The sequence below is a fragment of the Mytilus trossulus genome, chromosome 1 (genome assembly GCF_036588685.1).
Source record: "Mytilus trossulus isolate FHL-02 chromosome 1, PNRI_Mtr1.1.1.hap1, whole genome shotgun sequence".
Classification (NCBI taxonomy): Eukaryota; Metazoa; Mollusca; class Bivalvia; order Mytilida; family Mytilidae; genus Mytilus; species Mytilus trossulus.
The window spans coordinates 37,605,945-37,750,123 of record NC_086373.1 but is presented as its reverse complement, the minus strand read 5'-3'; the positions used below and the strand labels follow the sequence as shown (position 1 = coordinate 37,750,123).

Sequence of the window (144,179 nt, the reverse complement as noted above, 5' to 3'; positions counted from 1 at the left end):
GATAAAGGAATTTGGATGAAATTAAATATATACAACTAAATTGATGAAATAACTGTATTTTGTAACAATCTTGTGTACTTTCATTTGCTTTATAACTATTTAGATATGAGGGTCACTGATGAGTCTTATGAGGACGAAACGTGCGTCTGACACAAAATGAATGTGGTCAAAGATCTTATAATCTATTGTGCAATACTGTGCAATTGAAGATTTTTTCTGAAATATTCAAAAAATTGAAAAAAATTATGAACCCCTTAAAAAAATTGTAAACACCCCCACAGCTTATTGAAACCCCCCTTGGAGCAATAACCCCAAAACTCGATCCCAACCTTTCCTTTGAAGTATGGAACTTTGTAGTACAATTTCAGAGAGATCCATACACTTAAACACAAGTTATTGTCTGGAAACTAGAACAATGCTAGTTTTGGGCCCCTTTTGGGCCCCTTATTTCAAAACGATTGGGACCATCATCCTAAATATCAATTCCAACTTTCCTTTGTGGTATTGGATCTTCTGTAAAAATTTCATAAAGATCTTTTTACCTAAACTTAACATAGGCGTGCCACCCCCCCCCCCCTTTTCGTGCGAAAAATTTGGTTGATTATATATAATTAATCACTGAGGCATGACTGGAGCGGCCCCCCCTTAGGTCAGTCAGCGCCCCCCCCCCCCTTTATGAAAAGTTCTGGATCGGCCACTGGTTACTGTCCGGAAACCAATTAGTCCAAATAATCATGACGTCTTGAAAGGCCTTTTTATAAAAAAAAAAATTATAAAAAAGCCTTGCAAAACGTCATAATTATTTGGACTAGAAACCAATGTGACTTTGTACGATGACGACGCCGCAGACGACATCATACCATTATACCGTATCCCCAAAAAAATTTTGCAGTCGTATAAAGACCTCGTAAACTCTCATTCAAAGACAAAAGACGAAATGAAAAAAAATCCGTTCCTCAAAATACAGATTGTGTTCCGTTTCGTTGTGTTTCGTTTCTCAGTTTACTTGTTTCGTTTCGTTTCACTCTGTTTCGTTTCGTTTCGCCGTGTTTCGTTTCGTTTCGTCATGTTTCGTTTCGTTTCGCTCTGTTTCGTTTCTGTTCCGTTTCTCACTTTACCGGGACCCATCATTTATGTTGTACATTACAACAACAAATATGTGGATTGTACATTTACAACAAAAAGTGCATTGTACATTTACAACAAAAAAGTGCATTAATTGCACATTAAAAATAAAAATGTACATTGTACATTAACAACAAAAAGTAAATTATACACTTACAATAAACAAATGAGAAATTAAGATAGTTGATTGGAAGATTTGCTGTGATAATTAGATATGAATGTTGCTAAGGCCAAATAAACTAGTATGTTTGGTTCCAGTCACATCTAAAAAAAGTTAGGGTAGGTAAGTAGGGATTTTTTTTAGTTTGAGTCTATAGGAGCAACAATCTGACTTTGAACATAATTGCTTAATATAATATGACAAAACAATTTTTAGGGTAGGCTATTATTAAGACTAAATAGTAGGGGATGTAAGGTAACTGGAACACACACATATTTTTAATTGGCCTAATGAGTCAATGTAAAACTTCAAACAAATACCAAAAAAACCTGAAAAAGATAACAGATGAATGAACTCTTTTTCACAATGTTTTATTGTTTTTTTTAACAAATTTTACATTGCAATAAAATTATGCAATAAATACTTTATTTTTGCTTAGATGAAATTAATACTGATTAAATTTTATGCACTTTCAGAGTGGAGAAAGATATCTGATACTGGAAATCATATATGATACTTAAGAAGGAAAATGAAATATGCATGTCCAAATGGTTGCAACAACAAAAAATGAAGCGTGTCTGTAAAATAGCTACCAAGCTCTAATAGCTATAGTTAGAAGGAATAACTCAAATGGATAGTTAATCATTGGTAAGCACAGAGTGAACAAAATATAAATTTAATATATACATGTATATGGTAAAATATACATGTATGACTGTTATTTGACAACCATATAACCTACAACAATGAGCCAAACCAAGCACATTAGCATCTATATAAAGACATCAAAAGTGCAGAACAATTCAAAAGAAAACTGATGTCCTGATTGTTTTGTACAAGATAAAAAATACAACCACTGAAGTCATAATATATGAACATTTTGTATGTTATTGCGGTTTCATTACCATTAATTATAAAACAAAACAAAACATTCTGACAACTTGTTTTTGAGAGCTTCACCTTGACTGAATTTCAGTGTTAAACAAAACTCAATTATTGATAACAGTTGTTGAATCTTAAATTATTACTGAGTGAAGATTTCAAATATTGACTCATGTTATAAGGGACATAACTCTCATACAATATGAAAAATATCTGTCATGAAAACATTTTCCATTCAATACAAATTAACATTTTTTTTTTATTTTCAGAATTCAACATTAGAAAATTGTTACTCAAGTTTGATTTGTTTCCTTGTTGGCATACCAACAACCTCACCAGCTGATAATCAAGTTGTTCAAGTGATTTAAACAACAGAACTGTTTGCTTTTCAAGCTACATTTTATGACTCTAAAATTGAATAATTATATACTAATACAGTACTGAAATCTTTGAAAAGGGGACTAAGAAAGACTAATTTAACATAGATTTGGTTATTGTTGAATGTATAAACTTGTAATAAATTCAGATTATAAATCACGTTTTGTCATAACTATTTTCACTATAAAAGAAACATCACTGCAGTGTTCTTTCAGGAGCCTTTCAACATGATTGATCATGGTATTGATAAATATGCTGCTTTAAAGTGTATTATTATTTTCACAGGATTTATCATGAAAATTTTTTTATTTTTATAACCACTGGATGCTGCATGATATTTGTTGGGAGAGAGAGCATGCCCTTGTATAATTCTTTATTTGTTATAAGTTCAAACATATGCTGCTATTATGTTATCAATCTTATGTCAGAGGTCTCAAGGGTTAAGCTTATACTTGCATGTCCATAGTTGTGGTATACTTGCATGTAAGACAACTATCCAGCAGAGATTAAACGGTATAGATGTAAACACCTTTATTAGCACAATGTGACAGTACAGCTACCAACAATGAGCAAAATCCATTCAGTGTCATGAAATGCATGACATCAGGAAAACATCATGTAACAATGTAAACATGAAAACAAATACATGTATTTTAAAATTTGTACACATGTACTCAGCACATAAAACAGATATGGTAAACCAGCCATAACAGATATATGAATTAAAGGTTCCTGATTTGGATAGGCAGATACAGAATGTGTTCAAAAAGGAGACATATTTGTAATGGATCAGCCCTACTTTTTACTAATACGTGTGTTAATCCACAGTATAAGAATGAACTAAATTATCAAAATTCATTTGGTAAGGGTTTATTTACCATACATGTCAATACTTGGCATAACTATCAAAAAGACAAGACAAAAAGTTTAGATTTTAATAAAGCTTATTTGTCAATTTAAATGGAAATCTGAGCTTCTGCTATCACATGGTGTCTGTTGTCTGTCAATCCATCCGTCTGTACAGTGTAGACTATTTCAAAGATCTTCTCCTCTGAAACTAATTAACAAATTCATCCATACTTCAGCTATATGATATTGCTAAAAAATAGAACATAGAGGCAAAATGCATTTAATATGCAGTGTTTCTTAGGTCAAGGACATATATAGCAGTGGCAGATTCAGGGGTGGGGCGTAGAGGGCGTACGCCCCCCCCCCCTTTACTTGCACTTTTTTTTTATTTTACATGATTTTAGCCCACAAAAGGTCCAAAAAAATATCGCCTCGCTTCGCTACGCGAGATAATTCATATAATTTTCTCTACGCCCCCCCCCTTTCGAAATTCCTGGATCCGCCCCTGTATAGTGTTACTATAGTATAGGTGGAAAAAGGGTGGGGAGGGGGGCTGGTCTTTTTTAGAAAAAAATCCCGGCCCTGATTTTGGTAAAAAAAATATCTGGCCATGCTTGGATTGAAAAAAATAATCTTGCCCGAATTTCCCCCCCCAAAAAAAGAAATATTCCCAAATAAATGTCCTACATTCAACATATAAGGAAAAAATATTCTAGCCAACATATAAAGCAGGCAAGAAAAATCTATGTCCACATGAAAAGCCCAACTGAACTACTCCGTACTCTTTCACAGGTAACACCTGCCTCATATTATCACTCATTAGGAGTAGAGGTGGTGTATTAAAATTATGTGTATGTAAAATGTTAAGTTTAAAACACTAAAATAACACTTTTTTCTTCAGCGGTCAGAAAAGTGAAAAGTGGGTCCGCCATGTTCGTCATCCGGTATATCAACAGCAAATATTTTTTTCAAAATAACAGATAACAAAGATTTAAATTGGCCCAGAACACCCCTTGCCCCCGCCCCCCCCCCCCTCTTAAAACTGAACTTTTCCAAAATTTATTGTTAAATAGCGAGCTCCCAAATTGCAAATACTTCGTCCTCTTTCACAGGTAACACCTGCCTCATATTACTCTAGCACAACACTCAGAGGTCGTGCATCACGTAACAAAGAAGCACCACGGACTTTATCAGTAAAATTAATAAATTTAGACAACTTTGAGTTATTTTATGTACAGTAACAGATTAAGATACATCAAAATATTCATTTAAATGAAAAGTTGAAATAAAAAATAATAATAAAAAAAAAACTTTTATATGGACTTCAGTAATTAAGCACCACCAAAAACGGACTAAGCACCACGAGAGGTAGCTTCCCTCCCTTTGGTCCAACAGACGGGTATAGGGGTCTAAAACACTCTTTGGGGTTCTAAGTCGGTTTCTTAGGCTCATTGGTCCACACCCAGCAGGCACTCAACGTTGATTCAACGTTGAAACAAGGTTGTTTCTCAACGTTGAAACAATGTCAAATTTATGTTTGATTTTGAAAATTGGAATTAACGTTGTCATTTCAACGTTGAAGTTTCAACATCCTTTCAACGTTGATTCAAGGTTGAATAGTAGTTGAAAGTATAATAATGAAATTTATCATAAAGCTACAAACACCACATTTTTTACCTGCTTTCCAAATTTTTGCTGTTGTTAGATGGTAAACAGGCAGTGTGGGTGTACATGGTTTTTTTAATGTTTTTCCCTCTCACCAATACACATATGAACAAAATAGATAAGTTAAATGGAAGACATCTAAATAAATACATCATCTGTTACTTTAAACAACATTTGGTGCTTGTACAAAGACAAAAATCTGGACCATAAATGTTATATCTTAAAATCCTGTTGGCAGAAGGAATAGCTGAAATGATTGTGTGTGTCCACTTGTATTTAACGAAAACTATAGACATAGTTATCTATTTAATTTATAAGTGGATACCTATCATTTTTGATATATTCTTACTTGTAGTTTTTCTTGTTGTGAATAGCTATAAAAAGACAAATCATTCAATGAATTTGCACAGTTTGAATAAAAACTAAGACATGCACTTTATTCCCTGACACCACAGAAAGGAAAGCATAGGTTGAATAGTTCTAAACAATTCTCACAAGTTCAAAGTAGTTTTTATTAAACGATCAACCAATGTTAAACCCTTCTTGAAAGTAGTATATATATCTAGGAAGAGTGAAGACATTATTAGATCCAATGTGTGTTCAGGATGATCTCAATATTTACGAAAATAAGAAGATGCTGCATGACTGCTAACCAGACAACTATCCACAAAAAAACAAAGGTCCTTGATTATATATACATATATATGTTATATAAATGTATATATTACCCTCATAAACCATTAAATTAATACTTATTTACTCAGGAACAATAATATCAAAAATAGTAATACAATGATATTTCTTTTGATACAAGATTTATTTTATAAATTCATTTGTTATATTTGTCTCTTTTTGTCCTTATTGCATGTCATCATTCTTCCACCACCTCGGGATCTTTCAGCGGTAAATTTTAAGCAGGAGAGGTCTTTATCAGATATGTATTTCCAAGTGACATCTTTTTACTCTTGCAGTAAATTTAAACTCTGGAAAAAATCAGATTATATATATATATAATAAATATAAATTGTACGTTCTGAAAAGATATTTTAAATTTGAGCCACTTTCAATTTGTTTCTAGAAGCATTGAAAATAAATAAAACCATAATGACGAAGCACATATTGTAATAAGATAATCATTAATAAAAAAAATATATATATATACATTTATGTTTACTATTAGTAGTTTTTGTTAATGAAGAAGCTTCAACCTTAGTTTTGTAAGACTGCGGGTTTCAATATGTTATTGATAAGTTATAACAATGAAAACACTTTACCTAAGTAAGACGTTTTTTTTAATTGATGACTGCACAATTCCATTAACATAAAATAAAGAGATTTACTAGAATAGCTTAGATATAAAGACAAACATAATATGGTATGTAAGGTAAACAAAATTAGAATAAACAAAAGATTAATCTTTGAACACAAATGGTATATAGCTATACAGACAACAAACCTACCTTTGATGATTTTAAAGACTGGAATTCCCAAAACTGAATTTTAATTTTGCTCCACTTGTGCCTTTTAGCCATTGATCTGTTTTACAAGCTTCTGTAAAATAAATAATACATGTTCATGATATCATATAACATTCAAAACCAGGTTAGTACACATTAATGTAAACATGGATTTCTCATATTACACAGAGTAAGAGATCACCTGAAGATCAGTAAAGGCTCAGAGCCTCAGACTGACTGTTTTTGTAAAAATAAAACAATAAAAGTATCAATTTTCCATGATCTTTCAAATTCAATACTTTGTTGTCCAGTTGAAATTCATTGTTTAATATGATCGTCAAAAAGTATGTGGTTTACCAAGCCTTAACGTTAAACTAAAAGAATCGCATATATATAGTATATAAAGTAAACATGTTAGTATACCTGAGCAAAATAATTTAAACACTTGCTTATCCCCCCTTTTTCTTATATGAATCTTTAAGCATAATAATTGTAACAATCTTTACCTAAACTTTAAAATGAAACTAAATATGCTATCCACATTTTAAAAATGCTCTTAGAAAAAGTATATTTGGAGGAAATTATATATGATGGCCCTTCCATGTGTTCTGATCTGTTTTCTGGAATACAATGTTGACGTTATAATTTTCTCTAATTGTGCAATATGATACCAATTCAGAGTTTCTAAACACAATTCATAAATATAACAAACCGTGATGCCCACATGCAAACATCTACATACCATAAATATACGTGATAAACGGGAAGTTTCTCTTTCGACTTCGTCCTTTGTTGTTCTTTTTCAAATACAGGAAAGGTGCGTGTTTGAACAATGCGCATGGGCAATCTAACTTCCTGTTCAAATCCCGCGAAAATATGAATGAAAGAAATCGCGATCATTGTTGATAATCAACGTTTTTAAATTTCTTTACATGTTATCTTTATGTTCAAATTAAAGTTATGTGAAATGAAATTAATAAATTATATTTCTTATTCCCTAGAAATTTAGTATCAAACGATTTACCTCCCCCCTTTTCTCATACCGTCACGGTGACGGAAAACTCAAGTTGAAATAGTGACTAATAGTTGGTACTATACTGTTTTGTGAAACCCAAAACTCTTTTTCATTCTTTTCTTTATAAATATATACTTCTACAGTTATACATATATTGCCTTCTGATAATGATTTTTTTTATATAGGCCTACTATGAGTAAACAAGTTAACGTTGATTCAATGTTGAATCAACGTTTCAATTACAACGTTGAAATGATCAACGTTAATTCAACGTTGAATGTTAGTTTATTCCTCAACGTTGAAAATGTTACGTTGTTTCAACGTTGAATATACGTTGATCACATTTCAACCTCATTTCAACGTTTATTAAACGTTGAGTGCCTGCTGGGCAGGTACCAATGGTCCAATTTTCAAATATAGGGGACTCTTATGGTATATTTCATTAAAGAAAAATATAAGCACCACCAAAAACGGACTTAGCACCACGGGAGGTGGCTTCCCTCCCCTTGGTCCAACAGACGGGTATAGGGGTCTAAAACACTCTTTGGGGTCCTAAGTCGGTTTCTTAGGCTCATTGGTCCACAGACACCAATGGTCCAATTTTCAAATCCAGGGGTCTCTTATAGTATATTTCATTAAAGAAAAATATAAGCACCACCAAAAACGGACTTAGCACCACGGGAGGTAGCTTCCCTCCCCTTGGTCCAACAGACGGGTATAGGGGTCTAAAACACTCTTTGGGGTCCTAAGTCGGTTTCTTAGGCTCATTGGTCCACAGACACCAATGGTCCAATTTTCAAATCCAGGGGTCTCTTATAGTATATTTCATTAAAGAAAAATATAAGCACCACCAAAAACGGACTTAGCACCACGGGAGGTAGCTTCCCTCCCTTTGGTCCAACAGACGGGTATAGAGGTGTAAAACACTCCTTGGGGTTCTAAGTCGGTTTCTAAGGCTCAATGGTCCAATTTTCAAATATAGGGGACTCTTATGGTATATTTCATTAAAGAAAAATATAAGCACCACCAAAAACGGACTTAGCACCACGAGCTGTAGCTTCCCTCCCCTTGGTCCAACAGACGGGTATAGGGGTCTAAAACACTCTTTGGGGTTCTAAGTCGGTTTCTAAGGCTCATTGGTCCACAGGTACCAATGGTCCAATTTTCAAATATAGGGGTCTCTTATGGTATATTTCATTAAAGAAAAATATAAGCACCACCAAAAACGGACTTAGCACCACGGGAGGTAGCTTCCCTCCCTTAAGTCCAACAGACGGGTATAGGGGTCTTAAACACTCTTTGGGGTTCTAAGTCGGTTTCTAAGGCTCATTGGTCCACAGGTACCAATGGTCCAATTTTCAAATATAGGGGTCTCTTATAGTATATTTCATTAAAGAAAAATATAAGCACCACCAAAAATGGACTTAGCACCACGGGAGGTAGCTTCCCTCCCCTTGGTCCAACAGACGGGTATAGGGGTCTAAAACACTCTTTGGGGTTCTAAGTCGGTTTCTTAGGCTCATTGGTCCACAGACATCAATGGTCCAATTTTCAAATCCAGGGGTCTCTTATAGTATATTTCATTAAAGAAAAATATAAGCACCACCAAAAACGGACTTAGCATCATGGGAGGTAGCTTCCCTCCCTTTGGTCCAACAGACGGGTTTAGGGGTCTAAAACACTCTTTGGGGTTCTAAGTCGGTTTCTTAGGCTCATTGGTCCACAGACACCAATGGTCCAATTTTCAAATCCAGGGGTCTCTTATAGTATAATTCATTAAAGAAAAATATAAGCACCACCAAAAACGGACTTAGCACCACGGGAGGTAGCTTCCCTCCCCTTGGTCCAACAGACAAGTATAGGGGTCTAAAACACTCTTTGGGGTCCTAAGTCGGTTTCTTAGGCTCATTGGTCCACAGACACCAATGGTCCAATTTTCAAATCCAGGGGTCTCTTATAGTATATTTCATTAAAGAAAAATATAAGCACCACCAAAAACGGACTTAGCACCACGGGAGGTAGCTTCCCTCCCTTTGGTCCAACAGACGGGTATAGGGGTGTAAAACACTCTATGGGGTTCTAAGTCGGTTTCTAAGGCTCATTGGTCCACAGGTACCAATGGTCCAATTTTCAAATATAGGGGTCTCTTATGGTATATTTCATTAAAGAAAAATATAAGCACCACCAAAAACGGACTTAGCACCACGGGAGGTAGCTTCCCTCCCTTAAGTCCAACAGACGGGTATAGGGGTCTTAAACACTCTTTGGGGTTCTAAGTCGGTTTCTAAGGCTCATTGGTCCACAGGTACCAATGGTCCAATTTTCAAATATAGGGGTCTCTTATGGTATATTTCATTAAAGAAAAATATAAGCACCACCAAAAACGGACTTAGCACCACGGGAGGTAGCTTCCCTCCCTTTGGTCCAACAGACGGGTATAGGGGTGTAAAACACTCCTTGGGGTTCTAAGTCGGTTTCTAAGGCTCATTGGTCCACAGGTACCAATGGTCCAATTTTCAAATATAGGGGTCTCTTATAGTATATTTCATTAAAGAAAAATATAAGCACCACCAAAAATGGACTTAGCACCACGGGAGGTAGCTTCCCCCCCTTGGTCCAACAGACGGGTATAGGGGTCTAAAACACTCTTTGGGGTTCTAAGTCGGTTTCTTAGGCTCATTGGTCCACAGACACCAATGGTCCAATTTTCAAATCCAGGGGTCTCTTATAGTATATTTCATTAAAGAAAAATATAAGCACCACCAAAAACGGACTTAACATCATGGGAGGTAGCTTCCCTCCCTTAAGTCCAACAGACGGGTTTAGGGGTCTAAAACACTCTTTGGGGATCTAAGTCGGTTTCTTAGGCTCATTGGTCCACAGACACCAATGGTCCAATTTTCAAATCCAGGGGTCTCTTATAGTATATTTCATTAAAGAAAAATATAAGCACCACCAAAAACGGACTTAGCACCACGGGAGGTAGCTTCCCTCCCCTTGGTCCAACAGACGGGTATAGGGGTCTAAAACACTCTTTGGGGTTCTTAGTCGGTTTCTTATGCTCATTGGTCCACAGGTACCAATGGTCCAATTTTAAACAATAGGGGACTCTTATGGTATATTTCATTAAAGAAAAATATAAGCACCACCAAAAACGGACTTAGCACCACGGGAGGTAGCTTCCCTCCCTTTGGTCCAACAGACGGGTTTAGGAGTGTAAAACACTCCTTGGGGTTCTAAGTCGGTTTCTAAGGCTCATTGGTCCACAGACACCAATGGTCCAATTTTCAAATCCAGGGGTCTCTTATAGAATATTTCATTAAAGAAAAATATAAGCACCACCAAAAACGGACTTAGCACCACGGGAGGTAGCTTCCCTCCCTTTGGTCCAACAGACGGGTATAGGAGCCTTGAACACTCTTTGGGGTTTTAAGTCGGTTTCTAAGGCTCATTGGTTCACAGGTACCAATGGTCCAATTTTCAAATATAGGGGTCTCTTATAGTATATTTCATTAAAGAAAAATATAAGCACCACCAAAAACCGACTAAGCACCACGGGAGGTAGCTTCCCTCCCTTAAGTCCAACAGACGGGTATAGGGGTCTAAAACACTCTTTGGGGTTCTAAGTCGGTCTCTAAGGCTCATTGGTCCACAGGCACCAATGGTCCAATTTTCAAATATAGGGGTCTCTTATAGTATATTTCATTAAAGAAAAATATAAGCACCACCAAAAACGGACTTAGTACCACGGGAGGTAGCTTCCCTCCCCTTGGTCCAACAGACGGGTATAGGAGTCTAAAACAATCTTTGGGGTTCTAAGTCGGTTTCTTATGCTCATTGGTCCACAGGTACCAATGGTCCACTTTTTAAACAATAGGGGACTTTTATGGTATATTTCATTAAAGAAAAATATAAGCACCACCAAAAACGGACTTAGCACCACGGGAGGTAGCTTCCCTCCCTTTGGTCCAACAGACGGGTTTAGGGGTGTAAAACACTCCTTGGGGTTCTAAGTCGGTTTCTAAGGCTCATTGGTCCACAGACACCAATGGTCCAATTTTCAAATCCAGGGGTCTCTTATAGTATATTTCATTAAAGAAAAATATAAGCACCACCAAAAACGGACTTAGCACCACGGGAGGTAGCTTCCCTCCCTTTGGTCCAACAGACGGGTATAGGGGTCTTAAACACTCTTTGGGGTTTTAAGTCGGTTTCTAAGGCTCATTGGTTCACAGGTACCAATGGTCCAATTTTCAAATATAGGGGTCTCTTATAGTATATTTCATTAAAGAAAAATATAAGCACCACCAAAAACGGACTAAGCACCACGGGAGGTAGCTTCCCTCCCTTAAGTCCAACAGACGGGTATAGGGGTCTAAAACACTCTTTGGGGTTCTAAGTCGGTCTCTAAGGCTCATTGGTCCACAGGCACCAATGGTCCAATTTTCAAATATAGGGGTCTCTTATAGTATATTTCATTAAAGAAAAATATAAGCACCACCAAAAACGGACTTAGCACCACGGGAGGTAGCTTCCCTCCCCTTGGTCCAACAGACGGGTATAGGGGTCTAAAACACTCATTGGGGTTCTAAGTCGGTTTCTTATGCTCATTGGTCCACAGGTACCAATGGTCCAATTTTAAACAATAGGGGACTCTTATGGTATATTTCATTAAAGAAAAATATAAGCACCACCAAAAACGGACTTAGCACCACGGGAGGTAGCTTCCCTCCCTTTGGTCCAACAGACGGGTTTAGGGGTGTAAAACACTCCTTGGGGTTCTAAGTCGGTTTCTAAGGCTCATTGGTCCACAGGTACCAATGGTCCAATTTTCAAATAAAGGGAACTCTCATGGTATATTTCATTAAAGAAAAATATAAGCACCACCAAAAACGGACTTAGCACCACGGGAGGTAGCTTCCCTCCCTTAAGTCCAACAACGGGTTTAGGGGTCTAAAACACTCTTAGGGGTTCTAAGTCGGTTTCTAAGGCTCATTGGTCTACAGGCACCATTGGTCCAATTTTCAAATCCAGGGGTCTCTTATAGTATATTTCATTAAAGAAAAATATAAGCACCACCAAAAACGGACTTAGCACCACGGGAGGTAGCTTCCCTCCCTTAGGTCCAACAGACGGGTATATGGGTCTAAAACACTCTTTGGGGTTCTAAGTCGGTTTCTAAGGCTCATTGGTCCACAGGTACCAATGGTCCAATTTTCAAATATAGGGGTCTCTTATAGTATATTTCATTAAAGAAAAATATAAGCACCACCAAAAACGGACTTAGCACCACGGGAGGTAGCTTCCCTCCCTTAAGTCCAACAGACGGGTATAGAGGTCTAAAACACTCTTTGGGGTTCTTAGTCGGTCTCTAAGGCTCATTGGTCCACAGGCACCAATGGTCCAATTTTCAAACATAGGGGTCTCTTATAGTATATTTCATTAAAGAAAAATATAAGCATCACCAAAAATGAACTTAGCACCACGAGAGGTAGCTTCTGTCTCCTTGGTCCAACAGATGGATAAAGGGGTCTGAAACACTCTTTTTGGGTAAAAGGTTATTTCTAAGGTCTACTGGTCCACAAGCACCTGTGTTCCAAACTTCCAGTACAGATGCCTCTAGTGGCATAAGTATTGTATCAAAAAAGGACAATAATATGTTCTTCATTTGTCACTTGTTATTTAAGGTAACTTTGTGTCTTTATTTTTCGAACACCACTTTCATATGACCTTTTTTCTTAAAAGGGTAAGGCGTAAGGCAAATTTCTTGATTCATTGTTCCGCTTTCAAGATGGTGAGTTTTCCTTTATTAGCAAACTCTGCATGTCTTTCATTACTGATTGAATATGCCTTGTTATTCAAATAAACATTTTTGTGTAAATAACTAAAGAACAATCTATGCTTCAATATGAAAATATATTCTAGTGCGTAAAAGCAATTAATTATCTATATACTACACTATTATATTAGTAAAATCCTTATCATTAATGGCAGCATTATGCTTTATATGAAAGAAGGTTAAAATTCATGCAACTAAAATTGATAAACATAAGTTGGTCTTTGCCTTAAGGTTGATAATTTTTTGATAAATAAAAGGGACCTTTGGGTGAATAAAATAAGTAAATATGGGACCTTTGGGCGAATTCAAAAATAAAAAATCGTTTCTTCATCGGAACTATTTCTTTCCAATATTCTATTTAATTATTAGTATTGTATCAAAAAAGGACAATAATATGTTCTTCATTTGTCACTTGTTATTTAAGGTAACTTTGTGTCTTTATTTTTCGAACACCACTTTCATATGACCTTTTTTTCTTAAAAGGGTAAGGCGTAAGGCAAATTTCTTGATTCATTGTTCCGCTTTCAAGATGGTGAGTTTTCCTTTATTAGCAAACTCTGCATGTCTTTTATTACTGATTGGATATGCCTTGTTATTCAAATAAACATTTTTTTGTAAATAACTAAAGAACAATCTATGCTTCAATATGAAAATATATTCTTGTGCGTATAAGCAATTATTTATCTATATACATGTACTACACTATTATATTAGTAAAATCCTTATCATTAATGGCAGCATTATGCTTTATATGAAAGAAGGTTAAAATTCATGCAACTAAAATTGATAAACATAAGTTGGTCTTTGCCTTAAGGTTGATATTTTTTTGATAAATAAAAGGGACCTTTGGGTGAATAAAATAAGTAAATATGGGACCTTTGGGCGAATTCAAAAATAAAAAATCGTTTCTTCATCGGAACTATTTCTTTCCAATATTCTATTTAATTCTTAGTATTGTTTCAAAAATGGACAATAATATGTTCTTCATTTGTCACTTGTTATTTAAGGTAACGTTGTGTCTTTATTTTTCGAACACCACCTTCATATTTTCTTTCTTTTTTAAAACGGTAAGGCGTAATGCAAATTTCTTGATTCATTGTTCCGCTTTCAAGATGGTGAGTTTTCCTTTATTAGCAAATTCTCCAGGTCTTCCATTTCTGATCGGATATGCCTTTGTATTTAAATAAAAACATTTTGGTGTAAACAACTTAAGAACAATCTGGGCTTCAATATGAAAATATATTCTAGTGCGTATAAGCAATTAATTATCTATATACTACACTAGTATATTAGTAAAATGCTTATCATTAATGGCAGCATTATGCTTTATATGAAAGAAGGTTAAAATTCATGCAACTAAAATTGATAAACATAAGTTGGTCTTTGCCTTAAGGTTGATAATTTTTTGATAAATAAAAGGGACCTTTGGGTGAATAAAATAAGTAAATATGGGACCTTTGGGCGAATTCAAAAATAAAAAATCGTTTCTTCATCGGAGTTATTTCTTTCCAATATTCTATTTAATTATTAGTATTGTATCAAAAAAGGACAATAATATGTTCTTCATTTGTCACTTGTTATTTAAGGTAACTTTGTGTCTTTATTTTTCGAACACCCCTTTCATATGACCTTTCTTCTTAAAAGGGTAAGGCGTAAGGCAAATTTCTTGATTCATTGTTCCGCTTTCAAGATGGTGAGTTTCGTTTCCTTTATTAGCAAACTCTGCATGTCTTTCATTACTGAGTGGATATGCCTTGTTATTCAAATAAACATTTTTGTGTAAATAACTATAGAACAATCTATGCTTCAATATGAAAATATATTCTAGTGCGTATAATCAATTAATTATCTATATACTACACTATTATATTAGTAAAATCCTTATCACTAATGGCAGCATTATGCTTTATATGAAAGAAGGTTAAAATTCATGCAACTAAAATTGATAAACATAAGTTGGTCTTTGCCTTAAGGTTGATAATTTTTTGATAAATAAAAGGGACCTTTGGGTGAATAAAATAAGTAAATATGGGACCTTTGGGCGAATTCAAAAATAAAAAATAGTTTCTTCATCTGAACTATTTCTTTCCAATATTCTATTTAATTATTAGTATTGCATCAAAAATGGACAATAATATGTTCTTCATTTGTCACTTGTTATTTAAGGTAACGTTGTGTCTTTATTTTTCGAACACCACCTTCATATTTTCTTTCTTTTTTAAAAGGGTAAGGCGAAATGCAAATTTCTTGATTCATTGTTTCGCTTTCAAGATGGTGAGTTTTCCTTTATTAGCAAATTCTCCAGGTCTTCCATTTCTGATCGGATATGCCTTTGTATTTAAATAAAAACATTTTGGTGTAAACAACTTAAGAACAATCTGTGCTTCAATATGAAAATATATTCTAGTGCGTATAAACAATTAATTATCTATATACTACACTATAATATTAGTTAAATGCTTATCATTAATGGCAGCATTATGCTTTATATGAAAGAAGGTTAAAATTCATGCAACTAAAATTGATAAACATAAGTTGGTCTTTGCCTTAAGGTTGATAATTTTTTGATAAATAAAAGGGACCTTTGGGTGAATAAAATAAGTAAATATGGGACCTTTGGGCGAATTCAAAAATAAAAAATCGTTTCTTCATCGGAACTATTTCTTTCCAATATTCTATTAAATTATTAGTATTGTATCAAAAAAGGACAATAATATGTTCTTCATTTGTCACTTGTTATTTAAGGTAACGCTGTGTCTTTATTTTTCGAACACCACCTTCATATTTTCTTTCTTTTTTAAAAGGGTAAGGCGAAATGCAAATTTCTTGATTCATTGTTTCGCTTTCAAGATGGTGAGTTTTCCTTTATTAGCAAATTCTCCAGGTCTTCCATTTCTGATCGGATATGCCTTTGTATTTAAATAAAAACATTTTGGTGTAAACAACTTAAGAACAATCTGGGCTTCAATATGAAAATATATTCTAGTGCGTATAAGCAATTAATTATCTATATACTACACTAGTATATTAGTAAAATGCTTATCATTAATGGCAGCATTATGCTTTATATGAAAGAAGGTTAAAATTCATGCAACTAAAATTGATAAACATAAGTTGGTCTTTGCCTTAAGGTTGATAATTTTTTGATAAATAAAAGGGACCTTTGGGTGAATAAAATAAGTAAATATGGGACCTTTGGGCGAATTCAAAAATAAAAAATCGTTTCTTCATCGGAGTTATTTCTTTCCAATATTCTATTTAATTATTAGTATTGTATCAAAAAAGGACAATAATATGTTCTTCATTTGTCACTTGTTATTTAAGGTAACTTTGTGTCTTTATTTTTCGAACACCCCTTTCATATGACCTTTCTTCTTAAAAGGGTAAGGCGTAAGGCAAATTTCTTGATTCATTGTTCCGCTTTCAAGATGGTGAGTTTTCCTTTATTAGCAAACTCTGCATGTCTTTCATTACTGAGTGGATATGCCTTGTTATTCAAATAAACATTTTTGTGTAAATAACTATAGAACAATCTATGCTTCAATATGAAAATATATTCTAGTGCGTATAATCAATTAATTATCTATATACTACACTATTATATTAGTAAAATCCTTATCACTAATGGCAGCATTATGCTTTATATGAAAGAAGGTTAAAATTCATGCAACTAAAATTGATAAACATAAGTTGGTCTTTGCCTTAAGGTTGATAATTTTTTGATAAATAAAAGGGACCTTTGGGTGAATAAAATAAGTAAATATGGGACCTTTGGGCGAATTCAAAAATAAAAAATAGTTTCTTCATCTGAACTATTTCTTTCCAATATTCTATTTAATTATTAGTATTGCATCAAAAATGGACAATAATATGTTCTTCATTTGTCACTTGTTATTTAAGGTAACGTTGTGTCTTTATTTTTCGAACACCACCTTCATATTTTCTTTCTTTTTTAAAAGGGTAAGGCGAAATGCAAATTTCTTGATTCATTGTTTCGCTTTCAAGATGGTGAGTTTTCCTTTATTAGCAAATTCTCCAGGTCTTCCATTTCTGATCGGATATGCCTTTGTATTTAAATAAAAACATTTTGGTGTAAACAACTTAAGAACAATCTGTGCTTCAATATGAAAATATATTCTAGTGCGTATAAACAATTAATTATCTATATACTACACTATAATATTAGTTAAATGCTTATCATTAATGGCAGCATTATGCTTTATATGAAAGAAGGTTAAAATTCATGCAACTAAAATTGATAAACATAAGTTGGTCTTTGCCTTAAGGTTGATAATTTTTTGATAAATAAAAGGGACCTTTGGGTGAATAAAATAAGTAAATATGGGACCTTTGGGCGAATTCAAAAATAAAAAATCGTTTCTTCATCGGAACTATTTCTTTCCAATATTCTATTAAATTATTAGTATTGTATCAAAAAAGGACAATAATATGTTCTTCATTTGTCACTTGTTATTTAAGGTAACTTTGTGTCTTTATTTTTCGAACACCACCTTCATATTTTCTTTCTTTTTTAAAAGGGTAAGGCGAAATGCAAATTTCTTGATTCATTGTTCCGCTTTCAAGATGGTGAGTTTTCCTTTATTAGCAAATTCTCCAGGTCTTCCATTTCTGATCGGATATGCCTTTGTATTTAAATAAAAACATTTCGGTGTAAACAACTTAAGAACAATCTGTGCTTCAATATGAAAATATATTCTAGTGCGTATAAGCAATTAATTATCTATATACTACACTATAATATTAGTTAAATGCTTATCATTAATGGCAGCATTATGCTTTATATGAAAGAAGGTTAAAATTCATGCAACTAAAATTGATAAACATAAGTTGGTCTTTGCCTTAAGGTTGATAATTTTTTGATAAATAAAAGGGACCTTTGGGTGAATAAAATAAGTAAATATGGGACCTTTGGGCGAATTCAAAAATAAAAAATCGTTTCTTCATCGGAGTTATTTCTTTCCAATATTCTATTTAATTATTAGTATTGTATCAAAAAAGGACAATAATATGTTCTTCATTTGTCACTTGTTATTTAAGGTAACTTTGTGTCTTTATTTTTCGAACACCCCTTTCATATGACCTTTCTTCTTAAAAGGGTAAGGCGTAAGGCAAATTTCTTGATTCATTGTTCCGCTTTCAACATGGTGAGTTTCGTTTCCTTTATTAGCAAACTCTGCATGTCTTTCATTACTGAGTGGATATGCCTTGTTATTCAAATAAACATTTTTGTGTAAATAACTATAGAACAATCTATGCTTCAATATGAAAATATATTCTAGTGCGTATAATCAATTAATTATCTATATACTACACTATTATATTAGTAAAATCCTTATCACTAATGGCAGCATTATGCTTTATATGAAAGAAGGTTAAAATTCATGCAACTAAAATTGATAAACATAAGTTGGTCTTTGCCTTAAGGTTGATAATTTTTTGATAAATAAAAGGGACCTTTGGGTGAATAAAATAAGTAAATATGGGACCTTTGGGCGAATTCAAAAATAAAAAATAGTTTCTTCATCTGAACTATTTCTTTCCAATATTCTATTTAATTATTAGTATTGCATCAAAAATGGACAATAATATGTTCTTCATTTGTCACTTGTTATTTAAGGTAACGCTGTGTCTTTATTTTTCGAACACCACCTTCATATTTTCTTTCTTTTTTAAAAGGGTAAGGCGAAATGCAAATTTCTTGATTCATTGTTTCGCTTTCAAGATGGTGAGTTTTCCTTTATTAGCAAATTCTCCAGGTCTTCCATTTCTGATCGGATATGCCTTTGTATTTAAATAAAAACATTTTGGTGTAAACAACTTAAGAACAATCTGTGCTTCAATATGAAAATATATTCTAGTGCGTATAAACAATTAATTATCTATATACTACACTATAATATTAGTTAAATGCTTATCATTAATGGCAGCATTATGCTTTATATGAAAGAAGGTTAAAATTCATGCAACTAAAATTGATAAACATAAGTTGGTCTTTGCCTTAAGGTTGATAATTTTTTGATAAATAAAAGGGACCTTTGGGTGAATAAAATAAGTAAATATGGGACCTTTGGGCGAATTCAAAAATAAAAAATCGTTTCTTCATCGGAACTATTTCTTTCCAATATTCTATTAAATTATTAGTATTGTATCAAAAAAGGACAATAATATGTTCTTCATTTGTCACTTGTTATTTAAGGTAACTTTGTGTCTTTATTTTTCGAACACCACCTTCATATTTTCTTTCTTTTTTAAAAGGGTAAGGCGAAATGCAAATTTCTTGATTCATTGTTCCGCTTTCAAGATGGTGAGTTTTCCTTTATTAGCAAATTCTCCAGGTCTTCCATTTCTGATCGGATATGCCTTTGTATTTAAATAAAAACATTTCGGTGTAAACAACTTAAGAACAATCTGTGCTTCAATATGAAAATATATTCTAGTGCGTATAAGCAATTAATTATCTATATACTACACTATAATATTAGTTAAATGCTTATCATTAATGGCAGCATTATGCTTTATATGAAAGAAGGTTAAAATTCATGCAACTAAAATTGATAAACATAAGTTGGTCTTTGCCTTAAGGTTGATAATTTTTTTGATAAATAAAAGGGACCTTTAGGTGAAAAAAATAAGTAAATATGGGACCTTTGGGCGAATTCAAAAATAAAAAATCGTTTCTTCATCGGAGTTATTTCTTTCCAATATTCTATTTAATTATTAGTATTGTATCAAAAAAGGACAATAATATGTTCTTCATTTGTCACTTGTTATTTAAGGTAACTTTGTGTCTTTATTTTTCGAACACCACTTTCATATGACCTTTTTTCTTAAAAGGGTAAGGCGTAAGGCAAATTTCTTGATTCATTGTTCCGCTTTCAAGATGGTGAGTTTTCCTTTATTAGCAAACTCTGCATGTCTTTCATTACTGATTGGATATGCCTTGTTATTCAAATAAACATTTTTGTGTAAATAACTAAAGAACAATCTATGCTTCAATATGAAAATATATTCTAGTGCGTAAAAGCAATTAATTATCTATATACTACACTATTATATTAGTAAAATGCTTATCATTAATGGCAGCATTATGCTTTATATGAAAGAAGGTTAAAATTCATGCAACTAAAATTGATAAACATAAGTTGGTCTTTGCCTTAAGGTTGATAATTTTTTGATAAATAAAAGGGACCTTTGGGTGAATAAAATAAGTAAATATGGGACCTTTGGGCGAATTCAAAAATAAAAAATCGTTTCTTCATCGGAACTATTTCTTTCCAATATTCTATTTAATTATTAGTATTGTATCAAAAAAGGATAATAATATGTTCTTCATTTGTCACTTGTTATTTAAGGTAACTTTGTGTCTTTATTTTTCGAACACCACTTTCATATGACCTTTTTTTCTTAAAAGGGTAAGGCGTAAGGCAAATTTCTTGATTCATTGTTCCGCTTTCAAGATGGTGAGTTTTCCTTTATTAGCAAACTCTGCATGTCTTTCATTACTGATTGGATATGCCTTGTTATTCAAATAAACATTTTTTTGTAAATAACTAAAGAACAATCTATGCTTCAATATGAAAATATATTCTAGTGCGTATAAGCAATTATTTATCTATATACATGTACTACACTATTATATTAGTAAAATCCTTATCATTAATGGCAGCATTATGCTTTATATGAAAGAAGGTTAAAATTCATGCAACTAAAATTGATAAACATAAGTTGGTCTTTGCCTTAAGGTTGATATTTTTTTGATAAATAAAAGGGACCTTTGGGTGAATAAAATAAGTAAATATGGGACCTTTGGGCGAATTCAAAAATAAAAAATCGTTTCTTCATCGGAACTATTTCTTTCCAATATTCTATTTAATTATTAGTATTGTTTCAAAAATGGACAATAATATGTTCTTCATTTGTCACTTGTTATTTAAGGTAACGTTGTGTCTTTATTTTTCGAACACCACCTTCATATTTTCTTTCTTTTTTAAAACGGTAAGGCGTAAGGCAAATTTCTTGATTCATTGTTCCGCTTTCAAGATGGTGAGTTTTCCTTTATTAGCAAATTCTCCAGGTCTTCCATTTCTGATCGGATATGCCTTTGTATTTAAATAAAAACATTTTGGTGTAAACAACTTAAGAACAATCTGGGCTTCAATATGAAAATATATTCTAGTGCGTATAAGCAATTAATTATCTATATACTACACTAGTATATTAGTAAAATGCTTATCATTAATGGCAGCATTATGCTTTATATGAAAGAAGGTTAAAATTCATGCAACTAAAATTGATAAACATAAGTTGGTCTTTGCCTTAAGGTTTATAATTTTTTGATAAATAAAAGGGACCTTTGGGTGAATAAAATAAGTAAATATGGGACCTTTGGGCGAATTCAAAAATAAAAAATCTTTTCTTCATCGGAGTTATTTCTTTCCAATATTCTATTCAATTATTAGTATTGTATCAAAAAATTCTTAAGGGTTCCGCGGAACCCAGTGTCTCGCCTACTTATGCTGTTAATCGCAGGCTGAACAAAAGAGGAATAAAATCAATAAAAATATTCCTCTTGATACTATCTTATGATTCTAAGAATCTTCTCTCCAAGTTTGGTAAAAATACAGTATGTTTTAAAAACTTTAACTGCAGACTGTCTGTAATGTAAACTGGAAGAAAAACTAAGTCCATTTATAGGTAAAATACAGATACACAGGTACAAAATTTTAACAAAATGTTCTTATAGATACTAGCTTTTGATCATAAACAAGCTTCTGTCCAAGTTTGGTACAGGTCCAAAATAGTATAAGAAAGTTATTAAAATTTTAAAAACTTTAACCACAGAGTGAATGCGTTGTTTCCTGGCAGAAAATCTAAGTCCATTTAAAAGTAAAATGCACAAAAAAATGGATTTATTTGTTAACAAAATTTACTTCTGGATACTATGTTATGATTATAAACAAGCTTCTGTCTAAGTTTGGTACAAACTCAGGATAGTTTAAGAAAGTTATTAAAATTTCAAAAACTTTAACCACAGAGTGAATGTAATGTTTCCTGGCAGAAAAACTAAGTCCATTTTTGAGTAAAATATGGGAAAAATGGAATTTTATTTTTCCAAAATTTCCTTCTGGATACTATCTTATGATCATAAATAAGCTTCTGTCCTAGTTTGGTACAAATACAGTATAGTTTAAGAAAGTTATTAAAATTTCAAAAACTTTAACCACAGAGTGAATGTAATGTTTCCTGGCAGAAAAACTAAGTCCATTTATAAGTAAAATACGGAAAAGATGGAATTTTATTTTTACAAAATTAACTTCTGCATACTATGTTACTGTAATTTGAATTTCAAAATGACTGAGCGACGTTTTTCGAAAGCACTGGTCAACTCCACCATAGCGAATCACAAGACTTTGACAATCAGTAAATTATGGCAAAAAATATCTTCTTAAGTAAAGAATTTTCGCATAAAAATTAAATAATAAAGTTCACAGGAAATGGAGAAGTTCACATAGTCTAGTATGATTAATCATTTAAAAAAAAAATAAGCAAAAAGGGGGGGGGGGGGGGGGTAGGGCGTTCGCCTTCTACGTCCCCCTCTGGATCCGCCACTGCCTTCTGTTGTCCATTTTGTCAAGTAGTAATCCTCAAAAGTATGTTTACGTTATATGCTATTTTTATCAAGTTGATTATACACACAGAATACATTTTATTATAATATCATTCCCCATTTCCATTCTCAATTTTATTAAGTCTCCTTCCATTATAACACGGGTCCACCAATAATACAACAAAAACAACATATTAGTAGAAAAAAGCGCTATGTTTTCATATTGCTTGAAGTGCAATATTCCAATAAAAATAAACTACTCACAAACCACTGATCTCAATATAATCAGCTAAAATACGGCAAGCTTTTTAGAAAAGCTATTACTTGTCATTTAAAGTGTTTGTAATTTCCGGTCTCACTAATTAGCGACAACAAAAATGTTAGCGACAAGAAGCGTCGACAAGCGACAAGAAGCGACAAGAAGAATTATTTTAGCGACAAGAAGCGACAAGAAACTATTTAGCGACAAGAAAACATATTTTTTTAATTAAAATTAATTGTTGCAATAAATATTAAAAGAATATGCAAAAGAAAATAACTTTCAAATTTATGCTAGATTGACTGTACTAAACATGGATACTTTAAGTTAAGCTCCTCAGTAAGCCATTTTCAATGCACAAAAGCTCTATGGTAGATTAAATCGGAGAAAGAAAAGGCTTTTGCATTGCAAAAATTCTTGACTCATGGGAGAAAGTTAAACGCAATCCCAGAGTCCACCACTTCAACAGATGGTGGGCTGACAATCTCCAAAACAAGTGCATGTGCACGTAAACCTTGCCAACGGAAACGTATTAAAAATTCTAAAACTACAACTTCAAAAAGGGCAAAAATACAATGAACCTTAGTGGTAAAAATCTACGGCTTATCAAAATGTGAAACTCAGCTAATATCATTTATTCAAGATCTTGCAAATTCAAATAATGAAAACATCATAATAATGGATTTTGCAAAAGCATTTGATAAAGTTTCACACCACCACCTCATGTATAAAATTGGTTTCTATGGTATTAATTGTAATGCATATTATTGGATTCAAGATTTCTTAATAAACAGAACACAGACAGTAGTACTTGAAGGTGAAACATCAAATAAAATTCCTGTAACATCTGGGGTACCTCAAGGCACAGTGCTTGGTCCAATTTTATTTTTAATCTCCATTAATGATTTGGAAGAATATATTGAACACAGTACATTAAGATTGTTTGCAGATGACAGCATTATTTATAGGGAAATTAAAAAACCAGATGACACACTTAAATTACAGTCTGACTTAGAAGCGGCTGGCAGGATGGAGCAGGCCTGGCTCATGCATTTTCACCCTGATAAGTGCAACATCCTCAGTGTAACTCAAAAACGCAAACCTTTAGACTTTACCTATAAATTACACAATCACTCTTTAGAAAAAGTTGACTCTACAAAATATTTAGGCATAACTCTTCAATCAAATTTAAAATGGGACAAACATATAGATAACATGACATCAAAAGCAAACCAGTCCCTTGGATTTATTCGTAGAAACCTAAAAATAGCATCACCGAAAGTTAAAGCTCATGCATATAAAGCTCTTGTCCGACCAAAATTAGAGTACTGCTCAACAATTTGGGACCTACATCAAAAACAACAAACTCTACAAATTGAAAAAGTTCAGAGAAGAGCAGCACGCTTCTCATGCAACCGCTTCCATAACACCAGCTCAGTTACTGAAATGATGACAGACCTAAATTGGTACCCACTCGAAATTAGGCGTTTACGATACAGACTTGTTATCTTTTACAAAATTATTCATGAAATTGTTGCAGTTCCTACACATAATCTTTTGATCCCACTTGACAATAGAACCAGACATAGCAATCCACACTCATTTAGGCAAATACAAACATCTAAAGACAGTTATAAATATTCCTTTTATCCACGAACAGTTATAAGTTGGAATCATTTGCCACAACAAATAGTATCATGCAGTACAGTAGAGGGATTCAAGAGTATTGTATGAGAAAAGGACAATAATATGTTCTCCATTTGTCGTTTGTTATTTAAGGTAACTTTGTGCCTTCATTTTTCGAACACTACCTTCATATAAACTTTCTTCTTAAAAGGGTAAGGCGTGAGGCAAATGTCTTGATTCATTGTTCCGCTTTCAAGATGGTGAGTTTTCTTTTATTGGCAAACACTGCAAGTCTTTCATTACTGGTCGGATATGCCTTGTTATTTCAATAAATAATTTTTGTGTGAAATACTTAAGAACAATATATGCATCAATATGAAAATATATTCTAGTGCGTAAAAGCAATTAATTATCTACATACTACACTATTATATAAGTAAAATACTTATCATTAATGACAGCATTATGTTTTATTTGAAATGAGGTTAAAGTTCATGCAACTTAAATTCATAAACATAAGTTGGTATCTGCCTTAAGGTTGATAGTTTTTTGATAAATAAAATGGATCTTTGGGCGAATAAAATAAGTAAATATGGGACCTTTGGGCGAATTCAAAAAGAAAAAAATAGTTTCTTCATCGGAGTCCTTTTTTTCCAATATTCTCTCCAATTATTGTTATTGTATTAGAAAAGGACAATAATATGTTCTCCATTTGTCGTTTGTTATTTAAGGTAACTTTGTGCCTTCATTTTTCGAACACTACCTTCATATAAACTTTCTTCTTAAAAGGGTAAGGCGTGAGGCAAATGTCTTGATTCATTGTTCCGCTTTCAAGATGGTGAGTTTTCTTTTATTGGCAAACACTGCACGTCTTTCATTACTGGTCGGATATGCCTTGTTATTTCAATAAATATTTTTTGTGTGAAATACTTAAGAACAATATATGCATCAATATGAAAATATATTCTAGTGCTTAAAAGCAATTAATTATCTACATACTACACTATTATATAAGTAAAATACTTATCATTAATGACAGCATTATGTTTTATTTGAAATGAGGTTAAAGTTCATGCAACTTAAATTCATAAACATAAGTTGGTATCTGCCTTAAGGTTGATAGTTTTTTGATAAATAAAATGGATCTTTGGGCGAATAAAATAAGTAAATATGGGACCTTTGGGCGAATTCAAAAAGAAAAAAAAATAGTTTCTTCATCGGAGTTCTTTTTTTCCAATATTCTCTCCAATTATTGTTATTGTATCAAAAAAGGACAATAATATGTACTCCATTTGTCGTTTGTTATTTAAGGTAACTTTGTGTCTTTATTTTTCGAACACTACCTTCATATAAACTTTCGTCTTAAAAAGGTAAGACATGAGGCAAATGCCTTGATTCATTGTTCCGCTTTCAAGATGGTGAGTCTTCTTTTATTGGCAAACACTGCACGTCTTTCATTACTGGTCGGATATGCCTTGTTATTTCAATTAATCATTTTTGTGTGAAATATTTAAGAACAATATATGCATCAATATGAAAATATATTCTGGTGCGTAAAAGCAATTAATTATCTATATACTTCACTATTATATTAGTAAAATACTTATCATTAATGACAGCATTATGTTTTATTTGAAATGAGGTTAAAGTTCATGTAACTTAAATTCATAAACATAAGTTGGTATCTGCCTTAAGGTTGATAGTTTCTTGATAAATAAAATGGATCTTTGGGCGAATAAAATAAGTAAATTTGGGACCTTTGGGCGAATTCAAAAAGAAAAAAATAGTTTCTTCATCGGAGTTCTTTTTTTCCAATATTCTCTCCAATTATTGTTATTGCATCAAAAAAGGACAATGATATGTATTCCATTTGTCGTTTGTTATTTAAGGTAACTTTGTGTCTTTATTTTTCGAACACTACCTTCATATAAACTTTCGTCTTAAAAGGGTAAGGCGTGAGGCAAATGTCTTGATTTATTGTTCCGCTTTCAAGATGGTGAGTTTTCTTTTATAAGCAATCTCTTCATGTTTTCCATAAGGTTTGTACTTTTTAGATAAATAAAACGGACCTTTGGGTGAATAAAGTAAGTAAATATGGGACCTTTGAGCGAATTAAAAAATAAAAAAAAGTTTCTTCAGGTGTGATACCACCAAATCATGGTAAGTCACATCCGGTTGCATACGAAAGTAGGTCTAAAAAAATATTCCCTTGAATTTGACCGTTGTAGGTAATTAATCCTACATTTTATTGCAGTAAAACTATTTCTGTGTCATAAACATATGTCTTGGGTATTTCAAAACACCATTATTTTTTATTTGTGATTTCTATAGAAAATTTTGTAATCTTGAGGTTACATGGTGACTAAACCTTGTACACAGATAGAATAAGGGGAGAAATTTGATTGGTTAACTTCCAATGATGGTTATTTTCTTATATGCAATGAAATGTTATGTGAAACTTTTTCTATAGAAGTGGACAGGATAAAACTTTACTCATGCCAAGTATTTCTTTATTTGAAACAAAGATAAATTCTGCACAATTTTTTGAAAAGTGCAAATTTAACAAAGACTAATAGGGGAAAATCAATGGTGGTATTACACCTTCATCGGCGTTATTTCATTTTAATATTCTCTCCAATTATTAGTATTGTATCGAAAAAGGTCAATAATATGTTCTTCATTTGTCACTTGTTATTTAAGGTAACTTTGTGTCTTTATTTTTTAAACACCACCTTCATATGAACTTTCTTCTTTAAAGGGTAAGGAATGAGGCACATTTCTTGATTCATTGTATTAGTAAACTCTCCATGTCTTCCATTTCTGATCGGATATGTCTTTGTATTTAGATAAACATTTTTGTGTTAATAACTTAAGAACAGTCTATGCTTCAATATGAAAATATATTCTAGTGCGTATAAGTAATTAATTATCTATACAATACACTATTGTATAAGTAAAATGCTTATCATTAATGGCAGCGTTATGTTTTATTTGAACGAAGTTTAAATTCATACAACTTAAATTCATCAACATAAGTTGATATCTACCTTACGGTTGATATTTTTTTATATAAATATAAGGGACCTTTGGGTATATAAAAAAAGTTAATATGGGACCCTTGGGCAAATTCAAAAATAAAAAAAAAACAGTTTCTTCATCGGAGTTATAACTTTCCATTATTCTATTAAATTTTCAGTAATGTATCAAGATAGGACAATAATATGTTCTTCATTTGTCACTAGTTATTTAAGGGAACTGTGTGTCTTTTTTTTCTTTCGAAAACTGCCTTCATATGACCTTTCTTCTTAAACGGTTAAGGCGTGAGGCAAATATCTTGATTCATTGTTCCGCTTTCAAGATGGTGAATTTTCCTTTACTGTCAAACACTGCACGTCTTTCATAAAACCCCATAATACCAAGCATGTGTCAATAGGTAGAAAATATAACATCATAGTACTATCTTACTTTACCATAAAAGTCAAATATACCAAACATGTTTCAATAGATCGACCCTCTTACATCATAGTACTATCTTACTATACCATAAAAACAAGTTATACCAAGTATGTTTTAAAAGAGAGACCATTTCACATCATAGTGCTATCTTACTACACCATAAAACCATTGTACCAAGCAACTAACTTAACCAAGCATGTTTCAATTCAAAGACCATCTAACATCATAGTACTTTTATACTACACAATAAAATACAATTATATCAATATTACACCTTAAAAACCTTTGTAACAAGTATCTTTCAATCGATAGACCATCTAACATTAAAGTACTATATTACTAAACCATAAAAACTATTTATATCAAGCATGCTTCTATTTATAGATCATCTAACATCATAGTACTATCTTACTACACCATGAAAACCAATTATACCAAGCATGTTTCAATAGATAGACCATTTAACATCATAATACTATCTTACTACACAATAAAAACCAATTATACCAAGCATGTTTCAATAGATAGACCATTTAACATCATAGTACTATTATACTATGCAATAAAAACCAATTATACCAAGCATTGTTCAACGGATAGACCATCTAACATTACAGTACAATCTTACTACACAAAAAAAATCAATTATACCAAGCATGTTTCAATAGATAGAACATCTAACATTATAGTACTATCTTACTACACAATAAAAACCAATTATACCAAGCATGTTTAAAAGATAGAACATCTAACATCATAGTACTATCTTACTACACAATAAAAACCAATTATACCAAGCATGTTTCAAAAGATAGAACATCTAACATCATAGTACTATCTTACTACACAATAAAAACCAATTATACCAAGCATCTTTCTATTGGAAATTAGTATGGCGTTCATTATCACTGAACTAGTATATATTTGTTTAGGGGCCAGCTGAAGGACGCCTCCGGGTGCTGGAATTTCTCGCTACATTGAAGACCTGTTGGTGACCTTCTGCTGTTGTTTTTTATTTGGTCGGGTTGTTGTCTCTTTGACACATTGACCCATTTCCATTCTCAATTTTATTCTATAGATAGACCATCTAACATCATAGTACTATCTTACTACACAATAAAAACCAATTATACCAAGCATGTTTCTATAGATAGACCATCTAACATCATAGTACTATCTTACTACACAATAAAAATCAATTATACCAAACATGTTTCAATAGATAGACCATCTAACATTATAGTACTATCTTACTACATAATAAAAACCAATTATACCAAGCATGTTTCAATAGATAGACCATATAACATTATAGTACAATCTTACTACTAAAATTATAGTACTATCTTACTACACAATAAAAACAAATTATACCAAGCAGGTTTCAATAGATAGAACACCTAACATTATAGTACTATCTTACTACACCATAAAAACCAATTATACCAAGCATGTTTCAATAGATAGACCATATAACATTATAGTACTATCTTACTACACAATAAAAACCAATTACACCAAACATGTTCCAATAGATAGACCATCTAACATTATAGTACTTTCTTACTACACAATAAAAACCAATTATACCAAGCTTGTTTCAACAGATAAAACATCTAACATTATAGTACTATCTTACTACACAATAAAAACCAATTATACCAATCATGTTTCTATAGATAGACCATCTAACATTATAGTACTATCTTACTACACAATAAAAACCAATTATACCAAGCATGTTTAAAAGATAGAACATCTAACATCATAGTACTATCTTACTACACAATAAAAACCAATTATACCAAGCATGTTTCAAAAGATAGAACATCTAAAATCATAGTACTATCTTACTACACAATAAAAACCAATTATACCAAGCATGTTTCTATAGATAGACCATCTAACATCATAGTACTATCTTACTACACAATAAAAACCAATTATACCAAGCATGTTTCTATAGATAGACCATCTAACATCATAGTACTATCTTACTACACAATAAAAATCAATTATACCAAACATGTTTCAATAGATAGACCATCTAACATTATAGTACTATCTTACTACACAATAAAAACCAATTATACCAAGCATGTTTCAATAGATAGACCATATAACATTATAGTACAATCTTACTACTAACATCATAGTACTATCTTACTACACAATAAAAACCAATTATACCAATCATGTTTCAATTGATAGACCATATAACATTATAGTACTATCTTACTACACAATAAAAACCAATTATACCAAGCATGTTTAAAAGATAGAACATCTAACATCATAGTACTATCTTACTACACAATAAAAACCAATTATACCAAGCATGTTTCAAAGGATAGAACATCTAACATCATAGTACTATCTTACTACACAATAAAAACCAATTATACCAAGCATGTTTCTATAGATAGACCATCTAACATCATAGTACTATCTTACTACACAATAAAAATCAATTATACCTAACATGTTTCAATAGATAGACCATCTAACATTATAGTACTATCTTACTACACAATAAAAACCAATTATACCAAGCATGTTTCAATAGATAGACCATATAACATTATAGTACAATCTTACTACTAACATTATAGTACTATCTTACTACACCATTAAAACCAATTATACCAAGCATGTTTCAATAGATAGACCATATAACATTATAGTACTATCTTACTACACAATAAAAACCAATTATACCAAACATGTTCCAATAGATAGACCATCTTACATTATAGTACTATCTTACTACACAAGAAAAACCAATTATACCAAGCATGTTTCAACAGATAAAACATCTAACATTATAGAACTATCTTACTACACAATAAAAACCAATTATACCAAGCATGTTTCTATAGATAGATCATCTAACATCATAGTACTATCTTATTACACAATAAAAACCAATTATACCAAGCATGTTTCAATAGATAGACCATCTAACTTTATAGTACTATCTTACTACACAATAAAAATCAATTATACCAAACATGTTTCAATAGATAGACCATCTAACTTTATAGTACTATCTTACTACACAATAAAAACCAATTATACCAAGCATGTTTCAATAGATAGACCATATAACATTATAGTACAATCTTACTACTAACATCATAGTACTATCTTACTACACAATAAAAACCAATTATACCAATCATGTTTCAATTGATAGACCATATAACATTATAGTACTATCTTACTACACAATAAAAACCAATTATACCAAGCATGTTTAAAAGATAGAACATCTAACATCATAGTACTATCTTACTACACAATAAAAACCAATTATACCAAGCATGTTTCAAAGGATAGAACATCTAACATCATAGTACTATCTTACTACACAATAAAAACCAATTATACCAAGCATGTTTCTATAGATAGACCATCTAACATCATAGTACTATCTTACTACACAATAAAAACTAATTATACCAAACATGTTTCAATAGATAGACCATCTAACATTATAGTACTATCTTACTACACAATAAAAACCAATTATACCAAGCATGTTTCAATAAATAGAACATATAACATTATAGAACTTTTTTATTACATCATAAAAACCAATTATACCAAGCGTGTTTCAATAGATAGACCATATAACATTATAGTACTATCTTACTACACAATAAAAACCAATTATACCAAACATGTTCCAATAGATAGACCATCTAAAATTATAGTACTATCTTACTACACAAGAAAAACCAATTATACCAAGCATGTTTCAACAGATAAAACATCTAACATCATAGTACTATCTTTCTACACAATAAAAACCAATTATACCAAACATGTTTCAATAGATATATCATCTAACATTATAGTACTATCTTACTACACAATAAAAACCAATTATACCAAGCATGTTTCAAAAAATAGAACATATAACATTATAGAACTTTTTTACTACACAATAAAAACCAATTATACCAAGCATGTTTCAATAAATAGAACATATAACATTATAGAACTTTTTTACTACATCATAAAAACCAATTATACCAAACATGTTCCAATAGATAGACCATCTAAAATTATAGTACTATCTTACTACACAAGAAAAACCAATTATACCAAGCATGTTTCAACAGATAAAACATCTAACATCATAGTACTATCTTACTACACAATAAAAACCAATTATACCAATCATGTTTCTATAGATAGACCATCTAACATTATAGTACTATCTTACTACACAATAAAAACCAATTATACCAAGCATTTCAATAGATAGACCATCTAACATTATAGTACTATCTTACTACACAATAAAAACCAAGTATACCAAGCATGTTTCAATAGATAGACCATCTAACATTTTAGTACTATCTTACTATGCAATACAAACCATTTATACCAATCATGTTTCTATAGATAGACCATCTAACATCACAGTACTATCTGACTATGCAATAAAAACCAATTATACCAAGCATGTTCCTATAGATAGACCATCTAACATTATAGTTCTATCTTACTACACCATAAAAACCAATTATACCACGCATGTTTCTATAGATAGACCATCTAACATCATAGTACTATCTTACTACACAATAAAAACCAATTACACCAAGCATGTTTCTATAGATAGACCATCTAACATCATAGTACTATCTTACTACACAATAAAAACCAATTATACCAAACATGTTTCAATAGATAGACCATCTAACATTATAGTACTATCTTACTACACAATAAAAACCAATTATACCAAGCATGTTTCAATAAATAGAACATCTAACATTATAGTACTATCTTACTACACAATAAAAACCAATTATACCAAGCATGTTTCAATAGATAGACCATCTAACACTATAGTACTATCTTACTACACAATAAAAACCAATTATACAAAGCATGTTTCAATAGATAGAACATCTAACATTATAGTGTTATCTTACTACACAATAAAACCCAATTATACCAAGCGTGTTTTAATAGATAGTACATCTTACATTATAGTACTATCTTACTACACAATAAAAACCAATTATACCAAACATGTTTCAATAGATAGACCATCTAACATTATAGTACTATCTTACTACACAATAAAAACCAATTATACCAAGCATGTTTCAATAGATAGAACATCTAATATCATAGTACTATCTTACTACACCATAAAAACCATTGTACCAAGCAGCTTTCAATCGATAGACCATCTAACATCATAATAATATCTTACTACACAATAAAAACCAATTATATCAAACATGTTTCAATAGATAGAACATCTAACATTATAGTACTATCTAACTACACAATAAAAACCAATTATACCAAGCATGTTTCAATAGATAGACCATCTAACATTATAGTACTATCTTACTATGCAATAAAAACCAATTATACCAAGCATGTTTCAATAGATAGAACATCTAATATCATAGTACTATCTTACTACACCATAAAAACCATTGTACCAAGCAGCTTTCAATCGATAGACCATCTAACATCATAATAATATCTTACTACACAATAAAAACCAATTATATCAAACATGTTTCAATAGATAGAACATCTAACATCCCAGTACTATCTGACTATGCAATAAAAACCAATTATACCAAGCATGTTTCAATAGATAGAACATCTAACATTATAGTACTATCTAACTACACAATAAAAACCAATTATACCAAGCATGTTTCAATAGATAGACCATCTAACATTATAGTACTATCTTACTATGCAATAAAAACCAATTATACCAAGCAAGTTTCAATAGATAGAACATCTAATATCATAGTACTATCTTACTACACCATAAAAACCATTGTACCAAGCAGCTTTCAATCGATAGACCATCTAACATCATAATAATATCTTACTACACAATGAAAACCAATTATATCAAACATGTTTCAATAGATAGACCATCTAACATCACAGTACTATCTGACTATGCAATAAAAACCAATTATACCAAACATGTTTCAATAGATATATCATCTAACATTATAGTACTATCTTACTACACAATAAAAACCAATTATACCAAGCATGTTTCAAAAAATAGAACATATAACATTATAGAACTTTTTTACTACACAATAAAAACCAATTATACCAAGCATGTTTCAATAAATAGAACATATAACATTATAGAACTTTTTTACTACATCATAAAAACCAATTATACCAAACATGTTCCAATAGATAGACCATCTAAAATTATAGTACTATCTTACTACACAATAAAAATCAATTATACCTAACATGTTTCAATAGATAGACCATCTAACATTATAGTACTATCTTACTACACAATAAAAACCAATTATACCAAGCATGTTTCAATAGATAGACCATATAACATTATAGTACAATCTTACTACTAACATTATAGTACTATCTTACTACACCATTAAAACCAATTATACCAAGCATGTTTCAATAGATAGACCATATAACATTATAGTACTATCTTACTACACAATAAAAACCAATTATACCAAACATGTTCCAATAGATAGACCATCTTACATTATAGTACTATCTTACTACACAAGAAAAACCAATTATACCAAGCATGTTTCAACAGATAAAACATCTAACATTATAGAACTATCTTACTACACAATAAAAACCAATTATACCAAGCATGTTTCTATAGATAGATCATCTAACATCATAGTACTATCTTATTACACAATAAAAACCAATTATACCAAGCATGTTTCAATAGATAGACCATCTAACTTTATAGTACTATCTTACTACACAATAAAAATCAATTATACCAAACATGTTTCAATAGATAGACCATCTAACTTTATAGTACTATCTTACTACACAATAAAAACCAATTATACCAAGCATGTTTCAATAGATAGACCATATAACATTATAGTACAATCTTACTACTAACATCATAGTACTATCTTACTACACAATAAAAACCAATTATACCAATCATGTTTCAATTGATAGACCATATAACATTATAGTACTATCTTACTACACAATAAAAACCAATTATACCAAGCATGTTTAAAAGATAGAACATCTAACATCATAGTACTATCTTACTACACAATAAAAACCAATTATACCAAGCATGTTTCAAAGGATAGAACATCTAACATCATAGTACTATCTTACTACACAATAAAAACCAATTATACCAAGCATGTTTCTATAGATAGACCATCTAACATCATAGTACTATCTTACTACACAATAAAAACTAATTATACCAAACATGTTTCAATAGATAGACCATCTAACATTATAGTACTATCTTACTACACAATAAAAACCAATTATACCAAGCATGTTTCAATAAATAGAACATATAACATTATAGAACTTTTTTATTACATCATAAAAACCAATTATACCAAGCGTGTTTCAATAGATAGACCATATAACATTATAGTACTATCTTACTACACAATAAAAACCAATTATACCAAACATGTTCCAATAGATAGACCATCTAAAATTATAGTACTATCTTACTACACAAGAAAAACCAATTATACCAAGCATGTTTCAACAGATAAAACATCTAACATCATAGTACTATCTTTCTACACAATAAAAACCAATTATACCAAACATGTTTCAATAGATATATCATCTAACATTATAGTACTATCTTACTACACAATAAAAACCAATTATACCAAGCATGTTTCAAAAAATAGAACATATAACATTATAGAACTTTTTTACTACACAATAAAAACCAATTATACCAAGCATGTTTCAATAAATAGAACATATAACATTATAGAACTTTTTTACTACATCATAAAAACCAATTATACCAAACATGTTCCAATAGATAGACCATCTAAAATTATAGTACTATCTTACTACACAAGAAAAACCAATTATACCAAGCATGTTTCAACAGATAAAACATCTAACATCATAGTACTATCTTACTACACAATAAAAACCAATTATACCAATCATGTTTCTATAGATAGACCATCTAACATTATAGTACTATCTTACTACACAATAAAAACCAATTATACCAAGCATTTCAATAGATAGACCATCTAACATTATAGTACTATCTTACTACACAATAAAAACCAAGTATACCAAGCATGTTTCAATAGATAGACCATCTAACATTTTAGTACTATCTTACTATGCAATACAAACCATTTATACCAATCATGTTTCTATAGATAGACCATCTAACATCACAGTACTATCTGACTATGCAATAAAAACCAATTATACCAAGCATGTTCCTATAGATAGACCATCTAACATTATAGTTCTATCTTACTACACCATAAAAACCAATTATACCACGCATGTTTCTATAGATAGACCATCTAACATCATAGTACTATCTTACTACACAATAAAAACCAATTACACCAAGCATGTTTCTATAGATAGACCATCTAACATCATAGTACTATCTTACTACACAATAAAAACCAATTATACCAAACATGTTTCAATAGATAGACCATCTAACATTATAGTACTATCTTACTACACAATAAAAACCAATTATACCAAGCATGTTTCAATAAATAGAACATCTAACATTATAGTACTATCTTACTACACAATAAAAACCAATTATACCAAGCATGTTTCAATAGATAGACCATCTAACACTATAGTACTATCTTACTACACAATAAAAACCAATTATACAAAGCATGTTTCAATAGATAGAACATCTAACATTATAGTGTTATCTTACTACACAATAAAACCCAATTATACCAAGCGTGTTTTAATAGATAGTACATCTTACATTATAGTACTATCTTACTACACAATAAAAACCAATTATACCAAACATGTTTCAATAGATAGACCATCTAACATTATAGTACTATCTTACTACACAATAAAAACCAATTATACCAAGCATGTTTCAATAGATAGAACATCTAATATCATAGTACTATCTTACTACACCATAAAAACCATTGTACCAAGCAGCTTTCAATCGATAGACCATCTAACATCATAATAATATCTTACTACACAATAAAAACCAATTATATCAAACATGTTTCAATAGATAGAACATCTAACATTATAGTACTATCTAACTACACAATAAAAACCAATTATACCAAGCATGTTTCAATAGATAGACCATCTAACATTATAGTACTATCTTACTATGCAATAAAAACCAATTATACCAAGCATGTTTCAATAGATAGAACATCTAATATCATAGTACTATCTTACTACACCATAAAAACCATTGTACCAAGCAGCTTTCAATCGATAGACCATCTAACATCATAATAATATCTTACTACACAATAAAAACCAATTATATCAAACATGTTTCAATAGATAGAACATCTAACATCCCAGTACTATCTGACTATGCAATAAAAACCAATTATACCAAGCATGTTTCAATAGATAGAACATCTAACATTATAGTACTATCTAACTACACAATAAAAACCAATTATACCAAGCATGTTTCAATAGATAGACCATCTAACATTATAGTACTATCTTACTATGCAATAAAAACCAATTATACCAAGCAAGTTTCAATAGATAGAACATCTAATATCATAGTACTATCTTACTACACCATAAAAACCATTGTACCAAGCAGCTTTCAATCGATAGACCATCTAACATCATAATAATATCTTACTACACAATGAAAACCAATTATATCAAACATGTTTCAATAGATAGACCATCTAACATCACAGTACTATCTGACTATGCAATAAAAACCAATTATACCAAGCATGTTTCTATAGATAGACCATCTAACATTATAGTACTATCTTACTACACAATAAAAACCAATAATACCAAGCAAGTTTCAATAGATAGAACACCTAACATTATAGTACTATCTTACTACACCATAAAAACCTATTATACCAAGCATGTTTCAATAGATAGAACATCTAACATCATAGTACTATCTTACTACACATTAAAAACCAATTATACCAATCATGTTTCTATAGATAGACCATCTAACATTATAGTACTATCTTACTACACAATAAAAACCAATTATATCAAACATGTTTCAAGAGATAGACCATCTAACATCACAGTACTATCTGACTATGCAATAAAAACCAATTATACCAAGCATGTTTCTATAGATAGACCATCTAACATTATAGTACTATCTTACTACACAATAAAAACCAATTATACCAAGCAAGTTTCAATAGATAGAACACCTAACATTATAGTACTATCTTACTACACCATAAAAACCAATTATACCAAGCAGGTTTCAATAGATAGAACACCTAACATTATAGTACTATCTTACTACACCATAAAAAACAATTATACCAAGCATGTTTCGATAGATAGACCATATAACATTATAGTACTATCTTACTACACAATAAAAACCAATTATACCAAACATGTTTCAATAGATAGACCATCTAACATTATAGTACTATCTTACTACACAATAAAAACCAATTATACCAAGCATGTTTCAATAGATAAAACATCTAACATTATAGTACTATCTTACTACACAATAAAAACCAATTATACCAAGCATGTTTCTATAGATAGACCATCTAACATCATAGTACTATCTTACTACACAATAAAACCAATCATGTTTCTATAGATAGACCATCTAACATTAACACCACAGTACTATCTGACTATGCAATAAAAACCAATTATACCAAGCAAGTTTCAATAGATAGAACACCTAACATTATAGTACTATCTTACTACACCATAAAAACCAATTATACCAAGCATGTTTCAATAGATAGACCATATAACATTATAGTACTATCTTACTACACAATAAAAACCAATTATACCAAACATGTTTCAATAGATAGACCATCTAACATTATAGTACTATCTTACTACACAATAAAAACCAATTATACCAAGCATGTTTCAATAGATAAAACATCTAACATTATAGTACTATCTTACTACACAATAAAAACCAATTATACCAAGCATGTTTCTATAGATAGACCATCTAACATCATAGTACTATCTTACTACACAATAAAACCAATCATGTTTCTATAGATAGACCATCTAACATTATAGTACTATCTTACTACACAATAAAAACCAATTATATCAAACATGTTTCAAGAGATAGACCATCTAACATCACAGTACTATCTGACTATGCAATAAAAACCAATTATACCAAGCATGTTTCTATAGATAGACCATCTAACATTATAGTACTATCTTACTACACAATAAAAACCAATTATACCAAGCAAGTTTCAATAGATAGAACACCTAACATTATAGTACTATCTTACTACACCATAAAAACCAATTATACCAAGCATGTTTCAATAGATAGACCATATAACATTATAGTACTATCTTACTACACAATAAAAACCAAGTATACCAAGCATGTTTCAATAGATAGACCATCTAACATTATAGTACTATCTTACTATGCAATACAAACCAATTATACCAAACATGTTTCAATAGATAGAACATCTAACATTATAGTACTATCTTACTACACAATAAAAACCAATTATACCAAGCATGTTTCAATAGATAAAACATCTAACATTATAGTACTATCTTACTACACAATAAAAACCAATTATACCAAGCATGTGTCTATGGATAGACCATCTAACATCATAGTACTATCTTACTACACAATCAAACCAATCATGTTTCTATAGATAGACCATCTAACATTATAGTACTGTCTTACTACACAATAAAAACCAATTATATCAAACATGTTTCAAGAGATAGACCATCTAACATCACAGTACTATCTGACTATGCAATAAAAACCAATTATACCAAGCATGTTTCTATAGATAGACCATCTAACATTATAGTACTATCTTACTACACAATAAAAACCAATTATACCAAGCAAGTTTCAATAGATAGAACACCTAACATTATAGTACTATCTTACTACACCATAAAAACCAATTATACCAAGCATGTTTCAATAGATAGACCATATAACATTATAGTACTATCTTACTACACAATAAAAACCAAGTATACCAAGCATGTTTCAATAGATAGACCATCTAACATTATAGTACTATCTTACTATGCAATACAAACCATTTATACCAAGCATGTTTCAATAGATAGAACATCTAACATCATAGTACTATCTTACTACACAATAAAAACCAATTATACCAAGCATGTTTCTATAGATAGACCATCTAACATTATAGTTCTATCTTACTACACAATAAAAACCAATTATACCACGCATTTTTCAATAGATAGAACATCTTATATCATAGTACTATCTTACTATGCAATAAAAAACAATTATACCAAGCATGTTTCAATAGATAGAACATCTAACATTATAGTACTATCTTACTACGTATACACCCGTGGTATAGTTAGAGCTGAAAACCGTGCTTTACTTGTTGAAAACGGAGGACATTTAGATGTAAGCCGCGAATATGCAAGATCACTTATGAGTAGAACAAAATTAGTCAAAAGGAAAGGGACAAAAACGGCAAGAAAGTTACTGGTTGATTTTGAAAACTTAAAGGCGGAATATTTGAAGAAAATTACAAAATGTGTTGACGAGTATAACATTCCACATGAACTGTTTATAAACTTTGACCAGACAGGTCTTAAAATGGTTCTTACAAGTGAATGAACATTAGAAGAAAAGGGATCAAAAGAATGTAGTATCGTTGCATTAGATAATAAAAGAGAAATAACGGGTGTGGTAGGAATTTCCCTGACAGGTGCATTACTTTCGTTTCAAATAATTTACAAGGGTCCAACTGATAGATGTCATCCTTCATACACATTTCCTAAAGACTGGAACATAACGCATTCTGAGAATCACTGGTCTACAAGTGATACGATGATAGAATACGCAAAATCCGTATTGATACATTACTTTGACAAAGTTTGTAAAGAAATTAAACGTTCCGGGAGAAGCAAGGCACATGCATTAGCCATATTCGATGTCTTTAAGGCACATCAAGACAAGGACTTTCTTGCACTGCTTCACAAAAACCGTATTCGTACAGTGTTTGTTCCCCCAAGTACAACAGAAGAGCTTCAACCCTGTGACCGTACCGTTAACGGGAAATTAAACTACATTATCAAGCAGACATTCAAATGTCAAATAAGAAATAGTCTTACCTCTGACCTCATTGAGAAGTGTTTCAAAAAACAAACAAAAATGGTCACTGATTGTAAATTGTATATCAAAATCATCAATTTTACTGTTTAAAGCATCTCTGCAATAACCTAGCACTGCACTGTGCTATTAATTGTTTTTTTAATAAATTTTACATATTCAGTATCTTGAAGGAGACTTATAAACTCATTCATTTTCAAAGTCGAAATTACTGGTGAATGGTCTGATCTGTAGCTATTGTCAATGTTTATATCACATATGTCATCTACAAGGCTTTCAGAGATCAAAGAAATCTAACTGTGATTGTTTAAATGGATTTTTTTCTCCATGTCAATCTTTTAAGATCAGAGTATCTCTCTCTAAAATTGTATCCCTTGAATTTGGATTATTTATATGTTTACAGTTATGGGTATCTATGTCAAAATTCTTAACAAGATTAAAGTCCCCACAGATCAGACACGGTTGATTATAAAAAAGTCTATGATTTGTGTTACTTTGTCATAGAAGCAAGGATTATCAGTATTGGGCCCATACACATTTATCAGAGTAAATCTCTTGTCTTCAATATTTATATCGAACCCTAACCAATTGCCATCCTCATCTTTTCAAAATGATTTTTAAACAGGATTGCAACTCCTCGTGAACACAAATTTTAAAAGCTCATAAATCCCATTTGAATAAATGGACGGACGGACGGACAGTTGAACGGACTCACAGACCAGAAAAACTAATGTCCCTCTACTATCGTAGGTGGGGCATAAAAATAGCAGGGCAAGTTGATATGTGCTTTTATATAACTATCTGAAAAAAAACATAAATTTGATTGCATATTTGGTCTCATCAGTCAGGGAATGCATCAAATTTACAATTTGTGAGGAACATAAAATACTAATCTGACTTTTCCCTGAGACCTTCCTGGTTCTATATGCTTGTAAATGTGATTATATACAGCACTTCTAAAATATCATCATAGATTTTTCTAAAAGAAAATAACAAGCCAATGATCGTGTTTTTATCTAAACAGCATATTAAAAATTTAGAGTGATATTACAAAGTAGAAAACAACCCACCACATTATTTTATTTTTTCTCTTTCTTAATCAGGGTCCAACAAAACGTAATTTTGACCTGAACCAGAAAAGTTTCGACCTACCAGATAGTTTTAATTGCATTCCATGCAAAATACCACACAAACTGCTGTAATGATCAGTCAATGAGTACTCAAACTAAATTGTACAAACAATAATTACATTAAAAATCTTTTGATTTTAAGCACTGATAAAATATATTATGATAGCATATGTTAAAAATGCTTAACTTTTAGTATAACTGATTCAACACAAACTTATAAGCCTAGTATGTTTGATGAATTATTTTGATCTCAATTATCTTTTGTTATCTTGATTGTAAAAAAGCAGAACACTATCTAAATCTTAACGTTAATAAATATATAACTTTAAGACGGGAATGCAATTCAAATATAATCTATAATTCATCATTTATCAGATGACTATGATTAATTCTTCAAAATTATTTTTAAACAGGATAGCAACTCCTCTTAAAAAACAAGTTTTTAAAGCTCATGAATCCCATTTGAGAAAATGGACGGACGGACGTATAAATGGACGCACAGACCAGAAAACATCATCTCCCTCTCCTATCGTAGGTTGGGCATAAAAATAGCTGGGCAAGTTGATATGTGCTTTTATATAACTATCTGAAAAAAAACATAAATTTGATTGCATATTTGGTCTCATCAGTCAGGGAATGCATCAAATTAACAATTTGTGAGGAACATAAAATACTAATCTGACTTTTCCCTGAGACCTTCCTGGTTCTATATGCTTGTAAATGTGATTATTTACAGCACTTCTAAAAAATCATCATAGATTTTTCTAAAAGAAAATAACAAGCCAACGATCGTGTTTTTATCTAAACAGCATATTCAAAATTTAGAGTGATATTACAAAGTAGAAAACAACCCACCACATTATTTTATTTTTTCTCTTTCTTAATCAGGGTCCAACAAAACGTAATGTTGAACTGAACCAGAAAAGTTTCGACCTACCAGATAGTTTTAATTGCATTCCATGCAAAATACCACACAAACTGCTGTAATGATCAGTCAATGAGTACTCAAACTAAATTGTACAAACAATAATTACATTAAAAATCTTTTGATTTTAAGCACTGATAAAATATATTATGATAGCATATGTTAAAAATGCTTTACTTTTAGTATAACTGATTCAACACAAACTTATAAGCCTAGTATGTTTGATGAATTATTTTGATCTCAATTATCTTTTGTTATCTTGATTGTAAAAAAGCAGAACACTATCTAAATCTTAACGTAAATAAATATATAACTTTAAGACGGGAATGCAATTCAAATATAATCTATAATTCATCATTTATCAGATGATTATGATTAATTCTTCAAAATTATTTTTAAACAGGATAGCAACTCCTCTTAAAAAACAAGTTTTTAAAGCTCATGAATCTCATTTGAGAAAATGGACACACAGACCAGAAAACATCATCTCCCTCTCCTATCGTAGGTTGAGCATAAAAATAGCAGGCCAATTTGATATGTGCTTTTATATAACTATCTGAAAAAACCATAAATTTGATTGCATATTTGGTCTCATCAGTCAGGGAATGCATCAAGTTTACAATTTGTGAGGAACATAACATACTAATCTGACTTTTCCCTGAGACCTTCCTGGTTCTATATGCTTGTAAATGTGATTATATACAGCACTTCCAAAAAATCATCATAGATTTTTTTTAAAGAAAATTACAAGCCAATGATCGTGTTTTTATCTAAACAGCATATTCAAAATTTAGAGTGATATTACAAAGTAGAAAACAACCCACCACATTATTTTATTTTTTCTCTTTCTTAATCAGGGTCCAACAAAACGTAATTTTGACCTGAACCAGAAAAGTTTCGACCTACCAGATAGTTTTAATTGCATTCCATGCAAAATACCACACAAACTGCTGTAATGATCAGTCAATGAGTACTCAAACTAAATTGTACAAACAATAATTACATTAAAAATCTTTTGATTTTAAGCACTGATAAAATATATTATGATAGCATATGTTAAAAATGCTTAACTTTTAGTATAACTGATTCAACACAAACTTATAAGCCTAGTATGTTTGATGAATTATTTTGATCTCAATTATCTTTTAAATTGTTATCTTGATTGTAAAAAAGCAGAACACTATCTAAATCTTAACGTAAATAAATATATAACTTTAAGACGGGAATGCAATTCAAATATAATCTATAATTCATCATTTACCAGATGACTATGATTAATTCTTCAAAATTATTTTTAAACAGGATAGCAACTCCTCTTAAAAAACAAGTTTTTAAAGCTCATGAATCCCATTTGAGAAAATGGACAGACGGACGTATAAATGGACGCACAGACCAGAAAACATCATCTCCCTCTCCTATCGTAGGTTGGGCATAAAAATAGCCGGGCAAGTTGATATGTGCTTTTATATAACTATCTGAAAAAAAACATAAATTTGATTGCATATTTGGTCTCATCAGTCAGGGAATGCATCAAATTAACAATTTGTGAGGAACATAAAATACTAATCTGACTTTTCCCTGAGACCTTCCTGGTTCTATATGCTTGTAAATGTGATTATTTACAGCACTTCTAAAAAATCATCATAGATTTTTCTAAAAGAAAATAAAAAGCCAACGATCGTGTTTTTATCTAAACAGCATATTCAAAATTTAGAGTGATATTACAAAGTAGAAAACAACACACCACATTATTTTATTTTTTCTCTTTCTTAATCAGGGTCCAACAAAACGTAATGTTGAACTGAACCAGAAAAGTTTCGACCTACCAGATAGTTTTAAATGCATTCCATGCAAAATACCACACAAACTGCTGTAATGATCAGTCAATGAGTACTCAAACTAAATTGTACAAACAATAATTACATTAAAAATCTTTTGATTTTAAGCACTGATAAAATATATTATGATAGCATATGTTAAAAATGCTTAACTTTTAGTATAACTGATTCAACACAAACTTATAAGCCTAGTATGTTTGATGAATTATTTTGATCTCAATTATCTTTTGTTATCCTGATTGTAAAAAAGCAGAACACTATCTAAATCTTAACGTAAATAAATATATAACTTTAAGACGGGAATGCAATTCAAATATAATCTATAATTCATCATTTATCAGATGACTATGATTAATTCTTCAAAATTATTTTTAAACAGGATAGCAACTCCTCTTAAAAAACAAGTTTTTAAAGCTCATGAATCTCATTTGAGAAAATGGACACACAGACCAGAAAACATCATCTCCCTCTCCTATCGTAGGTTGAGCATAAAAATAGCAGGCCAATTTGATATGTGCTTTTATATAACTATCTGAAAAAACCATAAATTTGATTGCATATTTGGTCTCATCAGTCAGGGAATGCATCAAGTTTACAATTTGTGAGGAACATAACATACTAATCTGACTTTTCCCTGAGACCTTCCTGGTTCTATATGCTTGTAAATGTGATTATATACAGCACTTCCAAAAAATCATCATAGATTTTTTTAAAAGAAAATAACAAGCCAATGATCGTGTTTTTATCTAAACAGCATATTCAAAATTTAGAGTGATATTACAAAGTAGAAAACAACCCACCACATTATTTTATTTTTTCTCTTTCTTAATCAGGGTCCAACAAAACGTAATTTTGACCTGAACCAGAAAAGTTTCGACCTACCAGATAGTTTTAATTGCATTCCATGCAAAATACCACACAAACTGCTGTAATGATCAGTCAATGAGTACTCAAACTAAATTGTACAAACAATAATTACATTAAAAATCTTTTGATTTTAAGCACTGATAAAATATATTATGATAGCATATGTTAAAAATGCTTAACTTTTAGTATAACTGATTCAACACAAACTTATAAGCCTAGTATGTTTGATGAATTATTTTGATCTCAATTATCTTTTAAATTGTTATCTTGATTGTAAAAAAGCAGAACACTATCTAAATCTTAACGTAAATAAATATATAACTTTAAGACGGGAATGCAATTCAAATATAATCTATAATTCATCATTTACCAGATGACTATGATTAATTCTTCAAAATTATTTTTAAACAGGATAGCAACTCCTCTTAAAAAACAAGTTTTTAAAGCTCATGAATCCCATTTGAGAAAATGGACGGACGGACGTATAAATGGACGCACAGACCAGAAAACATCATCTCCCTCTCCTATCGTAGGTTGGGCATAAAAATAGCCGGGCAAGTTGATATGTGCTTTTATATAACTATCTGAAAAAAAACATAAATTTGATTGCATATTTGGTCTCATCAGTCAGGGAATGCATCAAATTAACAATTTGTGAGGAACATAAAATACTTATCTGACTTTTCCCTGAGACCTTCCTGGTTCTATATGCTTGTTAATGTGATTATTTACAGCACTTCTAAAAAATCATCATAGATTTTTCTAAAAGAAAATAACAAGCCAATGATCGTGTTTTTATCTAAACAGCATATTCAAAATTTAGAGTGATATTACAAAGTAGAAAACAACCCACCACATTATTTTATTTTTTCTCTTTCTTAATCAGGGTCCAACAAAACGTAATGTTGAACTGAACCAGAAAAGTTTCGACCTACCAGATAGTTTTAATTGCATTCCATGCAAAATACCACACAAACTGCTGTAATGATCAGTCAATGAGTACTCAAACTAAATTGTACAAACAATAATTACATTAAAAATCTTTTGATTTTAAGCACTGATAAAATATATTATGATAGCATATGTTAAAAATGCTTAACTTTTAGTATAACTGATTCAACACAAACTTATAAGCCTAGTATGTTTGATGAATTATTTTGATCTCAATTATCTTTTGTTATCTTGATTGTAAAAAATCAGAACACTATCTAAATCTTAACGTAAATAAATATATAACTTTAAGACGGGAATGCAATTCAAATATAATCTATAATTCATCATTTATCAGATGACTATGATTAATTCTTCAAAATTATTTTTAAACAGGATATCAACTCCTCTTAAAAAACAAGTTTTTAAAGCTCATGAATCTCATTTGAGAAAATGGACACACAGACCAGAAAACATCATCTCCCTCTCCTATCGTAGGTTGAGCATAAAAATAGCAGGCCAATTTGATATGTGCTTTTATATAACTATCTGAAAAAAACATAAATTTGATTGCATATTTGGTCTCATCAGTCAGGGAATGCATCAAGTTTACAATTTGTGAGGAACATAACATACTAATCTGACTTTTCCCTGAGACCTTCCTGGTTCTATATGCTTGTAAATGTGATTATATACAGCACTTCCAAAAAATCATCATAGATTTTTTTAAAAGAAAATAACAAGCCAATGATCGTGTTTTTATCTAAACAGCATATTCAAAATTTAGAGTGATATTACAAAGTAGAAAACAACCCACCACATTATTTTATTTTTTCTCTTTCTTAATCAGGGTCCAACAAAACGTAATTTTGACCTGAACCAGAAAAGTTTCGACCTACCAGATAGTTTTAATTGCATTCCATGCAAAATACCACACAAACTACTGTAATGATCAGTCAATGAGTACTCAAACTAAATTGTACAAACAATAATTACATTAAAAATCTTTTGATTTTAAGCACTGATAAAATATATTATGATAGCATATGTTAAAAATGCTTAACTTTTAGTATAACTGATTCAACACAAACTTATAAGCCTAGTATGTTTGATGAATTATTTTGATCTCAATTATCTTTTAAATTGTTATCTTGATTGTAAAAAAGCAGAACACTATCTAAATCTTAACGTAAATAAATATATAACTTTTATAAGACGGGAATGCAATTCAAATATAATCTATAATTCATCATTTACCAGATGACTATGATTAATTCTTCAAAATTATTTTTAAACAGGATAGCAACTCCTCTTAAAAAACAAGTTTTAGAGCTCATAAATCCCATTTGAGAAAACGGACGGACGGACGTATAAATGGAGGCACAGACCAGAAAACATCATCTCCCTCTCATATCGTAGGTTGGGCATAAAAATAGCAGGCCAATTTGATATGTGCTTTTATATAACTATCTGAAAAAACCATAAATTTGATTGCATATTTGGTCTCATCAGTCAGGGAATGCATCAAGTTTACAATTTGTGAGGAACATAACATACTAATCTGAATTTTCCCTGAGACCTTCCTGGTTCTATATGCTTGTAAATGTGATTATATACAGCACTTCCAAAAAATCATCATAAATTTTTTTAAAAGAAAATAACAAGCCAATGATCGTGTTTTTATCTAAACAGCATATTCAAAATTTAGAGTGATATTACAAAGTAGAAAACAACCCACCACATTATTTTATTTTTTCTCTTTCTTAATCAGGGTCCAACAAAATGTAATTTTGAACTGAACCAGAAAAGTCTCGACCTACCAGATAGTTTTAATTGCATTCCATGCAAAATACCACACAAACTGCTGTAATGATCAGTCAATGAGTACTAGAACTAAATAGTACAAACAATAATTACATTAAAAGTCTTTTGATTTTAAGCACTGATAAAATATATTATGATAGCATATGTTAAAAATGCTTAACTTTTAGTATAACTGATTCAACACAAACTTATAAGCCTAGTATGTTTGATGAATTATTTTGATCTCAATTATCTTTTGTCATCTTGATTGTAAAATAGCAGAACACTATCTAAATCTTAAAGTAAATAAATATATAACTTTAAGACGGGAATGCAATTCAAATATAATCTATAATTCATCATTTATCAATTACTATGATTAATTCTTCAAAATTATTTTTAAACAGGATAGCAACTCCTCTTAAAAAACAAGTTTTTAAAGCTCATGAATCCCATTTGAGAAAACGGACGGATGGACGGATAAATGGACACACAGACTAGAAAACATCATCTCCCTCTCCTATCATAGGTGGGGCATAAAAATAGCCGGGCAATTTGATATGTGCTTTTATATAACTATCTGAAAAAAACATAAATTTGATTGCATATTTGGTCTCATCAGTCAGGGAATGCATCAAATTTACAATTTGTGAGGAACATAACATACTAATCTGACTTTTCCCTGAGACCTTCCTGGTTCTATATGCTTGTAAATGTTTTTATATACAGCACTTCTGAAAAATCATCATAGATTTTTTTTTAAAGAAAATAACAAGCCAAAGATCGTGTTTTAATCTAAACAGCATATTCAAAATTTATAGTGGTATTACATTGTAGAAAATAATCCACAACATAATTACATGTTTTATCTTCTTAATCAGGGTCCAAAAACGTAATTTTGATCTGAACCAGAAAAGTTTCGACCTGCCAGATAGTTTTAATTGCATGCCATGCAAAATACCACACAAACTGCTGTAATGATCAGTCAATGAGTACTAGAACTAAATTATAAAAACAATAATTACATTAAAAAACTTGATTTTAAGCACTAATGAAATATATTATGATAGTATTTGTTAAAAATGCTTAACTTTCAGTATAACTGATTCAACACAAACTTATAAGTCTAGTATGTTTGATGAATTATTTTGATCTCAACGCTATCTAAATCTTTTAGTAAATAAATATGCAAACTTTAAGACTGGAATGCAATTCAAATATAATCTATAATTCATCATTTATCAGCTTTCTATGACTTATTCTATTAATAGTAAAAACTTAATTTAGATGATTTACATTGTTGGATTGAATTAAATAACTCTAAGTTTCAAAAGTGGTGTAGTACTCTTTGAAAACAGAGACAGACATTCCCCTCTGATGCAAGCTTTCAGTGATTAATAAAAGATTTAAGACAACTATGAAAAAAAACAGAAAAACAGACTTTAAATTCATGCTACAGAAAGGAGGAACTCATGCCTTGGCAAAAGAGAAGTGAATTTTGCAAAATAATCTGAAATCCAATCATCAATACACAGAGCAAATGCAGAGAAAGAGAAACATGTACAGTATATTATTTTTTTGTTTTTTTGTTTGCTGCATGGTGGATTGTACCACAGGATTGTGTACGATCTTGCATCCTAGGCATATTATGTTAGAGGATCGCAGAGCAACTATGACCCTAGGAATGCAGTCTGTAGTGCCATCGTCGCATGGACATCTCTTTGCATTCATCAACCTTGTCCCTGCTTTAATAAATAGTACCACTGCCTTGATGTAAGATCTTGGAATATCTAAGGCTATGGAAGCAGACCCAAAAAGAAAAGACAGTAAGACAGAGATTGTCAGCCATCGTAGGAATAGTTTATGGGAAGTAAAACACAGACAGTAAAAACTAATTTAACAGATAGGTTTCATGCATGGCTTATTGGCAGGCAAATCTAACAGAAGCTGAATACGGACACAACACAAAATACAACACTAAATTGTGTGAATGAGGACATACTTAGTACGTCATACAGATGACCTTTCTTTTTGTTTTTACTTAAAAAGGTACTGAATTTGAAAGAGCTTTTCAAGGCAAAACCCTCAGTTCAAGGGAAGGATCATGTAATGCGAATTTTGAAATCATCTCCAAATCATGGCAATTTGTAAGCAGCTTTTCTTTGCCATCAGTGTAGAAAAGATATACATAAACTGCGAATTGACAAGCTTAGGATCTAGTGTTACAATAGACACTATGCTAACTGAGGAATACTAGAATGAAGAAGAAAGCTTAAATTGTAAGATGTAGTTTGCTTTGTAGGTGAACAAGAAGACGAGCGTGTAAGTCTTTCTGCCAGTACATAGCCTCTTACACTATTCAAGACCTCTATAATGCTCCCTGCAACAGCATATTGTAACTACACTCTTGCATCCTAGGCATTATTGTAGAGGACCAGAGAGCAACTAGGACCATAGAGAGGCAGTGTGTAGGGCCATCGTCGCATGGACACCTCATACAGATGACCTTTCTTTTTGTTTTTGATTGAAAAGGTACTGAATTTAAAAGAGCTTTTCAAGGTAAAACCCTGAGTTCAATGTAAGAATCAGCAATACGAATGTTTGAATCATCTCCTCCAAATCATGGGAATGATTTGTGCTTAATTTGTAAGCAGCTTTTCTTTGCCAACAGTGTAGAAAAGATATACATAAACTGCGAATTGACAAGCTTAAGATCTAGTGTTACAATAGACACTATGCAAAGGATGAATACTAGAATGAAGAAGAAAGCTTCAATTGTAAGATGAAGAAACATCATATGTAATTTGTGTGGAAATATGTTTTAAACGACTTCATTCCTGAAAAGCCACTAGAGGACACACACTGAAGAAAACCTATATAATCGTGATATTTGTAACACAGCTTTCTCACAGTCACTATTTCTGAACACCCACAAGCAAGTAAAGCAATCCAACCAAAAGAAATATGATTGTAACATATGTGGGAAAAGATTTGCAATAAATATATATGTTAGTGACAATAAGTGAAATTAGCCATTTAAAGCTTGAATCCTAGACAATAAGCTAAGCCTAGGCATTAAGTTATTGCCTGATTTTTTAGTCATTGAGCTTATTTCCTGAGATCTGATGATGATTATTCATCGTGTTGCTAAACATAGTTTTATAAACTACAAACAATATTATTTCACAGATATCAGAAAGTCACAAATTGATAGGAATAAAATCACAAATAATAAGTTTACAATTGTTAGAAGATGTAACTTTGAATAGAAATTTCGAAGATCCCAAAAAGTCCCAGATCTGTCAGATAAAAGTATCAGTATCAGATTTGTAAAAATCAATAGAAGGCATGTGCAACAATCTGACAAAGGCTTGAATTTGTATTGCTCAACTTAATTTTAGTGATCTGTGTAGAATGCAATTAAATGGTACGAAAAGACTAGATACAAGACTGATAAAACCTGAAGTTATAAGAATATCTCTTGAGATTATAGCACAAAGACTTCAATATCTTGCCAAAGCAAAATATATCAATACAGAAAATAACCTTTTTCAAATATATTTTAATACCACAATTCATTAACCATATGTTAATAGTTACAACACAAATTTATAAGACTTAATTCATTAAACCTAAATGTTAAAAAAAATATATAAGACAGTCATTGTAGTTATTGGACTTAGAATTGTTAATATTTTGTACCTTCATTTTGATATATATTATAAACTTATACATAGCATCTGGTAGGTTGATATTACCAACAATTTCATCTAAAGAAATTTCAAACTATTTTTAAGACTATATAAAAAAATTAGTCATGCATGCCTCCTGGAAATATATTGTTTTCAAAAGCATGGTATTTTTGTTTATTTTTTCTTAGCATGCAACAATACATAATTTGTCAATATTTTTTTGATAATCAAGGCAGATCAAAATAATTAAGAGGCACAAGAAACCAAATGAAAATTAAATCCATCTGACTGCTTAGAAGGAGTTGTGCTTACAAGAAAATGGACAAACAGACAGATGGACAGGGTGATTCCTATATTCCCCTCTAATACTTTGTTTGTGATGGGTATAATAAGATTAATGTTAAAGTCATATCAAATATATATATAGCAGATATTTCATTAAAACCTTGAGTCATTTTGAAAGCCAAAGGATCCAAAACTAAACTTTTATATGATTTCAACAACATCTGAATTCTCAGGGCATTTTGTGTGAAACTGAAAGACTTACAACATAAATTCAATGATTAGTTTACCTACTTACAAAATTTTGATATTTTAAATAAGATGAAAAATGTCATTGACAGTAAAATCTGATCTGACTTATTTAACAATCTGTATTAATACATTGAGTTTTGATTTATACATTAACCATTATTATTCTACAATTCATAAAAAAGTTGGATATAAGGATTGACTACTAGTAAATCAGAGGCGTCCTTCATACCTACTTACAAAATTTTGATATTTAAATAAGATGGCAATCGCCATTGACTTTAAAATATAATATGACCCATTTACATTTTTACAATTAATATTGAAACATTGAGTTTTGATTTTATACATTTACAATTATTTTTTTCTACAATCCATAAGAAAGATAGATATAAGGATTAACTAAATTTTTTTACATTATTTGTTCATTAAGATGTTGAGGAACCAAAGTCCAAGAAAAGGAGGAGAGCACCAGATAACAGCTGTATTAGAAAAGCTGATTAAATAGAACTGAAGATGACGAAGAAGAACTTACTAAGGTAATAAAATTAAAACAATGATCACAAAAAAATGTCTACTTTAAAAAATTGACCAAACACCATGTACATAAAATTACTGTATATGTTATAACATAAATTTGTCATTTGTTTGTTTATTTTGATCAAAACCGGTTTGAAACAAATCAAAAGTAAATTTTGAGATCTGACTAAATACCCATATAAGGAATTGTCTAAAATAAAAGTATGAAAATTACAAAGTCATTTAAAGACAAGCATTTCTCTATCATACACCAAAATGACAGAAACCAGCAGTGTTTGGCGTAAGTCCTGAACCAGAAAAATTGAAAATAAAACAGACAATCATATGAATTGCTGCAAAATACTGTACACAAGTGTGGAAGCCTAGATCATCTTGAGATAATAAAACCAAAATCAAACAGAAATATATTTTACATTCCGTGATTAATTCAGTTTCATTGATATATAATCTATATTTTTATTTAACATATGTTTGTAACTTCCCTTGTAAATACAAGTTATTGAAGTCACAAAATATAAGTTTAACAAGGTTAATTTTTTAGTCATTAGCATATAGCACTTAGCTATTATCCAGTGTTGTCAGTGAGAGAAACTCACGATACACACATTCATTTACGTTAAGTTTAAATTATTAACAATTGAGCAAATACTTCAGTTTTAGTCAGGAAACTATATTTGTGGCCGATAATGTTAAACAGCAGCAAGACCGCCAAAATTTATGGTCATATAAAAATAGGGTTTCAAATTTTTTGTATGTACTATTTTAACAATAATCCTTAAAGCTAATTAAAACAAAACTTGCATTTTACGCCAACATTTAAGCGTCAATTATAGTACCTTTAAACAAAATTTTATATAAGCTGTGGTAAACCTTTAATCATATATATTATAAGCTATGGTAAAGCAGTAAAATACTTAGCATTTTCGGAGACTCTTCAGCTGCAGGGCTTTACAATGGTGAAATATTGACTAAAATATCTGCTGCAGGTCACAACTAAACTGCAATGAAAAAAAGTTGATGAATTATGAATCATTAAAAATATGATTTTGACTTAAACAAAATTATTACTCTAGTACAGGAGCCTGTAATTCAGTGGCTGTCTTTTGTTTATGTATTACATATCTGTTTTCTTGTCACTTTCTGTACATTAATTAGGCAGTTAGTTTTATTGTTTGAATTGTTTTACATTGTCATGTCTTGGCCTTTTATAGCTGGCTAGGCAGTGTGGGATTTGCTCATTGGTAAAGGCTGTACAGTGTTAATTTATGTGCCAATTGGTCTGCTGTGGAGCCTTGTCTCATTGGCAATCATACCACATCTTTGGTGTATAAGATCTTCAGAAAAAATGAAACATTTATTTTTCATTACAAGTTTTATTTATTACCTTAAGTAGTTGTTACTTATCATATGGCACAAACATCATTTCTAAAAGTCAATTCTTGTTGGCTTCAGCTGAAATTTAAAATGTAGATATCATTAAAAAAGCTCCAATTATCTCCCTTTGGTGCAAAAATGCCAAAATTGAATTATCTTTTTTAACTCATAGCTGACCTTTATTTTTTATTGTTTGTTTTCGAATATGCTGAACATAAACTTTTGATTTTAAAATTTAAGAGATTTCTGTAATTTACTTCTTTTTTTTATTTCGATATTACCACTATTTCTCCTATTAGTTCAACAGAAAAAAAGGACATTTACAAAAATGTATGCTTCTTTCGAAGGGAGATTGTGAGTGTAAATGAATGGTGACCCCATTTTTTTTATTTCATTTGTCTAATATGAGGCAGGCATAACCTGTAAATGGGGACGAAGTCTGTATGCATTATTTTTTGTAACTTTAATATTTGTTAAAATAATAAAACGGAAATACCGTAACGTTTCCGATTTTGGTTCTGTTGTTAGGGATTTTAGTTGTGACGTTATTTAAATTATGACGTCATATGCAATGTAAACAAAGAAACGTTTTTCATCAGGTAACGTTTTTTCATATCAAAGAATTATTTAAAAAAATGAAAATTGGTATTGCATTCCCTCCTTTTTATACTAGACTGATAAATATATATTTTACTCAAAGATTCATAACGAGACAGGAAAAAGGAAGTATATTGTAGATTTCTGCGCCGGTCCGGGATTTCAAAACATGACATAAAAAAAAGTTAACGATTTTGAGTTCATTAGTACAATGAAAAATTCTACCTTAAGCGGGGACTTCGTCCCCATATTAAGTATAAGACAAAGTTCATTTTAAAGAAAAATATATCCAAATCCTATATTAGATAAACAAAAATAGATTTAGACCCATGAGCCCCCTTAATAGCTCAGAAACCACAAAACCTAGGAAAAATCTGATTAATTAAGAACGTTAAATAAACAGCTGCCCCGTAAGCATATGATACATCTGTCTCATTTTCAAAGAATAACGTTTGATTACTTCTCAATGTCAATTGATGAAAATCAAAAAGGAGCGTTAATCAATAGAATAATCAATTCAACCAAGTTTAATGAGAACTGCTTAAGGCATTTTTGAGAAATTGTTCTAAACTGGAAAATAACCCTTTTTTAATTGAATAAAACCCCACAACTCGGATACTTTAAATTAAAACTGTCTGTTGGTTGAGAAATCAGTAGTCTGATTAAATACACACCTGTTTTTCTGTTGGTGGAGGGATGATGATGCTGATTAATAACACACCAGGTTGTTTGTTGGTTGATAGATGAAAAGCTGTTTCAGTACAAACCATGATATCTGTTGATCACGAGATATGGAGGTCTGTATCAGTACACACCAGGCTATCTGTAAATGGAGCGATGAGGATGCTGATTCCGTACAGACCAGGCTGGCTGTTAGTTTTTAGATTAAAAGACTGTTCCAGTTTAGACCAGGCTGTCTGTTGGTGGAGAGATGTGTAGGCTTATTAAGTCGATACTAGATTGTCTGTTGGCTGAGAGATGATGATGCTGATGAAATTTAAACATGGTTATCTGTCATGGAGAGATGAGGAGGCTGATTCAGTTCACACAAGTATGTCTAATAATGAGATGTGCTAATGTTGATTCAAATCACACCATGCTGTCAGTAGTTGGAGATATGATGATGCTAGTTCAGTACACATAAGGCTGTTTTTAGCTTAAGAGATCATGATGTTGATTCAGTACCCACCAGGCTGGTAATTCAGTATGTGCCAGACTGTTTGTTCGTAAAGAGATGATGATATTAATTCAGTATGTACCAGATTGTTTGTTGGTTGAGAGATGAAGATGCTGAATTTATATATACCAGACTGTTTGTTGGTTGAGACATGAGGATTGTCATTTAGTACATCCCAGACTGTTTGTTGGTATAGAAGATAATGCTAATGGAATATATGCCAGACTGTTTGTTGGTTAAGAGATAATGTTCCTTGTTTAGTTTATGCCAGACTGTTTGTTGGTTGAAAGATGATGATGCTAATTAGGTATATGCCAGACTGTTTGTTGGTTGAAAGATGATGATGCTAATTAGGTATATGCCTGACTGTTTGTTGGTTAAAAGATGATGATGCTTATTCAGTATATGTCAGACTGTTTGTTGGTTGAAAGATGATACTAATTCAGTATATGCCAGACTGTTTGTTGGTTGAGAGATGATTTTGCTATTTCAGTATATGCCAGACTGTTTGTTGGAAGAGAGATGATGAGGCTTTTTCAATATATGCCAGACTGCTAGTTGGTTTAGAGATGAAGATGCTAATTCAGTACACACTATGCTGTTTGTTAGTTGAGAGATGATGATGCTAATTCAGTATATGCCAGACTATTGTATGTTAAGAGAAATGGTGCTAATTCAGTATAAGCCAGGCTGTTTGTTGGTAGAGAGATGATTATGCTAATTCAGTATATGCCAGAGTGTTTGTTGGTTGACAGATGATGATGCTAAATTCGGTATAAGCCAGACTTCTCGTTGGTTGAAAGAGTATGATGCTTATTCAGTATATATGCAAGACTGTTGTTGGTTGAAAGATGATGATGCTAATTAGGTATATGCCAGACTGTTTGTTGGTTGAAAGATGATGCTTATTCAATATATGCCAGACGGTCTGTTGGTTGAGAGATGATGATGCTTATTCAGTATATACCAGACTGTTTGTTGGTTGAAAGATGATGCTGTTTCTTCAGGTTATGCCAGACTGTTAGTTGAAGGATGATAATGCTAATTCAATATATGCCAAACGTTTTATTTGTTGAAACATGATGATGGTTATTCAGTATATGACTGACTGTTGGTGGAGAGATGATGATGCTTATTCAGTATATGCTAGACTGGTGACTTGTTGAGACATCAGGATGGTAATTCGGTATATGCCAGACTGTTTGTTGGTAAAGAGATGATGATACTAATTCAGTAAGTACCAGAATGTTTGTTGGTTAAGAGATGAAGATGCTGAATTTATATATACCTGACTGTTTGTTGGTTGAGACATGAGGATTGTCATTTAGTACATCCCAGACTGTTTGTTGGTATAGAAGATAATGATAATGGAATATATGCCAGACTGTTTGTTGGTTAAGAGATAATGTTCCTTGTTTAGTTTATGCCAAACTGTTTGTTGGTTGAAAGATGATGATGCTAATTAGGTATATGCCAGACTGTTTGTTGGTTGAAAGATGATGATGCTTATTCAGTATATGCCAGAGTGTTTGTTGGTTGAAAGATGATACTAATTCAGTATATGCCATACTGTTTGTTGGTTGAGAGATGATTTTACTATTTCAGTATATGCCATACTGTTTGTTGGTTGAGAGATGATTTAGCTTATTCAGTATATGCCAGACTGTTTGTTGGTAGAGAGATGATGAGGCTTGTTCAATATATGCCAGACTGCTAGTTGGTTTAGAGACGAAGATGCTAATTCTGTACACACTATGCTGTTTGTTAGTTGAGAGATGATGATGCTAATTCAGTATATGCCAGACTATTGTATGTTGAGAGAAAATGATGCTAATTCAGTATAAGCCAGGCTGTTTGTTGGTAGAGAGATGATTATGCTAATTCAGTATATGCCAGAGTGTTTGTTGGTTGACAGATGATAATGCTAATTCGGTATAAGCCAGACTTCTCGTTGGTTGAAAGAGTATGATGCTTATTCAGTATATATGGAAGACTGTCTGTTGGTTGAGAGATGAAATTGTTATTCAGTATAAGCCAGACTGTTGTTGGTAGAAAGATGATGATGCTGAATAAAAATATGCCAGACGGTCTGTTGGTTGAGAGATGATGATGCTTATTCAGTATATACCAGACTGTTTGTTGGTTGAAAGATGATGCTGTTTCTTCAGTTTATGCCAGACTGTTGGTTGAAGGATGATGATGCTAATTCAGTATATGCCAAATGTTTTATTTGTTGAAACATGATGATGGTTATTCAGTATATGACTGTTTGTTGGTTGAGACATGAGGATTGTCATTTAGTACATCTCAGACTGTTTGTTGGTATAGAAGATAATGTTAATGGAATATATGCCAGACTGTTACTTGGTTAAGAGATAATGTTCCTTATTCAATTTATGCCAGACTGTTTGTTGGTTGAAAGATAATGATGCTTATTCAGTATATGCCATACTGGTTGTTGGTTGAAAGATAATGGTGCTAATTCAGTATATGCTAGACTGTTTGGTGCCTGAGAGTTGAGAATGGTATTTCAGTAGAAGCCAGATTGTCTGTTTGTAGAGAGATGATTATGCTAATTCAGTATATGCCAGACTGTTTGTTTGTAGGATTATGACGATGCTAGTTCAATATATGCCAGACTGCTAGTTGGTTTAAAGATGAGGATGCTAATTCAGTACATACTATGCTGTTTGTTGGTTGAGAGATGATGATGCTAATTCAGTATATGCCAGACTGTTGTTTGTTGAGAGATGATCATGCTAATTCAGTATATGCAGACTGTTGTTTGTTGAGAGATGATGATGCTAATTTAGTATATGCCAGACTGTTGTTTGTTGAGAGATGATGATGGTAATTCAGAATATGCCAGAGTTTTTGTTGGTTGAGAGATGCTGATGCTTATTCAGTATATTCCAGACTGTTGTTTGTTGAGAGATAATGATGATAATTCAGTATATGCTAGTCTGTTGGTTGGTAGAGAGATGATGATTATAATTCAGGATATGCCATACTGTTTGTTCCTTGATATATGATGATGCTTATTCAGGATATGCTAGACTGTTGGTTGGTTGAGAGATGACGATGGTAATTCAGGATATGCCATACTGTTTGTTCCTTAATATATGATGATGCTTATTCAGTATATTCTGAACTGTTTGTTGGTAGAGAGATGGTGATGCTGATTCAGTTAATGCCAGACTGTTGGTTTAGAGATGAGGATTGTAGTGCAGTACAACTAGGATGTTCGTTGGTTGAGAGATGATATTCCTTATTCAGTATATGCCAGACTGTTTGTTGGTAGAGAGATTACGATGCTCATTCAGTATATATGCCAGACTGTTTGCTGGTAGAAAGATGATTATGCTAGTTCAATATATGCCAGACGTTTGTTGGCTGAGATATGATGATGCTTATTCAGAATATGCCAGACAGTTTGTTGGTTGAGAGATGATGATGCTAATTCAATATACGCCAGACTGTTTGTTGGTAGAGAGATGGTTATTCAGTACACACTAGGCTCATGATTGGGTGAAAGAAGATGATGCTTATTCAGTGTATGCCAGACTGTTTGTTGGTAAAGAGGTGATGATACTTATTCAATATATGCCAGACTGTTTGTTGGTTATGAGATGAGGATAATAATTCAGTATAAGGTTGGTTGAGAGATGTTGTGCCAATTCAGTTTACAGAAGACTGTCTGTTGAAGGGGATATGATGATGCTGATTCAATTTACATAAGACTGGCTGTTGGTGGAGAGATGATGATGCCGATTCAGTTTACATAAGACTGACTGTTGGTGGAGAGATGTTGATGCTGATTCAGTTTACATAAGACTGGCTGTTGGTGGAGAGATGATGATGCCGATTCAGTTTACATAAGACTGACTGTTGGTGGAGAGATGATGATGCCGATTCAGTTTACATAAGACTGGCTGTTGGTGGAGAGATGTTGATGCTGATTCAGTTTACATAAGACTGGATGTTAGTAGAAATATGTTGATGCCGATTCAGTTAACATAAGACTGGCTGTTGGTGGATAGATGATGATGCCGATTCAGTTTACATAAGACTGGCTGTTGGTGGATAGATGAGAATGCCGATTCAGTTTACATAAGACTGGCTGTTGGTGGAGAGATGATGATGCCGATTCAGTTTACATAAGACTGGCTGTTGGTGGAGAAATGATGATGCTGATTCAGTTTACATAAGACTGGCTGTTGGTTGAGAGATGTTGATGATGATTCAGTTTACATAAGACTGGCTGTTGGTGGATAGATGAGAATGCCGATTCAGTTTACATAAGACTGGCTGTTGGTGGAGAGATGATGATGCCGATTCAGTTTACATAAGACTGGCTGTTGGTGGAGAGATGATGATGCTGATTCAGTTTACATAAGACTGGCTGTTGGTGGAGAGATGTTGATGATGATTCAGTTTACATAAGACTGGCTGTTGGTGGATAGATGAGAATGCCGATTCAGTTAACATTAGACTGGCTGTTGGTGGAGAGATGTTGATGATGATTCAGTTTACATAAGACTGGCTGTTGGTGGATAGATGTTGATGTCGATTCAGTTTACATAAGACTGGCTGTTGGTAGAGAGATGATGATGCTGATTCAGTTTACATATGGCTGGCTGTTGGTGGAGAGATGATGATGCCGATTCAGTTAACATGAGACTGGCTGTTGGTGGAGAGATGATGATGCCGATTCAGTTAACATAAGACTTGCTGTTGGTTGACAGATGATGATGCCGATTCAGTTTACATAAGACTGGTTGTTGGTGGAAATATGATGATGCAGATTCAGTTTACATAAGAGTGGCTGTTGGTGAATAGATGAGGATGCCCATTCAGTTTACATAAGACTGGCTGTTGGTGAATAGATGATGATGCCGATTCAGTTTACATAAGACTGGCTGTTGGTGGATAGATGATGATGCTGATTCAGTTTACATAAGACTGGCTGTTGGTGGAGAGATGTTGATGCTGATTCAGTTAACATAAGACTGACTGTTGGTGGAGAGACGTGATGCTGATTCAGTTTACATAAGACTGACTGTTGGTGGAGAGATGTTGATGATGATTCAGTTTACATAAGACTGGCTGTTGGTGAGGAGATGAGAAAGCTGATTCAGTTAACATGAGACTGACTGTTGGTGGAGAGATGTTGATGTCGATTCAGTTTACATGAGACTGGCTGTTGGTGGAGAGATGTTGATGTCGATTCAGTTTACATGAGACTGGCTGTTGGTAGAGAGATGATGATGCTGATTCAGTTTACATAAGACTGACTGTTGGTGGAGAGATGATGATGCTGATTCAGTTTACATGAGACTGACTGTTGGTAGAGAGATGATGATGCTGATTCAGTTTACATTAGACTGGCTGTTGGTGGAGAGATGTTGATGCCAATTCAGTTTACATAAGACCGACTGTTGGTAGAGAGATGTTGATGTCGATTCAGTTTACATAAGACTGACTGTTGGTAGAGAGATGATGATGCTGATTCAGTTTACATGAGACTGGCTGTTGGTAGAGAGATGTTGATGCCGATTCAGTTTACATAAGACTGGCTGTTGGTGGAGAGATGTTGATGTCCATTCAGTTTACATAAGACTGACTGTTGGTGGAGAGATGATGATGCTGATTCAGTTTACATGAAACTGGCTGTTGTTCGAGAGATGTTGATGATGATTCAGTTTACATAAGACTGGCTATTGGTGGATAGATGTTGATGTCGATTCAGTTTACATGAGACTGACTGTTGGTAGAGAGATGAGGATGCTGTTTCAGTTTACATAAGACTGACTGTTGGTAGAGAGATGTTGATGCCGATTCAGTTGACATAAGACTGGCTGTTGGTGGATAGATGATGATGCTGATTCAGTTTACATAAGACTGGCTGTTGGTGGAGAGATGATGATGCCGATTCAGTTTACATAAGACTGGCTGTTGGTGGAGAGATGTTGATGCTGATTCAGTTTACATAAGACTGGCTGTTGGTGGAGAGATGTTGATGCTGATTCAGTTTACATAAGACTGACTGTTGGTGGAGAGATGTTGATGATGATTCAGTTTACATAAGACTGGCTGTTGGTGGATAGATGATGATGATGATTCAGTTTACATAAGACTGGCTGTTGGTGAGGAGATGATAATGCTGATTCAGTTTACATAAGACTGGCTGTTGGTGGAGAGATGATGATGCTGATTTAGTTTACATAAGACTGGCTGTTGGTGAGGAGATGAGAATGCCGATTCAGTTAACATAAGACTGGCTGTTGGTGGATAGATGATGATGCTGATTCAGTTTACATAAGACTGGCTGTTGGTTGATAGATGATGATGCCGATTCAGTTTCCATAAGACTGACTGTTGGTGGAGAGATGTTGATGATGATTCAGTTTACATAAGACTGGCTGTTGGTGGAGAGATGTTGATGCCGATTCAGTTTCCATAAGACTGACTGTTGGTGGAGAGATGTTGATGATGATTCAGTTTACATAAGACTGGCTGTTGGTGAGGAGAGGAGAATGCTGATTCAGTTTACATAAGACTGGCTGTTGGAGGAGAGATGTTAATGCCGATTCAGTTTACATAAGACTGGCTGTTGGTGGAGAGATGTTGATGATGATTCAGTTTACATAAGACTGGCTGTTGTTGGAGAGATGTTGATGTCGATTCAGTTTACATAAGACTGGCTGTTGGTGGAGAGATGATGATTCAGTTTACATAAGACTGGCTGTTGGTGGAGAGATGTTGATGCCGATTCAGTTTACAAAAGACTGGCTGTTGGTTGAGAGATGAGGATGCTGTTTCAGTTTACATAAGACTGGCTGTTGGAGGAGAGATGTTGATGCCGATTCAGTTTACATAAGACTGGCTTTTGGTGGAGAGATGTTGATGCCGATTCAGTTTACATAAGACTGGCTGTTGGTGGAGAGATGAGGATGCTGTTTCAGTTTACATAAGACTGGCTGTTGGTGGAGAGATGTTGATGCTGTTTCAGTTAACATAAGACTAGCTGTTGGTGGAGAGATGTTGATGTCGATTCAGTTTACATAAGACTGGCTGTTGGTGGAGAGATGATGATTCAGTTTACATAAGACTGGCTGTTGGTGGAGAGATGTTGATGCCGATTCAGTTTACATAAGACTGGCTGTTGGTGGAGAGATGAGGATGCTGTTTCAGTTTACATAAGACTGGCTGTTGGTGGAGAGATGTTGATGCCGATTCAGTTTACATAAGACTGGCTTTTGGTGGAGAGATGATGATGCCGATTCAGTTTACATAAGACTGGCTGTTGGTGGAGAGATGTTGATGCCGATTCAGTTTACATAAGACTGGCTGTTGGTGGAGAGATGAGGATGCTGTTTCAGTTTACATAAGACTGGCTGTTGGTGGAGAGATGTTGATGCTGTTTCAGTTAACATAAGACTAGCTGTTGGTGGAGAGATGTTGATGCCGATTCAGTTAACATAAGACTGGCTGTTGGTGGAGAGATGAGAATGCCGATTCAGTTAACATAAGACTGACTGTTGGTAGATAGATGATGATGCCGATTCAGTTTACATAAGACTAGCTGTTGGTGGAGAGATGTTGATGCCGATTCAGTTTACATAAGACTGGCTGTTGGTGGAGAGATGATGAAGCAGATTAAGTTTACATGATACTGGCTGTTGGTGGAGAGATGAGGATGATTACAGATTAAGAGGCCTATTACAAGTCAATTTATTATACGGAATGCATGATATTCAGAATGCTCACATACTTTGGAGGGTTTTCTTAAGTTTCTTTGAAATTTTTTCTCTGTAAACTTTTCTATCATTGAAGATTTTTGTCTTGATGGCTGTTATTCTTTTTTTAATTTCAATATCTTGAAGGATTGGATGCTTCTGAAGAAACTCTCTTACATCTTTTGATCCTGAAAAAAACAACAATCTTGTTCATTGGCATAGTTATTCATTAAGCATACAGAAAAAAAAAATTGTTGGAATTTATTTTACAGAGTTACCCATAATGTGCATTTGATAAGGCAGTGTCTATTGAAATGTGGCTGACTTTTATATTTGATGTTATATTTGTTTACTTTTTTCTCCTTTTTGCTTTATTTTTATTTTTTCATTCTTTGGGCTACTTTTACAATCTCTTAGTGTTGTAATTTAGTTCTAAGGTATCCATGCCTTTCCCCTGTAGAAAAAAAAGTTGAGGGCCAGTTGATGGCCATGTGGTGGACAGTTGAGGGTTAGCTGTTATAGGTTGCATCTCTGTAAATATTGACACTGCAATTTCCCATAGGAACTCCTTTTACGGCTAAAACTGTACTACTTTTACTATGAAGTTTTGTTTATCCTAGAATTGAAAGTTAATATTCACCAAAATTTTTTTCAAAGGTGAAGATATAGAGCTGTGCGGCATATTTTCATCTTTTCTTTGCCCTGAACTTTTCAGAGTTTTAACTAACACTGATTTTCTTAACTACCCCCACCTCAAATGAAAGGTTACAACAGATTTTAATGTAAACAATATGCACATGTTTATTTACTGCTAACATTCCCAAGTTATGTCTCTGTGAGGTGGATCACAGAGAACACAACTGGGAACCAGTATGTAAGCAAAATTAATTTTCTACAAGTATTCAAGATCTCCCCAAAAGAGGCATGTTTTGAATCCAGGTAGCCCTCAACTGGCCCTCAACTATTTGCTCAACTGATAGCCAGCTAGCCCTCAACTCTTAGTTCAACTGGGGTCAGCAGGCCTCTACGATACCCTTTTTTCAACTTGTCCTGTAGGACAAGTACATACCAAAATTTACTTGTCCCAATGATATTGTTACTTGTCCAAAAAATTTCTATTAAAAAATAACCTTTTTACATTTTTAGTTGATAAAAGGAACAAAACGAATTTAAACAATAGACAGGATTTGATGTATTTCTTTTGATTTGAAATACTTTTCAAAAATACGAGTCAAGTACAACTAAATCTAGTCATGTCACGGGACTAAGGTTCTAGTTTTTCATCAATGTCAGTCTCATCAGACTCTAAAAGAGAGGCACCATCTGATAGGCCTGTACACTCATTGGATTTGTATCCTGCTTTTTTTTTTAAGTTGAAAAAAGTTTATTGAAATGCAATCAATAAAAAGAAGATAAGGTCTGATTGCCAATGAGACAACTCTCTGCAAGAGACCAAATGACACAGAAAACTATAGGTCACCAAATTGTCAGTATTGGTTTTTTTTCTACTTATGATCAAATATGAGTTTGTGAATTTAATGGTAAATTAAAAAAAATATTTTTGTGAAAAAATTACTGGTATGGTATTTCTTATAAGGAACAGAATAATGTAGCAAAATGAGGTACTGATTTGTCTTGATCCCAAAATATCTCCTGCCTTGCCAAACTGTCTATCAATCATGTCTACTAAATATGTTTTCTCAGTGCCAAACTGTCTATTAAAACTTGAGGTGACGAACTGTCCTGTTAAGTTACCTGATCTACAAAACGCATCATTGATTCGGATCAGTAAATACCTTTCACCTGTTAAAAAGTATCTGACAAAGAACCAGTTGAAAATAATCAATTGCAAGTAAACATGTTGAAGAAAAACGTTTTGCATTTAAATAAACAGAATGCAGAAACATGTCAAATTAATATTTGTTTTCATGTTTTTTGTTTATAATAACTTTGTTCTTCAAAGTTGGATTACATTTATTTTCTGCTGAATAATTGTGCTTGTCCCGAAGGACAAGCTTGATACAGCTTTTACTTGTCCGACTTTTTTCACCTCTGGTACCGGGCAATCGGACAAGCGTTATTGTCGAGGCCTGGTCCAGTTGAGCAATGCAGTTGGCTTAGTGATCATTTTTCTGTATAGGTTTTGTATTTGATAATCGATAATGCAAAAGTTTACCTGGCAATGACCCTTTGTTGTCCAAGCTAGATGTATCTGTAATGTATCTCTTAAAATAAACATCCACTACTTTGGTATTCTCTTCAGTCCATAACTTATATTTTCTTTTTGTTCCTATTAAATATTCAATTACAAAGCTACTTGTTTAATAATTGTAATCACTCATAAATCAAGTTACCTAAAATCTCCATAGATTTTGGGTTTGAAATAAATAACAATTTGGACATCAACCTTTTAATTTCCATGAATATAAATTCTGAAAACCTGCAAAATATTTATTCTAATTTATAATTAAATGTTGATGTTCAAATTCTAATGTATATCCATATCGTTCATCAGCTGCATAGACAAATTCCAATACAATATTAATTATCACTACAGTAGTCCCTCTATGAAACAGCCCCACCCTTGAACGGCCACCTCCCTTATTGGTCCACGTTAGGCTTACAATTCTGCAATTATATGCAGAAGTACCTCCCATGTATATCCAATTCCTTTATCTGGCCAGTGGCTAGGTGTTTTCATGCTAGATTTGAAAAAATTAGGCCAGCTAATGTTCTCATGTAAAACAGGCTTTGGTATTTTGTACAGGCACATAACATTGACAAGAAAGATACTTCCTATAGTTTGATAAAAAATTTGTGTATGATTGTAAATTCAACAGTTCAGGAAAACTTGCAACATCATTTGGTGTGGGGGAAATATAGATCAATGATATTGTAATATATAGAAAATCAGATGGGTCAGCTATTCAAAAATTGCATCAACAGAAAAATTGTAAAATTGCTATGAATAATGATGAAACCAATAGGAAAACTAACATGTTCATGGATATTTAATTTCATGGTTTTGCCAAAGTCTGCATTCACACTTATGGATTTTTTTTTATTTGTTGAACATTTGATTTTGTGGATTACCTGTACCCACCAAATTCACAATGATTTGTATCCAACAAATAATAATGCATCCACAGAAGTTCTAATTGAATAAATTTGACAGGAAAAATTTTAAAGTTTAAAACAGAGGGAAACTAGTCAAATTGTTAACATAATACTGTGGATTCATTATTATTCGTTAGATACCAATTTTCGTGGGTACAGGTGAACCACAAATTTCAATGTTCATATTATCATTAGGCTCTGTATACAAAGATTGGCAAAACCAAGAAATTAAATATCCACGAAATTGCAAGTTTTCAGCAATCCACAAAAATTGATACCAACGAAAATAAATGAATCCACAGTACGCGTTTTTGCCACAAAACAAATGTCAAGATCTTGCAAATCTACTGCACAATATTGTGCAATTGAAGATTTCTTCTTCTGAATCATTTGACAGGAATTTGGAATACACAGGGTCCATTTTACAAAGGGTATAATTTTAAGAAAGACTTTGAAGTGAAAAAAATAGGACTTTAGTTTTAGCTGAATGAAGAGGAAACCAGTTTATTCAGTGTCAGTTTACTAAGGTTTGACTGTTTGAGATAAAATTATTATTGCAGCTTTAGTGTCAATGTTATAGAAAGTTACCTTTTTCTGCCTCAGGTTCAGTTGGAACTTTCTGAAGTTTTGCAGCCTTGTTATCATCATATGTTGAACTTTTCCCTAAAAATAACAATAACTCAACTATATAGTATGATGCAATCTATAATACTCTTTCTCAGTCATAAGAACTTTCCATCATTACCGAACTGAACAAAGAAATAACACGATGGGTGTCGTATACGGTGCAGGAAATGCTTACCCTTCTAGAGCACCTGATTTCACTCCCAGTTTATAGTGGAGTTCATGCTGTTTCTTAATTATTATTTATAATTGTTGATGTAAATGTCCTTTGGTTTTGTGAGTCTTTGTTTACTCCTTGGTTTTGATTGTTATTGTCTTCCTTTCTTATCTATGTTTAAGAAATAAGCTCCGTCTTGAGGTTTTTCATATTACTGCTGAGGTCAAACTCTAAACAGTTGGAGCAAGATTGGACAAAATTTTCAAGCTTGAAATGGTGTGAATTTGGAATATGATCAATTTGTCAAATAGACCTCTGTAACATCAGTCTCTGATTTGACACTTTCCCTTTGTGTTCATTGTTTCTTTTTGCATTAGAATCCTTGTGTTATCTGAGTTGTGACACAAGAGATTAGTTTTGACAAGTAATAATTGATGTAAATAAGAGTATTGAGACTAAATCATTAGACAGGAATTTGGAATACACAGGGTCCAATTTACAAAGGGTATTTTAAGAAAGACTTTGAAGTAAAAAAAATAGGACTTTAGTTTTAGCTGAATGAACAGGAAACCAGTTTATTCAGGGTCAGTTTACTAAGGTTTGACTGTATGAGATAAAATTATTATTGCAGCTTTAGTGTCAAAGTTATAGAAAGTTACCTTTTTCTGCCTCAGGTTCAGTTGGAACTTTCTGAAGTTTTGCAGCCTTGTTATCATCATATGTTGAACTTTTCCCTAAAAATAACAATAACTCAACTATATAGTATGATGCAATCTATAATACTCTTTCTCAGTCATAAGAACTTTCCATCATTACCGAACTGAACAAAGAAATAACATGATGGGTGTCGTATACGGTGCAGGAAATGCTTACCCTTCTAGAGCACCTGATTTCACTCCCAGTTTATAGTGGAGTTCATGCTGTTTCTTAATTATTATTTATAATTGTTGATGTAAATGTCCTTTGGTTTTGTGAGTCTTTGTTTACTCCTTGGTTTTGATTGTTATTGTCTTCCTTTCTTAGGAAAGAGAACTTTATTTGAGTTACCATATAGCAATGATCTATTTTGTCCCTAGCAACTTATTCCAAATTCATTAGTGTTAATTAGTTTAACTTCCATTTAGAACATACATGTGTAAGTAAAACTTCAAAACACTTAACAAAACAACTGTTGAGCTGCATGGAAAGTTTGTATTTCTGATGTTCAACCTGACAGGATTTAAAAACATTGGCACCTGATGTTCAAGGGACTTGTTCTTTAAATAGGCCAATTAGATGTGCAACATTGAAAAGTAGCAAAATTGATTACAAGAACACAGCTTGACTCACTATCACATTATTTACCCATTCATTTAAAAAAAAATAATAACAAGTTATAAAAGACAGCCATTGTTCTAAGTTTAAACTTACTTTTGTTTGTTCTTCTCTCTACTTGCTCCTCTGTATCACCAGATATCATAGAATCATTTGAAGAACATGGTTCATCTTCACAATCTCTTATATCACTTACATCTGTTGTATTTAAAATCTAAACAGAAAACAAACTTAAGACTTGTTGACTATTTTATTAATTGTGACTGTTTATTTAACGCATCATGTAAATGTAGCGGAATTTGATGAGACTGTTATTAAAGTGAGAGGGTTAGCGCTATAGAACCAGGTTTAATCCACCATTTTCTAAATTTGAAAATGCCTGTACCAAGTCAGGAATATGACAGTTCTTGTCCATTCGTTTTTGATGCGTTTTCTTTTTTGATTTTGCCATGTGATTATGGACTTTCCAAATTGATTTTCCTCTGAGTTCAGTATTTTTGTGATTTTACTTTTTAAAGGATGTACATTGGCCTATAACGGTTTACTTTTATAAATTGTTATTTGGATGGGGATTTGTCTTATTGGCACTCACATCACATCTCCCAATATCTAAATACTCTCAAAACTTTCCTGTTTAAGATGTCTAAAATATTTTATGGAAGAACCTGCAAAATCTGTTATGAAAGTGTGTATGTATTCTGAAACATAGCAATTGCAGTAAAGCCTCCACCTTCAAGATTCATAGCATACAAGACATCCAAATATACTTAATACTTTTGAACTTGACATAAAATGTAAGAAAGAATGTTTAAACAACAGCTGTCAGAATGACAAGAAACCAGACTTTTTTTACATCTATTTGGGTCCCAGCATTTTTCAATATCACAAGGACCAAAATCCTGCACAGGAATAGTGACAATCATCAATACAAAACAGTTGTTTTACATTGTCTTATCAGGCCCTTTTATAGCTGACTATCAAGTATGGGGCTTTGCTCATTTTTGATAGCCGTATGGTGACCTATATTTGTTGATGTCTGTGTCATTTGGTCTCTTGTGGACAGTTGCCCCATTGGCACTCATACCACATCTTCATTTTTATATTGACCTCCATTTTATCATTACTAACAACATATTAAAATTTGAAAAGCTTTGCTTTGAAGGATTTATGAATAAATGCACAAATACAACTGGATATGCCATTTTTCAATCTTTCAAGAACCATAACTCATGAACAGTGAAAGTGAAAATCCTTCATATCAAGCATGACCTCCATTTTGTCATCTAATGAGTAAAAATATTTTAAAATTCTACAGGCTTTTTTAAAAGGTTCCTCAGTTTATGTATGATCAATCTTTTTTTCAAAATCACTATAAAACATTTATGTACCTTGTAAATATCAAGTACTGACAAAAATACAACATGTTTTATTAACTAGCTATAGGGTGATATTTACCATGTGGGATCTCTCAGATTCATCATCACTACAGTCTGAAAAAAACCACCAACAGTTTGATATCTAAATGTTCAGAATAACATATTGGAGATAAACACAAATAAATGGAGATTGTCATGTTGTGTCCATAAATGATGCCCCTGTTTAAAAATTATAAAGGGACATAGCTCAAGAACTTGAAAAGTGACACTACCCAAACATGTACTTGTTCTGTTTTTTTTGGCAAACAAGTATTGTAAATTGTGTATAGGTCTCATAATGTTTGGTAGGGACAAACTTAAGTAATAGAACAGAAACTAAAAATTATGCAATTTTTCCATTTTTAACCAGATTATGATTCAAATGATGCAACCAAATTTCATCTGTGTTTGTGGTAAAAAGTATTGTGTATAAGTTTTCTAATGTTTGGTTTAAGCAAACTCAAGTCAGAAAACAGAAACTAAAATTTTTGCTATTTTTCTATTTATAAAGGGCCATAACTGTGAACGGTAAAAGTGACACCACAAAAAGTCATACTTGATCTGTGTTTTGTGTAATAAACATTGTACATAACATTTGGTAGAGGCAAAGTTATGTTTAAAATTTTGTAATTTTTCCATTTATAAAGGGACAGAACTCTATAATGGTTAGAGTGACACTACCATCATTCAAACTTGATCTGTATTTTGTGATAATACACCTTGTGTACAAGTTACATAACATTTCATTGAGGCAAACTTAAGTTAGAGAACAGAAACAAATTTTGAGACATACGTAGGTACATTCAGACAAGGGTAAAATCGAATGTCCCCCTGCTATAGTTTGGGCATACAAATTACCAAGCAAAGTTAACATTTTTATGTCAACTTACAGGTATGGATTTTTAAAGAAAGTATTGACTCTTACACCTTCTGAAATGTTTAACCTTCCAAATCCCACTCACAAAATTCACATGCACGATTAACCACTCCATTGACTTATACACTACCCAAATGGAATTAACTGGAAAAAATTTATGCATGCATGATCATCCCAAAAAATGTGCACTACTAGGGTGACTACATAAATACAGATGTCATATCACGGAGATAATGCATATTCCAATTAAAAACAGGCCCATTTAAAAAAAATCACCAAAAGCACCAAAATTAAACGTCCTGAAGCTCCTGACATTGAAGTATACAAATTTTCAGTAGGTCCCACTATCCAGTTTGAGAGGACAAAAAAAAATTATGGATGTTTATATAGAAGATGACGCCAAATTAAAAGAAACTTGACCTATTGGATAGAAGGCGCTTAAAATAGATTTTTGCATGAAACATATTATTTTCATTCTTCATACCTGGAAGTAAGTCAAAAACTGATTCAGCTGCCAGCCAAGCATCATCTGTGAAGTATTCTTTTGCTGCATCTTGTAGCATCAGATCTTTCATGCAGCTTGCAGCTCTTATTTTTTCTGGTCTTTGTTCTACTTCATCTTCCTCTATCAATCCTTTTCCTGATATTGCCCTTACTGCAACATTATCATCCACCAGTTCATTCAAAAAGTCTGAAATCAAAAGTAATCAACATTTAAATATTTCTGTTATTCATTAACAACATAATATTTTTGATCTTATTGTCTATGGACAATGAATGAACCTGATATTGCAATCTGGCAATTACTACAAGCATTAATCATGTTAAGGACAGTCACAAAAACTATTATTTTATCATTCCTCAACCTAATCAGTTTGTAAAAACGGGTACATATTCAGTGGTTAAGATAAAAAATTCTGTTTAAACCACATTATTTATTAACGTATAAAGATTTACAACAATTGACTGTTTACATTTAAAGGTTCCTGATCTTTTTTTTTTGTGACTTCTGTTGATCATCTCATTAAGTATTATAATCACTTACAATGCATAATATAAATAACATAAACTACCAAATTTATTGCAACAGATGTGCATTTCAACAAATAATGTCTCTTCAGTGATGTTCAAGGCTGAAATATTTAAACCAAAACACTAATACAACTGATTTTGAATAATTTGAAGATCAACTCAACAGTTAATTATTTAGGTGGCATCTAGGCTTATGTACACAAATAAAACCGCTGTAAGCACTGTAGGCAGATAACCAAAAACCAAGGCAAACATTATTATGAAAACTGTGGTAATATTGCTTCAATTTATTTTCAAAGATTTAAAAGAACAAACATTAAACATTCATATATAATTGAACACTTATGCAAATAATTCATAGTTTATCAAGGTTTTCAAAAGCAACACATATATCAAGTATATTTTTTTCGCTGTCATGAGTCTGCAGTGGTACAAATTCGCAATGATTGCAGTTCTTCTAGTTTATAGTTAATGTTCATATAAGTTGACTGTTAGTATTTCAATTTGACTTTAGTACGAGCTTGTAAAAGTATGAATGGACTTGCTTTCCTGAAAAGAAAACTGAGTTTGTGTTCTACAGTACAAAAGGTATGAGACACAAATCAGACAAATGTTTACTACTACAGGGATCAAAGGTGAGGTCTGACTGACCAGTTCATAGTAAATGTAAATGACCCCCACCTTCACCCCAAGTCTATGATGTCTAAGTTTGGAATAAAATGACAGGTAATTATAACGAGATTATGTCCAAAGTACACGAATGCCCCACTTGCACTATCATTTGTATGTCATTCAGTCTTTTTTGAAATGAAAAACAGGAATGAATATGGTTTAGAAGTTGGTATTTCAATCTTTTACAAGTTCTCAAAACACACACAAGAGGGGGTGGGGTGATCCTAGGGACTATGCCTATATTTCAATTATTTTTTTATCTTGTCATATGAATTAATATGGTTTGGGGTGGGGATCTCAACTGTTATCAAGTTTTCAAACAGGAATGAGTGGGTGATCCTAGTGACTTTCCCTATATTTCAATTGATTTGTTATATTGTCCAATGCATGAATATATATGGTTATGGGATGGGGATCTCATCTGTTTCTAAGTTATCAAACAGGAGAGGGTAAGATGACCCTAAGAACTCTCCCTATATTTCATTTGATAAGTTCTCATACATGAATATATATGGTTTAATTTAAAGTTGGGGATCTTGACTGTTTCCAATAACTCCATCAGGAGGGGTGGGGTGACTGCATTGACTCCCCCTATATTTAATTTAATTTAGAGGTTGGGATCCCCACTGTTTCAAAGTTCTCAAACAGGAAGGATGGGGTGACCACAGGGACTTCCCCTATATTTAATATGATTTGTTATATTGTTTCATACATGAATATATATGGTGTAGGGGTGGGGATCTTGATGGTTATGAAGTTCTCAAACAGGAGGAGTGGGTGACCCCCAGGGACCCCCCTATATTTCATTTGATTAGTTACTAGTATATTGTCCAATACATGAATAATTATGGTTTAGGGTTGAGGATCTCAAATGTTTCCAAGTTCTCAAACAGGATGGTGTACAGTTACCCTAGAGACCCCCTTATAATTCATTTGATTCCTTCAACTTTTGCCATTAGGGAAATCTAAACTATTTGTCTTTAGAGATTTTCAGCGATTAAATATTTCATACATTTGTTTTTGACATCTTAGCCAAAAGCTCAGGGGATAATAAACTACATATGTGCTCTACTTCCTATGTGCAACTTCAAAACTTTTGGAAAAATCGACGATCATTTAAGGTTTTTCTTGTCATATTTTTTGTAAATCAGAATTAAAAGTATGAAAAACTGTCCAATAAGTTATAAATAACATAAAATCCAGCTAGATAATAACAATGGCAAGTATTTCAGCAATTATTGGGTAGAACACAAATCCAGGGTGCTTGTATAAGGCAGTTTAACTGCCTTAAAATAAAGCTACATATTTTGAGCAAATGTACGGTAAAGTGTTAATTTTAGACTTTTTATAATTTGGATAAATGTTTTACATAGTTATAAATCCCAAATGAGAATTTGATTCAAATCAGAGAACATGAATTCAATTTGACAGCTAATGTCCCTTTAAGATAAATTCCAAATCATATATCAGACTAACAGCAAATTAATTAAAACAATATCTGTATTTTTATGCCAGTACCAAGGTTAAGTTTCATCAAAACATTGTTAATGTGAGAAAGAGTTGCACTAAAAAAATGTATTGACCAACAGATAGACATCCATCTACAGGCAGACTGAATGAAATTCATATATAATAAGTAGTAAAAGACATAATAGGATATATTAGAGAGCAACTAAATGGAAAAGACCAGTCAGCACAACAATACAAATACTATATAAAAATATGAATAACAAAAGAAAACTACATAAAATATAAACACTCCTCTGATAATGTACCATAATAAAAAAAACATAATTTACGCAAGGAAACCACTTTACACTATAACTAAATCACTTTTGGTCATATATAATTAGTAAACTGTGAAAGTACAGAATATTATAAAAAAAAAAGTCACAGGGCAAACACACTATGAACTACAACTGCATGCAGAATGATACCCATTTAATATTTAATAATCTAAACTGCAACTTTTAATCTTTTAATTATTATAAAAACAAAATTTTGATAAATGAAAGTCAGATTTCTGGTAGTGAGATGCTAGTACGATAAAGTGTTAATTTTATATCCTCATAGTTCTCGTACATATGGGAAATAGTAATTTTATCCTGGGCTTGATTTTGATAAGAATTATTTTAAAATTCAAGATACATTTATATCAAAAGTTCATGTTACTATTTTCTTTAGGTGACCTAATTAACACCTTTGATGGTCTTTAATCTGTTGATCACATGATCTCAGGGTTTAAGTGAGTTTGTTATAACTTACATGGGTCAATGTTTACTTTGCAGTTTCTGTCAATTCAAACAATTTGTAATCTTCATATGTAATGGCTTAAATTTTTCAATTTTTTTTTTTGAAAACTAAAATCAATGAATCTAAAAACCAATGAAGATGTAAATGTTGCTCAAACCACAAGAATTAAAGTACTTTCACAGTACTGTATGTACCATTTAACTAATTAAATTTGACTAACCTTTAAGAGAGAAGGTAATTTCTGGATTTTTTGGACCAGTCTCTGCAACTTTTGATGAGGAAGCTTTCATGTTTCCTGCAAAAAAAATTGAACTTTCAGCATTAACATTTAACGCAAAGGCAAACCTCAATCAGAGTTGAGAACCACATCTGCTTGCAAAAATCTTAAGACACTTATTTTTCATCTATAGGTTAAATTTTGTTCAGGATATATATTTGTCTTCATCATTTGACAAGTGTAACTAGTAGGTTTTCATTAAAATTGATTGTTTTGGCTCCAGCATCTTCAGTTATATTGTATCTCTTAAATCTGATTTTTAGACCTTTATAGTTTATGTATATATATATCAGGGATGGGGTAATTGAAAATGTAATGGTAATTAAGTGTAATGCATTACAATTTTTCATGTAATTGAATGTAATGTGTAATTGAGCATTTTTTTAATTACATGTAATGGTCATATAATTAATTACAATGAAAAAAACATGTAATGCTCAATTACTTTTGAATTACATTTCAATTACATACACTTTTATGGTATTAATGATGAGTATTTGTGTTTAATAATATAAATTGTAAAACTATATTTATTTTTTAAATATTGATATCACATACTTTCTGAAATTTATTCTGAAGTTTTTATATACTTATTTGAACAACAGATTTTTTTCTAAATAGTCTTATAACTTGAAAAATAGATATATGTGTATTTAAAAAAGATCTTTAACTAAATACATGAAATAAATTGAAAAGTATTTAATCACCAAAAACACAAAAAAAAGTGTGAAAAATCTTTATGATAGTTCATTAAGAATTTAAATTTACTGCACACAATAATTTTGTCAAATTAGTATACACAAAAGGATTATAGAGATAAAAATTAACAGTTGTAAAAACAAACAGCAATTAATCAGATTAAAATGTCCAGGGGCAATGCCACTATTACATGTATTTTATCTAATAAGCAAAGTATTGCTAAGATTTAGACATTATATACATTGCTTGTACTAAACATTATTTTCAATGTTGTGAAAAGTATACCTTTTAAAAATTATTAAGTGATTTTTTATTTATTTTTTAAATTTCTTTCTTTATGTTATGTTTTATTTAAATAACTTCATTTTTGAGATGTCAAAATACCCCTTAATGTATTGGCAAGTTAATAGGAATGAATTTCCTCTTCTATCAACAAATCCCATGAAAATGGAAGTATAATACCTCCATGTTCTGATCAAGCAATATATGCCACATTAGCTCCTATAGAAATATTTTTGAGAATTGCTGTCAAAGTGATCAGACCTGAGAGATGTAGATTAAATGACAAAACATTAAAATTACTCATGATTATCAAATGCAACGCTTGACCTATGTTTACATGACTATTTTACACATGCATTATACATACATGTATAACATTGGTAAAAAAATATTATGATGAAATGTAATGTGTAATTTAATTAATTACTTTAGTAAAGTAATTGTAATTTAATTAATTACATTTCAAAAACTGTGTAATGTGTAATTAGTGTAATTGACCATTTTTGCAATGTAATGTGTAATTTAATTAATTACATTCCAATGTAATTGACCCCAAGTCTGATATATATATCTTATGTTTAATTGTGTCATATAATATTTCATTATGGCGTTTTAAATAAATCTGACTGTGTGTTTGTATTGCCTGAATTGTTTTATAAAAGTTATTTTAGGGCCATTTGTAGCAAAGTGAGTCAAGGACTCATGCTGAAGGTTGTACTGTGACTTTTAATTGTTTATATTTACTACTTCAGTTGTTGGATGGAGAGTTGTATCACTGACAATATATCACATTTTATTTTTATGAACATGTAAAACTCTAATGTTGGGACTTACCCCCATTATTGTCTTGCTTCTTATATCTATACATACGACGCCTAATCTTGTATGCAAAGTTTCATGGAGTGCATGGATAGAATGAATGACAAGACTGATTTTATGAAGGAGGGGAGTTATTATAAAAACTATTGTAATTATATGACATCAAAAACTCAACTACATCTTTGCTAGCAAAGGGTTATGATCCTTAACAATGTACTTACCCCTGTCTAAACATTGAAGAGCTTTCCCAACAGATGTTGTTATCCTCACGGATTCAGGGCACTGGTATACATCTCTATTCATGTCTGCACTGTGCCCCATGTGTAAATAAAATAATCGGCGCTCTTTTTCTGGGATGTCCATTGCAGCATATAAAGTTGCAGCCCTGTGTCGCATATCAGTAGCAGTGATGTCCTTGCTAAGTCTGGCTTTTTTGCAACATTTTTTTACACAACTCCATCCAATTACATGTTCATCTTTACCAGCAGTTGTGGGAAATAAAAATTTATTTCCTTTCCCAATGCCGGCATCATCTCGAACTTTTTCATCTGCAAGGATTCTAATGGCATCCCAACAATCCTGGGGTATTAACAGTGACACAAGCTTTCTTTTTCCTGCTTGGTATGCAATCTTTAATTCACATAATAATTTTTGCTCAATGGGGTCCTCCACCTTTTCCACTGAATCTTGCGAAAACCAGACCCCATTTTCTGCATCATCCCATTCTGATAGTAAAAGCCTAGCAGGTTCGCCTCCTCTTCGAGCATTAAATAGTGTTAATCTGCATACAAGTAAATCTCTAATCTCAGCATATTCATTAGAAGTTATAAATTGGAATTTGGTTTTAATGTCTTTGATTTTATTTTCCAGCCATTCTTTCAACATCTTAACATCATCCTCATCTGGAAGGCGAGATGGCATCCTCAATTCTTTCTGTCTTAGTACAGTTATTTTATATTCTGCATCCCCAAATATACCTGGCCAGCAAAATTCCAATAGATCTCCGAAGCGCTTAATCTCATCAACTTCAGCATCTTTTTTTTGGATGAGAAATTCTCCAGTGAGATATTTGATAACTCTCTTTATGAGATAGCCATATCCGATTTTTAGCCCTGCTTTTGTGTGCCCAGTTTCTTCATTTATTGTTAGGGCTAAAATGGATGACTCCAACGAATGAAAATTGCCTCTGTCAAACATGTTTACAGCTGATTTAGCCTCAGCATCACCATTTATCTCGCATTGTTTTCTAAATTCTAACAATAAATGGGCCAGTCTCCTCATATCTGACATAACTGATTTTCTTTTTTCTTCTTTTTTACTTTTCTTAGCCTCCACATTTCTATACATCTGCAGCCCAAATGATGTTATAAGATTGTCTGTTCTACATAAATTTCCTACCTCAGAATTATGGAATTTTGCTAGAACATCAAAGTTAAATGAAGAAGTAAACTTTGGAGATGCAATATGCACTGGATCTAAGGCTTTCGCTGTAGTTGTTGTAGATTCAACTGCAGTGCATGTGGATCTGTGTCTCTTATAGTAAGACTTTGTTAAAAAACCTTTACATAAAGAACAGTAAATAAGTTGACCTGCTCCATGCTCCCTCTCTTTAAAATATTTTACTTCTGCTTGAGATCCTTCATCCTCCATTTTTTTCACCTGGTCTAAATTAGCTTTCCAAATACCTTCTTTCCTCAGGTTAGCCATTTGCTTTACTTGATCTTGATGGGGCAGCCTTTTTAAAACTTTGACCTCAGGAATATCTTTGTGTTTGCGAAGGATGTGATTGGACAATCTAGCCATAAGGAGACCACAGAAAGGGCAGGGTCTGTAAGGTTTTGACCTTGTTGATTTGCTTTTTTCTCCTGAAAGAAACATTTAAAAGAATCAAGTTAATAAAAACTCATTCAATAAAAGAGAGCCACTCATGACTTTAATTTAATTTGTCTGTTTAGGGAATAATGAAAGCAGGAGATGTGCTGAGGACTGTATTCTGCCTACAAAAATAAAACTGTTTCTAAGCTTAAAAATAATTGTTGAGCATGTGCTTTTTTACCAAAAACAAAGACATTGCACTTAACAGTAAGATAGGTTTAACTTAGGATTTTCTACCTTCAGGAAAAGATTACCTTAGATTATTTTGGGCCAGGTGAGCTAAAAAAACTACAAAATTACTGTGTTGTAGAACTGGTCAGTGTTTACTCTAAATGCTTTGGAGATAAACTAAAATCTACATTTTCCCCCTATGTTCTGATCTTAGCTATGGCCACCATTATTGTTGGCAGGTGGGGTCATTCGACACATTTTTAAAACCAAATAACCTAATGAGAATTGTGGATAAATTTGACACAGATGTTTCAGAGAAGAAGATTTTTTATAAAAGATTACATACATACTTCAAATTATCATACTATGACCCAACATATAAATTTGGAATGATGGTTCATGACATCCCCCTCTTTTTTCTGTAAGTGAATTACTCAATTGTGTACAGTATTCATTTATAACTTCAAAAATGGCAGGACAACCCTTGTGGTCCAAAAAATGATAAGTAAAATAATCATTACGAAAGCTAATTTCACAAGGCAGATAGTCTACAGATTAAGGAAAAATATTAAAGTCATTTTGTTTATTTTCTTTTGTTTCATATTCTGACATCAAATTCAGACCTCTCTTACTAGTTTTACTGTGCATATTGTGCGTATTGTTGTGCGGTTTTTTATACCTGTCCCAAGTCAGTATGATCTATATTGCTTATATTCACTACTTTTGGATCTTGGATGGAGGGTTGTTTCATCATTACAACATATTTTTTGTGTTCATATTATAGGCTATAAAAGTATATGTAATCAATTTCAAATTCATTTCTGTAGTATATCAAATATCTCAAATTTATTGCTTCGCAAACAGACCATCCAATCTAATGAAATAAATATACCAGTAGATGATTTCACTGGTCTGCCTCTAGCTTTCTTTGGTCCTTCACTGCAACTGGCTGTCTCCTGAAAATTCATCTTATTTTGTGCAGGTATGCGTATTGAAGTATCATTGAATGCAGGTGATATTCTTTCAATATTATCTGTATGAAAATAAAAATATATCAAACAGATATTTTGGACATTGACTGTCATTTAAAACAATTTGACATTTTTAAGAATAAGTGACTTGGGGAAGGGGTACTTTAATTGTCCTAGATAAAAAAAAAATAATCTGGTCACCCTCATAAGGCACATTCCTGCTATGTTTGGTTTAATTCCATTCAGTGATTCTCTAAAAGAAGACATTTGTATGTTGGACCTCAAAGATGACAATTTGAAAACAGGCCCAAAATTAAATAGCCTCTCACAATATTAATTTTGACCCTTTGGACCCTAATGTGGATCAACTTAAAAACAGAGCCCAATATCCAAATCTAAATAGCTGTTGAATGTTTTATGCAATTGTAATGAACACTATCCTAGTAATCACTTCTGTTCATGCTATTAAAAAAATTTTATTGTTATGAATAACAATTAATGGACTGTACTTTCTGGATGTAGAAGCAAGTGTTTCGAGAAACCCTGCTCTTCACACCCTGTGGTAAAAATCTATTCTTTTTTGTAACAATAGATTTATTCAATTTAAAATTGTTTCAGAGATAGATGTGACATCAAAGTTAAAAGAAAAGAAAATATGATTGCTTGGAATAAGTAGAACAGTTTTTTATTCTATGTTCTATAAAATAAAAAATAAATGTTATGTCAGTTTGAAAGAACTTGTGCATTTCCACTGCACACAATTATCATACCATCATAACATATATGAGAAGAACATAACCCGTGTCATGCCAACAACTGGTATATTATAGTAAAAGTGTTAAGTTCCGATGCAAAGACCCTATTAGCGAATCAATTAAAAATTATTCAGCTTTAATTGGTAAAGTAGTTTGATAGTAAAAGATCTTTGAAATAGTCTACACTGAAGGACGGACAACAGAAGCGACAAAAGACACCAAGTTATTGCAAAAACTTAATAGATATAGGATGGTGTGGTGTGAGTGCCAATGAGACAACTCTCCATCCAAATAACAATTAATAAAAATAAACCATTATAGGTCAATGTATGGCCTTCAACACGGAGCCTTGGCTCACATAAACAAAAAGCTGTATAGGGCCCCAAAATTACTGATGTAAAACCATGCAAAAAGGGAACACCAACAGTCTAATTATATTAAGGGAAAGGTGAGCTAAAAAGTTTTCAAGGAACTCTGGTAATATTAATCAATACAATTGAAATCACAGCAAAATTGACAAAAAAGCATAAATTTGTTTACCTCCATCTTTACTGTAACTTTCATTTTGACTGGCATCTCCTGCATCTAAACCAACTGACATAAAAAAAAATTATTATAAATCACTGAAATTTTGCAAATAAGCTACACAAATAATTGTAAAAACTAGGATTACACCCAAAAATTGTCTGACTATCTTCTTTAAAGGGCAATAACTCTTATAAAAGATGGTTGACAATTTCAGTCATTCTTACTTTTTTGTAGATTTTAATTGCTTATTTTTTTTTTACTGTTTTCAATTTCACTTTTCCTGTATTAAAATAAATTCAAGACAATAATTGAAACTGTAAAATAATCATCATTACAGGGTCGGTAACCCAACAATATGTTGTCAATTTGTTATAAAATTTCAAGAACACAAAGATTTGGACTTGTTCACATTATTCATTAAATAAATTCATAAATTCAGATCACTGAAAAAAATACATTTTTAACTTCATAAAAAAGCCTAGTTTAGATAATTACTAAAATCTACTCTTAATGTTCTACAAACCCTACATAAAAAAATAATTCAAATAAATATACCCATAGAGGATTTAAGTGGTGGGCCTCTGTCCTTTTTTGGTCCTTCACTGCAACTGGCTTTCCCTTGACTATTCATTTCAATTTGAGCAGGTATGTGTTCTGTAGTATCATTTGATTTGGGTAGCATTCTCTTTACATTATCTATAGAAGTATAAAATCAATAGCTATTGTTATTTATTGTTTTGTACATGTATATGGTAGTGGCAAAAAGTGATCTTAAGTATGAAGCCTAAATCCTAGTCAATAAGCTAACACCTAGGAATTGAGTTATATGCCTGCACATATTTTTCAGGATTTAAGACTAATGCCTAACATTTTGTAGGCAATAAACTCACTGCCTAGGTGTTACTTTATTGCTAAGGATTTAAGCTGAATGCCTTATTTCCAGGATAGCGGCTGTCATACAAACTATTATCTTTAGAATAAAAAGTGAAATCAGATACTGTGGATTCATTATTATTCGTTGGATACCAATTTCCATGGATTTCGTGGGAACAGTTGAACCATGAAATTAAATGTTCAACGAATGACAAATTTTCTTATGGCTTGTGTGCAGACTTTGGCAAAACCACGAAATCAAATATCCACGAACATGAAAGTTTTCCTCAATCCACGAAAATTGGTACCCACGAAAATAAATGAATCCACAGTAAATGTTTCAAAGATACAACATCTCTAATCTAAACAGTATTCAGATGCTTCACAGGGCGCAGCTTGATACGACCATAGAGGTCGAAACCCTGAACAGTTTGGGCATGTATGAACATAACATTTAAGCTTGATACAGCTCTGAATTTGGATTGTGATTAAAAAGTTGACACAACATAGGTTTCTGACACAAAATGAATGTGGTCTGAGAACTTTAAACTTAAAAACTTAAAAAATTTAAATTGGACATTTACCTATTAAGTCCAATATCCAAAATCTAAACACATGGTTGGATTCAGCATATCATAAAACCCTAAGAATTCAATTTTAATGAAATCAAATAATGTTCTATTTTAGACCCTAATGATCTCAAATTGAGGTCCTCAATGTGGACCAATTTGATCTGGGCCCAAATATTAAAAATCTAAATACATGGTTAGATTAAGCACATTGAAGAACCCCATATATTCAATTTTTGTTGAAATCCAACAAAGTTTATTTTTTTACCCTTTGGACCTTATGCAGACCAATTTGAAAATGAGACAATACTGTGCAATTGAATATTTCTTACTATATAGCAAAACTGTGCTCTTAGAAATTTCTTGCTATTGCGCAATATTGTGCAATTAGATATTTCTTGTTATTGCTGAGTACTGTGCAATTGAATTTTTTTTGCTATTGCACAATACTTAACATATTAGTTTTGGACCATGATTTGGACCAACTTGAAAACTGAGCTCATAATAAAAAATCTAAGTACATGTTTAGATTTAGCATAACAAAGAACCCCAAAAATTAACAATCTGAACAAACAGTTAAATTTGGCATATATAAGAACCCCAATAATTCATTTTTTTCATGAAATCAAACAAAAAAGTTTAATTTTGGACCCTTTGGGCCCCTAATTCGTTGGGACCAAAACTCCCAAAATCAATCCAAACCCTCCTTTCATGGTCATAAACCTTGTGTTAAAGTTTCATAGATTTCTATTGACTTATACTAAAGTTATTGTGCAAAAACCAAGAAAAATGCTAATTTGGGACCTGTTTTTGGCCTCTAATTCCTAAACTGTTGGGACCAAAACACCCAAAATCAATCCTAACCTTCCTTTTATGGTCATAAACCTTGTGTTAACATTTCATAGATTTCTATTTTCTTTAACTAAAGTTAGAGTGTGAAAATCAAATGTTTTCGGACGAGGACGCCGCCAACATGATACCAATATACAACTAAAGGTTCCTGACATGGCCCTCTAAGTTGGGTATCTATAAAAACAGTGCAAATATTGGAAATAATACATTTTTGTTGGTGCTTCCGAAGTGAAATATTTGTGTTACCATGACATTACACAACATATCAATTGACTTAATGTTCAGAAGAATATTACAAACTTTAATTAACTCTATACCCTTACCAAGATTGGCCTCAGGGGCTTCAAAGAAATGTAAAATATCCTATATGAGCAGTATTAAATTAGTTTATCATAATGAAATATTATCTAATTGAGTCACTTTTACAAGAGTCTAAAATTAAAGACTTTTGTAAAAGTGGCTAAAACTTCATACCTATTGATGTAAAAACTTTAAAGAATAACGTTCTGTATACAGTTCAAACAAGAGCTGTCTGACAATAAACTGGCTTTTATTACATTTATTTGAGTCCCCAAATTTTTTAATAACACAAGAACCAAAACTCCTGACCATATAGTGAAAATCATCAATACTGAACTTGACCTCCATTTTGTCACCAGTGTCAACATATGTTGATTTTTCTACTAAAATATTAAACTTCCACACATACCTCAAATATCAAATACATTTTTGTTCCAATTTGCAAAATTCAGTTATTCTTATTTTTCAAATCATAAATGTCCCACTCTCACATTAAATCAATGACAGTGCAAGTTGCAACTTAAAGTAAACCTAGCGTTAAATTCTTAATTCATTTCACATTAAAAAAAAATGTGTCCACAGTACATGTATGCCCCTCGTACACTATCATTTTCTATGTTTAGTGGACCATGAAATTGGAAAAATTCTCTAATTTGGCATTAAAATTTGACTGATGTTATCAAAGGAACATGTACACTAAGTTTCAAGTTGATTGGACTTCTACTTTATCAAAAACTACCTTGACCAAAAACTTTAACCTGAAATTTGCACTATCATTTTCTATGTTCAGTGAACCGTAAAATTGGGGTTAAGAATCTAATTTGGCATTTAAATAAGAAAGATCATATCATAGGGCACATGTATACTAAGTTTCAAGTTGATTGGACTTCAACTTCATCAAAAACTACCTTGACCAAAAACTTTAACCTGAAGCGGGACAGATGGACGGACGCACAGACTGATGAACAAACAGACACACAGACCAGAAAACATAATGCCCCTCTACTATCGTAGGTGGGGCATAAAAAAAATCTAAATACACCAAATTCTTACCAGTGAAATGCACGCCCATATGGCTCAGAAATGATTCTCTACTTCTTAGTTTTTTATCACATAGGGCACATACAAATAGCTTTTCAGTTTCCCCTTCAGATTTTTCTGCAATAAATAACAAAAGAAAAAATAAATAATGCTTCTATAATTGTTTTACAAAATTTTGGAAAACAAAATAAGGAATGCCACTTAGAATAATCTCAATTCATGAAGAACAAATCAAACATAGTAAAATGACTCTGTAAAATAACACGTGCCTTTGAAGTGTGAGTACCTAACATCATGCATATGTCCTTTACCATGTCAATTGATCATTAAAGTGATGTTTTGTACAGTCTGGCTTTACAACTCTACATGTACCAATCATTGTTTTTTAAGTGAGGTTCTGAAATTTTGGCATATATTGTCAACAGTATACTAGCAGTTAAATTTATCTGAAGTTTGATTTTCATATGAATTTGAGTACATGTCTTCCAGTATATTTTTTTTATTGTTATCCATATATATGAGCTACAACTCTTAATACCCAACTTTATCTTTCCTTCAAATAAACCCCAAAAAATATATCAGCCAGTGAAATCAATTTTTTTGAGATACAAGTCAAAAACTGCATTTTACACTTATGTTCTATTTTTAGCAATGACAACCATGTTTGTCGATGGATCAAAACTTTGGATACAATTTACAAACAAGATACCCTAAGGATTATTTATTTAAGGTTTGAAGGTATTTGGCCCAGTAGTTCCAGAGAAGAAGATTTTTTAAATAGTTTACGATGACAGACGACAAAGACGACAGACGTCAAATTATGGCCCCCTGAGCTTAAAAGCCAGTATAATGGTTTGCTGTTTGAATGACAGAAAGACAGACAAGGGTAAACTATATGGCCCAAACCACTTTGTGACAGAGTCATAAAAAAAGTAAATACAGCCAAGCAAATTTATACTAAGGACAAAGCTCTGGCTTGATTTAGACAATTAATGTCCGAAACCCATTAGCAATCAGAAATATACCTGAACAACAGTTCACATTACCTTCTTCAACCTCAATATTACTGCCCTCTTCCTCATCTTCTAATGGTTGTATCAAAACTAAAATAAAACAGGAAACATCCTAAGGATCATTTAAAATAAGTTTGGCTGCAATATGTTCAGTAGTTTCAGAGGAGAAGATTATCTAAAGTTAACAAACATGATGAACAAATTGTTTAAAATTGTCTTTAAACGCTAATAACTCTTTAACAAATGTTTAAGGCAAATTAACAATTTAAGTTATATTGACTGAATTGTAAATCATACTTTGCTGAACATTTTTGCGTTTTACAGTTTATCTACATCTATGATAATGTTTAAGATAATCAGGGTGGAAACAGAATGGCATGGTTAGTATCCAGCACACTGAGAGTATTGCATAGCAATACAAAATTCATCGTTCCCAAAATAAAATTTGCGCATGATTTTTACAAAGTTCACATTACCTTCTCTAACCCCAATATTACTACCAACTTCCTCATCTTCTGATGGTTGATTCAATACTCAAATTAAACAGGAGAAATATAATGACATATGATAAATCATGGCTCCAGATTCAAATATAAATGTGGCCTTAAACAAGGATAGCACACTTATCAGTCCCAATATTATAAGTTATATGGTTTGTTACTGACTCCCTACAGATCCAAAGAGGGTTAGTTAAATAAATAGGTGATGAGGCAGGCGGATTTAATATCCCTCTATGGTTTTGTACGGGTCAGTAGTAAACTGTATGAAGAAAATATTGCAAACAGGACTTTTCCTGCTGGGTTCCGAAGAAAAATAAACAGTGAAACAACATCAATAGATGAAGTCACCATTGACAGAAGTTACAATGTAGCTAACCCCATACAAATCCATAGGGGGTTACCATGTGACAGTGTTTAACCAATCACAACATGATAATTTACCTGTAGTGTGATAATGATTTTTAGGATGTAGATGATTGAAAATGATACAAAAAAAGAACACAAAAATTCAAACTTTACACTCAATTAACAGGAAGAACATGCATATATATGATATAGTAAAACATCTTAAACAAGCTCAGCAAATGATGCTATTGTTTCGAACGAATTCTGTAAATATTCTATGAAATGTTCTCTAGATTTCGTGAATTAATTGAACCATGTAGGAAAGATGTATGGATACACTTAATTATTCAAAGTTACCTTGTTTAACCTCATTACTTAGGTCTAATTCTTGTTTCTCCTCATCTTCATCATCAGATGGTAGTTTCAAAACTAAAAAACAAGAGTGTATGCAATGTTCTGCTAAGGGTTTATCTCAATTAAAACTAATCAAAAATAAATATTGGGTCTGGCAGTTTGAAAATAGGAGACATCCCAATGTCAAAGCTTTATTCCAATCTTATGATACGCTTTTCACATGAAAGAAAATTTAAAGCTTTTAAAGTTAAGGTTTTATATTTTGAATATTTATATTCTTAAATGAAATCAACTAGTTGCATGAGTTACTTGATTTTTATAGTACTGTGGAAGATAATATTCCATTTGCTATCTACATGTAAGTATTTTCAAGTTATCTGAAAAATTCATTAGTGGCAGATCCAGAAGTTTTCATAAGTGCTACAGTCTACAGTCATGCTTCAGTGATTTTCAATATAGTCAACCAAAATTTTCATAGAAAAGGGGAAGCGGCCCCCCTCTAAATCCACCTCTATTTATCTCAATTGCCACCTGGAGATTTTAACCAGGTGAGCTAAAAACTTGATATTAACAATATATAATATACCCTTTTATATGAAAGTAACTCAAGTCATTAGCAAGATGTAGGAAGATGTAGTATGAGTGCCAATGAGACAACTCTCCATCCAAATAACAATTTATAAAAGTAAACTATTATAGGTCAAGGAACAGCCTTCAAAATCGAGCATTGGCTCACACAGAACAACAAGCTATAAAGACATGTAAACCATAAAAACTGTATATCAAGGAACCCCAAGAATTCAATTTTTGTTAAAATCAAACTAAGTTTAATTTTTGACCCTTTGGACCTTAATGTAGACCAATTTGAAAATAGGACCAACAAGAATGTGTCCAAATTACACGGATGCCCCACTCGCACTATCATTTTCCATGTTCAATGGACCGCGAAATTGGGTGAATATTCTAATTTGGCATTATTTAATAAGAAAGATCATGTCATAAGCAAAATGTGTACTAAGTTTCAAGTTGATCAGACTTCAGCTTCATCAAAAACTACCTTGACCAAAAACTTTAACCTGAAGTGGGATGAACAGACAGACAAATGGACAGACTGAACGAATGAACAAACAGACACACAGACCAGAAAACATAATGCCCCTCTACTATCCTAGGTGGGGCATAAAAATAAAAGCTTGACTGAAAAACTCTGATGATTAACTCATGTGGTATGCACATTCATGCATTTATGTGTTGGTTGGTCACATATTGAATGTTTTTCTTAATTTTAATTCTTGGATTAATTATTCCTTAAACATTCAGTGTTATGTGTACAAATGCAAAAGGTTATTACTAAATAACTTTCACTGGGGCATACAATTACTATGCTTCTAACTAGGTCCAATACCAAAAAGTAAAATCACAAAAATACTGAACTCAGAGGAAAATCAATTTGGAAAGTCCATAGTCACATGGCAAAATCAAAAAACAAAATGCATCAAAAACGAATGGACAAGAACTGTCATATTCCTGACTTGGTACAGACATTTTCAAATGTAAAAAATGCTGGATTAAACCTGGTTCTATAGCGAATTGATATCGAATACAATTTCAAAAGGAATGTGGTATTATCAGATTATCACATGGCATTTTTCATATCGCATGTATTATCAGCCCTAGGTTCAATATCAGCCCAAGAGTTGCATGGCTCAAGGGCTGATATTGACCGATGGCTGATAATACATGCGATTGGCAAAATGACGTTTTATGATCTTTTGATCATATGCTTCAACCATGGAGAAAAAATAACTGATTCGTATATTGATCCTTATACATGGTTCTGTAATAGAAGTTTAAAGATTGAAAAGTTCACGGACGTCAGACCCCAAATTTAGTACATTCGATATGAAAACGTAGCATTGAAGTGTATTTTCCTATTTTTCATATCAGCCCGCTAAGGACCAATTCGAAAAATATGGAATTTACTGTAATTCAATGATATTATCATACAGTAAAAATCATATGTTATTTAGTCTAAGTATATGATAATAAAAGACATACCTCTTTGTTTCCTTGTCAAGTTCTCAATATCACTATCACTGTCAGTATATGCCTCTCTATTGCCTATGAATAATTGAGATTATGAAAGAATTAACAATATATGCATGCTGTTTTACTCAACATATAATTTAACCTAACCAAACTTAGAAGTTCTTTTTAAGAACAAAATAAATAATATGTGCAAAATATGTGTTATGTGTAACTCATTAACTTTTAGATTTCTCATCAGTGAAACTTGTATGTTAGAATTTTACATTTTGTAATATTTATCACCAGTACCCTTGTAGCCAGTACTTCGGAAAAAAATATTGATATTGTTATATTGTAATGTTTCATAATAACCTTCAATCATAACCGAACTGAACAAAGAAATAACATGACAGGTGCCATATACGGTACAGGAAATGCCTACCCTTCCAGAGCACCTGATTTCACTCTCGGTTTTTAGTGGAGATCGTGTTTTTTCTTAATTATTATTAAATGTCCTTTGGTTTTGTGAGTCTTTGTTTACTCCTTGGTTTTGATTGCTATTGTCTTGTTCCTTGTTTAATGCTCTTCTGCTTTATATTATCAATTCTAAATTCTAGACTTTTTAAATTTCACCCAAGTACATTCTTTAGCTCAGAACTTCTATACAAATTCATATAACATACATGCCACTTTATGACTATCATCTTTAATCTCCAGTCTTCTTATTGAAACACAACATTCTTTCAATGTCTGTAAGATATACATTTAATTTTACAAAGTTTACAAAGTTTACACATAAATAAAGTAAATATCAACAAAGTATCATTTGTTGGGATATAACACAATTCATACAAGTGAATACCTGCATACTTTGAAAAAGCCCAGCTTGCATGAGAATGACACATATTATAGGGAAATAATAAAATGTAAACACACATTTTCAGAATCCTGTTAACAGTGCAGAACTGAGAGTATAAGTAAAGAATTGAACTATGTCTTACTTAAGTAACTTTGTAATACACATGAAATCACTCTGCCACACAGCAAATGCAGATAAATAAATGGATGATTGCTTAACACACATTCATATTGGAGAAATGTTAGAGCCTGTTATCACTTGCTCTGAATTGAATTGATCTTTAAAAAAAACAGCTTGCGTTTAAATTTGAACAATCAAGATAGATCGGGAACTAGTGCCTTAACATTGCAATTTTATCTTAAAATGATAGGTTTAACAATTTCAATAACAAACAAGAATGTGTCCCCAGTACAAGGATGTCCCATCCACACTATCATTTTCTATATTCAGCAGACTGTGAAAATAGGGGAAAATTTCTTATTTGGCATTAACATTAGCAAGATCATATCATAGGGAGCATGTGTACTAAGTTTCAAGTTGATTGGACTTAAACTACATAAAAAACTACCTCAACCAAAAACTTTAACCTGAAGCGGACAAACAGACAGACAGAGGAACGGACGTACAGACCAGAAAACATAATACCCACATGTCACAAGTCATTAACCAAAGAAATGTGAAAATAATATTTTGATTGAAGACAAGGGACACAGGATTTATCTTTTCAGAAAAATGACATGAAAACATGGAATATATTTCTTTGTTTTTTATCTTCAAGTTCTGCCAAATTATTTGAGAATATGGATGAAACCCCAAAAGGCCGTCATTTCGAAGAATATATATACCAACGCAACCGTATGTAGATTTATTTTTATTTCTAAGTATAACACTTTCACTCTCAGAAAAATCACAATCGATCTAAGAGTTAACACTTAAAGAAAGATAAATTCATAAAAAAAATCACAAGGGTTCCACAAGGGTTCCGTGAACCCTGTGTCTCACCTACTGCAAGATTTGTAGAAATCTGGGATAGTTGAAAAAAGTTATTTTAATTTAAAAAACTTTCACCACAGAGTGAATATTTGTGGACAACAATGGAATGTAGGATGGCTATGTCTTGCTTTTGCAACTACAGTTGCAGGGTAGACAAAAACTGTGTGTCTGTTATAACTGAAACCTAAGTACCAATTTGTATATAATATCTACACCACTTATGATGTAAAAAAGAATGACAAATGATTATAAAAGGACTGTAAGTCTTCATCTTTGTTTGGCGGTAACAGAAACATATTTATATGGGACCGTTTTTTTTCAATTTAAATTGAAATTACCGTATTTTTTTTTTCATCTGTTAGTGGTCTCTTTCTCCATGGGAGGTTTCGACTAACATCACCATAGTCATATCTGATTTCATCTCCTATATATATATCCCTTCTGGCAAATAAAACTAAATGTGGGCTCCCATCCACAACAATTCTTTTCATTAAAGCATTCTCATCTGCTCCAACTCCATCATTAACAAACCTTCCCATTTGTTTAGAAAAAGTAGCATCTATGCTAAAATAATGATTGAGATACAAAAATGACAATGTTTGTTTCAAGGTAAAATTCAAAATTTTCAGATGACTACTTGTATGTCAGTATGGGTGACATTGACCTTTGACCTATATATAACTACTGACACCAAAATCCAAAAATCAACAGTCCTCTTCCCTACCTAAAAGTCTTCACCTATCATGCCTATGTAATTTTCTTATTAGCCATGAACATGATGAAGACTGTTAGAACTGAAAATTAAACTATTCTACTTTTGTATCTAAAATCATTTCTAATAAGATAAGCAAAAAATTATGACTGCTTAACATTTTAATGAAGAGAATGAACTTAAATGACTAGTAAAACAATTGCAAGAATTCAGAACAAAGCATACTACATGTAGTTTACTTAAACTTTCCCAAAGTAATTCATAGTTTATTCAGTGATATCATAAAAGAACTATATAGAAAAAGAATGATAGTAAGTGGGATGTTTTCTTTATGTCATAATATTCAAGAACAATTTTGCTGTGTAACAAAGGCTTAAAGAACTTATGCATCTGAAACAAATTTTCAAAAGAAACATTGTATTTCATCCAGTAAGTGTGACCATGACCATTTGACCTGCTGACTAATCAAAAACAAATTCAAATAAAGGTGTCTTCACTGCTCCTAAATATATGCATGATTAACAATGGTTGCGGTAAAATTGTGAATATTTCAATCTCATTTTTACCCCTAGTTTCATGCATAAAGTGTCTGAGTATCATTATTCAAATACTGTTTTTTTATGTTTTCTGATTGCCATGATCACTGCATATTGAAACAAATTGTTAGCTAAATAATAAACCTAACAGATAAACACTATTTCTTTAATATGTAATGAAATATTCTTTATACAAATTAAATTATGTTGGCCTACAGGAAAAGTATGTACAACTATTTTTTCAAAATATACTTCAGTCTAAATCACATAGTTTCTGTTAAAATCTTCAAAGCAAAACAAAGCCTACATATTTGGCAAAATTCATCAGAGCAGAACAAAACATAAACTTTATCTGTAACTCATCATGGTAGACTCACATGTAGCAGAGGAGATGTTTGACACTCGACAGACGACAGGTAAATTCCATGGACGCCAAGTGATGGCAAAAGCTCACATTTCCTTTCAGGAAAGCTAAAAGTAAAAAAGGCTAAACACCTACCTTAAACTTTTGCCTCCATACTTGAAAAAAAACACATAGCAGCCAAAGGTATTGCTGTGTTCCTCCAATCTCCTAGTTCCCTCTTTGTTCGAAACAAGATCCCCATCATATTCCAAAAGAAATTCACCTTTGCTAAAAGATCTTTCAGCAAACACCCCTTTTCCTGTTTAAAAACCATAGAATTGAAAAGGTGTTAAGAAAGGGAAATCCAAAAGGTTCCTTAATGATTAAGCATTAGAGGTATAAATGAACAAAAAGAAAATGTACAGACTCTAATAATTGTCCAAGCTTGATATATCTCTGAATATAGTTACACAGCATAGTTTCTGACACAGGATAAATAAGGTAAAGGTGGTAATATGACTAAGTGGTAACAAGTGTTTAACAAAATATATATAAAATCTCAACCGTTACCAACCTTACAGTAAAAAGAAATCAAGAGGCTCTCAAGAGCCTGAATTGCTCACCAGTGCCTGAAATGGCCGGTCGCCCACTCGCCTCAGGCGACCACTTTTATGTCAGGGCGATCAGAAGTTCTCAAAAGACAAGTAATTACTGGCCCAAAATAAAACGTCTGGGCGACTGCCCTACACTTCCTCTAAAATTCAAATTATCGTAATTTTAAAAAAACAAAAATCATTAAACTTTAATCATGTAAAGAATTGAAGGTTTTCCTGAGCTGCTCTCCCGTAAAAAAAACAATGGAAGACAACTCTTGATTAACTAGACATTTGTGACAACTCGGCCCATCGGAAACTCGGTCCTGGACAGTAAATTATGATTACTTGGCTAGTTATCGTCCTATAATCTGGTCCGTGTTGTTCAAGGTCGAGTTGCCTAAAAATTTACCGAAACGTATTTGTAACGGACGTACTGATTGGTCAAAGTGAATATACTCGACCAATGATAACGAAGTTAGAAAATATAGCCGAGGTCGTAATACGGCACAACTAAAATAAATATGACCGAGTTGAAAATCTGCTGGTCGTTTTTGAAAAGAAGTGGAGGAGAATAGTAGAAACCAGTGATCCCGCCTGCCCTTGGTGCATTAACCCCTGCCTGCCCTTGGTGCATTAACCCCCGCCTTTCTGCCGTCCATGGCAAAATAATGGCCCCCTCTTACTTTTCAAAAGATAATGCATGTGTTTACGTATCATAGCAAATTCAAATAAAAATAAACAAAAAATATATTAAAATTAAATTTTAAACAATTTAAAAGGCATACATAGTTTGACTTAATTAGTAAACAAGTTAAACGTTTTGTTTTATAACCATGAGTATGGAATTTAAAGAAGAACCAAAGAAATTTGAATTTGATCATAACAAGATTACACCACTTCCTGTTTTATTTCTTGTATTAATAATCCTCCTTACATAGGAGCACTTATCAAATGCTTTTATTTTTTTAACCATAATGGAGAAAAAAATAACTGCTTATACCTTCTTTAACATATGCAATGTATTGTTGCATCAATATAATATGGTAATCTGTTGTATCACCTGTTGTATTTATAAAACTCCCTACTAAGGAGCACTTTGGTGTGCACTTCTTAATACTTTTTTGTAACAATTTGAATGATTTTAAGTAAGGTAACTTTCAATAACATGAATACTATATGTCATATAGCTCATCTTTCAGAACTACTTGGTTATTCTTATAGACTTGTATAATTAAGTTAATTATATATATAAAAAAAATGAATTTTCTAAGGCTTCTTTTCCTGATCAGAGGTAAGTAGTCTTACAATTTCTTTGCATTTTTATTGAAAGATACATGTATGAACAAAATAGAGGAAAAAGACATTTTCAAGAGTTTTGCCCTTGGAAGACATGCAGACCTTGGCTGCAGGTATCTGCTGAGTCAATGACCTGTACTTAGTGTACAGATTTACACGAAGCACCAAAAAAGTACTTCTTTGTGTTTTTTCTTTGGTTTTTACTATAAAATTTGTCAAAAATATTTGGGCTGGCACTATATCATTTGGGCCAGTAATCCTGAAATTTTACTTGCCCAAAAAAAAATTTTCGGGCCAGCCTTTGGCTGGCCCTCATTTCAGGCACTGCTCACATTTAATTTTCCTTCTTATACTCCATCATTTTTTTTCAAATTAAGAAAAATTGTCTTAAGGAGGTTTGCGGGTGCAAAAATTGCAGCAAAAAGCTAAACATTTCTTTTTCATTACAAATTTTATCTATTACACTATTAGTAATAACTTTATGATATGGAACAAATATTAACCAAAAGAATCAATTGGACCTAGATGACTTTTAAAATGTTATAACATGATAAAAGCTCTAAATTATCTCCCTTTGGTGCAAAAAAATCCATCAGCAGTGTATCTTAAACTGATCTAATCACAAACTAATACATGTAAACTAAGATAAGTTCCAAAATTCTTGGACTGAGGGGCAAGGCCATATATTCTCCATGGAAATGAGATGTGCCAAAGCGTATACAACTGCATACCAAATATCATTGACCTACCATTTGTGGTTCCCCATAAACTGACCTTATCACTAACTAATACATTTGTACATGTAAAATAAGCAAAAGTTTTGAAGTCAATAAACCATAACTGAGGGGGCAGGGTCAAATAATCTCCATGGAAATGAGATGTGCCAATGCTTTTACAACTGCATACCAAATTTGGTTGACCTAACCCTTGCCGTTCTTCATAAACTAAACTAAAATCACAAACTTATACATTGTTGACACCATTACGTCGCCGCTGACGCTGGAAACAGCATACCTATGTCTCACTTTAAGACTCCATCAAGGCAACATAAAAATAATCTACTTTAAAAGTACAATAACTCCTTAAGATGTTAATCAACAATTTTGTTTCATACTGACTTATTTGTAGATCTTAACTTTGCTGAACATGTTTGGTGTTTACAGTTCATCTTTATCTATAATAATATTCAAGATTATAACTAAAAACTGCAAAACTTTCTAAAATTATCAATTCAAAGGCAATACCCCAAAAAAATCAGTTTTACCCCTATCTTCTATTTTTAGCCATAACTGCCATGCTTTTTGACAAAACAGTTAAACTAGATACCCTAAGAATCATTTAACTAAAGTTTGGTTAAAATTGGTTCAGAAGTTTTTAAAGGAGAAAGTCTTTAAAATTGTTAACACTGGACGGATGATGGACAAGGGCAACGGACACCAAGTGATTGAAAAAGCTCACAAGTCCTTTCACGAAAGGTGAGCTAATAACTACAACCAATGAAAATATATATCCTTACCAATTGTATCATCTATATATCTTACAACAAAACCGTCTTTGTCTTTCTTCAACCTGATATATTGTTCAGCCTGATTTTCAGGAAATGTTTCCTATAAAAAGATAGAGAATTAAAAGCTTTTTATTCATCAGATAGTTTAGAAATAGAAATTTCTACAAAGCTGTTCCTCAACCTTCAAATAAAAACAAATATTCTATAAAATTAAAGTATTAATGATTATGAAAATTACGATTTTTGCTTTATCCTACATATCAGTCTTTTAATGTTTTTTTAATTTCTGTAAAACTTTAAAGTCTTGAATAACAATGAATCTATTTTATTTGCTTTGAGACCATAATATTGTCGAAAAAATTACTAAAAATGATTTGCATTTCTATTTAAGAAGGAGTCAGGGAAACGCTTAGAATACACGATTTTGAGTTATTTTTCTCAGAGCTTCCCCTTACAAAAAATATTTCGCCTCACCATGCTTGGCAAATATATTTTGCCTCAGTAATAAAAGGGGCTAGTTACAGCCCTGAAATTTAGTTGAATTCAAACAAAGTTTAATTTTTAACTCTTCAAAGCTTCATATGGACTAATTTCAATTCAGGGTCCAAAATGTAAATGCACAATAAGGCCAGGGTTTTTAAATTTTTTGGTTTACGGATTTTTCATATGAAAAACTCAGGTTGGTCAGTTCAAAAAAGAAAAGAAAAAAAAATCTTCCAAAAAATATATATTTCACCTTTCTAACAAAATGTTTGATATGCTATTCTGAATTCATGACATTTCTTAAATTTTTATTTAGATGAAATATTATTGCTCAGCTATCATAAACATTGCATTACATCGTGTCCACGGACAAAGAAGAAATTAAACCATTATTTCCTAAACAGATCAGACTGAGGTTGCTCATTGTCAATTTCAGGAAACTAAAGTGAGTAATAATATTCAAGAACAAAAACTGATAAAAAATGCAAACATGTTGTACAGAAATAATTTTTAACATGCATTTATGTAAAAAACATAATAGACTGGTCCACTAGAATAAAGAGGTTTCAGCTCTAAATTTGGATTGTGATTAAATAGTTGACACAGCATAGGTTTCTGACACAAAATGAATGTGGTCTAATGAACTTAAAATTTTCGTTTTACCTTTGAGCAATTCACTATGCTGTTGAATATTAATCTTTTCAAAAAAATGTTTGAAGAAATTTTCTTTTTATTTATGAAATTTCAAATGAGTAAAATTGACCCCCCATTTTTTTTTACATCCCCCTTTCCTTTATTCCAAAACCAATCTCAATTCAAATTTCTAATGGAGTTTGCAACAATAATTACTCATTTAAATACATCATAAAATATTAAAATGTAAAAGAAAGTGCTTGTTATCACTGAATGGTAAAGATTGTTTGAATTTATCATTTGGTAGTAAAAGTGAATATACATTGTATATTGTATAAAACAATGATTTAAGTTGATTCAACTACTATTCTGGACAAAGAAAGATAACTCAATTTGAAGTTTCTTGTTATTGCACAATATTGTGCAATTAGATATTTCTTGCTATTGCGCAATACTGTGCAATTGAAAATACTTGCTATTGCACAATACTGTGCAATTGAAGATTTCTTGCTATTGGGCAATACTGTGCAATTGAAAATTTCTTGCTATTGCACAATACTTAATATAATAATTTTGGATCATGATTTGGACCAACTTGAAAACTGGGCCCATAATCAAAAATCTAAGTACATGTTTGATTTCAGCATATCAAAGAACCCCAAGATTTCAATTTTTGTTAAAATCAAACTAAGTTTAATTTTGGACCCTTTGGACTTTAATGTAGACCAATTTGATAACAGGACCAAAAATTCAGAATCTACATACTCAGTTAGATTTGGCATATCAAAAGAACCCCATTTATTCAATTTTTGAAGAAATCAAACAAAGTTTAATTTCGGACCCCTATTTGGACCAACTTGAAAACTGGGCCAATAATCAAAAATTTAAGTACATTTTTAGATTCAGCATATTAAAGAACCCCAAGGCTTCATTTTTTGTCAAAATCAAACTAAGTTTAATTTTGGACCCTTTGGACCTTAATGTAGACCAATTTGAAAACAGGACCAAACATTTAGATTTTACATACACAGTTAGAATTGGCATATCAAACAACCCCAATTATTCAAATGTTGATGAAATCAAACAAAGTCTAATTTTGGACCCTTTGGGCCCCTTATTCCTAAACTGTTAGGACAAAAATTCCCCAAATTACTACCAACCTTCCTTTTGTGGTCATAAACCTTGTGTCAAAATTTCATAGATTTCTATTTACTTAAACTAAAGTCATTGTGCGAAAACCAAGAAAATGCTATACATGTACTATCAAGTATAATAATACTTGCAGCTCTTTTGTGCATTTTAAGATTTTTTTTATATCCATCCTCATAGCAATTTCGAATGATTTTTGTATGACATTTTGTCGGTCTGACAGAGTTTAGGATACACTGTGAAAAGGGTGAGAAATTTTTCCATTGCTCGATTTTATCATAACATGCATAAGTATCTGAAACTTATCAGATGTCAGTATACATTTTAAATACAGTTAAACCACCTTTAGAAAGGCATATATATTTGTCAAACCAATTAATCTTTCTTCATTTTCTGATGTGGTATTTCCACTGATTCTAGACATAGATGCTATAAATACAATTATTTTTGACATTTGCACCAAATTTTACATTAAAAAGATTACATGATCACAATTTTATCAACAGAAATTCCATAATGTCAGTGATCTTTCAAGTATTCATTTAAAGATTTTGAAAGTTCAACTTTTTGTCAATGTGCATATCTTTCAAATAGAAAGTCTGACAAGAATGGCAGAAAAAAATGAACTTAACATTTGATAATCATTACTTTTATCCAGAAACGAATACAAAAAACTCATTCACAGATAATCTTAAATGTCAGCTGGAAGTGTGCTGAAAACCAATTTTAATTATAAGAAAATTAAAGAATTGCCAAAAAGTGGGCACAATTTTAGTTAGAAAAGAAATTGTGAAATGATCAAACTTACAGTATTCTGATTTGCTGTGTTATTTAATCTTGTACTTCTTCTTTCCCTGGAATAATCAATAAGTTATCATAATCTACAAATTTAATTGATAGGCTTAATACTACAATGTATATTCATGTACATTTGTATAGGCACATATTTTGTATATATATTAATTGTTAGTAAGCAGACATAAAGAGCTAGTTTTTACACTTTCCATTTTGGGGCCCTGGTATAGCTTAATTACTGTTGATGTGAGCCAGGGCTCTGTGTTGAAGATCTTCCTGTGGTAACCTTACTTCAAATACAATTGTGACTTGTATGGAGAGTGCTATTTTCATTTACTGGTCATAAAACATTGCAAAATCTTTCGATTGGTAAGCTGGAAGCTCAAAAGATAAGGAAACTTTGTATAAGATTTTTTTTATATATTTGGTATAAATTAACTGATGTTTAAAATAAGTAATTGCTAGTTTAAAAGTTTTCAACAAAGAGGAGGTGGGTTCTGTTCACAGTGTAACTATTTTGACTCTTCCATCTTTGCCTTTTGACCATTAATAGGGTTGTAGAGGGTTTAAGTTTGTGCCAAATTAGCTCAAAACCTGCTGAACGATGTCTTAGATGGCAACAAAACAAAAGATTTCATGTATTTTATCTATTAAACCAAAGGTTAAAGAAAATATTCTAGCTGATACAGATTAGTAAATTTAGGTTAACAGTGAAGTAATTATTCATGTAGGCGACAATAGGGTACATTGGTAGCTTATAGCCTTTTGGGTTCTGTGTTTATGATATAAGAATAACACCCATAAATTACCAAATACTTTACAATGCCTTTAGGTGTACATAAAAAACATCACATATGATAGTGCAGCCTTCCTTGATCAAAACAAGTATTCTTAAGGGTACTATTAAATGCTATATGACTACAGGAAAGAAATATAAACATGACAAATGAAGCATAACCAGCTTAATCTTACGATGAAACTTTGTAAATTACAAAAGAAAAATTCTGGAAAATTTCTTGATATATTTGCATTAGCCATGTTAGCAGCTGTTGTTTCAATTTACAGCAATTACCTTTTTACATAGTGTCACTGTCAGTTACCTTTAAGTTCAGAAGACTTTTATAGCAACTAATACACCCAGGGCAGGTGTTGTACAAGTTTACAATTCTTGTAAAAATAGGTAATTCAAAGTCTCAAATGACCATCATGAAATGATACAAGAGTGCACATGTACACATTGAAATGTCTCTCCTTCTTAACTAATCACTGATATTATGTTGATGGTCATAAATATAAAGGTTTTATTACAACTGTCACATAAACTTAACATCAACCAAGAAAATCAAACATTGACAAATGAACCATGAAAATGAGGTCAAGGTCAAATGAACCATGCCAGACAGGCATTTACAGCTAACAATTCCTCCATACAAGTACCGACAAATATAGTTGACCTACTACTTATAGTTTAACAGACCAAAAGACAACCAGGTGCTCCGCAGGGCACAGCTTTATAAGACCCCAGTGGTTGAACCTTGTACAGTTGGGGCAAATTTGGTCACAATATTCAAGCTTGATTCTGTCTGAATTTGGATTGTGATAAAATTTTTGACATAATATAGGTTTTTGTCACAAAATTTATGTGGTCAAAGATCTAAAAAAAACTATGTGCACAATTAAAGATTTCTTCTTAAAACGAAGTTCAAAATTTAAAAAAATTAAAAAAAAGGAAGCCCTTCAAAAATGGTAAAAATCCATTGCAGGATTGAACCTTGTAGTACAATTTCAGAGAGATCCATACACTTAAAACACAAGTTATTGTCTTGATTGTTTTGGAACCAGAAACATGCTTCTTTTTGGCCCCTAATTCCAACATATTTTTGTGGTATTGAATCTTCTGAAAAAATTTCATGAAGATCTATTCACTCAAACTAAAGTTATTAAACCAATGTGTCTCCGGACAGCGACCACACAGTCAGACGCACAATATCATACCATTATACAATCCCAAAAATTTTTTGGAGTCTTATAAAAACTTAACAATGAGCAATGAACCGTGAAAATGGGGTCGAGGTCAAATAAAACCTACACGACTGACATCATGGACATAGAGATCTTTAAATATTTCCATACACCAAATACAGTTGACCTATTGGATATATATATAGTATGAAGTGCCGTTAGTTTTCTTGTTTGAATTGTTTTACATTGTCTTATCTGGGCCTTTTATAGCTGACTATGTGGTATGGGCTTTGCTCATTGTTGAAGGCCATACAGTTACCTATAGTTGTTAATGTTTGTGTCATTTTGGTCTTTTGAGGATAGTTGTCTCATTGGCAATAATACCACATCTTCTTTTTTATATGATAGTAATTTTCAGTATCATAAAAAAGACAATTTTTTTAAAACTTAGCTTTCATCATGAAAATGAGGTCAAGATTAGATGACAACTGCTAGTTAGACATGTACACCTTACCATCATTCCATTCACCAAATATAGTAGACCTATTGCATAAAGGAAAAACAGACCAAACACAAAAACTATTATTCCACTGAACCATGAAAATGAGGTCAAGGTCAGATGGCACCTGTCATTTGGACATGTACATCTTACAGTGCTTCCATACACCAAATACACTATAAATATTGCTTGAAGTATCTGAGATATGAGACTTGACCACCAAAACTTAACCTTGTTCACTGCTCCATGAAATGAGGCAATCTCATTAAAATCCGATGTTCTGATACGCTACCCTCCACTAGTTAGCTCCACTAGTTAGTGGAGGGTAGCGTATCAGAACATCGGATTTTAATGAGATTGGAAATGAGGTTGAGGTCAAGTGAAAACTGTCTGATGGACATGGACCTTGCAAGGTACACACATGCCTAATATAGTTATCCTGAAAATGAGGTCAAGGACATTGGACATGTGACTGACAGAAACTTCTTAACATGAGACATCATATGAACAAAGTATGAAGCAGTGACTATAACCTGAACTTGGCTGAAGCTGGATAGACAAACAAATAGACGGATAAACAGACGCACAGACGAGAAAACATAATGTCCCTCTTCTATCATACAGTGTAGGTGGGTAAAAAAAAATGTGTGCAAAACATATGAATACCTGGGAAATATAAACTTTGGTTCATAATTTGAAAGATATATTTTATAGTCTAAGGCAATATTAAGATCTTATCTTTTTGAAGCATGTCACAGACAAAATAACTTTGTCAAATCATCTTTGATTGTGTAACCGGAGAGCACGAATTTCATTACAAAATTGCTTGTCTCCATCGGGACTCGAACCCGGGACATCTGTGGTACAAGGCAGCGCGCTAACCGACTGAGCTAAAGAAGTACTTCCTTAGCTCAACCGCTTACGGCTGACTAAGTATCTACTACGTTTTCTAAGGGAAGCAATCCTGCCACAAATGTCATGAATTAAAACTTGCCTTTCATCAATATTATATATACATGTACTATTCTTCCAAATTACAAAGTTATTACTCATTTGTAGTATTTAGTTTATCACTGTCAAACCTACATGTATTTTAATGTATCAAGAAATAGTACTTACCAAAAACTACAATTTTCAGTATGGATTAAATACAGATAGAGTTAGACCAAATACATGAAATAATAATGAAGTCTGGCAATGCTCTGGGATGGTTTTTTTAAAGTTACGATACTGGCACCAATATTATATATACATTATACAAGGTATACCAGTATTGCGATCTGTCCAAGGAACTGTCCTTGGGCCTATACTCTTTTTAATATACATTAATGATTTTCTAGAATACCTGGAACACAGCAAACTACGACTCTTCGCTGATGACAGTATTATATACCGAGAAATTACATGTCAACAAGACTGCACAAATTTACAAAAAGATCTTAATGCAGCAGCGAAATGGGAGGCTGATTGGCTCATGGCCTTCCATCCTAGAAAATGCACTATCTTAACCATCACACAACAAAAACAACCATTTAAACACGATTACATCCTTCATAACCATACTTTAGAATTAGTAACATCTGCAAAATATCTTGGCGTAACCCTACAGTCTAACTTAAAATGGAACATTCACTACAACAACATCGTATCAAATGCAAATAAATCTCTTGGCTTTCTTAGGCGAAACTTTAAAATTTCTTACTCCAGTATCAAATCCCGTGCTTACCAATCAATAGTGAGACCAAAACTTGAATATGCCTGTAGTCTATAGGATCCACACAGCAGATTATAAAAATAAGCTAGAAATGGTACAGAGGTGTGCGGCCCGATATGTATGTAACAATTACCACAACACCAGTAGTGTAACATCCATGTTAAATGAACTACAATGGCCCTCACTCAGTGACCGCTGTCTCAAAACCAGACTTATCATGTTCTACATTGTACAAGGTCATCCATGGACTCATTGCAATCCCAGGGATCTCCATGACCTGTTTAACGATGGCGCCCCGCCATCGTTCAAATGTCTTCCGCCATGGTCAAATGACTTGCTCCATCGTTCAATTGTCTTCCGCCATCGTTCAAAACTGTGGTCGTTTTTATAGCCTGACGCCATTTTTGTAGCAATTTTAATCAAATGCATGTAATTGCATAACACTCAGGCTTTTTTTTATAGTATAATCCAATACAGTTCTCACGCCTAGGGGATATCCGGATTAAAATCGCTAATCATTTGTACCTGAGCTTGTACAGGTAGATCAACAAACCAGAAAGGAGAATATTATCTGAAGATAGACGATTCATTTGTCGAATTATTTAACTAAGTTTCTGCAAATGCTTATGATAATTTAAATTAAATAAATAAATTAATAATCCAGTTACAAATTTTAACAAGTCGAACACTTGCTTTTGTTTTGACTTACGCAATCAGCATCCCCCTTTTTAAAATTTACAAAATAAAACGTAAAACAGTAATTATTATTTCATTTCAAATAGCTCGAGTACTGCTGTATTGTAACGATAATATAGAATTACTTTAAAAGTTAAAAATTATAAACTTTTAATATTTCCTGTAAAGAAATATCGTATCGTAATTCCGAATTCATTTCGTAGTTTACAATGAAAATGATACATCCGCATTTCCGGTTTCTATTCAGACTTGAAAGATGCATGTTGCATAGCATGGATTTGCTAAATAAAGTCATTAAAAACCTTTTCATTTGACAACGTTTGTTAAAAAATACATTTTTTTTAACCCGTACGACTCGTTTTGTCGTTGCTGCAAATCAACCATACCGAAATGGTTTCATGACTTCTGAATTTGACAGTGTCCGTGAAAAATAATCTCCACATGATTTTTAACCCCCATACCAATTACCAAAAACAGCAAGAAAACTACATGGTGACCTTTGTGATTGTTATTTGTCATTCTAAGGGAAAGGGAGGGGCATGAGGGCTTGTCCTTTGAAGAGTTACAAACGGCAATTATGGAAAATACATATACTTCTATATATAGTATTTATAATGAAAATATAATTTAAATAAGCAATGAATTAGCATGTTCACCTATCCTTATGTGGAGGAATGAAATACTTTCGATACCGCTACACTGTACGGCGTAGATACAATTTATGATGGTGAAAGTTCCTCCATGGTTCAATTTTCATCCATGGAGATCCCTGAATCCCATCACTAGTCCTCATACCATCAGATACTAGAACAAGAAAATTCCATACTCAAACATTTCGGCAAATGTCCACCTCTTAAGACATTTACAAATGGTCATTCTTTCCGCAAACAATCATTCAATGGAACATGTTGCCACAAATTGTGGTAGCAAGTCAAACCATTGAAATTTACAGAGATCAGTTGACACCAACTGTTCTCCACAACATAATTTAATTCTATAAATAACAATGTACATATTTTTAATCACTTGTTGTTTTCTTTCATGTAAATATCACCAAGTATTCTACTAAGTAAAAGATAATTTTTTGTTCATATCATATACTCCGCGCATGCAACAGTTCGTAATCTTCAATAATAATGAAGCTGTAACTGTATATCAGAAAATGAAGAAGAAGAAGATCACCAATTACAGGAGATCCGTATGTTTTAATGAGCATCATATTGAATTACCTAATCTAGTACTTGCGTGATGGGTCTTAGACCCTTTGGCTTTGCATATCAACGGGGTAGGAGATGTCGGAAATGATGAATTGGTACGTAATTTCAGAGCCAAACGTCGTGAAGGATGGTCGATCCGAACTGGCATTTTTTCCGATTTTAATGATCATGAAATGAACGAGCCTGAACACATGTTAAACAGAAGCAAGTTAACTCGTACCAAAAAAGTTAACTCGTACCACTGGGATGTCGTCAGGGAGTTCATAAATCCACGAAGCTGCTATCTAAATTCCCGATGACTTGTTTTTTTTACGTCAACTTTCAAAGGTGTCCACCCAACTTGGATGTTCCAGCAATAGCAGGCCCGTAGCCAGGAATTTCCAAAGGGGGGTTCGTTTGACTCACAAACTCGACTTTAACAGTCACAATTCGAACAGAACATCGACTTTAACAGTGCTTATTTGTTTTCAAGGGGGGGTTCGTCCGAACGAACCGAACCCCCCTGGCTACGGGTATGAATAGGATATCATATGACGTGACTATTCGTGTCTACCTTTGGCGGTCACTAGTCGCGTCCTTGTCGTGTCCATTTTAGATGGTAGAATGGTGAATGAATCACTAAGGTTTGACGTCTCTTTATCACCCTTGGAGGGTGGTTTATAGAATTCAAAAAGGAGTGGTGTTAGCGTCCTGTGTCTAGCTTTTAAGATTTCTACGCATTATATTTTCACTACTAAGAACAACTACATGTATCAATAGAACGAACCTTTCTTGCTTTACAAAGGTATCTGCCTCTTTTGTTAAAATGTTGAATAAATGTTTTTCTACCCGTTCTTATAATTCTCTCAAAAGTTAACTTTTAAAAAGCAGGAACCGTGTTTAACTATCCGAAAACATATATTTGTAGGTCATGTGCTGCTATTTATTGGCACATACAAACAACATCTCTAATTTGTCTAAGTGAAAAATAAATTCAAAAGAGAATAAAATGCATAAATGTGATACAGTTTGATCTATGAGCTCAGGATACATTGGTTCACCAATTTCGTGAAATAGTTTTATAGTGTACTATGCAACCAATGAAGAGTAATGAACAATGGATTGATAAATTAATAAATACTCACATTTTGGATATTCACAAAAACCTTTTCTTCTAACTTTCACACAAATTTCAGAAATATTCGGATAAAAGTCTCACAAAAAAGCAAATATCAATAATTAACTGTCGTGTGTTCAAAACAACGTAGCTTTGAATGTTACAAATATCACGTGTTATGCGAACACCACTGCAGTAATATGAGAGTTTTATGTCAAACCTGATTGGATGATGTCTGGAAAGATGCATACATTCGGAGTATTGTACCGCAATAATATGGATAAAATTATGCTCACTCTATTGAAGATGTCTATATTTTCTATTAGAGAGGGTCGTAAACAATTTGTACATGTTGTAATAAGACAACTTTCATGAAATTTTCGGTTTTCCGAAGGTACCTAATGTATATAAACATACAAATGTAGGTGGTTATAGTTGAAAATTTAATATCATATCTATAACACTTTATTGTTTATCGATAAAAAAAAAAAACATACAAACAAAAAATTAGTTGTATAAACGAAGGAAGATATTAATGTAGAGAAAATTCATATTTGATGTAATATTAAAAACTATATCTCTAAAAATACCCCTTCCCTTTTTTGGTACACTATAAGAAGAATTTTCACTTGTAGAAAATTGTTTTGCGTATTCCGCGCATTTTGAGAAAGTATAACGCAACACTATATTAATCCCACAATTCATGTAAAGTTTCATGTCAATCATACTAACAGATGCGCCAAAAAGCGCAATTGTTTCCTAAACGGAGTGGCTATTTATCCAGCTAGCCGGACGAATAATGCCTGGGCTATTTGTCCGGCCATTGGAATGCGCATGGCATATTATGTGCGTTTGGGAGTGCGTTTGACATTTGTGATATTATCTTCAGTAGCACAAGGAGGGGCGCGCTTAATTCGATCACTGATTTTCAATTTTAAGATCACGACTGAATTCGGCGATATCAACGTTTGTGATAAATTTTGCAGTTTTCAGAATTTGACAACGGCATACGAAAGTATGAACTTCAAAGAATGATATAATCTATAAAAAAAAAAAGAGAGAGACTCAAGAATAATTGAAATCACAAGGAAAATGGGAAATAAAATGTAATTGCTCGTAGAACTATAGTTTTACTAAATAATTCGACTCGAATCAGCCGAATGAATGGTGGAAATGATTTTCAAATCAAGAGTACTAGTTGTTGAGAAAGGCCTTAACAATGGCATGTCTAACTTAATAAAATATAATTATATTCCAAAAATGAATATTGCAAGTAGCCCTTGGAATGGGATATATATTAAGGGGAGGGGTTTGAGGATACATGTGCAAAAAGTGGGGATGTTGGATATATAATTATAAAAAGTGGGTTATGACATATAGGGGACATTAAAGGTGGGGTTTGGAGAAAAAAGAAAAGAGGTATTTGGGAAAAAGAGCACACCGTGTCACCTCGACCACATCACGGAAATAAAATAGATGAAGTAATAAATATGGAATATATATGATTTGTTTTTATTATTCGTAATCCAGATTGGACTATGTACTAGTATATAAATTAAGAAAGAAAAAACTATTACAATTACCAGTAACAAGATAAGGCCCTTACAATAAAGATTACAAACATATATGCTACCCCCTGGTGCTACTGAAGATAATATTACACGCACACACAAATAGTGACATGCGCATTGTACTGGCCGGACAAATAGTCCTGGTTCTTTCCTAAAAATGTTTTATACCCGTTAATTTGATACTCTGTTTCGGATACTAAAAGTATGAACAGATTATTGTTTGTTAGTGGCTTTGAACTAGCTGTCAGTTAACTGCGAGTACTCTCAGATCTGTTCCTGTCAGTGAACTGCGAGTACTTTCAGATCTGTTCCTAGTGTCTTTTTGTTGTTGGGATGTACAAATACCCGGCCACGTTCTCGTGTATTTTTGTCCATCTGATGAGTTAAGCCTTTTTCAACTGAATTTTATAGTTCGTTCTTATGATGTATTGTTATACCACTGTCCCAGGTAAGAGGTCGGGATAGCTGGGATCCCGCTAACATGTTTAACCCCGCCACATTATGTATAAATGTGCGGCCTGTCCCAAGTCAGGAGCCTGTCGTTTGTTTATGTTTTACATATTTGTTTTTCGTTCATTTTTTTGTATAAATAAGGCCGTTAGTTTCCTTGTTTGAATTGTTTTACATTGTCATTCCGGGGCCGTTTAGAGCGTACGGTTACATATAATTGTTAATTTCTGTGTCATTTTGGTCTCTTGTGGAGAGTTGTCTCATTGGCAATCATACCACATCTTCTTTTTTATATAAAATTGTTGACGCCGTTCACGCCAATCGAAGTTACACGACAACAGTTTTCACTAAAGCATAAATGACTTTAGCTTTAGGTAAGTCCTATTTTTTGGAAACTCTTGGCTCTATTTTCACAAGATGAGGCCTGAATCATTCACGAAACGTTCGGGGAGTGGCAAACCTGATACCACAAGTTTTTAAAATATTAATTATAATAAGACGCTGCATGGACACCAAATTTGGAAGAGAAATCTTCTCCGGACTGAAAGAAGCGCATTGCGACAAACAAACTAGCATACTAGGCATGACACATTATTTGACAGTTTAAATTAAATTCTCTATTTTTCCAAAATATTATCTTATTGCCATAAAATTGAGAATGGAAATGGGGAATGTGTTGAAGAGACAACAACTCCATAGAACAGACAACAGCAGAAGGTCACAAACAGGTCTTCAATGCAGCGAGAAATTCCTGCACCCGCAACCAGTTTATATACATGTATATACGCCCCATATGTGTTTTCTCAGTATGCCTTTTGTTGATTATTAAACTTCTTTCATATTTTTATCGAATTTATATTTCATTATGGTCTTATAATGAGACTACTATAACACTATATGTGTTATAGTAGATCAGTCTTAGGGATGACATCAAAAGTTCAATGAAGAATAAAAAACTTAATTCACATAGTTTTTTTCACTGACCCCCACACCCCCCTCTCTTAACTTAATTTTGGAAAAAATTGATTGACCAATAGGGATATATGTAAAATCGATTTTAGATTAACAAAACTTGCAGCAATCTTGACCCCCACCCCCAAACTATTTGAATGAAGTTTTTTTGTCCTACATCGATCTTTTGATGTCGTCCCTTATTTAACAAATTATAATCTAACACTGAACGACATTTTTTTTACATTAATGGGATTTTATTTGACACTGTGAGTTTTACAAGTTTTTTCCGGTATATATATATATATCAACTAGTTTTTTTCTCTTTTGCATGACACTAAGTTATTCCATTCTTACATTAGACACCACATGAAACCCAAACAATAAGGGAAACAGTTTCATTTTTAACTGCAGTACGCAATATATGAAAATGTTTACATTTATAAAGTTTTAGATTATATAAAAAGGTTGGGGTAACAGAGCTCTAGCGAAACCCTCTATCAATTAAGTATTGAAGCAGCCCCCTTCCCTTCCAAACAAAGCTGCACATCGTTTATCGGTTTATGGTACAACATCGTTAGTGATCGGTATAGGAAAGAACAGTTTATAAGGTTCTCAGGAGCAAGTCTGAGAAGTTTGACTGATTTTTGGGGGTTTTCAACCGATCTATAAAAATCATAGATATGCGGACACTATGGTTCATGTTGACCTTTTGGCTAAAATGGCTGCATTTTCACCTCAAAATTTACTATGAACTAGTACAGACAAACCTGTGCATCTGGAAAAGTTTGAATACAAAGCATGCCTAGATAACTAGAATTCAAAAGCATTGTATAATTCAGAAAATTTATAACTCAACTGGATTTTGCAGTGTACTTTTTTTTGCTTGATATGGTCCACTCCAGTACACAGTTAAGTCACCAATTATTGTCATGTAATGTACATATATATTGTCCATCTATTGCCCATTTCAAACAAAACAGTTCAATCCAATAATTACCTGTGGGGAAGATCTTAAATCTCTTTCTCAACTTAGTTTATTTTGGTACCTTCTGGAGAAATGAAAAAAGAGCACTGCAAAATCCTGTTAAGTTTTTATTTTTGAAATTTATTTATCTAGGGCATGCTATGTCTTAAAACTTTTCTAGAAGTACAGGTTTGTCTGCACACAGAGTGAATTGTGATGTGAAAATACGGCCATTTTAGCCAAAGGGTCCACATGGGCCCTATCTAGTGAAAAATAACATTCCTTATCGCTTGTTTTAAATTTATTTTTTCAATTGATATACTCCCATAAAAAAAAATTTTTAACACCAATTAATGATATGAAAATGTTTTGTCGTAAGAAATGTATATAAAAGTAAGAAATTTAGATAATATAACTGGCTCCCGGTAATGAACGATAACTCTGTTATTGTTTTTTCGGGGGGAAATGAATGGTTTATCATATCCAATCGTTTTGAAAAATCGATTTTTTTTTTCAGGATAGTTGCCACCGTGCACTTGCACTTGCACGCAAACTAATTGTTATAATAGTATAATAGAATGATATATATACAAATGGATGAAAATTATATATACTATATATACATGTAACTATGTAACTGTTATGTTACTATAGTATATAACAACAAACCAGTGTATAATTCTCTTGGACTATTATTATATAAGTATAATTATAGTACCAAATATACTAATGTGTATCACTACAATACCATGCATGTAGTTATTACGGTGCGGTTAAATTTCCTGTCATTTATGCATCTTCCACGCACGAACTTGTATCAGAAAAAAAGTATCTCTGTACATTAAACTCAATTTCAGGTATAAAGATGTGATCTTTTTCTCTGACATTTACTTTTGACAATCCACAAGAACTTGTGGTCATCCGATGTTCAGTACTTCAGTAATTTGATTATAAGTTGGGTTTTTCTTAGAGAGAAACGTAGAATATACTTTGGTTTGTATTAAATAGTTTGCTGTTAGCCCTTATACATAGCAAAACCAGCAGATTTCTCTAGTCTCAATTAATTGATAATTTGACTTGTAGCAGAAAAAGAAGAAGGTATGGCCAAGTCACCACCTTTCGAAGCAACATTACATCACAATGTACTGAGAGCATTTAAGCAAACATGGAATACTTATATAAAGTGCAGACTCTGTTAGGTCACCGTCATTGTTCAAATGATGGGGAGACAAGGAATGTCTTGTTCCAGTTTTTATTCAGGGACAAATGTCATCTCTTCATGCAAGATCTCTTCAAGTTGTTCAGCTGCGAAAATCAATTTGTTTTAAAAGCTGGGTTTGTTTTGAATGGAACATCTCGTGAACAGGTCGTTGTCCATGTTTAAAAAAAAAAGATGAATTAAAACAATGGTTTTGAGATTCTCAGATCTACAATGTTGCCATGGAAACTGTTCAAAAATATCGAAATTATAAATATTCTTCAAAAATGTATAAAACTTTACAGAAATGTATACTGGCAAATACAGATGTGGCATTTTTTTTAAAACTCCCTGAAGACGAACTGTAGAGAGTGAAAGAACATCACTCAGATGGAATAGCTGGACTAAAGAAAGAATAGCAGCTAAATAGATATAGGAAGCTGTGGTATGAGTGGCAATGCGACAACTCTCCATCCAAATAACTATTTATAAAAGTAAACCATTAATTATAGGTCAAGGCACGGCCTTCAACACGAAGCCTTGGCTCAAACCGAACAACAGGCTATAAAGGGCCACACAAGTACGAGTGTTTAAAACTATTCAAACGGGAAAACCAACGATCTTATCTATATAAGAAAACGAAACACGAAATAATTACCTTTGCAACATATTGCACAGCGAAACATTTTCTTGGTACACTTAACTTATAATGCAAGCTAAATGATGTATTGAGTGTACTGGCATGAGATACATGTGCAATTGTAGGCATGACTGTTAAGTTCTACAGGATAAATCGATAGAAATGGACCAAAATTTGTATCTATGTTTTATGTGATATTCCTCATTCCCGTTTACTGGCATGACCCTGTATTTAGGCATACTAGTAAACTTGTCATGGAAAAAAATCAAAAGAGTGTGTCTTGTTTTTCTTCATGTCTTTTGGAATAATTGATCAATCATTTTGTCCTTTTAAATTAGTTCATATGTTCATCTTGAACTATATTTTTTTTTTCTGAAAGATTTTTCTTATTTTTGTCTTTTCTGTCTCAAAAGTGGGACTGTCATTTTGATATTTTTAACGTATATGATGAAACATTTGCTAAGGTCCACAGTCCCAATTGGACGATTTACATTTAAGGAATAACAGTACTGTAGTTGAAGAGTTTCCATCGTCAATTGTAGATTTACCAATGTATGTGCCTGTCCCAAGTCAGGATCCTGTAATTCAGTGGTTGTCGTTTTTTTATGTGTTACATATTTGTTGTTCGTTCATTTTTTTACATAAATAAGGCCGTTAGTTTTCTCGTTTGAATTGTTTTATTGTTTTATTGAATTGTCTCATCGGGGCCTTTTATAGCTGACTATGCAGTATGCTCATTGTTGAAGGCCGTACGGTGACCTATAGTTGTTAATGTTTGTTTCATTTTGGTCTTTTGTGGATAGTTGTCTCATTGGCAATCATACCACATCATTTTTTATATTGATGATCGCAAATGCAGTTTTACTGGCGACGCGTAGCGGAGACAGTAAAACGGAGATTTGGGACCGTCAAATCAAAACATGTTTAACCAGTGGATCATATTTCACAGACTAGGAACTTATTTTTTCAGGTGAGTTCACAAACCCAGAACTAATTTCACCAGGTAATTAACACATCTCAAAAACCTGGAACATATTTCACTAAGCAAGGAACAAATTTCACCAACCCTGTACTTATTTCACCAGGTAAAGTGTGGAACTTATTTTATAGAGATGGAACAAATTATTTTAAAATTATTTATGAAAAACGTTCTCCCAGGACAAACTCCCTGTGATATAAGTTCCACTGAAACTTTTTTCACAGGAACAAATTTTGGCTCACACCAACATTTGCAGCGGAATTAAACGTTTTAATGATTATGGAACCAAACCTTCTCCTTTATTTTCTAAAACAATAGTATTATAACATCACAACATAAAAAAAAAACACGAAAAAATATCAATTGGAAGCCTTAGCTCAATAAAAAACGTAAATGAACTCACTAAAGACCGTGTAAAATGGAAAAGTGTATAATGGCCATAAATGCCGACCGGCATGAAGAGAAAAGGTGAGGTTAGGTGACATATGTGGCATTCGACTTTCTAAAATGACTGCCGCTACCATAGACACAAGGCAAAAATGTTAAAATGCTCAAAACTTCATAAAACTTTACAAAAGTGTTAGACGCCTTACATAGACGTAGCATTTTTTTTTTTATTTTGAAAATGGCTGCCGAACAGAATAAAAGAAGAAAATGTAAAATCAACCATACGCTATGTTGAACTAACAGAAAGATCGGTTGTCATGCTAAAATCATAGAATTGAGGGTCCTACAAAAATGCGCCCGGGAACGCCCGGGGAATAAAAAATAGCGCCCCGGAAAAGAATATGCGCCGGGGAAAAGTATATAGATATTTTACTGGCATGAGACAACTTTGTGTTGATGAAATAAGTTAAGCACATTAATTTTTATTAATTTTAGACAAGGAATTTTCAAATTCAGATAATAGACATTTGTAATAAAACAAGTATGAATGTTTCAATTTTAACAAAAAAAAATGTATGCATACCATTGAAACATTTAGTTTCATAAAAAAAATTATAATAAATGTATATCAGCATCTGCATAAACAAGTGTTCTCCATGCAATTGCGAACATATTTGATTTTAGGCATCATAGGCCACATTTATATTAAGGACAAAACAACCAATGATTATTTTTTTTAAGGAAAAACATTATTGTTATAAAATATTATTATTTTAATCCCCCCCCCCCCCGGGATGCCAAATTACCTTCCACTAGAAAGGGCGCTTTTTCCTTTCCCCGGGAGGTTTTTCTTCTCCTGGGCGCTCTCGGGCGCTTCCGGACGCTTTTTAGTTGGAAAGAGAATTGAGAATGGAAATGGGGGTTGTGTCAAAGAGACAACAACCAAACAATAGAACAGACAACAGCAGAAGGTCACCAATAGGTCTTCAGTGTAGCGAGAAATTCTCTCACCCGGAGGCGTCCTTCAGTTGACCCCTAAAAAAATATATATAAATACTAGTTTTACTGATGAAAAATCCCGAAATGGCTCCATTTTAGTGGCAATCGGCGGAGCATATAAGTTAATTTTTATGGCACGAAAGGATGAATTGAATTGATATGCAACCTTTTTTTTCTAATTTCAGACACGGTTATAAACCTGATAAGCAAATAAGTTTAGCACACAAATTCATGTGTTGTAGGGACCATACACTGTAAAAACCGCGTTTAGATTTGAAACGGATCTAAAACATGTTTAGGTCTAAACGTGTTTAGGAAAGCGTTTATGATCTAAACGGATATTTATCTAAACACATAAAAACCTAAACGTGTTTAGAATTTAAACGTGTTGCAGGATTATTATCAGTGAATGTTATCATTAAGCTAAACATTAAATGGCATCTAAACACTTCTGAAACACTTTCCTAAACACCTAAACACTTTATGATATTTCGGTACTGGTTTCACCTTTTTACCCGATGTTCCTACATATCCAAACATATTCTGTGAAACTATCATATCTTGGCTGTCTTGAAATTAAAATTATTTTCAAACTTCGGCAGTCCCAAGTATGCCGAGCTTCTTTATTAATGAGAACAAAACATACGGCATCTTCCCCAACTATAAGTTTCCCTTTTTTTTGTTGTAAGATTATAAAATTACTTTCGTTTTTTTATTATAAGTTAAGCAATTAATTGTTAAATACAAGAGACGTATAAAATAATCTTTTATAGTATTTATAAGGAAGATGTGAGTGAATTTCTTTAATTTCCGGAGTCGTTGTCCGAATATGATATTATATAACGAACAGAGTTATCTAACGTTATCGTGGTAATTTGATACGGACGCCTTCGGTACCGCCAAAAACAAACAACATTCAAAACAATGGATCTCATCTACCAAGCATATATTTCTATTGACGATGCAACAGATACAGAACTTCTTATTAGAATATTGACGGAATCAAAAGCCATCTTAACAGTTATTACAGCAGCGCCGCGGAAGGTAAGCAGATCCAGATTTCGTTAAAAGGGGGAGGGGCATAAACCATAATTTAACAGTCCACTAAAACTTTGGATTCTAGTGGCACCTATTCATGGTTCACTTTTGCAAAAGATATTCTTTCTGAATCTAACATTGATATAGATAGACTAAAAACCTGTGATAATTTAAAACAATTAAAAAATATTAAAAGCTATATTAAACCCCAAATAAACTCATACTACAACAACCTGTTGATAAATAAGTTAACATCTATTGATGATAAAAGTAAATTTAATTTTTATAAAGCACTTGAACCAAATCTATTGATCAAACATTACCTCTCTAACCCAAACTTTGAATTTAGAAAATTAATTACAAAACTTAGAATCAGTGACCATTCATTATTAATTGAAAAAGGGAGGCATTTTAAAATTCCTCGTGAAGAGAGACTTTGCAAAAAATGTAAAGTACTAGATGATGAGAAACATTTCCTAATAAATTGTTCTCATAATTCAAATATTAGATTAACATATTTTGATTGCATTAATAGAGAAAGTAATTTATTTGCTAATCTCACTGACAATGACAAAGTTATATATATACTTAACCCATCAACACCAACACAAGTGAATAAACTAGGATCCTTTATAAAAAAGTCAATGGAACTGAGGACAGGGGACCCTTTAATATTTACCTGAATTTGTGTATATATATTGAGTTACTTAGTTATTGTCTTTATTTGTTTTTGTTGTTGTTATATATATGTCACAAACTGTAAAGTTTATATGGCAATAAAACTTTGAATTGAATTGAATTGAATTGAAAAAATTGAATTGAATTAAAAGGAATATGTGCGTTAAACTGTCAACCTATGCTATTTCAAGTTCACAATTGTGGTATGAATCATATTATATACACACGTAATCAGTCGCAGGAACCAAGCACAAAATAAGAATGAGCTACAATGTCACTTGTAGTTCGGAAATTTAAAAAAGAAGAGATTGAATAGTCTTAACTGTAACTGTACACAGGAGCATATATGTTAGATATACTGTTCCTTGCTGTACATAATGTCATAAAAAGTATAGTTTCAAGTATTTTATTATTGCAAGGAATAAGATCCCAATGGCCCATAGTGCAATATCCTTTACACAAGCACGGAAACTGTAGTTTCACTTCAGTTGTCAAAAAAAACCCAAAGAATACCAACAGGACATTCAAACTCATTACTTGAAAATAAACTGACCACGTCATGGCTAAAAAGTTGAAAATAAACAGACCACGCCATAGCTTAAAGCCTAAAAAGTTGAAAATAATCTGACATTCAAACTCCAATGTCAAAAATAAACTGTCAAGTTGTTCTTTAATATTTAAACCTATTATAATTATTTGTATGTATGCATTTATAGGACTGTGACACTGTAGTAGGAATGAAAAGAGATAGAATAAATCCATATCCGAGATCAAATTGAAGAATAGATCAGGAAGAAAGAAAAGGATGACTTAATTTCAAGAGCAGATGTAAGTAAAAATATATTATATAAAAAAGAAGATGTGGTATGATTGCCAATGAGACAACTAACCATTAAAGACCAAAATGACACAGACATAAACAACTATAGGTCACCATGCGACCTTCAACAATGAGAAAAGCCCATACCACCTTCAACAATGAGAAAAGCCCATACCACATAGTCAGCTATAAAAGGCCCAGATACATGTAAGACAATGTAAAACAATTCAATCAAGAAAACCAACGGCCTTATCTATGTAAAAAAATGAACCAAAACAAATATGTAACACATAAACAAACGACAACCACTGAATTTACAGGCTCCTGACTTGGGACAGGCACATACATAAATAATGTGGCAGGGTTTAACATGTTAGCGGGATCCCAACCCTCTCCTAACCTGGGACAGTGGTATAACAGTACAACATACTAAAGAACGAACTATAAAAATCAGTTGAAAAAGGCTTAACTCATCAGATGGAAGTATATTATTAAGTTGCCAATAGAACTATAATATGATTGAAAAATGGAGGTTAATATTTATCCTGTTGAATAGGTAAAAAATTGGCAATTTAAAAAAAAAATATTCATAATATTAGGATAAAATAGGAAAAACAGGCTGTAGTTCTCAGAAATCAAGGATTTTTTTTTATAATATAAAAAAAAATTGCATGCTTGTTTGCTCTATATATTGTTCCCATTGATTTATTTGTCTTTTGATGTATACATTTGTACAAAGTGTAAAGTAAATGAAAGTATTGTCTTTTTAACTACAATTTGTATTTTTCTTTTATAAGAATCTTTTCAAGAAGCTTGTTTAATGTATTTTAATAAACATGATCTCAGATTCAGAATTGAGACTCAGAATAAGTGACTGTTGCATACAAATGTACATGAAGGTTTCATTTTTTCATTTCAGGATACAAAGGTTCACCTGACAACCAAAAGGAACTGCACACCAAGAGCCTTTATCATTCAAAAGAAGATTGTTCCGCAATGAAATATTCATTTACGATAGGAGATGGACTGTCAATTTCTGATTTGTTGAGGATAAAAATCATCAAATTTTATAATTGTATTTTCTGTTTGCATTTAGTGAGACTTAAAAATAAATAATTGAACTCATTTGAATAGATTGTATGTTATGTTTAAGACTAGATCAGAAAAAAACAAAAACAAAAAAAACAGACACTAAGTTGTATAAAAAGGTGAAAGGTCCATAAAACGTAAAAATTTTAAAAGCTTGACTACATTAACAATCAAAAGGAACGAAAAAACAGTTATATTCCTGACTTGGTATAGGCTTTTCCTTTAAAATAATGGAGGGTTAAAATTTGGCTCATTGTTTACAGACTTTTCAAAACTTGGTCTTATTGTTTACAGACTTTTCAAAACTTGGTCTTATTGTTTACAGACTTTTCTTAACTTGGTCGTATTGTTTACAAACTTTTCTTTGGTCTTGAGGAAGAACAAAATGTGTAAACCTATTATTGTTGATATTATTATTATTATCATTACTGAAGTTTTCCAGCTTTAATACACTATATAGACAAGTCAAATAATTTTTTGGTAAAAATCATTGCAAGAACATGAAAGCAGAAATGTACAAGTGTATTGTATATTCTACAATACAGTGTGGACTATTCAACCTGTAGTGCTGTACCACACAAGTAGTTCCTGTGAAATCATAGTACTTAAGTAGGCTCACCGTTGTAAGATCTAAACACCATATATTTCTAAACATATAACATCTAAACACTTGTTGAAATCTAAACACTTCTTAAAATCTAAACATGTTTAGATGCTAAACGCGTTTCAAAACGTACACAGAAAAAGTGTTTAGATAAGTGTTTAGGATCTAAACGCTGTTTTTACAGTGTACATTGTGTTTTAGATTGCCACAATAAGCTTAATTAACCCTTGTCAACTTGTTCATCACTAAGAAATTTCAATTTCGAAAAGACAATGTAAAATACTAAATAGATATATGTAGCCAGTGAACTAAACTTATGACAAATTACACCAATTGCCATTCCTTTCTAAAAAAAAGCTGACGTAAACACATTCTTAAAATAAAAAAGGATCAAAGGTCAACATATACTCTGATTAATAGCGACAATTACAGGAAGTTGTAACCGCAACGAAAATAAAGACTGACATCTGCTCTTGATAAAATCCAGCATGTGAAAATCTCAGTCTATAATGACGAAAGGCAGTTTCCGTTTTCATATAAAATTAGTGACGGATTTTAAGGCAGCAACCATTTGATTTTCTAGGGGGGGGGGGGGGGGGGGGGGGGGGGGAGCTATGGTTTTTATTTTTTAAGTTTTTCTCCAGTTTTGGGAGAAAAAAAAAAAAAATAATTTGTTTTTGATTCTGAAAATAAAAAATGTTTGTTTCACCCTCAGCTGCCCTAAAAATACTAAAAAGGGTTGATTAGAACTAATGTCATTGATTATTTTCTGAGGGTCGATACATGGTGCAACGAATTTGTACTAATTAAAAAATATTATCTTGCCAACTTTTCTTGGACGTAGCAATTTCTAAAATTTATTGGGTAACTTACAGTTTTACTGGTGAACTTACATGCTCTAACGGTACATAAGTTGGGGAGTGACTAAGATTAATTGGGCTGGAAATCGTATTCGTTGGAAATATGCTCTTGTCCATATATTCTACACGTACCTCTGGTCGCAGGAATTTTTAATGACCGCTTTACGTAAACATAACATTCGAATTTTTATTTTTTTCATAAAAAAAAATTCAGAACCTTCGTTCGATAAAATATTTTTTTCCAGTTTTGAGAAGGAAAGCAAACATGTTTTTCCTATCATGTGGAACAGAAACTTATTTTTTTTCTCTCAAAACCATAAAATTTACATAGAATTCATTTTAATTTTTTAATTGATATAAATTGTAAAGTGCATGGCTCTATCTATATCCTGACATTGGCTGTTGTCTCTGTAGTTTTTTTAACCCACTTTCTACATATTGATATTCTCTGAGTCCGTCTTACAGGAACCTCAGTCCTTGAATTTTAATACTGCAATTGAAGTGGCCACCATTGCCATATGTAATGGCAAAGAGTGAGTAGCTCCAAATTATAAACATCCACTGTTTCCAACTATGATAATTGACATTCTATTCAAAAAAGAGGTATAACGAATAACCGGTATACAAGTATGTGTCCTACACAATCGAAGGCCTTTAAAAGACTGCTTATTTTACTTTATCTATCCCTGTTACAAAAGGACCATTTATATTTTATAGCTGACTATGCGGTATGGGCTTTGCTCATTGTTAAAGGCCGTACAGTGACCTATAGTTGTTAATGTCTGTGTCATTTTAGTCTTTTGTGGATAGTTGTCTCATTGGCAATCATACCACATCTTCTTTTTTCATATTTCATGTTTATAACTATTGTTATTCTCAAATTCAGCAGTGCACATTTTTTTTTCAAGCAGGTGAAAGCACGCATTTTTTTTCAGCTACAGTGCAAAACATATTTGTTTCCAAAAAATCCCAGCCCATACCCCCCCCCCGATAAGAAAATGGTTGTTGCCTTAGTCGAGTATCATTTTGGTCCTTGTAATCAATACTCTGGTACTCGAGTACTCGTTGACATCCAGTAGAAAGTAATGAAAAAGTTAAGCAGGGTATGGATGAAAATGACCAAGGGGAAAGTGTCAAAGAGACAACAAACCGACCATAGAGAAGACAACAGTCGAAGGCCACCAATGGATCTTATAAGCAGCAATAAACTCCCGCACCCGGAGGCGTACTTCAGTAGGCCCTTAAACAAATATGTATACTACTACAGTAATGATTGACGTCATACTAAACTCCGAATTATACACAAATAAGAATGTGTCCCCAGTACACGGATGCCCCATCCGCACTATCATTATCTATGTTGAATGGACCGAGAAAATGGGGGATCTATAATTTGGCATTTAAATTAGAAAGATTTGTTCAGGGAACATGTGTACTGTGTTTCAAGTTGATTGGACATCAACTTATTTCATCAAAAGCTACATCGACCAAAAGCTCTAACCTGGAAGGAACGGACGAAGAGACGGACGGACGAACGAACGAACAGACGGGCGCACAGTCCAGAACTCATAATGCCCATTTACCGTAAGTGGACCATTAAAACAAAAAAAATAAATCTAACAAGACTACCAAAGGCAAGAGGCTGACTGAGACTATGTTTTTGAAACACAATATCCCAGGATAGATAACTACGTTGTTTTTGCGATCAGTATTCTAGAAACTATTCAAACAAAAATGATCAGCAAGACAAGATCTACAAACAAGTTAATATTTCCGATATAATACATGTAAGTAGACTTTTCAGAGTAATGATGGACCTTTACTGACGGACGACTTTTCATCTTCTCTTGTGTTTTTGGTTGAAACTAGAGAAGGTAGAGAGATTTTTATCATGAACTTTTTAAGTCTACAATGTTGAAGAGTTCTCATTGTTGAACACATCTACCTAGAGCAGAAGAATGCCACGTGGTCTTTATAGCATTTTTGGGTTTTAGCTGTCAATGTTGTGTATTTCCAAAACTGTTTGCTATTGTCTTTGATATATAGCTCCTATTCTATTGTCAAGATAGTTGTTGTGTGATTTTATTTGTACCTCAGTCGTTATTCATTTTCATAGTTCTTTCCATTTTACCCCTTATGTTCTGTTCATATAAATATTTCTTCCTTTTCCGTCTCCGTTCAGTTTTCCGTTTCCGCCGTACAAATTATTCATATTCAAGATAGAACAGTCTTTTTTAATTGGATATATACGTTGAAGTTACACGCCATTATTTCGACAGCCCATTAGTCCGACACCCATTTGTCCGACACCTCATTAGTCCGACAACCCAATAGTCCAACAACTCATTGCTCCGAAAGCCAAATACCCCGACGACCCATAAGTCCGACACTTATCAAGTCAAGTATCAGGGTATACGTATCGGGGTAAAATAAAAAGTGTCTGTCTGTATTATTACGTTGATGTAATAACATACTTCAAGAAATAACTCCGTTCATATTACATACGACTAAGGTAATTCGATTACTTTCTGCATGCTCAATTCAAAATCTATATATAGATTAGAACAGAAAAGAGAGGCTCCCACATGGTACCCCCCTCAGGTCGCAAGGTCGCTTATAAATTCGTCGCAAGGTCGCGAGGTCGTTTTTAAGGGAAATGTACAGGTCGCAGGTCGTTTTTTCCAACATAGAGGCCGGAGGTCGTTTTTATATTTAAAGGGTCTATTTAAGTCATTGATGTGCCCTTGGGCTGGGTTGTTCTTGTTTTGTTTGAGGCCATCAAGAGATGGTCGTCTGTAAGCGAGAAGCTCCTGCTCTATTGAAGTTCGTGTTGTCAGCTCTAGATTTATATTTTGTGTGGCATTTAATGATTAATATGTGATGTCTTCGTGCCATTAACCCATATCCGTTCTTTTCCATGTTGAGACCAAAAACAGGACTTGAACTTTTCGATTTTTCAGAACAGTAGTTTCAACCAAACATTCAGTATATCACTAATCCAAACCAATATTCATATTGAGCAAGTTCCCAAAATCACCGGGGATGTAGAGCTGGATTTACCTACTGATACTTTGAACACGATCTATAGACTGATGGCAACAAGGAAATGTCTTGAAGACAGATGTGTCCCGCTCGGCACTCATGTACATTTTAGATTGGACTACCCAATTTTTACACAGTTGTTAGTCAGGCCATGCTATGATAAATACAAATTACGGTTCAAATTTTCATGAAGATTCGACTTAGGGGACGACCATTAGATATCCTGGGGGGGGGGGGAGTATTTTTTTTTTGTAAACTAACAGGAAAGTTTATTCATTTTCTGCACTATTGAAGCAAGATTTTTCATTTTCATTACAGCAAGGAACTGATGGTTCATTTTCACAACTTTATTTGTAATATTCGAAAACATCAAATTTTTAAATGATTTATTTATTAAATAATACATGTATAGTCAATTCACTATGTACCATTTAATCATCATCGTCTGCAGAAATGAATCTTTTATATTCCCAACTGCATATGCATGTATTTCATACGTACATAGAATATTTTTTTTGTTGTAACTTGCTTCTTTTAAAAGTATTGGCCAAGATATTTCGCCGAGCGGAGCGAGGCAACATTTTTTAAGGCGTTTTGGAGCCACTGAAGGCCCAAGAAGCTATAGAACAAATGATGCAAATTCATGCTTTCTGGGTGTCCTGAAGACCCTTTCATAATTTGAAAATGCAAGTTTTGTTTTAATATTTTTTTACTATATTTTGGTCTCAAAGCAAAATGTATAAATTCAGTGACTTTCTAGAGAATACACAAAAAGACCAAGGTGCATGATTAAGCAAAATTGGAATTCACATAGTTAAGTCTGTGGCTGCTATTTTTTAAACTCATGATCAAGTTCATAACAAAATTACTAGATTAAAAAAGGAATGCAACAGAATGCAGAAGGGCAATCAACGAACAAAAGACAAATAAATAAGAAACATTGATCCTGAAACTGAAAAAATAAGAAACATTGATTCTGAAAAATCAGGGCTATGTCTGAGTGAAAACAGAACTTGCTTCTTGCAAGGCATTCGCCGTGAACACAATTTGATATGGAGACAAGCGTTTCGTTTTGAAATTTCCTACATGAGGCATTTGTCTCAATGTAGTTACGGCCCTGTTAGAATAAAAGTGAGGTAAGGTTTCCTGAGACAATATATCTCAAGTTAAAAGAAACCAATTTTCAGACATTTCAAGTATATTTAAGAAATATTTATACTTTTATTGTTAAAAAAAATTGTGAAGTGTTTCCCGATTTTTTTTGGGGTAAAAAGATGAATTTATGAAGAATCTTGTGCCATCTCATACTTTCGATAAACCCTGCCGAGTTATTTATTTACAATACATTGCAAGTCAGGTAATTTATTTTCAAACAACCACAGAACAAACCATTTATTTTTGTGATTATCAAGGCTGAGTTATTTATTTTCAAAATCCTCTCTTTTTTAAGAAACAAGGCATAGTACGATTCTAGCACGCCCTTGTCGTCCTCATCACACTCTCCATACGACCTGACTACTTTCATACTACGACCATCATTCTCATTGTCATTTGCACATAAAAATATTACATATCCAGGTTTTGTTTGTCTGTATGTAGTTCTTGTCCCTTTTTTCTAATGGCTCAGCCATATAATAGATTATACCGTTGGTTTTCCCGTTTGAATGTGTTCTTTCAGTTTGACATTTTGGTGGCATGAATGTATAATTGTTTCCAAGAAATCTATGTACATGTATTATTCAGAAATAGAAGGAATGGAATGGTGTTGATATGGAACACGAGTTTGGCGTTATTACAGATAACAGAGTAAGATCGCGGTATGAACGTATGTAATAATCGCAGTAAAAGCGTTGTAAGATCGTGTTGCAATCGCATAACTCGTGGTATGGTCGTAGTGAGAACGTGATGAGCGTAGAAAGATCTTGATAAGCGTAGAAAGATCTTGATAAGCGTAGAGATCGCAAAATGAGCGGAGAACGAGGTCTAATCGTAGCGGGGTCGTTGTAGAAGCGTATTAATGAGGACGTAGAAGCATATCGTGAAAGCAACGAAAATTTACATTTCAAGCCGCTCATACCGCGACCTCACCACGATCTGAATTTATTTTTGATCGCGGCGAGCGGAGGGCGATCGTGGTCTAGTAGGACTAGGGCTTAAACAAATGGGAACAAACGATATAAATCTTTGATCCGTTCTGAAGTTTTCATCTGGATACCACTATGGGACGGTACTACAGATGAAAGTATGGACGGACATCAAACCATCATGCCATGTAAAACTTCTCTACTGTGTGTAGTGGGGTATAATACAGACTACAGTAGACAAAATTGTGACTGAGATGGCCGGAAAAACAGTATGGCTGATCATGGTTGGTGGGACCAACAGTTAGCAGTTTATGTTTAATAACAGACATGTAATTTGGGCATTTTATTTCATCAGATCGGTCCGATGACGCAAGCCGATTGTTCATCCCAATCTAGTTCTACATGTGGGAAGAACGTACAGTCTTGGGGGAAGGGGGGAATAGGTAGCCTGGGGTCCTGGCTAATCTTCTCAGTATAGCCAGGCGTGTATCAATGTACTGCCTGTCAATGATTGGTTAATACTAATTTTGTCCTCAATGTTTGTTTTACATCTGTATCCAATCAATTCTTGTTTAACATCAATTAGTAACTAGAGGCTCTCAAGAGCCTGTGTCGCTCACCTGTTACTGTATTTACTGATGTCGGTCATCTTGGTTGGTAGGTGGGGTCATTAGACACTTTTTTAAAATAGATACCCTAGTAATGATTGTGGCCAAGTTTGTTTAAATTTGGCCCATAGTTTCAGAAAGCAAGATTTTTGTACAAGTTACAAAAATGACGAAAAGTTGTTCAATATTGACTATAAAGGGCAATAACTCCTAAAGGGGTCCTCTAATAATTTTGATCATGTTGACTTATTTGTAGATCTTACTTTGCTGAACAGTATTGCTGTTTACAGTTTATCTCTATCTATAATAGTATTCAAGATAATAACCAAAAACTGCAAAATTTCCTTAAAATTAACAATTTTAGGGCAGCAACCCAACAACGAGTTGTCGGATTCATCTGAAAATTTGTGAGGGGAAAGATCTTATTCTGATGGACATTTAAATCTTGAAAGATTTTCCCTAAATGTCTTAGTTTCAAAGATATAATTTAAAAACTGCATTTTACCGCTATGTTCTAATTTTAGCCATGTCGGCCATTTTGTTTGGTAGGCGGGGTCATCGGACACATTTTTAAACTATATACCACAATGATAATTGTGGCCAAGTTTGGTTAAATTTGGCCATGTAGTTTCAGAGAAGAAGATTTTTGTACAAGTTACAAAAAATGACGAAAAGTTGTTAAAAATTGACTATAAAGGGCAATAACTCCTTAAGGGGTTGACTGACAATTTTGGTCATGTTGACTTATTTGTAGGTCTTACTTTGCTGAACATTATTGCTGTTTACAGTTTATCTCTATCTATAATAGTATTCAAGATAATAGCCAAAAACTGCAAAATTTCCTTAAAATAACAAATTCAGGGGCAGCAACCCAACAACAAGTTGTCCAATTCCTCTGAAAATTTCAGGGCAGATAGATCTTGACCTGATCAACAGTTTTACCCCATGTCAGATTTGCTCTAAATGTTTTGGTTTCAAAGATATAAGCCAAAATATGCATTTTACCCCTGTGTTCTACTTTTAGCCATGGCGGCCATCTTGGTTGGATGGCCAGGTCACTGGACACATTTTTAAAACTAGATACCCCAAGGATGATTGTGGCCAAGTTTGGTTAAATTTGGCCCAGTAGTTTCAGAGGAGAAGATTTTTGTAAAAGTTTACGGACGACGGACGACGGACGACAGACGACGGACGCAGGACGACGGACGACGGACGCCAAGTGATGAGTAAAGCTCACTTGACCTTTCAGGTCAGGTGAGCTAAAAATTAGACTGTAATAATTTTTCTTTATGAATTGATGTATAGTGTTATCATATCTAATTAGTAGTATGATGATAATTAGTAAGCAGAAAAGGGTTAATTCTTATCAGCAATCGCCTGGTGAGAAAGTTAAAAGTTTAAAATTTCACATGTCCAAGGTGTCAATTGGAATCCAATTGCGCTGGTTTACATCAAACATCAAAAAATTATGCAAAGATTTATTCAGCCTCACTTTAGATTCAGAGTCAAATGGGTATTTGTTCCCCACCCGGCCATTACGACGCGCAGCTAGATTGGGCCGGATCCCAGGCTAGGGAATAGGCTGAGACAAAGAACCAGTAATCGCGCGCAATTTTGCAGATCTGTCAGATAACAGAAGTTGCGACAAAGAACCACATAGGAAAACATCGCGATAAAAATGGCAAGGTCGTTTTTAGCGTAGGTGAAGTCTTTTTAGCGTAGGTGAAGTCGGAGGTCGTTTTTTTCCAAATTTTACAGGTCGCAGGTCGTTTTTAGAAGGCCCTCAGGTCGGAAGTCGCCTCTAAAAAGCCCGGAGGTCGGAGGTCGTTTTTTACCCTGCGGGAGCCTCAAAAGAATATTTCATTTTCCAAATTACAGGGTCTATAAAGAGCAAACAAATTAAGACCAACTAGTGATGGTGCGAGCTACTGATGATACCCTGTCAAATATCTTGGTAGACAGAAAGCTGTTGTGTTGTGATTCTAAAATAGCACCACACAGTATAACTGACTTATATAAACCTTGATACAAAAGTTCAGAAATCATTGTATTGTAGTTTTTAAAATTTGACGAAAATTTACAACTTGGCTCTCATGTAAAAAGTGTTCGGTAAACATAAAGTTGTTGAGAATGCATCACACGATATTCAAAAGACTTTATCCACATTCGGAACCTAAATATTTGCGGCCGCTTTGTCTCGCTTTAGGGACATAAATCATATGCTCATAGTAGGACTAGGGCTTACAACAAAAACACAAACAGCATATCGGCTCTGAGCAGATGGTGAATTGCTTTAAGTATAAGAAAAGTACGTAGAATTCATAGAAGATTCAGACTTTTACAAAAATTCGAACAAATATATATCAAATGATCTATTTGAATAAATTTATTCCCTTTTTATTTAAAATCACAATTCATTGACCAGTTTTTCTTATTCTATGTCGATTATTTGTTTTATTTTCAAAATTCAAGTGTACGCCCGGGCGTTTTGACGTAAACGTACATGTAGCTACGCGCATGAGGATTGAACTCCAAAAGAGAGGACTGTACTCTCTTGTATATGAATAATTTGCATGAAGACACACGGTTACTTATAGAAAACTAAAGGAGGACTGAAGTCCTAACGAGAGGACCGTACTCTCTTGTGTATGAATAATTTGCATGAAGACAGACGATTTGGATTACATATAAAAAAAATTGAAGGAGGACTGCACTCAAAAAGAGAGGACTGCATTCTCTAGTATATATGAATAATTTGAATGAAGACCGGCATGGTTACATATATATGTATATAGAGAATAATACATGGCAAAATCCGTATCATATGTCGTATCATCCCGAGACATCAATATCAGCCCGAGGGCCTTTACAGGCCCGAGAATTTAGAAAGAATTTAGAAAATATATGAAGCCACACTGGAATGAGTAGCGATAATATAGGATTCTTCTTAAAGCATTTTTTAACATTTGTAATGTAAAACTTTGAAGTTTTTTAATGTTTGCAATTCTTAGAATTAATATTTTTATATTTTTTAATTATTTCTGAAACTTTTCATAAAACGTTGTTTATCTACTGTACTGTGATACGAACTTTTTTTTAACTCACAGTGATACATTTTTTTTTTTCGTTAAACATCTTTTTGATTTTTGAAGAAATATCAAACATAATTTGATGTAAGCTATTTATTTTCTTTTACTTAAAAATATATGATAAATAGATTATTACATGTCATTTTTCATAGGGTCCATGGTATCAGCCCACGACCCATATCAAGCCCTCTGGCTTGATATGGGAGTCTAGGGCTAATACCAGGGCCATATGGAAAATGTCATGTAATAATCTATAAATATATCAAGAGGAGGACTGCACTTCTAAAGACTGTGCTCTCTTGTATATGCCACTTAAATCCTCTATGGGTATATTTATTTGAATCATTTTTTTATGTAGGGTTTGTAGAACATTAAGAGTAGATTTTAGTAATTATCTAAACTAGGCTTTTTTTTATGAAGTTAAGAATGTATTTTTTTCAGTGATCTGAATTTATGAATTTATTTAATGCGGGGTTCACACATTGCCGATTTTTGCTCCCGTTTGAGATCAGACAGCAATACGACACGAAAAGTGAAAAAGTCGGATTAGTATCCTCAATTATCTGGAATGTCCTATTGTCTGAACGCAGTCGTTTTAGTTCGTAACAGATTCCTACGGGTCGGGAAGGGTCCGAATAGTTCGGCCAAGCATCCCGACAGTAAGGTGCGTCCCGTAACATTCGGGGCAACTCAGCCGATTTTGTCTAGTCGGATTACAATCGTGGCTATGTCGTGACAGATTCTGCTGTATCGGATCGAATTCCGAACAATGTCTTGTGTATTCTGGACGGTGTCCTGTGGAACGGAAATGATCTGGAGTAATTTTTCATAGCTTTTTTTCTGCCGATTGAGTCCGGAACGGAATCGTGAAAGACTCGGTCGAATTTTACCCGGCGAAAAATACAAATCGGATTAGAAGCGGATTCAGAACGGGATTATCGGGACTAATTCGCTTTGAAACGGTTGAATATCGACGTTTCCTGAACACTATCTGATTGTTGTCGTGATCAAATTATTTTTTTTACAAATTTAAATTTAAGTTTGAATTTCCATCCACGATTCACAGGATCTTGATCAGACTTTTAATAAATTTCAATCGGGAATGGTCCTGTCAAGGACGGTAGTAAACATCGTGAATGTGTGACCCCAGCTTAATGAATAATGTGAACAAGTCCAAATCTTTGTGTTCTTGAAATTTTATAACAAATTGACAACATATTGTTGGGTTACCGACCCTGTAATGATGATTATTTTTACAGTTTCAATTATTGTCTTGAATTTATTTACAGGTAAAGTGAAATTGAAAACAGTAAAAAAAAATCAACAATTAAAATTTACTTAAAAGTAAGAATGACCGAAATTGTCAACCATCTTTTATAAGAGTTATTGTCCTTTTAAGAAGATATTTAGATAATTTTTGGGTGTAATCCTAGTTTTTACAATTATTTGTGTAGCTTATTTGCAAAATTTCAGTGATTTATAATATTATTTTTTTATGTCAGTTGGTTTAGATGCAGGAGATGCCAGTCAAAATGAAAGTTCAGTAAAGATGGAGGTAAACAAATTTATGCTTTTTTGTCAATTTTGCAGTGATTTCAATTGTATTGATTAATATTACCAGAGTTCCTTGAAAACTTTTTAGCTCACCTTTCCCTAAATATAATTAGACCGTTGGTTTTCCCTTTTGAATGGTTTTACATCAGTAATTTTGGGGCCCTATATAGCTTGTTGTTCGATGTGAGCCAAGGTTCCGTGTTGAAGGCCATGACCTATAATGGTTTATTTTTATTAATTTTTATTTGGATGGAGAGTTGTCTCATTGGCACTCACACCACATCACCCTATATCTATTAAGTTTTTGCAATAACTTGGTGTCTTTTGTCGCTTCTGTTGTCCGTCCTTCAGTGTAGACTATTTCAAAGATCTTTTACTCTCAAACCACTTAACCAATAAGCTGAATAATTTTTAATTTATTCGCTTATAGCCCGGGGTCTTTGCATCGGAACTTAACACATTTACTTTTAATATACCAGTTGTTGGCATGGCACGGGTTATGTTCTTCTCATATATGTTATGATGGTATGATAATTGTGTGCAGTGGAAATGCACAAGTTCTCAAGTTCAAACTGACATAACATTTATTTTTTATTTTATAGAACATTCTACTTATTCCAAGCAATCATATTTTCTTTTCTTTTGACTTTGATGTATGCCCCATGAATTATTTCTTAAATATATTGAAAGGAGGACTGCACTCACTTGTATATGAATAATTTAAATGAAAACGCATAGTTACCTATATATATTCAAAGGAGGACTGCACTCATAAAGAGAGGACTGCAATCTCTATTATGAATAATTTGGATGAAGACGCATGCTTTCATATATATATTTAAAGAAGGACTGCATTCCAGAAGAGGGGACTGTACTCTCTAGGTATGAATATTTTGCATGAAGACGCATGGTAACTAATATATATATTTATACATTGGACCATATATAACCGGTGATACATTGGATGTACCCTTTATACATTGGATATATCTGGTGAACATGACGTGTACAGCTAATACATTAGGCATACTCCCTGTAAATGTCGTATACAGGGCGTTTACTTTGTGCACAATATTGGTGAGTACATTGAACCATATACAACCGGTGATACATGGCCTATACACTTTTATACATCAGACATACACCCTGTACTTGTCGTATACGCAGTATACAGGGCGTTTACTTTGTGTACAATACTTGATGTGTATGTTGGACCATATATAACCGGTGATACATTGGAAGTACTTGGTTTACATGGCGTGTACACTTTATGCATTGTGTATATTCGGTGTACGCGTAATACATGGTTACACGCCATTATTTCGACAGCCCATTAGTCCGACAGCCCAAATGGTCCGACAACCCATTAGTCCGACAACCCAAAAGTCCGACAACCCATTGCTCCGACAGCCCAAAACTCTGACAACCCATAAGTCCGACACTGATGGTATCAGGGGAAAATAAAATGTGTCTGTCTGTATTATTACGTTTAGATATGTAATATTTTAACATATTTTAAGAAATAATCCCGTATATATAACATGAGGCTAAGGTAGTTCGAATACTTTCTATATATACTCAATTCGAAATCTGTATATATATAGAATAAAACAGAAAAGAATATGTCATTTTCCAAATTAAAGGATCTTAAAGAGCATACATGTATAAATCAAGAACAACCATTGGTGGTACGAGCTACTGATGACAACCCCGCCCAAACATTTCGGTAGACAGGAAGTGTTTGAGTTGTGAATCTGAAAAAGCATCACACAGTATAACTGACTTATAAAAATATTGAAATCAAATTTCAGAAATAATTTCTTGTAGTTCCTGAGTAAAATGTGACGACAGTTTTCAACTTGGCTGTCACATGTAATGCGTAATCAATTTGAAAAAGTATCACACGCCACAGCCGACTTCAATTAACCTTTCAGAAATCCTTGTAATGTAGTTCATGAAAAAAGATGGAACGAAAATATTTATGGGACGGACGGACAAACTGACGGATGGACGGTTAGACGATACGACAGACAGAGGTAAAACAGTCTACCCCACTTTTTCGAAGCGGCGGTCTAATGATTGGGTCAACATTCATGACATTAAAACATTACAATACTAATATGATATAATTATCTTTATAGCCCTATAAGCCTCGGTCACAATCGGAGCCAAGACAAAATAGAAAAAAAACCAACTAACACATGGATATCAAATAACAGTCAGTATCAAGACATGTAATCCATAATCGTCAAAAGAACTAACAAATTGAATGTAATCATCATTTCCCCCCATAATAGTAAAGTTTTCTTGTGTTAACAAAATTTATCTTATTTATCTTACTTTTTAAAGTTCTTACATGTGCTAGAAATATGGTGAAAGAGTTCCACCCTCAAATTATTATGAAGTGAGCATTCGATTGAAAAATAACTCCCATCCTCAACTTTATCAGCTGTACAAAACGATTGTTTTAGTATCGAGCATTTCCAATTCTTAATGTAATGGAAGAGCACTGATTGTGAATTAACATATGACCTACCTTTCTTAAAATCAATAATATTTAAATATTTTTCTTCTTCTTGAAAAATGCTTTAAATGAAAAACAAATGTCAAGTTTCCAACAAAACACATAATGTACTAAGTTTTTAAAATTAGACAATATGACAAAGACACAAGCAGGACAAGAATGTCACACATTGTCTTACATTTTTTACTTTATTAAATAGAGAGGGTCTGTATACTAGTATATCAATGACCACTATGGATCGATTAGTAAACTTAGAATCGAAAGTAAATACGCTATATTTATATAGTAATGAATGTTCATGATATACAGATAAGCGCTAAAAATAGTCATGTGAAGTTTTGATACCTTTTCTGAAATTCTCCAGTCATTAAATCTTTTACAAAATTCATTGATTACAAAAGAAAGAAGATGTGGTATGATTGCCATGTTGAAGCAACTCTCCACAAGAGACCAATATGTCACAGATATTAACAATTATAGGTTACCGTACGACCTTCAACAACGAACAAAGCCCTTCCGCATACTTAGCTTTAAAAGACCCCGAACTGACAATGTAAAACAATTCAAACCAGGAAACTAGCGACCTTATTTATGTACAGAAATATGAACGAAAAACAAATATGTAACACATAAACAAACAACAACCACCGAATTACAGGCTCCTTACTTGAATGTTCATAACATACTAAATGTATGTTCATATTGAAATTGATAGAAAACCAAAAAATGGGATAATTGGAAATAAAGGAGGAGGGATAAAAAAAAAGTATTTTCCTGTCCTCAATAACCTATGACTTATGATACTTTTTTTGCTCCAGTCATTCAATATTTTAAAAAATTCATCCAACAACACTTTACATACTTTAAACTACGCTCTGAATGCCCGCGATTTCGCGGGTGTGTTCTAGTATTTATTTTATATGTAGTTAATAGTGGGGAAAACATCAATCCCCTGATACGCGAAAAGGGGGAGCTGAAGATCTAGTTTAAAAGTCTTAGATGCATGATTTTTTTATTAGTTGTTAGTGGCTATGAACTACAGTGCTTTCTGATAACTTCGAATACTCTCAGATATGTTCCTAGTGTCTTTTTGTTGTCGGGATGTACATGTTCCCATGCAGCCACATTCACTTGTTTTATTGTCCATCTGATGAGTTTAGCCTTTTTCAACTGATTTTTATAATTCGTTCTTATGTTGAACTGTAATACCACTGTCCCAGGTTAGGGGAGGGTTGGGATCCCGCTATCATGTTTAACCCCGCCACATTATTTATGTATCTGCCTGTCCCAAGTCAGGAGCCTGTTATTCAGTGGTTGTCGTTTGTTTATGTGTTACATATTTGTTTTTCGTTCATTTTTTATACAAATAAGGCCTTTAGTTTTCTCGTTTGAATTGTTTTACATTGTCATATCGGGGCCTTTTTTAGTGGACTATGCGGTATGGGCTTTGCTCGTTGTTGAAGGCGTACGGTGACCTATAGTTGTTAATGTCTGTGTCATGTTGGTCTCTTGTGAATGGTTGTGTTATTTGCAATCATACCACATCTTCTTTTTTATAAAGAAGGTAGATCGAGACACACATGCGAACAAATAGTGAACTAGAACAGCACATACTGATAGTGGACACACAAACAACGAAATATTAAGATAGATAAAGTACCTTTACACTTAAAACGAATATGGGACGTGGGTAAAGACTGAGCAGTTGCCATTAGCATTTGTATTAACTCCAATATACTGAGACAAATATCCCGCATGGAAAAAGTAATTGTAATCAAGACGGACAACCACACATATCATAAAGAACGGAGTTGGTCTTATTAAAGAAAATTTACCAATACACATAAGAAAAACGCATTGTCGGAATAATGGGCTGTCGGAGTAATGGGTTGTCGGAATAATGGGCTGTCGGAGTAATGGGCTGTCGAAATAGTGGGCTGTCGGAGTAATGGGCTGTCGGAATAATGGTTGTCGGACTAATGGGATGTCACCGTAATACATAAGGCATAAACCCTGTACATGTCGTATACAGGGCGTTTACTTCGTGCACAATATTTGGTGTGTACATTGGACCATATATAACCGGTGATACATTGAATGTACTTGGTTTACATTTCCTATACACTTTATACATTGGGTATATTTGGTGTACCTGGCTGCGACTGCAGAGGTCGCAATTTAAACAAAATTTAATGTGATTAGTTTGGACACAATATCTAAAATTGATGCAGCTCTGATACAGAATTTCACGAAACCTTTTCAGATAATAACTTAAGGACATACTTTATAGTTATGCATATCGACGGGAAATTGCGATTCAATTTTTTTTCTAGGAGTTACGCCCCTTTGAACTTATTTGCTTCAATGTACTACTGCAACAGTTTGTCATCGCAACTCCTCTCAAACCACAAAACAGAATTTCACGAAACCTTTTCAGATAATAAGAACATACTTTGTAGTTGTGCATATCGACGGGAAAGTGCGATTCAATTTTTTTTCTAGGAGTTACGCCCCTTTGAACTTATTTGCTTCAATGTACTTCTGCAACAGTTTGTCATCAAGAAGTTTTCAGTTTTGATTTTGATTTAGGTGCAATACCACCAAATCATGGAACGTCACATCTGGTTGCATACAAAAGTAGGTCTAAAAAAATATTCCCTTGAATTTGACCGTTGTAGGTAATTAATCTTACATTTTATTGCAGTAAAACTATTTCTGTGTCATAAACATATGTCTTTGGTATTTCAAAGCACCATTATTTTTTATTTGTGATTTCTATAGAAAATGTTGTCATCTTGAGGTTACATGGTGACTAAACCTTGTACACAGATAGAATTAAAGAACCTTAGTGAGCACGCTCACATACCCCACGTCCCCACATGTCATTGGAGAAATTAAATAAGTGTAAGAAAAAAAAATTGTATAAGAAAAATTAATTTCCTGCCAATATGCACATCTTAATAGTATGTCCTTATTATCTACAAAATTTCATGAAATTCTGTTGTGTGGTTTCAGAGGAGTTAAGATGACAAACTGTTGCAGAAGTACATTGAGGCAAATAAGTTCAAAAGGGAATCGCAATTTCCCGTTGATCTGCACAACTACATAGTATGTCCTTATTATCTGAACAGGTTTCGTGAAATTCTGTTGTGTGGTTTGAGAGGAGTTGCGATGACAAGAAACAGGACTGACGGACGGACTGACAGACGGACTGACGAGTCAAAAACATTATACCCTCCGCAACTCGTTGCGTGGGGTATAATAAGGGGAGAAATTTGATTGGTTAACTTCCAATGATGGTTATTTTCTTATATGCAATGGAATGTGATGTGAAACTTTTTCTATAGAACTGGACAGGATAAAACTTTACTCATGCCAAGTATTTCTTTATTTGAAACAAAGATAAATTCTGCACAATTTTTTGAAAAGTGCAAATTTAACAAAGACTAATAGGGGAAAATCAATGGTGGTATTACACCTAGAGCCTTTTTTCATAGTTTTTTCCATGAATTGTTGCTTGTGCTAAAAAATCTCAATTCCGTCCAGCAAGATTTGCAAGGATTGATGGTTTTTCTCCTCCATGTTGCTGTGCAAATTTCTCTAGATGCTGTTAACCTTGATTTGCTGGCTAAAAATCATTTCAAAATAACACTTCTTGTCAAAAAGCCTGTTGAATTTTCTTTTCTTTGTTTACATCAACCTTAAATGTGAACAAATAGTATAGCATTTATATTTAATATACTTGTCCGTGTAGGCCTTTGTAGGGAATAATGTTAAAATACCAATTTCGCTGCACCAGATGTGCAGATCAACAAATAGTTTTCATCAGTGATGTTTGAGGCCAAATTATTACCATGCAAAAAACATATATATTTTTTCTACCATGCATGACAAACATGTACATTTACAAATGTAATTTTAATACAATGGCATGCATTATCAATAAAATACTTTTTGGGGTTCTTTTTGTAAGGTATCCCTCTTTTCATTCACATTGACAAATTTAATTTTAATACAATGGCATGCATTATCAATAAAATACTTTTTGGGGTTCTTTTTGTAAGGTATCCCTCTTTTCATTCACATTTATAACTTCATGTACAAAAAAATAATAAAGACAAAGTATAAAAGAGACTTTAATCAGTGCGGGGCCACTAGGATATTTGCCCACTTTGCACCAGCACTATGATGATTTCCTAGGCAGGGAATCGAACCCTGGTACACTGAAAAAGTCTCATAAATATACAATGATTATAATGGTAGCACAAATTTTTTGGGCAATATATACAATGGTTTACTTGAATGATCTGTTTGATATTCTAAAAACTTGGATCATAATTTCAAAAATCTAAAATTTGAAAACTTTTTAATAACTTTAATTAATAATCTAATTGATTTAAATTTTATACAAACCCGACTATACACAAGTTACTGTAAATTCATTTGCATTTTTTCCCCATTTAACCATATGCTCCGCAGTGCCCAGCTTTATATGACTGCAGAGGTCCAACCATGAACAGTTGGGGCAAGTATTAACACAACAATTAAGCTTGATATAGCTCTGAATTTGGATTGTGATTAAATAGTTGACACAACATAGGTTTCTATCACAGAATGAATTTTGTCTAAGATCTTAAACTTCGAAACTTCGAAACTTCAAAATTTTAAATTATGGTCCAATACCCACAATCTAATTACATGGTTAGATTCAGCATATCATAGAACCCCAAAATTCAATTTCTGATGAAATCAAATAACGTACAATTTTACACCCTTTAGATGTTTCGATCTCAATGTGGAGCAATTTAATTCTAACCGGGCCAAAATATTAAAAAACTAAATACATGGTTAGATTCAGCATATTGAAAAACCCCATACATGTATATATTCTATTTTTGTTGAAGTTAAAGTGACATCCAGCGCATAATGAACATGATGAAGTCCAAAATCAACACTTGTATTAACTATAAAGTTCTAAAAACATCTTAAACCCTTGAAAAACACCCTATAAAATTACAAGATTTATTTTGTTCTATTGTCATTCTCTTACCCAGTTCAAACCCTACCTTTGATAAACATCACTTTCCCATCAACTTTTTTTATGCAGACACCACTGTATTGATCTGAATCATGCATCTGATGAGTAAAAACCCCTACAAAAGAGTTTTAAATGTTTTTTTATTTTTGTGCTTTAACACCACTATCTCAGGTTAGAGAGAGGGTTTAAAATTTGGATCCATCAAATACGTTTAACCTAACTGCAGTTATACTATATGCACAATATGCCTGTCCCGACTCAGTATCTTTAGTGGTTGTACATGTAGCTTGTTCATGTTTTTATATTAGACTGGCAATAAGTTCGTCCTACCTGAATTGTTTCACATTAGTACTCATTGGGGCTTGAATGGAGAGTTGTCTTATTGGTAACGATAACACATCTTTTTGTGATTATATTCATGTACAATGTTATCAGATTATAACATGGTATTTTTCATATCGCATGTATTATCAGCCCTAGGTGCAATATCAGCCCAAAAGCCGCATGGCTCAAGGGCTGATATTGACCGAGGGCTGATAATACATGCGATAAGAAAAATGACATGTTATAATCTTTTTATCATATGCTTCAACAATGGAGAATAATAACGGCTAAAATCATAATTAATCATTTTACGTGGTTACCAGATAGAGTTCAAAGAGTGAAAAGATTACGGACATCGGACTCATAATTAAGTTCATTCGATATGAATACTTTCGATCATCTGCTCAACAGAGAAGAAAAATATTTTGTTATAGACGAATCGACAAAATATATAATTAAACAATATACATAATTAACATTGTTTGGAGGTCAACTTTTTTAAGCAACTTTCTAAATTATGTTTGAAACTGTTTTAAAAATGCAATTATTTTTAATAATTTGTTTGTTTCTTTTTTTTCTAATTATTTTACACAATATATTCTCAAGTATCCAAATATTGTTTTGTACACTTCTTTGTAAATTGATGTGTTTTCACTGAAAACGTTGCATTGAGGTGTATCACCGGAATGCCATGCGATAATGTTACGGAAAGGCATGCGATAACAATCGAAGCAAATGATAAACTTTTCATATCAGCCCGCCAAGCACCAATCGAAAAATATGGAATTTACGTTAATTAAATGCTTTTATCACACAGTAAAAATGATATGTTATTTAGTCTGAGTATATGATAAATATATATATTTCATGTATTTTTGATCTTATTACATTACCTTTGTGTTAAATCAAATCAGAAGAGGGGGACTTGAAAGTACATGTAATCCATGGCTAACAAAGATGCAGCAATGTGGATGATTTTGAAAATTAAGCATGGGATCATGTAAAATGGCAATATTTACAATTGTATCTACACTCTTGTCAGAGTCTGTATAAGAATTGTGAAAGTATAAAAAATGAAGTAAGGCTACTCTATTCTGACATGATATTGGGGGATTATCTAAAATTCTAACATGACGCCCTTCAAACGCTTTGAGTACACACCCGTGGTAAAATTTGAATATATTGCATGGGCTGTTCCGATCGTACTCCCACGTCTTATGCTTTTTTTATGAATGAGTTTCGCGACGTCATAAAATGATGACGTTAGAATATGAGCATTTTACAGGAAAATACACGCTTTTAAATCAAAAAATCATCACAACATGGAAACGTAACAAACGATGCTAAAATGTGTTATAAGCCACATTTGTTGAAACATTTAAGACATATAAGTAAATTATCATTTAAATTAAATAAAATCTATATCTATATACGTTATTTTAAATAGTATAAGCATGTCTCTAATTTAGTTTGCTCCGTTCTTTTACGACAATTTAATAGTACGTTTATTTATTGGAATGGACAATTTTTGCCTCCACCTAGAGCGCTTCGATCCAAAAGAATTGCCGTATTTGACCTATTAGAATCGAAATAATTCATGGGGGCTTGAATATATCTAGATTTTACCACGGGTTGTTCCTTTATGCCGATATTTTACCCCTCGCTATCGCTCAGGGTAAAATATTTGTCATAAAGGGACAACCCGTGGTAAAATCACGATATATTCAAGCCCCCATGAATTATTTCTTAAATAATATATATTAATTAAGAAATACTTTATCATGTTTATTGTAGTTTTTACATTGGTAGGCATTATAATATATTCATGATTATTTTTGCACAAGCAAAAGTGAAGGACCAGTTTAAAGTTCACAAAATGGTGTCTTGCATTTTGTCAAAATTGAAAAACAAAGAATTTAGTATTTCCATCAATTTTGTTCATTAAACATAGTAAAATGATGTCCATCTATAATAAAGCAGGTGTAATGGATAATCAGCAGTACCAAGAAATACTTACAAAGGTTTTGTTGAAAAAAAGTACGATGATTTTTACTAGTTCACATTTTAGAAAGATTTAAATAACCATAAATTGAAAGACTGCAAACTTCTATGAAATATGTTGAAGTTCTTCTATCAAAATAAAATCTATTCGATATTAAAGATTTTTTTCATTCTCAGAGTGCATCTTACAATTCAAAGTAGTAGATAGATTTGATAAGAACACATATTCTTCTATTTGTCTTTTAGTTTCTAAGCAAAAGGGATCTGCAAAATGATATTATTATCTCGCAATTTCAACAAATACATTACTATTTACTTAACCTAAAATGGGATGAATTAGATGCACTCAACATTTGTTTTTGGATTTGATATATTGTAATAAAAGTGTTTAGGCCTGTCTTTCGTTTTTGTTAAAATGCTTTTTCCATATGGGTTTTTGTGTTTCTGTATTACATATGACGTAGCTCTGTACTTATACATTCTGTCAGAGAGTTACTTTTCTATGAATATGTTCTATGACTTGTTTTTTTACTGTTACGAATCACAGTTAATGACTAAACTCAACAAAGACCCATCGAAATTTATTTGATAAATTCAACAACACTTACCGTTATCTTGATGATATTTTTTCATTAAATAATCAAGAATTTTCTCAATATACTGCTGAAATTTACCCTAAGGATCTTACTTAATTTATTCGGTAATAACTGTCCTTTCCTGGATTTAGATATTTCGGTTTTAAACAGGAAACTACACTCTAAAATTTACAACACAAGAGACGACTTTTCTTTCCCTATTGTTATTTTTTTCATTTTTAAATGGTGATGTTCCTTTGGCACCATCTTACCATGTTTATATTTCACAACTTGTTTGTTATGCCCATGTCTGTTATGACGTTTTTAATTTTAACGAACGCAACCTATGTATTACTGGTAAATTATTAAAACCAGGGATATCATGGATATCTTTACCATAAATTACTTAAAACCTTTACTGAATTTTTCCATAGACATGATAGATATAAAGATTTGTTTTGAAGCTTGATTGTACCTGTAGCAAACTTATTTACGGAAATGTTGTTAACAGTGCCCAGAAATTTAGAAATGATCCATGTAAACTTGTCGCTCCCTTAAATAACTTATTCTAAAAGGTTACCAATTCAACACTGTAATAAGATCATTGAACATTGTTTTATTGGTATAAATATTGATTTTGATATCAGTAGATTAAAAGATTAACTAAATATTACTGGTATGTTATATACATACATGTATACATATTCATGGATCTACAATCTGTCGATACCTGTAACTTGGCATTGCACAAGGTCATGTTTTTCTCTGGCTGTTTAAGAGGTCTTTACACTAAATCCATTGGATGTTGGATGTGTACAGATTGATTGTTTAGTCTTAGTTGCATGATTTTTTATTAGTTGTTAATGGCTTTGAACTAGCTGTGTCAGATAACTGTGAGTACTCTCGAGCTCACATCTGTTCATTGTGTCTTTTTGTGTCGGGATGTTTAAGTACCCAGCCACGTCCACTTGTATTTTTTGTCTATCTGACAAGTTAATAAAATTGAGAATGGAAATGGAGAATGTGTCAAAGAGACAACAACCTGACCTTGGATAAAAACAACAGCAGAAGCTCACCAACAGGTCTTCACTGTATCGAAAAATTCCCGCACCCAGAGGTGTCCTTCAGCTGGCCCCTAAAAAAATATATATACTAGTTCAGTGATAATGAATGCCATACTAATTTCCAAATTGTACACAAGATCTAAAATTAAAATGATACAAGACTTGGGATAGGCGCAAAAATGTGGCGGGTTTAACATGTTTGTGAGATCTAAACCCTCCCCCTATACCTCTAGCCCATGTAGAAAAGTAAACGCATAACAATACGTAAGCCTTTATCAACTGATTTTTATAGGTCCTTCTTATGTTGTACTGTTATACCACTGTCCCAGCTGGTTAGGGGAGAGTTGGGATCCGGCTTACACGTTTAACCCCGCCACATTATTTATGTACAAAAAATGTATGTACCTGTACCAAGTCAGGAGCCTGTAATTCAGTAGTTCGTTTGTCTATGTGTTATATGTACATGTACATGTACATATTTGTTTTTCATTAATTTTTTTACATAAATAAGGCCGTTATTTTTCTCCTTTGGATTGATTTACATTGTCTTTTCTTGGCCTTTTATAGCTGACTATGCAGTATGGGCTTTGCTCATTGTTGAAGGCCGTACGATTACCTACAATGTATAGTTGTTAATGTTTGTGTCATTTTGATCTTTTGTGGATAGTTGTCTCATTGGCAATAATATCACATCTTCTTTTTTATATGGCATCATTTAACTAGAGGCTTTAAAGAGCCTGTGTCGCTCACCTTGTTCTATGTGCATATTAATTAAAGGACACAGATGGATTCATGAGCAAATAGTGTTTTGGTGATGGCGATGTGTTTGAAGATCTTACTTTATTGAACATTCTTGCTACTTACAATTTTCTCTATCTTTAATAAACTTGGCCCTTTCCAAAAATTACTGTTAATTTAAAAGTTATCATGTACATATTTTTAAATTACTGTACAATATCTAAGATACAAGGTATACAGAAAAAGGAAAACAATTTTGGACATTGAACGAGTTACCAAGGCAACAAATCATGACTTAATTTGCATCATGTGCATAATTTGTAAAATTTCTTGATTTTCTTTGTTGTTCTTCAAATTTTTAAGTATATTTTAGATTGAAAAGGAAGTGCCAACCTAAGAAACAACTTTGGTGATATTTTGTTAATAGCATAAAAGTTGTAATAAAGCATCTGTTAAATTATTATGATTATTTTGTTGTTTCTTGGCTGATATGTTTTCACAACAGATACATTGTATAAAGATAGCAAACTGTATAAACTCTGTATTTTTCATCGTTTTTGTGAAAACAGTATATATATAATACCTAATTGTGACGTCATCACATAAAAATCTTCATGTTTTTCATGTTTTTGTTGATATTTCTTGATCCTAATATGCATTTTTAAACAGTATGTGCCAATTTGAAAAAAGTTATTTAAAATTTGTTTTGGCCTTAACCAGGCCGAGGTATTTCTTAGTACTGCTGATTATCAATTTCACCTGCTTTATTATAGATGGACATCATTTTACTATGTTTAATAAACCCTACTAATTTACCCAACTTACTGAATTAAAGCAAGACAATCATAAGTCATGTAAGTA

General features: G+C 32.5%; 1 protein-coding gene and 3 long non-coding RNA genes across 5 annotated transcripts; 1 reads left to right on the top strand and 3 right to left on the bottom strand.

Annotated features, from left to right (window-relative positions):
- Nucleotides 1-5,855: 5,855 nt before the first annotated feature.
- On the bottom strand, nucleotides 5,856-7,374 carry LOC134723583 (uncharacterized). The gene is made up of 3 exons (XR_010108122.1): nucleotides 7,259-7,374; nucleotides 6,520-6,610; nucleotides 5,856-6,042 (listed from the first exon to the last, which is right to left on the bottom strand). It is a non-coding gene; the product is annotated as an uncharacterized LOC134723583 (long non-coding RNA).
- Nucleotides 7,375-54,660: 47,286 nt separating this feature from the next.
- Nucleotides 54,661-57,390, bottom strand: LOC134723627 (uncharacterized). The gene is made up of 3 exons (XR_010108137.1): nucleotides 56,406-57,390; nucleotides 55,145-55,212; nucleotides 54,661-54,758 (listed from the first exon to the last, which is right to left on the bottom strand). It is a non-coding gene; the product is annotated as an uncharacterized LOC134723627 (long non-coding RNA).
- Nucleotides 57,391-64,237: 6,847 nt separating this feature from the next.
- LOC134723539 (uncharacterized) lies at nucleotides 64,238-107,590 on the bottom strand. Of its 2 annotated transcripts, none has more exons than XM_063587132.1 (23): nucleotides 106,363-106,490; nucleotides 100,276-100,321; nucleotides 97,212-97,302; nucleotides 93,960-94,122; nucleotides 92,551-92,776; nucleotides 91,044-91,110; nucleotides 90,391-90,453; nucleotides 88,336-88,407; nucleotides 87,610-87,666; nucleotides 87,167-87,223; nucleotides 86,133-86,237; nucleotides 83,041-83,181; nucleotides 82,498-82,551; nucleotides 81,124-81,264; nucleotides 78,407-80,050; nucleotides 76,329-76,403; nucleotides 72,636-72,842; nucleotides 71,315-71,349; nucleotides 69,956-70,073; nucleotides 69,205-69,279; nucleotides 68,353-68,427; nucleotides 66,824-66,937; nucleotides 64,238-64,835 (listed from the first exon to the last, which is right to left on the bottom strand). In XM_063587132.1, exons 5-23 carry the CDS (start codon nucleotides 92,749-92,751, stop codon nucleotides 64,675-64,677), a joined length of 3,462 nt encoding a protein of 1,153 aa, XP_063443202.1. In that variant the 5' UTR covers nucleotides 92,752-92,776; nucleotides 93,960-94,122; nucleotides 97,212-97,302; nucleotides 100,276-100,321; nucleotides 106,363-106,490; the 3' UTR covers nucleotides 64,238-64,674. The 2 variants fall into 2 exon arrangements, with proteins under 2 accessions (XP_063443202.1, XP_063443198.1); XM_063587128.1 differs by lacking the exon at nucleotides 106,363-106,490 and adding an exon at nucleotides 107,475-107,590 and having other exon boundaries at nucleotides 64,241-64,835.
- Nucleotides 107,591-116,444: 8,854 nt separating this feature from the next.
- LOC134723591 (uncharacterized) lies at nucleotides 116,445-119,255 on the top strand. Its single transcript, XR_010108126.1, has 3 exons — nucleotides 116,445-116,632; nucleotides 118,021-118,132; nucleotides 119,044-119,255. It is a non-coding gene; the product is annotated as an uncharacterized LOC134723591 (long non-coding RNA).
- Nucleotides 119,256-144,179: the final 24,924 nt, after the last annotated feature.

Excerpts from the sequence above, each read along its gene's own strand:
- LOC134723539 (XM_063587128.1), bottom strand. Across the intron at positions 87,667-88,335 it reads AAGTAATGAGGTTAAACAAG|TATTGAATCAACCATCAGAA; the intron begins GTAACTTTGAAT and ends GTTTAATTTGAG. Across the intron at positions 87,224-87,609 it reads TAATATTGGGGTTAGAGAAG|TTTTGATACAACCATTAGAA; the intron begins GTAATGTGAACT and ends GTTTTATTTTAG.